This window comes from Epinephelus fuscoguttatus, linkage group LG6 (assembly GCF_011397635.1).
Source record: "Epinephelus fuscoguttatus linkage group LG6, E.fuscoguttatus.final_Chr_v1".
Taxonomy (NCBI): domain Eukaryota; kingdom Metazoa; phylum Chordata; class Actinopteri; order Perciformes; family Serranidae; genus Epinephelus; species Epinephelus fuscoguttatus.
Window position 1 is genome coordinate 12,997,845 of NC_064757.1, and position 121,896 is coordinate 13,119,740.

The window sequence follows — 121,896 nt, forward strand, 5'->3', positions numbered from 1 at the left end:
TGTCACTAACACGGCTTCTTCTCCGGAGCCTCGGTGCTCTACTGTCTCTCAGGTTAACTCGTATTGCAGCGGTGCCTGGATAGTGTGTGTGGTTGTGCTGCTGCCTTGGTCCTGCCAGATGCCTCCTGCTGCTGCTGTTATCATTAGTCATACTTCTACTGTTATTATACACATATGATTATTGTCACACATGTATAAACATGTACACATGTCACACATGTATCTCTCTCTATCTCTCTCTCTCTGTCTCATTGTGTCATACGGATTACTGTTAATTTATTATGTTGATCTGATCTGTACGACATCTACTGCACGTCTGTCTGACCTGGAAGAGGGATCTCTCCTTAGGTGCTCTTCCTGAGGTTTCTACCGTTTTTTTCCCCTGTTACTCTGTGCAGGTGGTGGGAGAAAGGAGGATGACAGCCAAGCTGTCATCTCTGAGGACTAATGACTCCCATCCTCTGCAGGAGGAGATAAAAGCTCTGGAGAGCTCCTTCAGCGATAGACTGATTCAGGGAACGCGTGAAGGAACGCTATTGCAGGTCCTTCCTGCCTGCTGCTGTCAGGCTTCATAACCAGCACTGCTCACAGTAAACTGCACCATGGACACTTTAGGGACACTATGGACACTTATGGACACCACTATAAGCAACCTGATCTCACAGAAATACGTGAAATGACCACGACCTCTTAACACCGCATTCCGTGGTGGCAGCACGTAATGGGTTGAAATTACGTGCTGCCACCACGAAAACAATGCCAATGTAAAGTCAATTAGGGTCCTCTCCCGTGGTGGACACACGGATTCCCTGATTCAATCAGGTCACGTCAACCTCGTTTTCCTCAATGATATCTTTAACATTCCTGTATACACACAAAAACGCGGAAGTGTTCTTGATAACTCAACAATATGACAGGTTAATGTCAAGGCCATAAAATAAAATAAATGTATTTTGCCAGCTTTTGACAGCGTAGAGCTTTAAGAGCATTGTGCTGTGTGCGGATGGGGCGCGTTCCACTACTGTTTTGTAGCTGCTCTCCGCCGTCTGTGGGCTTCATTCCATTTCAGATTGCCGTCCGTCTGCCGTAACTGAATCCAAACGCCACTAATAAATAAATAAAGAAGAAGATAAAAATAAGGCTGAGCACGGAAGAACCAGAGAGGAAACACCATCACATGGAGCCGTCTGCCCCTGGCAACCCGGCCACCCTCCACTCCACCAGGGGAGAGCGGACCCCAAGCCAGCGCCACAGAACCAGCGGCTGCCACGCTGGTTATACCTCCGACCGTGGCAGCTGTCACACAAACCGCTGCTGAAAATTATACATTTTGATACAGGTAGGCTATATACATATTGCAAAACTCTGTAAAAGTACACCAAAGCATATTTTCGTTTCCAAATATTTATTTGAAAACGAAACCATTCATACGGTCAATATAAAACATTTTGTTTGTGATAAAAAAACAAATGTAATCTCAATGTGACCACGCCAGCCGGCGGGACTGCGGCTGAACCACTTCTAATGTTCATTCATTCATTCATTCATTCATTCATTCATTCATTCAATCGCGTGTTCAACGTGTGTATAATAATAATATTATAATATTTATAAAATCTATAATATTATACACCAAATGTTAATCTAATTATTATTGTAGAATGTATTTAGCAAATCACCACTCTCAACTGGAGACAGCAGCAAAAAAAGGTATTATAAAAAGCCGACAAATAGTGTTAATTAATTGACGTGAGACATTGAAGAGGTTGTCTCCATAGTCTGTAATTTTTTTATTTTTTTTTAATCATAACTTCTCGGAAATTACTCAAAAGTAGAACATGCTAAAAGTAAATACAATAATAGGCTAAATAGTATCTAAGCAATAATAAAGTGTCTAAACAATAATAAATATTATCTAAGTTATCTATTAGGCTGCCATTCCACTCTGTAAATAGATTTTAAAATTTCAATATGATTTTAATATTATTTTTGCTTATTTCATTATTGTTATTATTGGTTTTACTTTTTAGTAGTATTGTATTGTCTGAGGATGACTCATGTTAGTAACTATCTACAGTAAAAAAGGAAAAAACAAGCAAAGAAACAAACAAAACTCATTTTATACACTGGGCCTTCGAAGTGCTCTCTGAAACTACACCTGGCATGGCTTGTGTCCAAAAAATGAAAAAATCTAAACTTTGTCGTAGAGCTAAACCAAATACATCATTGGAAAGGTCTCAACCTGGAGAGTAACATATGTCAGTATGAAGATTCTGCATGGCTCCTGCTTTCAATCATTGACCTTTGAACCTTGACCTCAGTGTATGTTTGAGGGCTTATAACTCAGCAACTAAAGGGGGTACAGACATGGGACCAACTGTTAAAGAGAGCTCTTGACCTCAGCTATCATGTGAGTGTAGTCAACAACTGAGGGTGCTGTCAGATATGGATAAAATATGGATAAAATTAATTTTCACCCATTTAGAAATTAGATATTTAAAATCTGGTTTCACAAATGTGTTTACCACCCCCTTAAAGTCCACAGTGTACTCTCAATTCAGTATTTACAACTTCCAAATCTGGGAAAAACACTTAGATTTTTAAAAAACTACAATTCCCTGGGACCGCGCCATGCAGTTTGATACATATCAGCAACATAGTTGTAGTTCTTCTGATTTGCAAAGTAGGGCTCTAAATAGGGTCGTAAAAAGATATATCTACTGAATATATCTAATATCAAGTAAAGCCGAACTAATAATGACACTACACCTAGATGAAATATTTTATATATATATTCAGATATTTTAGCAAGTTCTCTAGAAACGGCGTTTTTGTGATTGAATATTTGAATAGGCTATAACAAATATCTAGAACAGCCGAATTATCACGTTATTATCAATATTATTATTATTGGTGGGAAATTATAACAGAGGAATATATTTGCCGTTTTAATATCAAGAACACAAGAACACCCCATCCGCACACAGCACTATGCTCTTAAAGTTCTACGCTATCAAAAGCTGGCAAAATGCATTTATTTTATTTTATGGCCTTGACATTAACCTGTCATATTGTTGAGTTATCAAGAACACTTCCGCGTTTTTGTGTGTATACAGGAATGTTAAAGATATCATTGAGGAAAACGAGGTTGACGTGACCTGATTGAATCAGGGAATCCGTGTGTCCACCACGGGAGAGGACCCTAATTGACTTTACATTGGCATTGTTTTCGTGGTGGCAGCACGTAATTTCAACCCATTACGTGCTGCCACCACGGAATGCGGTGTTAAGAGGTCGTGGTCATTTCACGTATTTCTGTGAGATCAGGTTGCTTATAGTGGGGTCCATAAGTGTCCATAGTGTCCCTAAAGTGTCCATGGTGCAGTTTACTGTGAGCAGTGCTGGTTATGAAGCCTGACAGCAGCAGGCAGGAAGGACCTGCAATAGCGTTCCTTCACGCGTTCCTTGAATCAGTCTATCGCTGAAGGAGCTCTCCAGAGCTTTTATCTCCTCCTGCAGAGGATGGGAGTCATTAGTCCTCAGAGATGACAGCTTGGCTGTCATCCTCCTTTCTCCCACCACCTGCACAGAGTAACAGGGAAAAAAAACGGTAGAAACCTCAGGAAGAGCACCTAAGGAGGGATCCCTCTTCCAGGTCAGACAGACGTGCAGTAGATGTCGTACAGATCAGATCAACATAATAAATTAACAGTAATCCGTATGACACAATGAGACAGAGAGAGAGAGATAGAGAGAGATACATGTGTGACATGTGTACATGTTTATACATGTGTGACAATAATCATATGTGTATAATAACAGTAGAAGTATGACTAATGATAACAGCAGCAGCAGGAGGCATCTGGCAGGACCAAGGCAGCAGCACAACCACACACGTCACACTATCCAGGCACCGCTGCAATACGAGTTAACCTGAGAGACAGTAGAGCACCGAGGCTCCGGAGAAGAAGCCGAGTTAGTGACATCCAGAATGGCCGAGTTAGCAAGATGCAGTAATAGGACACGAGAGAGAGAGAGAGAGAGAGAGAGAGAGAGAGAGAGAGAGAGAGAGAGAAGGAGAGAAGGTTCCTGGTGTATTATAGAGGGGTCCTCCGGCAGACTAGGCCTAAGTCAGCCTAACTAGGGGCTGGTACAAGGCAAGCCTGAGCCAGCCCTAACTGTAAGCTTTATCAAAGAGGAAAGTCTTAAGCCTAGTCTTAAATGTGGAGATGGTGTCTACCTCCCGGACCGCAACAGGAAGATGATTCCACAGGAGAGGAGCCTGACAGCTGAAGGCTCTGGCTCCTGATCTACTTTTGGAGACTTTAGGGACCATGAGTAACCCTGCATTGCCCGAGTGCAGAGTTCTGGTGGGATAATATGGCACTATGAGCTCTCTAAGATATGACGGAGCTTGACCATTTAGAGCTTTATAAGTTAACAGTAGGATGTTATTTCTGTGAGATCAGGTTGCTATAAGCATTATTGTCCCCCATGTTATTTGCACATTCAGTTGCACTAAATATGTTCACTTTAATCCATTGCTCACTTTTTTTTATCCACTGCTCATTATTATTATTATTATTATTATCACTGTTGTTGTTGTTGTTGTTATTATTTATTGCTATTTCTTGTATCTTTTGTACTTTTTTCTGCATGCCTAGTTTTTTAAGTTTTTAAATATTGAAATCTTTAATTTGACTCTTTCCCCTTGACTGCTGTAACACTGGAATTTCTCAATTGTGGGATCAATAAAGGTGTATCTTATCTTATCTTATCTTATCTTATCATAAAGGGTTTTTTTTGGGAAGTTTTTCCTTATCCGCTGTGAGGGTCCAAAGGACAGAGGGATGTCGTATGCTGTAAAACCCTGTGAGGCAAATTGTGATTTGTGATATTGGGCTTTATAAATAAAATTGATTGAAATAAACTGATTGTTTTATGTTAATGTCATACAGTGAGTATTAGTGTGTGTTTATTTGTTCTGTGTATCTGGCACACACTTTTGTATACATTTAGTTTAAGTTTATTTACTTTATTAATCCCCCTGAGGGGAAATTCAATGTTTTCACTCTTGCTTGTCAATTACACACAGGTCCGAAAGACACACACATGCACAAACAGGACCTATACATGCACAAAGTGGAGAGATGTCAGAGTGAGGGGGCTGCCCTTGGTCAGGCGCCCCGAGTGGTTGGGGGGTTCGGTGCCTTGCTCAAGGGCACCTCAGCAGTGCCCATGAGGTGAACTGGCACCTCTCCAGCCACCAGTCCACACTCCATATTTTTTTTTTGGTCCGGACAGGGACTCCAACAGGCGACCCTCCGGTTCCCAACCCAAGTCCCTATGGACTGAGCTACTGCCGCCCCCATTTCTGTTTGAGTATGAAAGGCACGGTGGCTTGGCTGCTGATTTTCAGGTTATTATACACTATTAGAATTTATATATAGGCATATATATATATATATATATATATATATATATATATATATATACACTGGACCTTTAAGTCATTCTGGAAAACACTTTAAACACCCATTGTATGCTCCAGTTTACACCTTTTACAGTGGAAGAAATGGATGTACAATGGTTTAAAAAAAATCTGTTAGCCTACATCCTTGCGTTTTATGATTTATGAAAATAAAAGTGTGTATCAACTGTATTGTACAGGATTAGATGTCTAAATGTGATTTTAAAACAACCCGTCTGGGTGTTGAAAGAGTCAGTGTCATATGTGGAGCCTGACGTAGACAATAAAGGTGTGTGAGCATGAGTGAGCCGAGCTCGGTCTGCTGCTCGCGCGGAGTTAATCAGAGTGGACTGAGTGTGTGGGTGGCTGCGGACCGTCGCTCCGACTCTGTGATTTCAGGATCAACTTCTTACTATAATTTAACATTTTTGACTGTGTTTTAGTGTTACTGTTAAGCTAAAGTGGTTGAATATCTGGAAAGCCGCGGGCGCCGCGGAGCACCTTTTTCATTTTCTGTTTAATTTGCTCACTGGTAACAGTCGACTCTTCACAGCTGTCAAAGAGCATCTGAAACCACACAGGTAGGTTCTTTTTATGCTTTATCTACATTTACTGTCGCGGAAAAACGCGCAACACATCTGGTTACCGTCCTTTCTCACCCACACTTCACTGGGCCTATTACTATTCACATTTCTTTATTTAAGTATCCTTTTTTGTAATTGGAGATGGCTTTAAGGATCTAATAATAAGTAAAATAACAGAACATAAATATTCCTAAAATAAAACGTATCGGGTTTTAATTATCAGGGTATATTAAACACTTGTTGAATTTTCCGATTTTCCTTTAATGCAACACATTTTTCATTAAGCATCAATGTCTTTACAAAAAAGGGGAGAAAATATAGATGATGGGATGGACAACACACAGTGCCATGCATGTTACCATGCAGTCCATAACTGTGGGTGTTGTTGGCTTTGTTCCCCAGCATATTGGATTTGTAATGAAACAGTAACTATGAGGTGGAAGTGCTGACTTTAAGCTGAAATGTTGTAGTAGTGGAATGAAGCCTTGCATTTTGCATTTTTATAAACATGATAATCTGTCGCCTGTATCCAGGAGCTGTGTCACCGTTGCATGACTACAGTAGATTAGTGATGTGCTGTTGACTTATCTCACATAGAAACAAACACACAAACCACGACCTCACACAAACAAGCGGCTCTGTCTCACACAAACACAGTGCAAAGCTGTAGGAAACGCTTGTCTGTGGCTTTTCAGTGCAGGTGCTAAAGCTGTGATGTTTGTTTCTTTTTAAAGATATTTTCTGGGCCATTTTGTGTTAATGGACAGAGCTGGTGTGTGTGTGTGTGTGTGTGTGTGTGTGTGTGTGACATGCAGCAGAGGGCCACAGGCTGGATTTGAACCCAGGCTGCTGTGGCAACAGCCTTGTACATGGGGCGCCTGCTCTACCACTAAACCACTGATGCCCCACTCTTCTCATATTTCTTTGTGAAATGAAGCCACATTTCCTTCTCTCCGCCATGACTCCTCTTTGTTGTTGCACTACATCACAAAAACGTATATAAAAAAAAAAATTGACAATCTTAGCCAATGTATCGGACCATTTGGAACCAGTTCTCATCTGCAGCATTTTTTTTTTTTACTTTATTGCCATTAACAGCAATGAACAGGCAATTTACAGAACAAAACACCTGCAGAGTGGGTTGTGGATGAAGATTCATCATACAGCATTCAAAGACACGTCTACCCATATGTGCACCCTCCATGGCCATAATTATATTCATTCATCCATGCATATACACATGCATCCATACACATGCGTTTTTAAACATCTTATCACACACATAGAGGGAAGAAACTCTTCATTTCCCACCATGGACATATCACGTGATGGAGATATAGCTCCTTTCAGTTGCCTTTGGGCTGAATTACAGACTTTCAGTGTGCTTTTGATGCATATATTATTTATTTTATTTTATTTTTTTTTAGGATAAAAAAAACAGATGTGTAGATAGTGATATCCCAGATAAGGAGTTTTGTTCAATAGAGGCTGTCTAATTTTATCTTTGAACTTTGAGCCTTTGAAAGAGTGGTAGCTTACAACAACATTTATAGGTTTCCCCAAAACTATTCACCAGAAAATAGTTTTGTTAAAAATTGAAAGTAGGCCATGCAATCGCAGAATAATAATCATTGTACTTATTATACTTGTGGCATCTATTGTAAAATGTCCTATTTTAATAGATATCTTAATTGAAGAAGTCAGGGAAAGATCGCTTTCATGGTCCAAAGAAACTATGAATCTAGGTAGGAGACATCACACTACGTAGGCATTTAAGGAGAAGTCAATCAAATTCAAATGGACACTTGTCAAGAAAGCATAACATGGGTTGTTACAAGCATTTGAACAAACTTTCAAAAATATCACTTCCCTTCACCTTCACATTTGTTGACAAGTTTGCCAGCTACACCTTTATTGCAATAATTGCAATAATGAGTGCTTATTAAATGAAGTGAAATGAAAGTTAGGACATCTTAAAATAGTACTCCAGTAATTAAGCATACTCTACAACACTGTGGGACTCACAATGGTTTAAGTCTGAGATATTATTTGTTTATGTTTAATTAAATGCATTTGTCTTCCCTGTCAAAACTTGACACCACTCCCACTTTTTGCAGGTTCTTCCAATTTTTAACCCTTTCTCCCGCTGGCCTAATGTGTTTTTCTCACTATAATCTCCTTCAAAAATTATGCTTAATTTGGAGGCTCAGTTACAAGAAGGGTTTGAATTGCTGGAATAATAGTGTGACCTTGCAAATATGGAAAAATGAACGAGAATGAACATATTTCAAGGTCTTAGGTATTTAGTTATGACAGCTGTGTGTTCGTGTTAATGAGGTTATGAGAAGGTTTCTTTGTTTTGCTACAAACAGTAGTCTTAAGCGTGTGAAATCACAAGCGCAAACAGCGTCTAATGGTAATCATCCTTTGTAAATGGAGTAGATTTAGATGAGATTTCCTGATGATTATGAAGATCATCTGATGACGCAGCATGAACGTTTCCAGTCGTCTCTCAATCAGCTGATCTAAATTTGTGCTAAATTTTGGCTCTCATGTCTGTTTTGCAAGTCTTGCTAGTGTTTTTTGTGGTTGCTTTTGGATGGTGGTGGCATGTGGCTGGGAGTCACTCATTGGGACATAGAAATCAACTAACCAGTCCATAAACTCTCCATCTGCCGACTTCTAGCTAGCTAGCTGCTGGCTAGCCAGGTCAAAGTTTATTATGATTATTTAAACATCAGAAAACATCAAGGAAAAGAAGTCAGAGAATGAGACCAGCATGGCTTGCATCCTGCTAGCCTTTGTACAGCCATTTGGCAAGCCAAAGGCACTGTAATGGCAACAGGTGGAGAGCGTCCCCTGCTGTGCATAAGTGATTCATGTTTTTTTGTGCTTTCCCTACTGAAAGTGTTTGAGTGGGTGATTCCTTGGATTCTATGAATATTTGCCCTTTCTGGATGTGGTTTGTATTGGAGATCGGACCTTGCTAAGCACTTTATTTTCACAATGAGACTATCGGTGATACTGCTGCTGCTGCTGCTGCTGCTCAGGACAAAGGAGCTTCTAATGGAAAGTCATGGAGGTGAAATCCTGCAGTATAGCCAGGACGATCTGCTGCTATTGCGGCACATGGACTACTCCGTACCGGACCTGTACAACTGTGGATCACTGCTACTGAGACAACATGGACTAGGTTGTGTTCTGACAAGGAAGCGGGGAAGGAGGGGTGGAGTAAGGCAGAGGCTGAAAAGACTCACCGGTAAACAGATGAGCCCGCCGCTCCCCTTGATCGCTTGATCGCTTGATTCGCTCCCTGCGGAATAAACTAGATGAACTACAAGCAAACATAACATGCCAATGGGCCTACAGAGAAGCCAGTCTGATCTGCCTCACAGAGACCTGGCTTGATAACATGATCACGGACTCAGAGTTCTCTCTGGATGGATTCGGGTCTCCACTGAGGCTGGATCAGGACAATGTGAGTAGCCTGAAGAAACATGGGGGTGGGCTGTGTGTGTGTATTTTAACAACGACTGGAGCAGAACTGCCTCTGTCAAAGACTCCTGCTGTACACCTGACTTGGAACTGCTTGCAGTGTCATTCAGACCAAAATATCTCCCCTATGAGTTCAGTCAGCTGGCTCTACTACTTGTTTACATCCCGCCCTCCAGCAACGTCACACGCGCGTCAGAGGCTATTGCTGTGTGTGTCCATCAGATTGAATGTGCATCTCCGGAGTCCCCAGTTCTCATCCTGGCGTATTTTAATGGCTGCAGGCTGAATAAGACACTTCCAACCTACCAACAGTATGTAACATGCGCCACCAGAGGCGATAAAACAATCGACCTCTGCTACGGAAATGTAAAGAACACCTATGAGACATACAATAAACCTCCTCTTAGCACTGCAGACCATAATGTTGTTAATCTAATCCCTGCTTACCTCACCAAACTTCAGAGAGAAGGTGTGGTAAAAAGCTGGTGAAAAAGTGGGATGATGATATGGCTGAGGAACTACAGTGCTGTGTTAACTCAGGGGAACAGCCTTGAGGAAGCCACTGAAGTAGTGACTTGCTATATCACTTTCTGTGAGGATATGACTATTCCCACAAAATCTGTCCAAGTATTCTCTAACAATAAACCTTGGATCACAAAAGCCCTGAAAACAACTCTGAATGAAAAGAAAATAGCATTCAAATCAGGAAACACAATTGAGTCAAAACTCATTCAAAACAGACTAAACAAAGAAATAAAAGCAGCAAAGAGAAGCTACAAGGAGAGAGTCGAGAAACTCTTTCAGGAAGGCAAAGCCAGGTGTTTTCTGTCATCTGTTCAATTGCTCCCTGTGAGAACACTCCATCCCATCACTCTGGAAATCCTCAATCATCTGCCCAGTACCCAAAAAGAGCAATCCCACCTGCGACAATGACTATCGGCCTGTGGCATTAACATCTCTGGTCAAGGGGTTTGAAAGGCTCATTCTTTCCCAGCTCCAGGAGGAGGTGAGTATGCACGCTGACCCTCTTCAGTTTGTATACAAACAGCATAGAGGTGTGGATGATGCTGTTTTGACCCCCCAGCCAATTGAAAGGGTTAATTCATACAGATATCTCGGGACCATAATCGACCATAAACTCACCTTTCACACAAACAGTGAAGCCATCTTCTCCAAATGTCAGCAGCGCCTCTTTTTTCTCAGGAAACTTCACAGATTCCAGGTTCAGCAGCTTTTAGCAGCTTTCTACAACTGTTTCATTGAATCAGTTATTACCTTCAACATATCAGCCTGGTTTGGATCACTGGATCACTGTCCAACATCCACTGCAATCCACTTAACCAAATCATAACAATGAGCAGTAAAATAATCGGACTGGAAATAATCGGATGACCTCCATGCTGCACCAGTTTCCAACAGGATGTCAGGAACTGTAATATCCTTTTATTCACTGAAGCTTGACTAAATCCTGGACTATAAGCTGATCTGACAGAGCAGAGTACTCACGATGAATAAGAACTGGTGTGATGGTGCAAAAGTGAAGTACTGTGCCGTACCTGGTGTGGATCACTGCTAAACGCCATTCAGAGTCAGCTGCAGTGCAGTGCTGCTTGTGTTTGAGAGTAGCAACAATGCGGCCATCTTTTGGGGTCAGGATATGTGGAAAGTTAAATCTTTCCACAACCGGAACCAGAACCATCCGCAAACATGGACATGTTCATGTAAAGCAGCAGCCAGCAATGAAGGAAGAGGCAAACAAGATCTAAATGACAGTTGACAAGTTAAAGGAGCTGATGGGATCACATTTCACTGGAGTTGTACCTTGTATAATTCCATGTGACAAATAAATCGTTGATTGATTGGTTAATCTCACAGGATTCAACCCGTAGGACCATGAACAGCTGTGAAGCAAATTAAAATGCAGCTCTAAAGTTAAAAAAAAATCCACCATTAGATAGAATTCACATTGTGCTGTTTGAATAATTCTGGAGAATGTAATTATATCTACCAACAAGATGAGGTGAGGATGTGATCAGATGACTGTTGACATTTAATAAGACTAGGTTTGACTCCACCAAATTTTTTGTTTGTGATTTAATTTACATACAAAAGAGGGTAGGACTTGCATTATCATTGTGTCCCAGTTGCTCAATTTTTTTTCTATGAAAAACACAAAAACAGCTCCAGGGTTTACTGTATGTCCAAATGGCATCACCACTACAGTCTGTCTCTCTGCTGTTCAGAGTAAAGAAAGGCTCACTTTCACAACATAATCCTGGTCTGCATGGTATTAAGATATTATATGTGTGAATGAATATGTTATTCATTCATTCATTCATTCAAACCTTCCATTTTCAATTATACCAGTAAACTAGACATAAATCCGTACAAAACAACAGACAATATCAGTTAAAACAGTTACAGGCTGATAGTGAATGTTTATTAAGTAAAATCCTAAAGCATCCAAATGATATCAGAGTATTCAGTGGTAGGCTGTGTTGCAAGAGACTAAGAATACTGAAAGCAATCTTTTCAATATCAGTCCTGACATGAGGTTCCCTGGACAACCAGCCTGTCACTGGAATGAGTTAAACCAAAGTTAGACGACCAGGGTTCCAATGCAACGGTGGTCATATTTTTCAGAGGTTTAAGTAAATAGCTAAGACTTTTTCATGCATGTAGTAGATATATTTCTCAAATCTTGGTCACAAATTTGTTAGAATCCATGTTAGTGAGCACTGAACACTTTTTCCAAGATGATCCAGTGTGATGATTTAACAGCATCATTACAACACAGGTGTGCCTTGGTATCGTCACAATAAAAGGTTGCTTTAAAATGTGCAGTCTGATCACACGACACAATGCCACAGGTGTCACAGGTTTTGAGGGAGCATGTCATTGGCATGCTGACTGCAGGAATGTCCACTAGAGCTGATGTCCGTGAACTGAATGTTCATTTTACCTCCATAAGCTGTCTTCAGTGTCATTTCTGTGAATTTGGCAGTACATCCAACTATCCTCACACCTGCACAAGTTGGTTACTATGACAAATTGCTGTCGGGTCAAGACCCTGGTGAGGACGATGAGCATGCAGATGAGCTTCCCTGTTTCAGACGGTTTGTGCAGAATTTCTTTGGTTGTGCTAACCAATTGTCGCCTCAGCTGTTTGGGTAGCTGGTCTCAGACGATCTTGCAGGTGAAGACTTTGTATGTGGAAGTCCTGAACTGGTGTGGTTACATGAGGTCTGTGGTTGTGTGGCTGGTTAGATGTATTGCTATATTTATGGAGACAGCTTTTGGTAGTGAAATGATCTTTCAGTTCACAGACAACAGCTCTGGAGGACATCATGCAGTCAGCATGCCAGTGGCACGCTTCCTCAAAACATGTGACATCTGTGACGTTGTGTTGAGTGATCAAACTGCATGTTTTAGAGTGGCCATTTATTGTGAGCATTTCAAGGCACACCTGTGTAGTAGTAGTAGTCTTGTGTTATAATCAGCGATGGATATTAGCACCAGTCACCAGCCACGTTTGTTGGTTTGTCAAAGTTGGTTTAATCAGCATCTTGATCAGCTGGATGGATTATCTCAGAAATAGAAAAGAGCTTACCCATAGGCGTTTCTAGCCCATTTTTGGGGGTGCTAAATTGAATCCCAGCACCCCAAAAAATTTGAGAGATTTATTTATTTATTTATTTTATTGTAAATCCTTTTTTAACACGCTAGAAAAGTGTCAAAACCATACAGTACTTGGTTGCAACGTCAAAAATGGTTTGACCCACCCCATCCCTCCCACCTTTCCCTGACTCCGGCTCTGAGCGCTCTATCTGCACAGAGCAATGCGCTGCCTTCCAGAGTTGGTGATATGCATTAGTGGTGTAAGTGGCACATTTCTTAACTCCTACCACTCAATACCAACACAATATTATCATTACCAGTCCTCATTTTTGCTGCATTTAATCGTAGGTCACTGTTTATGTTGTTAGGTAGGAATTAGCTGACGTTTTTTCTGGCTAGGAAGCGTTACAGGTGGTCAGTTCCACTGTCCTCTGTTTGAATTGGAATGAGAGAAGCTAACTGTTGTGTCATGTGCATGTGTTAATATTAAAGCCAAGGTGCTACTGACTAGCTAACTGACTGGATGCCCATTAACATTCTAACTCCTATTATGTGACAAGAATGAAAAAGGCAGAGACAAACATTGAAAAAGTCAATTACTGTTAATGTGTTAATGTTACATGTTGTACATTGCATTTCAGATAAAAGTCCAAAAAATAAGTCCAAGGTCCATTTTTGGTATTTTTGGTACTCACTATAGGGGGCTGGTTTACTCCAGAAACATACATACTGTTTATGTGTATGTTGAGGAGCTGCTGTATCACAATGAGTTATCCTCCCCCAGAAATTAGGGTTACGATATGTTTCTTTTATGATTCCAATCCATTCCTCTTTTGCTGTGGCTCAGCATTTAAATAACCTTTATCAAATTTGATGGTTTAGTCACAGACTTTTCCAAAAAGTGTTGTGCTTTTCTTTCACAAATGTGGGAATGAAATTGTGTTAAAATGTACAAAACAGTGAAATTTATCTTGCCTGGCCGGGCAGCTCTCTGGGTGCTCAGCACCCCTAAACCTCTGATCCTAGAATCGCCCCTGGGCTTACCAACACAGATTTTAACAAATTTGCAACCGACTTCTGAGAGAAATATACCTACTGAGTGCATTAAGAAGCCTTAGATCTTAAAGCTGTGACAAAGAGAGGAGAAACTAAAGTACTGTGTTAGTGATAGCAATTTTCCAACCAGGGCTTAAAAGATAGACACCAGTAGTAATATACCTCAGAGCTAAATGGTCCTTTTACATGGAGGCAGCATGTCTGTAAATTACAATCCCATAATCCAAAAGTGCAAAGACAGTGTTCAACAATCCTTTTCATACAGATCAAAGGAAAGTTGGTTTATTTCTTTGATACTGTATTGTCACTGCTGTTCAACAGAGTGTGTGGCTGTTTTAGGACAGCATGGTAGCTCATTCTAATGCAAAAGAAAGATTAAGGGGCAAAAAACAAACAAACAAAAAAACAATCTTTTGTCATAATTTGCCATCAGGATTTCCAGTGTGGTATTTAAATGTTTATTTGTCATCGAGGCAGATGTCACAAGATACTTGTATTTTGTAATCCTTTCAATATTTGGTCTGTTGGCAGAGGAATACAGATTACAGCAGTCTGAGGTTTTGAGTCTTGAGAAAATCCCAATTTTCATTTCATTTGCATGAAATACCACTTTTAAGATTAATTAGAGCTTCCTGGAGAGCATTTGGAAAAAGTTGCAGGTGCTCAATGGCCAGTTATACAGAATCTGCAGCACAATGAACAACAGTGTAAAGATGGGCTCGATAACCATTCAAAGAAAAGACAATATCATTGATAAAAATGATGAAGAGGACCGGACCCGAAATTGATCGGGCAAAAACTTTGATTGTGCACTTCCCCACTTTACACACCTCTCTCTCAAACAAAAAACATTCAGAAACCAGTCACAAGCATTTGTACCTCACCAAAATTGTATTTTTTTCTGTAAAAAACAAAGGCTGATCTACTGAATCAAAAGTTTTTGATAGATCCACAAAAAGCTCAGCACAGTGGTTCCTATCATCTAATGCAAATACTATATCATTTGGAAAGTAATTTAACAGCTGAAATAGTGCTGTGATTTGCTCTAATTCTACATTACTTGTTGAAGTCAGATTCCAGGATATTTGCTAAGCAAAGTAGTTTAGGAGATGGGCTATAATAATTTAAATAATTTATTTTACTGTCTTAATGTAAAGGATTAATATGGACCGATTTCCAATTAATGGGGAATCTGCCAGTTGAGATAGAAATATGAATTTCAACTACTTTTACTGGCCGTGTTTCCCAGATCAAGTTAAGAAGATCTTAGGGCTAAGAGCTGCTTAAGAACGCTCTTAAGCCTCCTGTGAAAGAAAATCGCGTTTCCCAGATTCGCTCTTAGCTTAAGAAGATCTTTTACTAAGAAGGAGTTGTAAGATCGAGCTGACCCACTCTTAACAGTCTTCTTAGCAAACAAATGCTCGCAGATCCAGCCGCGACAGGCACATTAATATTACACTAAACAAGGAGACATTGAAACACTACACACTGTATATATTTTGATCTATTTTATACTTAAGATTTATATTGTTTAGCATTAATTGGTGACAGAAAAGAACAAATTTCCTTCTGCAGGGAAACACGTGTCTTTACTGTGCATATGGCAATAAACACTTTGAATCTTGAATCTGTATGTTTTATGAAGACCCTATGTGCGCTCAAAGCTGAGGCACAAGTTACGCACCGAAATCTGGCGGAAGAAAAATAATAATAAGAAGAAAAATAAGTATGAGGAATAATAAGTGTGTTCCTGTATGTGCTGTGCACATCAGGGATACAAATAAAATGAATCATCATGACTATCATTTATCATAATTTGTCCGCACATATCCCATATCTGCATGCACGTATGAGATACTTTACCGTACCCAAAGAATGTGTCACAGCACAACAGAAACACATCCACCCTCCAAACCTGTGACATTTCACAGACATCAGGAAACTGACAGGTGTAATTGAGCTCAGCTGGAACCTCATCAAGGGAAGCTTCACCCGCTACTCTATATAAAGGCATTGCCACATCACACATGTGAGTTACCATGGCTGCTGTACAGCATATTCTCACTGCTAACCAACAGCGTCGCCATGTGCAAAGCCAAACCGTATATGTAAATACATTTGTGCGTCAGCACTTCAGCCCACTCGACGTGCTGTTAGACCAGGCTGTCCAAATGTACTGGCTGCCCCGTCCTGAGATACAATGCCTCATCAACTAGTGTCTCCACACATCTGCACATACATGTCACATTAACTCTTTTACAACTGTCAGTCTGCTGCCTGTGTGTTTTCATAGTTTATACCTGGCGTTTTGTCTGATTCTCAGTCAGTTTTGTCCTTCTGTGAACTGGTCACGTTAAGATGATCATTCATAGACCGCGGAACCGGGGGGGCCAGGGGGGCCATGGCCCGGGTAACTTTTGTACTCTGACATAAAGGGCTGCATTGGGACCCAACGCAAATAGTAATAGTCATTTTGATCCACACTCCACCAGTTGGTGGCGGTAATGGGCCAATTCGCTGTTTGCCAACCGCCATTAAACAGTAGAAGAAGAAGAAAAATAATAATAAGAAGAAGAAGAAGATGTAGCCTAGCGACGGGATGTCAACCCAGGAACTTGGTGCACATGCAGCATGAGCGTTTCCACTCCATATTTATTCACAAATGGACGAATATGGCCTGAACCAGCTTTCATACCACCTGTCTGTCTGTCTGTCTGTCTGTCTGTCTGTCAGCTCCATCTGTCATGAGACAAACATGAAAGAAGACGTGCAGTTTATTGTGTTTCACCGGCGACGAGCTCTCATTACGAGCGACTATTACGCACGTCTGCGCGCTCTTTATAACTCACTGTGTGAACCTATGTTGCATAATAAAGATTTGCCCCCTCGTAATTTTTAACTGCTCCCTCAGTAACTTCATCCTGGCGCCGGGCTTGCCTTAACCCCAATCACTGCGTGATTATATAAAGGTAGAAAAATAGCCTAAATAAATACAGAGGAGGAGAACAGAATATGAAACAGCCTTTATTTCATTAAAAACTAAATGAAAACAACGAAATAGGAGCGCTATTCTTGACCAGTGCGTCAAAAGACATGCAGGCCAGGGAAACGAAACAAACAACCCCATGAATCTCTTTATTAATAGCCTATAATATGACGTGTTTTCTCCTGCGGGATGGGAGAAGACACAAAATCAATGCATCTCTATTATTGTGCGGCATAAATTCTGAGTTTTGCGGGAGCGGGCGGTAATGGTCAGAAATTCAGCGGAGCGGGCAGGAGCGTGATGAAGAAAACAGTCCCGCGCAGGGCTCTACTCTGACAAACTATTTTATATGAATAAAAGCCTAACTTGTAGCCTATCTGTGTTTTTACGAGCCAAGTCACCACACACCTTCACTCACTCTCACCAACTGCTGCCGATAAAAAAACTCCCACTGACTGCTGCATATTGATTTGATATTAGTGTGCCTATCAAGTGCATTGTTTATCAATACGTCATGAACGTCGCGAGCTAACGGCGGGCACCTGCGCTGGCTGCATCTGAGAAAATGAAGAGACAGAAGTCGATAGGCTATCTGATTTTCTTCAAGTAAATAGAAAAAACAAAATGATCAAATTACTCCAGCTTCCACTGTGGCCTCATCTGTGCCTTTATGTATAAATAGGCTTGACCTGTTGTGTGTGAATGTTAGAGTGGGATCAGAGGGGTTAATCTGAGCAAGCATGTGTTCGTGTTCATGCGTGTACTGTAGATGTGACTGTGTGGCGTCGGAATAAAAAAAAGTGCTCCGCAACGTCAGTAATATTGTCTGTTTCAATGCATATGCCCCCCCACCCCCTCCGCGTGACTTGAAATTATGCCCCCCACCCCCCCCCCCCTGTTCAGATGCGTTCCGCGGTCCATGTGATCATTAGCAGAGACATCACGTTGATGAATGCAAGTAGGATACAATGTGGTCAGGATACAGTGCAGGTCCTTAAGTTCATTTGTCCTTTTATCCGTCTTTCATATTTTTGTTTAAATATAATACATTTCCTCATGATTCTCTTACCAAGACTACTTCTTATTTAGGCTAGTTGTAGTCTTGTTTTCGTCATGAAAATAGGTCATTAACAAATATTTATTGTCTTAATTTTTCATTAGAATTATTAGAACACACATACACACGAGCAGAAGGGAATTAGTGTGTTAGGTAACAGCGCTGTGTGTGACCTATGCGCTGATTAAGTGGTGGGTGATCAGTTTGCCTGACATCGATTGATTTAGTTTCAGCACCGCGGTGGTGGACAGCTCCTGTTAAGAGCTTCTTGAAGAGCGATCTGAAGAGCGATCCTAAGAAGGGCATTAAGATCTCATCTGGGAAACACTCGTATCTTACCAACCCTTCTTAGCTAAGACCTTCTTAACTGTGCTCTTAAGTTTTAAGATCGATCCTAACTGGGAAACACGGCCATCGTCAGTTTTCAAAGCAGGATACCTTTTAACATGCAGACATGTTGAACTTCTATGACATTTGACCTTTCGCTAAGCCCCGCCCCTTTGTGATGGTCCAACAAGCTGTCAGAGTAAGCATGGAGCCCACAGTGTAACTAACTGCACTCCCTGAAGAAATATTATCATATTTTTGGAAAATGAAACAGTGATTCCAGAGAGAAGCAGACAGAGGGGTCTACAGTCTGTGTTTGAAGGATATATCCAGGATTTCAAACTGACTCAGCAGCAACAACAGGTTAAAACGACAAAGATAGTCAGAAGCTAAAGCCGAACTATTGGCTACAGATCACAGCATAAAAGTGAACCACCACATCACTGGTGATCGCCACAGAAGACAATGACTATAAAGGGAAACTCTGCGATAATGAACCAGCTGTGTGGCATCGCAGTGTGTGCAGATGCCACATGCAGGGACCACTAGGGGAAATCGAACAATGTTCATCTGACCACAATGCGATGACACACAGCCGGTCGAATATCAGCAAAGTTTCCCTGCTTCCCTTCACTGGTTCCTGTACAGCAGGGTCAGTCTTTTTTCACTGTTATAATCATTACAAAGCAAAAGCAGCATGTGTATACATTCAGTAGACTATACCTTCAGTAGCTAGCTAGCTTACCCTACACTTTTTAAGGTTTGATTTTGGTTTTGGAACAGGGAAGAAACGTATATCTTTTTCCAACCTCTCCAGGTAACGACTATCATTAATACACGATGTGCCTCAGGCACAACATTTAGCTCCAAATCCACAACACCAGCCTGAAAATGAAGGAAATCTGAAACGATAACATAATAGTCAATGGAGCACAGCTGTGTTGTTATGGGACCCTGGTCTGAGCTGGCCCGATGCTATGTTATGATTGGCCAGTTTGCGTCTGGGGGCGGGACTTAGCAAAGAGTTGATTGTGTGGAAAACAAACAAACAAATTTTCAGCTCCGTGAATGCCTGCAAACCACACTAAATCCCAGCAGTCAGTGGCTCTTTACTGCCTGTGTGTTACAGTCTGTGTGCCAGAATTTGTCAAGAACTAATCACTGGATTAAAGTCGGGGTAGAGGGTTACTCTTATTAGCACCTGAATAGCAATAGTACAAGTCCCAAACTGGACAACATAAGTTACAATAAGATGTAGAACATGCAAACCATAAGCACTCACTCAAATTGACCTGAAAGATACACATTCCAAATGTGTGTGTGTGTGTGTGTGTAGGGTAGAATCTTAAAGGGAAATTTCGGTTTATTTCAACCCGTCTCCTATCGTCCTAAATTTGTTTGAAGTGACTAGTGACATAAAAATAATAGTTAGCGTGTTAGCCGTTAGCCTAGATACAGCTGGGGCGCATAGTAGCGTCACACCTGTTAAAACATAAGTGAACGGGCAACCTTCAAGTGCAAAGTTAGTCCAGTAAACAAGCTTTTATTCCACAAAGACCGCCTCATATCGTTAGGATAAATGTCAGAGAACATATAGAAAACGACATGTAAAGGTGTTGTCTTACCTTACTGGTGTGGTGCCATGTCTGTTTTCCATTTAGCTCTGCTTTCCAAAGCGTGGCCAAAATATCGCGAGAACAAGCAGCAACAGCTGGAAGGCAGAACCGGACAGTAGCCTGAAAAGTTCATTCATTTATTTTATGAAAGATTTATAGAATAATGGCTGACTTTTTGCCAGACTTCGACTTTGTGGAGGAGAAATTTGATTTTGCAGAGTTTGATGGCCGCCCTTATTTATTTGAGCCAGAATACTCTGATGAAGAGCTTCTTGAAATTGAAGAACGCAGGAGAGAGAGAGAGAGGCGCAACAGGTAGAGGACGAGAGAGGAGGAATGGCTGCTGCAAGGCTGCGTAGCTCTGGAGATTGGTGGTGTACCTGTGAATGCTGTGCCCCAGTGCCCACAGAAGAGGAATGCTTCTGTTGCAAGGAATGGGATAGGTTGCAGCCTTATTTTCAAGGTCTAGATGTGACCGAGGACAAGACACCTCCACCTGGAGTAGTATCCAGCTGGGCTTTATCTAGAGCTCGCGAGATTTCAGGCATGGTATGAGATCGATGGTTGTTCTCGCGATATTTCGGCCATGCTTTGGAAAGCAGAGCTAAATGGAAAACAGACATGGCAGCACACTGGTAAGGTAAGACAACACGTTTACGTGTTGTTTTCTATATGTTCTCTGACATTTATCCTAACGATATGAGGTGGTCTTTGTGGAAAAAAGCTTGTTTAGTGGACTAACTTTGCACTTGAAGTATGCCCGTTCACTTACGTTTTAACAGGTCTGACACTACTATGCGCCCCGACTGTATCTAGGTTAACGGCTAACATGCTAACTATTATTTTTATGTCACTAGTCACTTGAAACAAATTTAGGACAACAGGAGACAGGTTGAAATAAACCAAAATTTCCCTTTAAATGTAACGCAATAAAATTGTAACAGGGATGTTTACCACTGCACTGACTGCATGTAAACATCCCTGAGAAGCATCAGCTGGATTTGTCCACTCTGCAGGGAGCAGCAGCTGGAAAACAAGTTAAGCACAAACTAAGTCAAAATTAAGATCCAGGGATGTTTTGCAAATGTAAAGTTGTATTTGTTGGTTATGGAGCTAAAGTTCACACTATTGTCGGCATGTATCTGTTCTTCAATTGGCACAGTTTTTGACATGTTATACATGCCTGTTCTGGTCTGAAGTGAACACCAAGGCATGGCTGCATCCAGCAGCTCATTTGTAATATGTTACATTCCTAACTGCCCAGATTTGCAAGCACAGCTTGATTACTTAACTTGTTTATAGTATAATATTATGTATGTTTATGTCTGCCTTTTGTCAATAAAACTTGCAGATATAAATGGACTCTGTTGGTTTAGCATAGTTTGTAAAGCTAAGTTACTTGGGGTGTTGCTACATTAACCCTCCAGGGGTCAGTGTGCAGTTACATATGGGCCTCCCCAAAATGCATGCACTCTGTTCATTCAGACATCATTCATTATTATTCTAAATCATGTAAGGGTTGTGTAGTATCTTTACAACTTCCATCAGTCAAATATGTGAACTATGTAGGTGCAATAAATGAACTTGTAAAATGTAAAAACATTTGCTGCTTGAGTGTGTTATGGTTTCAGTTCAGAAGAGGACCCAAATGCAGATTCAACAGGCAGGTTTAAGTTTTCAACAAAAGGCGAGCTTTAATGTAGCTGATGAAGGACTTCCAATAAAGGCAAGCAACAACAAAAATCCAAACTAAAACCAACCAGAAAAAGACATGAAGACCAGGGATACATGTATGATGATGGCAGGAATGATGAACACAGAAGATATACAGACAGACTGATGAAACAGGGACTGGCAGAAAAGACTAAGGGGCTGTCCACACCAACTTGGGTATTTATAAAACCGTGACTCTTCGCTCATGGTTTGGCCTTTCATCCACACGTAACTGCAGTTTTGGGCCCCTGTAACCGGAGTTATTTGTAACCAGAGTCCAGGGTGAACATTTTGGAAAAGTCCGGTGTCAGCAGTCGTGTGGACAGGATAACCGCAGTTATTTTGTTTCGTCTCCGTTGTATGACGTCACAGTGTGCGACGTAAACAGAAAACAGCTGTGTTATTACCTGATCCAGTATAACCGAATATGACCCCAGAACCCGGGATCAGGAGGACAGAGTGAAATATTGTTGATTTGCCATGAAAACTGTTATGCATTGTGATATTTTGCATGGCAATATTGTATTGATACATAGACACCATGTATCAGTTTTTAAGAATATGAATTATTAATATTGCGAATACAAAACAAACTTTTGATAGTCCAATAGACTAATGAAATCAACTGCTTTTCAGTCTACTGGATAAGTGTTGCTGCGATAAAAACAATTGAAGTGAGATGAACAGACCGAAAACTTGCTATAAAACTTATTAGATAAAAACAGACATTGACAAAGTTTCTCTTTAATTTGCAGTTGAAAATGTTAAATCGCAGTATCACAATATGTGTTCTAATAATACTCGGCAAATTGCAATACATAATAATATTGTATCGTGACCAAAATATTGTGATAATATTGTATTCTGCACCTTTCCTGATTCCTACCCCTAGCAGATATGTGGTGACAGGTTGCCATACACTGCTAAAATTGACCTTAGGTCCTCATAGAGCAAATCTTATTGTAAGGGGTGGAGCTTGGACACAAAGGCAACACCAGGGACAGGCGAAACAGTTAATACACCACCTCAGTAAATACAGGGAGCACAAACTGGTAAAGCAACAGAGAGAGAGAGAGAGAGAGAGAGAGAGAGAGAGAGAGAGCGAGAGAGCGAGCAACATAGTCACTTTTGGACTCTCACAACAGACAGGAGTACTCAATGAGAAAACAGTCTCTCTGATGTGAAGCTGGCCCTGGTCAGAGAAGAGCTTGACAGCAGCAATGAAACATGGAATCTGCGGTGCACACTCAAAGGCGAAGTGTGCTGCCACACAATGAAGAAATCCACAGCTCAGAAGAAAACAGAAGGCAGAGTGGTTTACCGGGGAGCAGACGAAGCAGGCGAGACAGGGACAGGCAGGATCGGTACCAAATAAGCAGTCCGGAAACAAATGCTGGAAAATCTTGCATGTCGGCAAAGAACAATCTGGTAAGGAATGTCTGTGAAGTGGCTGTCTTTATAGTGACGGGATAAGGATCCACAGGTGAGTGGTGTTAGCCTGATGAGGTGGGCATGGTGGACCGGCAGGAGTGGGAAATGTGTGGACAGGCAATAGGCTGGGAGGTAGGTGTGGTGACGAGGTGGGGTGAATGGAAAAGTGCCCACTGTGACACCTATCTTGTCTATCTTCAGTTTATTTTTTTTTAAAAACTGTTTTTTGATGCTGTTTTTTAGCTGTGTTAAAACCATAGCTCATACTTTTACAGTTTAGATGCACATGCGCTTCATTTGCAACACTAGACAACATAAATTTTCTGTTCTGTTGTGATTTGTTTTATTAATCGAAAAACTTTTAGTGGTTTGTGATAGCCGACATATGAAGGTTAAAAAAATTCCAGAGTAAAAGAGTGAAAAGTGAAAAATGTTGAAATTATGGCCTACCATGAGAAATGTATAATAAAATAATAAAGTAAAAGGATATGAAATATGAAATTAAATAATTAAAAGGAATTGCAGATTTGAATTTTATGTATTTTCTGTTGTTTTCTAGGAGGAAACAAATACACTAAACACTATGGGACAGAAATCAATTTCACCAACTTTGTAGAACACTCACAGGCAATTTAATTTATCAATCTAATTTATCCCTGCAGTTGTGGTCTTGACTGGTCTTTGAATAAAACCCAGGGTCATCTTTGTCTGAGACCATGACAAAACCAAGTTAAAATGCAGAGACTAAAACCATTTCAAGTACCACTGGACTGGAAAAGAGGCAGCATTTTTAAAGAATTTGCAACATATTTTCTCTCTGACAGCTGAGTACACATGTTCAACTAAATTACAAGATGACTCAAAAATGCAGACTTTTCCGTAGCTTTGACTCTTTTGAATTCCTTAGCTATACAAATAACTACATTTTTTTTGTTTATTTAATGTTTTTTTTGTCTAAAAAGACTACAGTCAGTTTGAGCAAAATAGTAACATCAGCATGATGCTAAGATGCTCTCACTGTCAATGCTAAGAGGTTGATGATAGCTTTGTGTTAATTTATGTTCTTCCGTACTTATTGCAAGTATGTATAAGTATGGCATTTTGACAAGTATGTCAAAATGCAGTGCACTATGAGTGCCTGGATGGTGTACTCATGAAGCTCAAAAAGTTGACTGAAGAATGCTGGACAATTCTCACCCTGATGGTTGCTACCTTGACTGTGCAGTGGAAGAAGTGGGACCTCCAAACTTTGGAAAATGACAGCCAAAGCTGCAGCAGTTGCAGTTGCGGGTGCAGTTGCAGGTGCGGGTGTGGTTGCAGTTGCTCTGGTGAACAAGCAGACAAGCCGGCAGGTATTTTGGCAGGGAATAGTTGTGGTCAACTGTTGGTGGTAATGCTCTGCCCAGTTGCAATTTCCCATTAAAAAGAAAAAGAAGAACTGGTCAAATAAGCACATAGCGTACACAGCATACTACATGAAAGTGTACCAACAAAAGTATCTAAATTGAGACACAGTAATCATTTACCATGTGTACAATGTTAGTTTTGAATGTAAGCAAGCATGCTAACATTTGTTAATCAGCACTAGCACAACTAAGGTATATCAGTAATACACCAGGTATTTGGTCATAAAACAAAGTATTGGGCAAATTAAAATTTGGACCTGATGATGGACCTAGATGAAAAGTCAGACGATCAACTTAGTGATTACAATTCATCTTGAGAGGGGACATGAATGTACAAAATTTCATTGTGATCTATCTGAATGTTTTTAAGATATTTTACAGGGAACCATGCCTCCAGCATAGCTAAAAAATACTGAGCTGCAAAGCTGAGCACAGTAGTTTGCATCTCTGTTTATGGCAGAGTTGGATTTACACTGAGGGAACTAGAGCTGAGAGAGAAAATAGCCTTACCACCATTTCATTCCATTTAAGACTCAGGAAATTAATTGAGGGAGACCCTCATTTTCAGTGATGCTGAGCATGAATAAAGAACCATCATGCATATCAGTTGAAACCATTCAAAATAACAAACAAAAATAGCAATATATCATTGCTAAAAGTAGAAATACAGCATGATAAACACGTTATGGTGTAGATGTATAGTTAAAAGCATTTACACTCAATTAAAACAGGATCTGAAATAAGGCATTTAAACAGCCATAAGGGGGGCAGAGTGTCCAAGTTTAAGGTCTTTTGCAGATTCCATGTGTAGAGGCAGGGATGTGTTTCTCACTTGTCACCTGGGGTAGTGGATGTGGCTGCGTGTGTGTGGGGGCGGAGTTATGCGTATGGGCGGAGTTATGTGTGTGAGGCTGATTGATTGCCAGATGAATATCACCTGCACCTGCCCATGAATCTGTTTGCTTGGTACAGAGAGAGGGTGAGGTAGGGTGCCGATATTTCTGTTGACCGCAAAGGCTATTTTTCCATCACAGTCTAGTCCATCTGCATAAAATGTATGCTTTATTTAAAGGGTTAAAATAAACACCCCCAAAACTGCAGTAATGGCTTCATGTTTCATCCTTGGACTCAGCATGTCAGACAGAGCCCTGCTTTCTCCTCTCAGTGACTAATTTGGTTCTGATAGTCACACAATATTGTCAACAGAAAAAGGCTACAGATTAGACACTTACCTTCTGATGCTTCGCTGGATTTGTGCACTTTGGACCACTCAACCACTTTGGATCGTGACTGTGAGTAAATTTGAATGAAATGAGGGAGCGCAGCACAATCCATGGTATGTGCTGGGGTCAACATATATTTACCTCACACGGCGGCACCAAAAATGTTGGGGTCAACACATTAGGCTTCACATGGAGGCACCAAAAATGTTGGGAACATAAATTCGGGCTTCACACAGAGGCACCAAATATGTTGGGATCTAATAGGCTATCGGAAATAATTAATAATTATTAATAATAATTAATAATTATGTTAAATAATGTGACGTAATTAACATTAAATCACCTTGTGGCTGACCATTCCCGTAAAGGGAAAAATGATAGCCAGTTAAAGATATCAGTCTCATAAAATAGGCTAAACTATTAATTTGGAGTTTTGATTAATAGTTAAATTAACAACCAAACAACCAAAATTAAGATTAACGCCTGAGTTAGTTCTTGACGCAGCAGAGGTTGACTATTCATTCACTCTTGTGCAACATTAAACAGACAGCAGGTATGATTCCAAAGAATTATATTTATTCACAAACTAGCAAAGCAAACCAAAACACACAAATTCTAACTAACTATATACAAGCTTTGTGTGTATATGTGTGTGTGTGAGAGAGAGAAAGAAGAGAAAGACAAAGGTGGGTGTGGTGATCAAAGAGCCGTTTGGCCTACAAAACAAAATGGCTGACAACAGAGGAGTACCAAAATGGCCAAATCAAGGCTTGCTTCCATTCAGGGGGAGGTGTTTGTCTGACCGTGTGGTCAGGACAAAGACAAAGGAAAAGAAGCGGAACTTTGAGATGCCTGTTTGGGTGTAGCTCTGTTGAAAGCCTATTTGTTAATGAGTCTATGTGAATGTGATATGTGTTGCAAACGGTCTGGATTAGTGCAGATTGTTTAGTTGTGTGCAAGACTCTGTTTGTGAACAGTATTAGCAAACTAAACACTTAGCTTTGGCGAAGCCAACTAATCAATGACCTAAGTGCAATCTATCACAACAATAACTCAGTGAACAACATCAAATCACGTACAACAAGTTAAACAGTCTTGCTTAGCCTGTAAAGCTGTGATAAGCTATGCCCAGTTGTTACATTACCTATCCTTGAGTGGATGAGTCACTTGGTGGTGTGCTGCTTCGTTAGCCGGCAGAAGACGGCTGGGAAGATGGTTCCAGGTGCAGTCTTTGTTGGGTCCTTTGTTCCAAAGGTGAAACTCTGAGGAAGCTGGTCGCTCAGGGTTTAGCAGAGTTAGACGCTTGGTGCTAACTCACTTAGTTCCTTGTTGCTCGAAAGCTAGTTGCAAACCTTGTGTTTGCAAGAGAGTCCATGATCAATTGCCCTCCCTTTAGTGATTTGGGGCAAGGAGCAAGGGTCTGGGCCTCTGCTGTTCCAGGCCCAGCTGGAAAGAGGTGTTAGCTGTTCAACAGCTGGAGAGCAAGAAAGAGATCTGTTGGAATGGAGCAGATCTTTGCAGGCCTGTGACATCACAGAGTCACATGTCACTGTAAAAGGTCTTGTCCAATCAAGTTTTGGGACTTGAGTCTCACTGAGGTGTGAGGTGAGATCTCCTGTGGAGATGGGTGTCACACAGCTGTCTTTGTTTGGAGAACAAAGAGCATGCAGAGGAAAAAGCCTTCAAATCTACAGTTTAGATTTTACCAAATGATAAATCATTTGTGGTCCTGTGAATCCCAACATATGTGAAACTCCGTTCATTCATATTGTGAAGTTTATACTTGCCTGGACACCGTTGATGCTGGTTACTGCTGCATATTGGATGCACATGGATGCTGTGGCTGTCATTTTGATGTCATTATTGCTCAAGATTGAATTAACCTGTGGAAAAGTGGGTCGCTTGTTTTGTGCACATTAAAGGAGTGAAGTTGGATGTGGATTTGGAAGCAACATTGGAATGTTCATGTATGGAGTCATATTTCTGCCAAAACTAAGCAGCAAGGTTGAATATGGATGTTTGATGCATTTATTGCTGATGGTCAAGCCTGAATTTAAGTGTGGATTTGGAAGCAACATTGGAGTGTTCATGTATGGAGTCATATTTGTACCAAAACAAAGCAGCAAAGTTGGATGTGGATTCATGATGCAAGTGTGGATTGTGACATATGCTCTCTGAATGTTTGTGGTGCACACATTGCTGGATGTCATGATGAGTGGATCAAAAGCTGGTTCCCAAGTGAGTGGATTATCAAATGCAAATGAAACTGATAACAATGAAACTGTCAGAAGAAAAATCATTCTCACTGAAAAAGCCTTGGGGTGCAAAATGGAGAAGCTTCAAAAAGACCACCAAGCAAGAGTGAATAAAATGAAAGGTGTCATCATTGCAAGTATTAATAAATACAACAAAGGATTTATTGAGGATGTGACACAGTGGCTCTCTGAAACTAAGATACCAGTCTCAGGACATGCAACATATGACAATGTGGAGGAGAATGCCACATTTGAAGTAGTGCATGATGACTTCAGCCAGAGGACAGCATCTCAAATGTTGGAAGCAAAAAACATGGATCAAAAACTGGGACTTCAAGAACTTCAAGCTCCTCTACTTCCTCCTCTTGTGTCAAAGCAGAAGCTGAAATGGCTGCTCTTCTCCCTCGTCAAAAATTACTCAAACAAAAGCAAGAGCTGGATCAGCAAGAGGAGGAAATAAGGAAAAGGAAAGAGAGATTTAAGCTTGAAGTGGAGATAGCAGCTGCTCAGGTTCGGATGGAGGTCCTAAGAGTCTCACGAAGCAGTGTGAAAGGCACCAGACATAAGAAATCAGATGGTATGGAATCTTATCTGGCCAAAGGGGCCCATGCTGCTCTTAATGCTGAGGCTGATTCATTTGTGCCTGGTGGCCATGGAGTGTATGACAGTCAAAGTACAGTACATCTAAGTCTCATTTAACAAAGCCGAATGAAAGGAAAGTTATTGTTGATGTTGAATCTCAAATAGTCCATCAGAGGCCGCCTGGACTCCCAATGGCTCCTAATGTGAATAATAATGTTTCAGCTTCTCAGTTTGCAGCCAGTCCACATGCTCAGATGCCAGTCATTGATGACGGTAACAATTTGCTATCCATAATGCCAAGGCAAAATGAAATTTCTGCTCTGCTGGCGTGACAACAGAACATCTCTCATTTGCCAAGGAGAGAGATCCAGGTGTTTGATGGAGATCCTCTTCACTATCGTGCCTTTATGAGAGCCTTTGAGCACAATGTTGAAGAAAGGACAGGTGATGCTGGAGACTGCTTGCATTTCCTGGCACAATACACAAGGGGACAACCACAAGAGCTTGTTCGAAGCTGTCAGCAAATGCCTCCAGACAGAGCATATCAAAAGGCTAAGGCTTTGTTGGAAGAGCATTTTGGGAATGAGCAAAAGATTGCTTCTGCTTATTTGGACAAAGCACTCTCATGGCCTGTGGTTAAAGCAGAGGATGCTAAATCTCTCCAAGCATATGGTCTATTCTTAAGAGGATGTTGTAATGTGATGGATGACATACAGTACATGTCTGAGCTTAACATGCCTGCGAACATGCTGATAGTGATCAAGAAGTTACCGTACAAGCTGAGAGACAAATGGAGGACAGTAGCTTGTGATATTCAAGAGACCCGTCATCGAAGAGCTACTTTCCCTGACATTGTCAGTTTCATTGAATGTCAGGTAAGAATTGCAGCAGACCCTGTATTTGGAAATATACAGGACACTCCAAAGACAATGCAAACCAAAAATGGCAGCAAAGATGGCTATCAACGTCACACATGAAACCAAGGAAGTTTTGCTACTACAGTAACATCAGTAAATGGAAAGGCCCATGTGAAAAAGGAAGGCGCACCACTGGACAAAAGGACCTGCTTATACTGCAAGGGTGAACATGCATTGGAGTTGTGCTCTCTACTGGGAAAGAGGGCACATAATGACAAGATCACCTTTTTGAAAGAACGTGGAGTCTGCGTTGGCTGGCTGTGCATAGGGCACATAACTAAGGACTGCAGGAAGCGACTGTCATGTAAAACATGTGGAGCTTAAAGGGAAATTTAAGTTTATTTCAACCCGTCTCCTATCGTCCTAAATTTGGTTCAAGTGACTAGTGACATACAGATAATAGTTAGCATTTTAGCCATTAGCCTAGATACAGCCGAAGTGTCAGACCTGTTAAAACGTAAGAGAACGGGCATCCCTTCAAGTGCAAAGGTAGTCCACTAAACAAGCTTTTTTCCACAAAGACCACCTCATATCGTTAGGATAAATGTCAGAGAACATATTGAAAACGACATGTAAACGTGTTGTCTTACCTTACCGGTGTGCTGCCATGTTTGTTTACAATGTAGCTCTGCTCTCCAAAGCGCGGTCGAAATATCGCGAGAACAAGCAGCAATCTCATAGCGTGCCTGAACAAGCAGCAACAGCTGGAAGGCAGAACTGGATGATCGCCTGAACAGAGGAGGAGGAGGAGGAGGAGGAGAGAGAGAGGTGCAACAGGTAACGTTAGAGGACGAGAGAGGAGGAATGGCTGCCACAAGGCTTTAGCTCTGGAGATTGGTGGTGTACCTGTGAATGCTGTGCCCCAGTGCCCACAGAAAAGGAATGCCTCTGTTGCAAGGAAGCGGTTGCAGCCTTATTTTCAAGGTCTGGATGTGACCGAGGACGAGACACCTCCACCTGGAGTAGTATCCAGCTGGGCTTTATCTAGAGCTGGCGAGATATATTTCGGCTGCGCTTTGGAAAGCAGAGCTAGAGGGATAAACAAACATGGCAGCACACCGGTAAGGTAAGACAACACGTTTACATGTCATTTTCAATATGTTCTCTGACATTTATCCTAATGATATGAGGTGGTCTTTGTGGAAAAAAGCTTGTTTAGTGGACTAACTTTGCACTTGAAGGGATGCCCGTTCTCTTACGTTTTAACAGGTCTGTATCTAGGCTAACGGCTAACATACTAGCTATTATCTGTATGTCACTAGTCACTTGAACCAAATTTAGGACGGTAGGAGACAGGTTGAAATAAACCGAAATTTCCCTTTAACACCCTAGCATGTTTCATATTCATCCAAAGAACAAGGAGCAAGAGAAAGATCTAGCAGTTGCAGCAGATACAAACACAGCAATGGGCAGCTCTGTGGTAGCGGAGCAAAGTAGTGGTCTCACTGGGGCCGGTGACCATGGCTGTAAGCTTTCCATCGTGCCAGTCATGGTCAAGTCCAAAAAGGGTCACAAAGTTGTGGAAACGTATGCCTTTCTGGACCAAGGCAGTTCTGGCTCCTTTTGTATGTCAAGTCTGATGAGCAAGCTGAATGTTTCAGGAAGAGGAACTAAAATTCTCTTACGCACTATGGGTCAGGAAAAGCTTGTGGGATGTTGCATTGTGTCAGATCTGGAGGTAGCTGGTCTGGAAAGTGATCTCTACTGTGACTTGCCAGATGTCTTTACACAGAAGAAAATACCTGTGTACAGGAGCAACATACCACAGGAGCAGGATTTGGTCAGATGGCCATATTTGCGTGGGGTACACTTACCTGAAATTGATGCAGACATTGAGCTGTTGATATGCTTAAATGCACCTAGAGCTCTGGAATCTATAAAGGTGATTCCAAGCGAAGATGGAGGGCCATATGCTGTTCAGACCATGTTGGGATGGACTGTCAATGGGCCAATGTTTGGTGAAGCAGACCTGGAACAACTCAGCATCACTGCTAACCGCATCTCTGTGGTGAAATTGGATGAACTGTGGAAGCAGCAGTTTCAACTCAACTTCCCTGAATGCAGCCATGAAGAGCAACTGGGGCCATCAAGAGAAGATGGCCAGTTTATGGAAATGGTGAAAAGCTCTGTTAAGATGGTGGATGGTCACTAACCATTGGTTTGCCTTTAAAAAGAGGAAATGTGTACATGCCTGATAACCACAAGCTAGCAGAGCAACGTGCCTTGAGTTTGAAAAGAAGGTTCCAAAAGGATGCCTTATTCCATGCAGACTACACCACCTTTATGCACAACATCATTTACTGTGGTTTTGCCGAAAAGGTACCTGTTAAAGATCTGGAATGTAACCATGGCAAAACCTGGTATATTCCACATCATGGTTTATACCATCCGCAAAAGAAGAAGATCAGAGTGGTCTTTGATTGTGCTGTATCATTCCAAGGTACATCATTGAACACACAGCTGCTGCAGGGACCCGATCTTACCAGTTCATTGATCGGAGTCATAACCAGATTCAGGAAAGAACCTATCGTTTGATGGCAGATATTGAGGCCATGTATCATCAGGTGCATGTGCCAGCTGAAGACTGTGACTTGCTGAGGTTTCTCTGGTGGCCAGGTGGGGATTTCTCTCAACCTATGGAGGAGTACAGGATGTGTGTCCATCTCTTTGGGGCAACTTCATCACCAAGCTGTTGCTGAATTTTGCTTTGCAAAAGTGTGCGGAGGAAAACAGCAACTCCTTCAGTCAGCAGGTGGTGGACACCATCATGCACAGCTTCTATGTAGATCAGTGGCGGTTCTAGACCTATTTTACTGGAAGGGCCAGCCTGGGGCCAAGGGTTTTTTCAAAGGGGCACATTCAATCCAAGGTAAAAGAGACAAAGACAGGCGTTTGAGCATTCAAAGTCTTTAGTTTAAATCATGAGGTAGAATATGAAGTTCCGGCATACAGTCACAATACTCCAGTTGAATATGTTAACAAAAATGTTCAATAAAATTGCAAAAGAATATGTAAAAAAATAAAATAAACACTTCACCAACAAAGCAATGTTCAAGCCTTCTTCTTAGTTTAGTATAAAGTGCGATAACAAAATTATAACAGAAATAGAACTGTTGTGTGTGTCAGCTTCAGACACACACAACAAACCATCAGATTTATTCTAGTGGTAAACATGAAATAACACTGTTTTTACAAATTTTAAAACGTAAAACTATTTGCCTTCACTCATCACATCAGGTCCAGTCTTTGTGATGACATTTGCTTGCCGTTTACACTGCAAAAACTCAAAATCTTACCAAGAATATTTGTCTTATTTCTAGTCAAAAAGTCTAATTTCTAGTCAAAACAAATTTGATTACACTTAAGATATAAGACTCATCACCTAAGAAGTAACTTGTTTTTAGACAATTTTCACTTGTTTCAAGCAAATTTTCTCTTGAAATAAGTGAAATTTTGCTTGTAACAAGTGACAATTGTCTACAAACAAGTTACTTTTTAGGTGATGATTCTTATTTTAAGTGTAATCAGATCTGTTTTGACTAGAAATAAGACAAATATTCTTGGTAGGATTTTGAGTTTTTGCAGTGTACATTCAGTGAATCAAAAAGCTAAGCTGCAGTTATTTGGACTCAATCCCTTTAAAAAAAACAGAGGAAAACAAATGTTCAGACCTTTAAGGACATTTCAGGTCTTCATATAGTCCAATTCAAAAACACACATCAATTGTGATTTACAAAAATGAAAAACAATAAGAAAATTACAGTAGTTCCATAAAAATGAAAACAAAAAACAATAAGAGCATCAGCTAAAGCCTTCAATGCTATTCTAAAGTGCCTCTATGCCCCAGTCTATTTTCCCTTGTAGGATTTAACTTTACAGCAACTGTATTCTGCAGTTTTGGTGATTTCTGGCAAACCGATCAACAAAAGACTCAGGATTCAAAGCCTTTGCCCTCCTAGACTCAGTACTCAGTACACCTAGATTGCTTAGTCTCTCATCATTCATGGTGGATCTGAGGTACGTTTTCACCAGCTTTAAGCTAGAAAAACTCTGCTCACAAGAAGCAGTACTCACTGGGATCGCAACTGCTATTTTGCAAAGCCTGTAGAGCTCAAAAAAGACATCTTTATATGGCTCAATGAACTGTACTAGCTCTACTGTACTGGAGGGTCTCTGCATCCCAGTCTGTATTTTCCTGTCTAACATCCTGCTGAACTGATGCAGTTCGTGCCCCAAATCATCAATATTTGAGTCATACAATCGAGCAAATGAAAACAGTGCTGTCTCTTTCAGGAATGTATCTTTTTTGGGGTTAAGAGCCTGGATGCTATTCATTATGTCACAGTTTGTCTTTGAAAATCGTCTGTTAATGTCACCATCAGATCAATTATAGGGTAGAAAAAGGTTGTACGAAAACTGTTTTTATCTCGATCTGATTCTCTCTGACCAACAGTAGTCAGTACACAATGCTCACTGAGTTTAGAGCTGAGTGTTTTTTGTCTTTTTGCAGCTGGCGGTGTTGCATCACATTGTCCAGAAATGTTTAACACCTCAGCCCACACATCATCAAAAAATAACTCCTGCCTGAAGTCATTCAATGTCTGAACTAAAGCATCAACTAAGTCAACAGCTTTTGAAATGTCAAGTGATGAAGACTGCAACATATCAGAGAGAAGTTGTGTTTCTCCAGTGTAACAAGATGCACAATGAATTCAAGATCTATCTGTGCCAGCAGACTTCACGCCTCAACAGATCTTTCACCTTTATGTTCTTGGGCTATCTCTTGCAGTAGTCGTTCAAGGGCAGGCAGTCTCTCCATGATGTTGCACAGGGCTATACGTCGACATGCCCAACGAGTGTCACTTAACCGCTGTTAACCGAGTTCTCTTAGTGGACCTTCGTACATCTCACTTTGTATTGTTAGTCATTTAGGATGGACAGCTGATCCAGACGTGAACACGTACAGTTTTTCTAGTAGGGAGAAGAACTCCTCTGCTTCCGGGACAGCTTTGACCGCATCTACTAGAACTAGGCTTAGATAGTGGGTGCTGCAATGGATGTAAAAGGCATACTTTGCTTCCTCTTTGATTCTTGTCTGGACCACGGAATGCTTACCACTCATGACAGAGGCCTTGTCATATGCTTGGCCAACCAGGTTCTTTTTGTATTCTAGACCATGACTTTCCAGAATGTGGATGATTTTCTCACTAAGCCCTGCTGCATCAAGCTTCTCTGCGGATTCAAAATGGAGAAAACTTTCCTGGATAACTCCATTGTAGTAGTACCTTAGTACGAGAGAGATCTGTTCCTTCTTCTTGACATCTTTTGTTTCGTCTGCCATGATGCTAAAGACTTCACTGTTTTTCACCTCTTCTGTAATTTCAGTTCGAACCATGTCTGCTAAACAATCTAGAACCTCAGTCTGGATTATTTTTGCTTGTGTACTTCACATTATGAAAGGAAGTCAACCTTTTTTTAACAGCTTTGTCATGATTAGCAATTGTCTCCAAAATTGCCATGAAGTTACCTTTATTCTCCAAGTCTGCAGACTCATTGTGACCTCTTTGAGCCATGTTTTGAGTGGACGTGAGTAGCAGCACTTCCCTTACTGTCTTTACATAGTCCCTGGTCTCTCTTATCTGTCTATTGTGTTCCTTATTCAAGACATTGACCAGTATTGCATTTGAAGCTGCAGCTTTTTGATAGTCCCTCCAGGTCACCATGGCCTGTTTGTGCCAATCTGACCTTGCATGCATGGCAAACTTAATACGTTGCTTTTTTCCAGTTCCTGAACCCATTTGGTGAGTCAGAGACTGTGTTGGTGCTTGTAGGCGGGCTAAAATGTCTACACGCTTTTTTTTTTTTTTTTTTTTTAAATTTTTTGAGTTTTTTAATACTCAAGCCACGGGTGGATGTGGTACCAGGCCACCTTAAAGTGATAGTTCAGGTTTTTGGACATGAAGTTGTGTGAAACGCTGACCATCTGTAGCTCTAATGTGACGGTGTCACTACTCTCAATGAGCCTCCTGCTCTGAGAAATCGCCCGTAGCTTACCGGAGAAAAAGTAGTTCTGAAGATGTACGGGGGACACGTAATCAAAAGGTTTTAAGCTACAAAAAAGTATGCATGTGTTTTGTTAGACTATTTCAATCATTTTAAAACATCCCGGCATTACGTCTGACCTTGCTATCAAATGGGACTATTTTCTGGCCAGTATCACTCCGCCGTGCAGGCCCGCAAGACAGCACGGCAACAGAAATCAATAAGACAGTTCATCACCACGCCGTGCAGGTGCGCAGGATAGCAACGGCTAACAAAAACTTCATCGGCTGTTTCCAACAGAGAACCAGTAGGCTATTATTAGTGAGGAAAAAGAAATACTAGCCCTATATATACCTACTACTACAGCGCAAACACTGGCTCAGGCTCACAACACACCCTCGTCAGCTGCTGTAGGTAAACAGAGGAATACCAAAATGGTGCGAACAGCTGTGGGAATAAAAACATTGCTGGCTCCCAATTCCATCAGTTTCCTCTTACAGATGTAATCCGTAGGCAACTTTGGCTAACCCACCACCAGAACAAAGCAGAGACTGGTCGTAATCACATATGAATTCACATTTCTATGTGATTGATTACTCATGTCACGGATTTAGCAGTTAGCCTAATATAATAAACTAAATGCCGACGGTAAAACGAGGCCGCGTATAATGTACTCTCCACAACACAACAGGCTATTAGTTCAATCAAACATTTTGTTTTACAGACAGTCAGTTACAGACATCGTTATATAGACTGGTATTAGGTAATATATCTCTCTCTGGGCACAGCAGTGCGGAAATTGCATTTTCTCTGTCTGTCAGGATCTATGGGCAGCTGAAGTGAGCCTGACATACGCGCAGTTGCTTCACCCTCGCCGGCTTGGTAGCGAGGTTCATCCCAATTGACACAAGCCAAAGTTGCCTACGGGTTACATCTGTAACAGGAAACCGATGGAACTGGGAGCCGGCGATGTTTTTATTCCCACAGCTTTTAGTTAGCCGTTGCTATCCTGCGCACCTGCACGGCGTGGTAATGAACTGTCTTATTGATTTCTGTTGCCGTGCTGTCTTACGGGCCTGCACGGCGGAGTGATACTGGCCAGAAAATAGTCCCAATTGATAGCAAGGTCTGACGTAATGCGGGGATGTTTTAAAATCATTGAAATAGTCAATACATCATAGAAAACTGCAATACACTGCTTAACATGCATACACACACACACACACACACACACACACACACACACCTGATGGTCCAGTGCTTGTTGATGCACATGGATCCTCTGTCTCTGTCTCACTCTGTGCTATGCCCCCCTCTTCACTCTCAGGATCTTCGTTTGTTTCTCTGTCCTCCTCTGTGCCCTCACTTTGCAAACCACTTTCTTCAGTGTTCACTGTGTCTGTCTCTCTTTCTGTGATGCCCTCAACCACCACCTGTTGCCTCTCTTCAGCTATCTCACCAGAATCATCTGGCTTTGTCTCAATATGAGCTGCCTCGTCGCTGACGATTTCCTTTGATGGGAAGAAATAGGACGTTATGTCCTTTGGCTTTTTTTCTCTTCATTTTGAACTATTAAACAAAGGAGAGGAATACACCACACTTCAGCAACTCAGAATACAAATAACGTTAAATATAACAGGCAACTGAACTGGTACTGGCTTTCTTGTGTCGTGATAACGTTAGTGGCTAATGGTTAGCTTTGTGCTTACATCTGGCTGCCGGCTGCTACTAGTAACATAAGTTAACAACATTTCTGTGGAAGGTATAAAACAGTTTTGCTTACCTTTAATCTCCTTGGTAACTGTCTCCTGTCTGTCTCTTCATGATGGTATATTTCATCATGCTCAAAAGTTGTCATCCACGTTGTAAGCCAGTCTGGCTATGGTGCAGCGCACTAAAGGATCCGACTGGACAAAGATGCCACACGCAATGGTTCTGCCTTTCGCGTCACCGGGACATGCAATTTTCATTATTATATCAATTTTTATTCCGAGTGGGTGGGGGGCACAGGGGGGTCCAGGTTCAATGTTACAGGGCACCCCTGTTGGCCCCTCCCCATAACCGCCACTGATGTAGATGACTGTCTCGTCTCTGTGCCCTCTGAGTCCGAGGCTGTTGCTCTCTATCACAGTCTTCGAGCCATTTGTGCCAGAGGTGGCTTTCAGCTAAAGAAGTGGATAAGTAACAGTCGAAATGTGTTGGCTGCAATTCCTGAAGAGCAGAGGGCAGTGGATGTAAAGGAGATGGATCTGGACCATGACACACTTCCTGTTGAGAGAGTTCTGGGAGTGCAATGATGTGTGCAATTGGATGCATTCAAGTTCAGGATTTCAATCCAAGATCGACCTTTGACCCGTAGAGGGATCTTATCTGTGGTCAGTTCCATTTACGATCCACTTGGAGTGCTTGTGCCACTGGTGCTAAAGGCCAAACTAATCTTGCAGGATCTGTGTAGGAGAGGTCTTGGGTGGGATGATCTTGTACCTGAACCCATTGCACAGGAGTGGACAACTTGGATACAGGAGCTCCACCTACTGGAGGATTTCAAGTTCAGCAGATGTTTCAAGCCTGCAGACTTTGGCACTGTAGCTTCTGCCCAATTACATTATTTTTCAGATGCAAGTGAGGTGGGTTATGGAACAGCTACCTACCTGCTGCTGTGCAACACCAATGGAAAGCCGTGCAGCACCCTTGTCATGGGAAAGTCTAGGGTGGTTCCCTTAAAACCAATTACCATTCCCAGACTGGAGCTAACAGCAGCAGTAGTTGCAGTGCACATGGACACATTGTGGAGAAGGGAGCTGCAGATGCCATTGCTTGACTCAATCTTTTGGACTGATAGCACCTCAGTGCTAAAGTACGTCAAGAATGAGACCTCCAGATTTAGAACACTTGTGGCCAACAGGGTCTCGGAGATCCTTAAAGCGTCTCATGCAGCTCAGTGGAGATATGTGAGCACCTTGTCCAATCCAGCAGATCTTGCTTCCAGGGGACTTGGAGTGAAGTCGTTCCTCAAGGATGAACAGTGAATGTATGGCCCACAATTTCTGCTACTATCAGAGGAGCAGTGGCCTACAAACCCAGACTGCTCAGAAGAACCATCAGAGCAAGGTGATCCTGAGGTCAAAATCAGCATTGTTGCTAATGCTGTTTCAGCCAAAGAAGTTGACTCAGTGTCTCAATTGATTGACCGTACCTCATCTTGGATCTGTCTGAAAAGAGTGATGGGTTGGGTCTTACGATTCAAAAACAGATTCTTGAGTCTCTGGAAGAAGAGGAAGGAGGTCAAGGCGCGTCTGTCACACTCAAAGACAGATGAGAGGGAGCAGAAGGATGTTCTGAGCAAAGAGCTACAGAGTGTCAAAGACTCTTTTCATGTTTCTCTCACTGTGGAGGAGTTGGAGATAATTGGATCTTGCCAACGGAGTTGTCCAGCCTCCTAAAGAATCAGACTGTGAAACAGACAAGTCACATATACAAACTACACCCAGTACTTGATAATGGCATCTTGAAAGTCGGTGGGAGGCTCAGTAGGGCAGCAATGCCTGAAGAATCAAAATATCCGGTCATATTGACCAAAGACCTACATATTTCTGACCTCATTCTAAAACACGTACAAACAGAAGTCGGCCACAGTGGAAGAACCCACATGTTGGCAAGGCTACGCCAGAAATACTGGATTACTGGGGCCAGTGTGGCCATACGAAAAATCTTGGCCAAGTGACGGGTTCTGGCAGTGCCAGCCAGCCAAGATGGCAGATTTACCACTTAACAGGATTTCTCCGGATGAACCACCATTCACCTCAGTGGGGGTTGATTGTTTTGGTCCATTTGAGGTGAAACGTGGAAGATCAAAGGTGAAACGATATGGAGTGATATTCACCTGTTTAGCTCTAAGGGCTGTGCATATTGAAGTAGCTGTGTCATTGGAGACTGATTCCTTCACCAACACCCTACGTCACTTCATAGCAAGACGAGGCCAAGTCAAGGAACTCTGCTCAGACAATGGAACCAACTTTGTTGGCACTGATAGAGAGTTGAAAAGATCGTTGGAACAGTGGAATCAGACTCAGATCCAAGATGAACTCCTACAGAAAGGAATAAAGTGGAAGTTTAATCCTCCAAGTGGTTCCCATCATGGGGGAGCCTGGGAGAGATTAATTCGTTCAATCAGGAAAGTCCTCAACTCTACCTTGAAAGTACAAAATCTGGATGAAGACGGCCTCCACACTGTGCTGTGCGAAATCGAAGCTATTCTCAATAGCAGACCAATATCAAAAGCATCCACAGATCCTAACGACCTAGAGGCTCTGACTCCCAACCATTTCCTCCTCCTCAAGGGTCAATGGCGTAGCCACGGGTGTGCCAGGGTGTGCCGGTGCCACCCACAGAGGCAGCTGGCACACCCAAAAAAATTGCCGTCAGACGATGCGTTGCGACACCTGCACCTGGCAACCTACTGACCTGACTGTGACCCCTCGCCCAGCAAGCATTGTGGGAGCGCTAACTGCTCCTAATAGCGATGAAACAGAGTTCCCTGATAAATTATTTCAAAAAACCTCGACTTGACTTCCAGCAGGACACAAGTTCGACAACTGAGGAGGATGTTTCTTCCTCTCCATCAACAAGCAGGCCCACGACCCCTCCGACACAGGCTAGTGAGGCTACACACACCATGGGGAATGATGCAGCTAACGTTACAGTGCTAGACGACCCAAATACAGCTACCTTGGGGATCACAGATCTTTCCACAGTGGACGAGTGACTGACTGCATCCACATGATTGACGGCCTCAAAGAAACTTTTGCTACTTTTAGGAGTAACTCAGACGGGGAATTTGAGAGAATAATCAGGCTAACTAATGACATCATGAAGAAAAATGATGTTCAGGCACACGGAACAGAAAGCTGCCTGCCAAGTTTGCTGACTCGCATGTGGCCTCTACAGTGGGCAGGTGTGCACCCATCAGGAGTGATTCTGATTTGCAGTCCTTGTGGATTATGATCCTTGACAGACAGCTGGTCGAACTGAACAACCGTTTTCAGAGTGACTCTTATGGAATAATGAAGGCTGCTGCCTCCCTGCTGCCTGCATCAGACGCATTTTGCCAGCTGGACGCATTGCGTGCGCCAAGCAGGCATTATGGACTTGGTTTGGAGGCCTCTGAATTGACTGTGTTTGGGCAACTCATCAAACGGAAAGTGGATGGGAGACATCAGTTCCCGTCCATTATTGAAGTGTTGGACTCATGTGACAAAGATGTTTTTCCCAACATGAACTGTTTACTGCGTATTCTGATAACACTGCCTGTTACAAGTTGCTCTGTGGAGCACCTGTTTTCAGTTGTAAACAGGATTAAATCCACTCGCAGAGCTACAATGCTCACAGAGAGACTGAATAGCATCTCGCTGCTCATGTTTGAAAAAGAGCTTGCGGAGAAACTGGACTCTGATGAAATAATAAATGCGTTCAAGGCCAAGCCACGCCATCTTGCTCTTTAAATTGAGAGCTGCGCAGGGCGCACGGGTAAGCAGCAATATCGTTGTGTCCTTTACTCTGCTGCTAAGCCCAATAGTTGTGTTCAGATGGTTAAATAGCTTTGTTGATCATGCGTAATGTGGATACGTTATGGCTCTGAGAGTGCATGAGTACGTGCATGAGTGTGTTATATTTCACTATGTTCATCTCATTGGGCACACAATGTCTGTGTGTGTTATGTTTTTGCGGTGTTTTTTTTTTGAGAACACAAAGTGTGCTTTTTCTATTACTTTGTTATTGATTTATTTAAGAGCATGTCACATGTGTGAATGTTTAGTCCTGCTGTGAACTACTGTTGACTATTACTGATAGAACGCACACAACGTGTGGATATGTTTTGTGTTAATAATGTTGTATTTGAGAGAGATACATTCTTTTGAATGTTTGTGGAGGTGTAAAATAAATTTGGCACACCCAGTATTTGCTGGTGCACACCCAATGTCTTTTTTCTGGCTACGCCATCGTCAAGGGTCAGCCATCTCTTCCACCTGGTGTTTTCCAAAAGGACAACTTGTATGTTGTGCGTAGATGGAAACAAATACAGTATATGTCCAACCTGTTCTGGAAAAGATGGACAAAGGAATACTTACTTTGTTCCTGGAGACATTGTGTTTGTTGTGGATGACTCTGCACCCCGCAACTCTTGGATTATGGGGAGAGTTGTCAAAGTTGTCCAAGATAAGAGGACTCATTCAACAAGCCAAGATAAAGACCAGGACAAGCTGTCTGGACAGGCCTGTCACCATGATGTGTCTGCTTTAGGAGGCCGAGGACACCTGATAGGATTACTTGTTGACATGACTTGTTTTCACATGACTTGACTTTGAATATGATTTTTGACACATACTACTCTCTGCCTAGGCTCCGAAAGTTCTGGAACCTCTGGCCTAGAGATACTTAAAGACACGTGAAGAACCTGCTCATCCAAGGACATTGAAAATGAACTATTCTTATATTTGCAAAAAAAAAGGAAAAAATCTAATGTTCAACGTATTTGATTTGATGTATTTTGCACTGAATTTTTCTGTGCTGCTACTATTGTTCATTAATTATTATGTTATAATAATTAGGGGCTGGAATGTAGAGGCAGGGATGTGTTTCTTACTTGTCACCTGGGGTAGTGGGTGTGGCTGTGCATGTATGTGGGCGGAGTTATATGTGTGGGCAGAGTTATGTGTGTGAGGCTGATTGACTGCCAAATGAATATCACCTGCACCTGCCTGTGAATCTGTTTGCTTGGTACAGAGAGCACAGTTACATGCGCACAATAATCAGATAACTGGGAATAATCAGGTAATGGTAATAATCTGATCTGACGCGTTTACGTGCACTTCAATAATCTGATAATCAGAAAAACCTGGTTTACATGATTCGGTCCTTCAGTTGGATTTCTCCTCAAATACATAACATAAAACTCAAACTTCCTGTTACAGTAGGTACTCATATCCTTGAAAAACCTCAAAAAGTACACAAGTCATATATTTGCAAAAAAAGCACTCATCATGCTGACAGCTTATATTCTTACAGTACTGTTTGTTTTTATCATTAACAAATACATGTGAGAGCATTCTAATGTGTAGTTTATCAGTGTGGAGCCAATTTTACATACTTTAGGTAGATTTGGAGTAAAAGTACTGCAAAGTGCAATATACAAGTGTATTGTATATAAACTTGTCACACAAAGTGCATAACTTATAAGTAAGATAAAATAAAAGTGACAATTTAAACACTGAGAATATAAAAATCTATTATTTAATGTAAAATCTTTATCTGAAAAGAAACAAAAGGTGTCAGATTAATGTAGTGGAGTAGAAAGTACAATATTTACCAATGAAATGTAGTGGAGTGGGAGTATAAAATAGGAAAACCCAAAAGAAACCAGATTAAAGGGTATACATGCACCAAATAATCTGACTATTGGGGAAAAAGCTAGGTGTGTTTCTCTGATTTCTCATCATCAGATAATGGCTTTAATCTGATAAAGCCTATTGGATTATGCTGTTTACATGACCATTTGAATAGTCAGGTAACTCCAGAAATCAGATAATGATCGGTTTATTAGTGTGCATGTAAATGCGCTCAGAAAGAGGGTGAGGTAGGGTGCCGATATTTCTGTTGACTGCAAAGGCTATTTTTCCATCACAGTCTAGTCCATTCATAGTCCATCTGCGTAAAATGTATGTTTTATTGAAAGGCTTAAATTAAACACCCCCAAAACTGTAGTAATGGCTTCATGTTTCATCCTTGGACTCTGCGTGTCAGACAGAGCCCTGCTTTCTCCTCTCAGTGACTAATTTGGTTCTGATAGTCACACAACACCATGTATAAGGTGCACTGTACGAGAATGTATTCTTCCTAGTTCAGTTCTGATTAAGGGAGTGTGAAGCAACAACCTATTCTGTGAACAAGTACCAAGATTATGTGAGGTCAGAGTTAAAAGGCATGAAATAAAGGGTGGAAGCATCTGCATCAAAGCTTTATAAATGAACAAATGCCAGTGCTGTTCCCGCCTCACAGCCAAATACAGCCAGCCATTTCAGTAAGGTGGCAGTGATGGGTGCTGTAAGGATCACCTGTTATGGACCTTAGGGCTGAGTGGTAGACAACATCCAGTGATTTCAGTGTAGAGGCAGCAGCTTTTCCATAGCCTATATAACATCCCCATAATCCAGAACAGACAAAAATACAGATTCTGTAATTCTTTCCTATGTGCAAAAGAAAAAAGTCCTTATTTCTGTACAGAGAGCCAAGTATTGTCCTCAATTTGGCAGTCAGAATTTCAACATGGTGCCATCACCTAATGGCACTGGTTATTTCCTGACTTTTCCTCTAGCACTACCACCAAGTTAAGGTTTTTGCTTATGCAGTAGGGGTGTAATGCCATTTGTATTCGTCCTTTGCCGTCACGGTACGGGCGTCATGGTTCGGTGCACGCAGTCATACGACGAATACGTCTGAGTGAGTATTAAAAAAAAAGTCGAGTCCTCACTTCAATCCAGGAATTTGTTATTTACGTGACAACGCCTGACAGCAACACAAATTCCGCTCCAATTGATTGTGTGTCCAGCGCTGTGCTGCGCTGCTGTGGAAGCAGGGTGATACACTGTCCATAGCAATAACTATGCCAGGTAACAAATTGCGTCGGACTCTTCTGTCAGGAAAATGCGGCCTGAGCCGAGCTCTACTGTGCTCACCTGTAAGTGCGCGCACGTGTCTGTGTGTTTGTGTGCGCATTGGGGCGGAACTCCGCCGTGCCAGATACAGAGAGCAGAGGAGGATTGTAAACGCGCACCGTGTAGAGACAGAAATGACATGCCATTGTGTAAATAACATAACATAAGGCTATTTAGTTTGTTTAATAAAAGGACAGGGTAGGCCTATAGACCTGTTCTATAGGAAAGTTAACTTGACCTTAAAGGGGGGGCGGGGCGCCCCCCTAATATAATGATAAGGGAAACACTGATACACATCAAACATGTTAAGGCATATAAGACAGCGTTACCCCAATATGTCTATCACTGGTGCAAGGAAAAAAAAACAACTTGTGTGCAGCAACTTATCCCCGCTGCTTTTAAGCAGCCCCTTGACATGAACACAGACAGGGGCCATGCTCCAGTGCACATCAGCCAGTCTGTGGTCTCTGCCATTTACAAGCTTGCAGGAGCAGGGGTGTTTTATTCTGTTTATTTTTTACTTTTATAACAGGAGATGGTTTTTAGTTTTACAGTCAATTGGTGTCTGTTCAAAATAAATGAATAAAAGCTAGTGTAATACATGTGTGACTTTTTGTTGCTTTTTTACCGAGCCTGTACCAAACCGTGACCCCCACACCGAGGTATATACCGAACCGTGACTTGTGTGTACTGTTACACCCCTATTATGCAGTGGAATATTGCAACATCTACTAGCTGGATTGGCACAAAATTAATGTTTATTCATGGTTCCCTGAGGATGTTAGTAATTAGCTCAAATAGGCTACAGCCTCACACAGACATGCTAGCATGGCCGTAGAGTCTTTGTCTTTTTTCTCTACAACCCTGACTGATGATGTAGATCCAAACACCAGGAGAGATCAGCATTATAAACTTGAACTGTTTGCACTGCACTGTCTGAGGGTTAAGATAAGTAATTAAGTTTAAGTTTTTGTATTAGCTTAGCATCTTAGCAGGAAGTTTTATAGTCGCCCATCTCAAGTTTCCCTTTTCAGGTTAATAGATTTGAGTAGGCTAAGATAGAAAATCAGGATGGAGGAGAAGGGTAATACTGATTTCACACAGGTTATTGCAGTAGCTACCAGTAATATGTAGCTTATGTTAGTTTGTATTTGTTATGCATAAAGTTGGTTGAAAAATAAAATGTAAGATACCTCAGTGCAATATTGCACTGTCTAAAATCCTTTTATTTTATGTGGTGTGTTTTTCATCAGGAGAATCATCTGATATGAACTGTGCAAACAGTGTTTGTAAATGTGTTTCTCTGAGATATCATTGGCATTGGCCAACTCATTGAAAGCCACCACACTAAGCTGATTTGAAGATTCGTCTGTTGTCTGAAGCAGTCCCCAGTGATGAAAGATTGCTCTTCCATTTTCATGTAATTTATTTCTCCTTTCATGTTCAGCAGTAAGCCCTACAGTAAGACCTGTCACACAGAGACACAAATGAGGTGACTTTTTCCCAAAACAAAGCAGGGCAAAGAACAAGGACAAAGACAGTAACTTAATTTTTAACTTCCTTTTTTCAATGTCTTTTTAGATTTATTAGACTTCAGAACTGAATGAGCTGTTGAAGCCAGTATTCCTACAATATGAGCAGCTAAAGGAAATTAAGTGCTTTAAAGTGAGGTGTTGTAGCTCACTCTATGATGTGAGAAACAACTATCAAACTGGACAACCAGTTTCCATGTAATGAACATGTGCATGACGTAGTTAGGCAGAAAAATATGAACATAATTAATAATAACTATATAACTATAACTATATTCTCAGTCGTATATTGCATACAAAGTGAGACAGGCCTAAATGAGCAACTCACTAAAGCTATGAAGTTATCACTGTATTGCTCAGTTTGATAGATGCTGTATTGATGTTTGTGGTAGTGGTAGTGTTTTGACCGAGTCAGGAGTACAAACTACGCTATAGTATGCTAATAGCTGTATTGTAAGCCATTACAATCAATCAACCACCCACTGCACTTCTGTTTTTGATCCCAGCATAATCATAATTAGGTATACCAGAATAAGTAATATTTTTGCTGAATGCACTTGTGTTTCCTTTGTGGATGAATGCATCACATTTATTTGTGGAGATACTCATTTTCATTCTGTCCCTGTCTAGGACATTGGCAAGTGGAGCCACCCAATTGTCCATTATTACTAGCTGGGACATAGTCATGGCAGTTTGTTGTAGAAACAAAATATACTGATTTTCATCCACTTAACTGTACTAGAAAAAACATTAGTTTGGCCTTTTAGTAGGCAGCAGTTAATTATTTGTCTCCTCAAAACATCATAGATCTAATCTCTCAAAAGCCTTGATGTCAAGGAAGAAAACATTGTTCAACAAGACTGGAGCCCAGTCGAGATTAGAACTGAGTCCATCAGACTTAATACATACTCACTGTACACTGTGTACATACTGTAGTGGCTATACCCATATAAAAAATTTGATTTGAATTCTCCAGACAGAATTATCTCATTAGCTCATACCTTGCACAGCGTGTGTTGTACATGTAATTTATGGAAAGCTCCTTGAGTCAGGAATGGCATTTACAAAATGAAATATATGAATAGTAAGCTAACACCATCTGTTTTACTTGAACATTTTGTACCTGGAATAACGTAAGCATTACAGCTAATGAAATCCTTTGCAAAATAAAGCAAAGATTTGAACTAAATTCTTTGTATTTATAGACAAAAGTGCACTCAATGTATCAGTTTTACACATTGGTTGATTTTCCTACAGCTGTTTACAGATTGTCAGGAAGACAGCCAGCCCACTGGGCACAGGGATCAGAAAACATGTTGGAAATCCAAAAATCAAAGCAGCTAGATTGAACTACTGTGTTTTGCCCCGGGCTCAGGAAACATTGTTGCCAGGAGGGATTGGATTTGATAAGACTTTATGGATACAAATGCCATTATCGATTCTGTTCATTGGTCTTATTCTTTATTGATTCCTGATCAATTTTCTGGACCTACACAGGTTTTCAGCATCAGTGCAACTGTTTGAGTCTTAACACAGTGTAGAAATGAGATGAAAGCATATTTGTACAGCATTCCTTTTATTCTGGTTTTCTTTGTCAAAGAAGAAAATAGTCTGCCTGCATGGCTTTGATGTTAATATAACCTTGATTAAAGAGGGAGAGAGATGTCTGATGTGATGTACAGTATGAAATGGCTCTATTGTCACTGCACTGCATTTATAAACACATCTATCAGCCCCATCACCAGTGCATGATAGACAGCTACCGAGTAGAATAGCGCTGATGCTTCTAGTTCATCTTCATCTCACATACAACAAACACACATACCATGACATCAAACAAACAAACAACTCTGTCCCACACACACTCAGAGCAGAGCTATTTAAAATGTGCTCATTTCTGGCTGTATAGCATGTGTGTATAAATGGTCAGGGTCATATTTTTAAGCCATCGGCATGGGACACACTTAGATGTTACGGTTGTCTCGCTCTCTCACAGAAACACACACACATAAAAAAAAAACTTGAAAACATGATGGGCCCTATTTAGATGGTCTAAAGCAGATGGCGGAGGGCACATAATCCATGTCGCAAGTGTCATTGCTATTTAGATGCAGGTGCAGTTGTCATTTTCACGTCCTGTGCCCTCATTGTCTAACACAACATATCTAGCCGGCGACGTCCACTTTTGTTGGCTCAAATGACAGCTGTCACTGCTGCAGCTTTTTCAGTATAAATTCCACTTATACATTTATTCTCCTTCAGAGGATCTAGGGTGAAAAAGAGTCCTCATTCGTCCGATCATTCTGCCATCTGCCACTTACGTACTGTTGCTTTCATTCATTCGTCCTTTAATCATATGTATCTATCGTCTTTATGTTGCAGATTATCCAGGGAACAGAACATGAGGAAAAAACACATGTAAATACAGCACATAAGCCAGAACTAGCACCTCAAGGACAAGTTCAGTATTAAAGTGATATATTTGATGCCTTTGACAGCTCCACTGACAAGTGTATTTGCCTGGTAAGCCACTCTTCACCTGATATCTTCATGCAAACCAACCATTTCTCTGAGAATGTTACACTCTCAACATAGAAGTGATTTTTTTCTCCATTGTGATTATTGAATGTCATCTGTCATGGGAAGGAGGTTTCCTCTTGAGATAGTTCTGCGTTATTGCTCATATTGCAGCTGCCGGCAGTATGGACAATTGGGCAATATGTATTTATTTTCTTATCTCTCATTTCTCCAGACAATACCTCAAGTACAGCTGACACTGGGTCTCTAGGGAGCCTTCAGCAATGTACTTTAAATAACAGGACATGTCTAGAATATATATATATATATAGATATAGATATAGATATAGATATAGATATAGATATGGTTTGAAATTCTCCACAATTTCTCCAGTGTTCCTCTGTTTGCCCTTGGTTTATTCTGGGTATGATGTGCAGCTGTAGCTTTTCAGATGAGGACTTAGTTTGGTTAATCTACCACCTCGTGGAGCATAAACTACCGCAAATCCAATAATGAAAAGGACACAGTTGCTAACATTTGCATATACTCTGATGTAGTGGAATCCAGGATTGACTTCCACTCAGTGGTGATATACTACAAAGTGGATATTCTATTGTAAACTGGGCTTCTCTTTGTTTTTTTACATAACCTTTAACTGCTTAAAAAATTACTGTTTTGCCTCAGAGGTATCACTAGGTTACTAATACAGGTAGTTCGCTGGTTCAAAGATCAAACAAATGAGTTCTTACGTTCTTAAAATTGTAGATTGTGTTTGCAGTCACACGGAAGTAACATGAACTCCAAATAAAAGAGGCAAGAGGATGCACCCCTGGGATGATCCAGTGGGGAAAAGAGGAACATCTGATGAAACACTGTTAACATTCACACATTATGACCTTTTTGTTAAGAAAAAACTAACATCCAACAGCCAGCAAATCAGGCCAGGATCAATGTTGTGGATACTCTTTAACCTTCCTTCTAGTATGTGAGGCTGGATATAATTCAAAGGAGAAATCAACAAAAACTAGGCCCACAGAGGTCTTTACAGACTCTTTATGTGCCAGACACACAGCGCATTGTCAAAACCTCTGTCTGACCTGTAAACAAACTGGAGCTGGCCCAAACATACAGCCCTTTTCAACCAGGAACTAAACTATGACACTTATCTGTGCTCTCTTCAAAGCCAGACTACACTGATTTAAAAAAAAAAGTAATTTTACCTCAATAAACAAGGAAGCTGCTGGTCTACCGCTGCCTTAACTGGTAGTTTGTTTGCATATTTGTGTGACTTTGGTGACTCCAAACTAACACTTCAAAACACCAAAGATAAGTGAGTTTTGCTTTCTGTTTAGTTCTTCATTGGAAAGGGCTGTCTGTTTGGGGAGTATTCCCTGAAGTGACTTTGGAGCTTAATTTTTTGGCACAAGTACAATTATAAAGTCCTTCACTGGACAGGCTAATGTGTGTGGCAAACCCAAAGTTTAATTCAGTAGTTGCACTTATGCTCTTGTGTATTTGGTTCCAGAAAGGCCAAAAATTAAGACAGAACAAAACTTCCAAACTCTTTAAACACAGAGAATTGCTCTGACTAGAGCCCTGTGCATACAACTCTGGCATGTGGAAGTATCTAAAGTTACAATTAAAGCTATGATTGGACAGTCGGGGGAGAGGCTGAACAACACAACACAACACAGACCTCAAGATGCGACATTCTTGCTGAGTCAAGTATTACTTCCTGAATAAAATTTGTTACATTACGTGTTTTGTTTGAAATGTCAAGCAATGAGGTTATATTTTTGATGTTATTCTAAACAGAATTCTAAATGATCTCTTTATGATTCCCCCTGCAGTGTTGCTTCATCCAAAGGATGGAGATACTGGACAACATGGGTGAGGAAGGGATGGAGCTGGAGGGATCAGCCGCCACAGCAGCCATTGTAAACACCAGTCTAGATGGTGTCACAAATATCACCAACATTACCTTCTCCCCCTACTATCGGCACTCTCTTTATGTGGCTGCCACCTACATCCTGGCCTACTTCTTCATTTTCCTGCTGTGTATGGTGGGGAACATCCTGGTGTGTCTGATCGTACTGGAAAACCGTCATATGCGCACAGTAACCAACCTCTTCATCCTCAACCTGGCTATCAGTGACCTGCTGGTGGGAATCTTCTGCATCCCAACAACACTGGTGGACAACCTCATCACAGGTAATAAATACCTTGTCATATGTCCTTACTGTACCTCTGGAATAACTCCATACTGTCACAAATGTGTTGCAGGAAAATGTTCAGAGCAATTAGGAAGACAAACACTTTATCAGAGTGAGTGTCAACATTTGACCAGCTGTTATACTCATGGGCACAGGCGCTTGATATGACATTTATATACAGTACTACATGCAGCAGTTTGTCACTGGTGCCTTCTTTCAGGCAGAACAAGTAATCCCACAGTATATAATAACGTGTATGAGGTAGTCTTTGGGAACTATAGCAAGAGCATATACAGGGCAAACTGTTAAAAGGAAAGGATTTGCAATGTGAGAAATATATAAAAGCACTATATGGGCAATTTATTTTTGACAATTCAGTCAATAAGACTAAACTGAAGGACTCAGGCCACTCCAGTAGAAACATGTTAAAAGCTCAGATCTTAAACTGGTTGATGGGTTGAGACTGAGCGGCGAGACACTGCTTTTTATATTCACATCAAATATGACAAACCAAACTGTTAAGCTCCTGCTACTGAAAATGACACATAAGATAGGTGTACAGGTCAATGAATAGCTTGATACTGGTGGCTTTCGTTGGCAAATCAAAATGCTTTGACCTGATGGGAACGATTCTTGGAATAACTCCAGCCACCTCTGCACCTCGGCCTGCTTCTCACTTGGCTAGCCTCGGGATCATTACCCTCCGGTCTGCCTGCCCTCAGCCAGCTAGCCTGCCGCCTGTCTGCCCTGATTCTCTATCTCCTGAACCCTATAGGCCCTCAGTGGACCCATTAAGGAGACACCCTGTTGTCCCTCAGCCATCCATAGTTGGGTCTCACCTTGCCATTTTCAAGGAAAAAAGCCCCACCATCTTGGAGTTCCCAGAAGACGGTGTTCCCCGTAGTTTTGTCTCTCTGCTGGACAGTGCCACAGAGCCTCGGCTGCCCAGAGGCACAGATCACCAGCCAGAAAAGTCTGGCATCCAGTCAGCTGTCTGCTAACATCCTGCCAAATCGAAAGTCAGCCTTCTCTGCTCTCCTGTCACTGGCCCCTGACCTGCCGCTCTCACCAGCCTCCAGCCCTGACCTGCACCCAGATCTTCTGTTCCCAGCCACCACCTATGACCTCCAGCCTCCTGCCCACACTTCTATGCATCTGTGCTGACAAATCAGGCCTCACGGTCCCTGTCGTGAGCCTCCTGGCTGTCCTCTAGAGCTGTCCCACCTATGCTGCCAGCCTCCCTGACTGGATTGATCTTGTCATTAGATTATCTTATGACACTTAGAGTCATTTTAAAATATTTTATTATTTGAAATGTAACTTTATTCAACTAAACTTAGCTTCTGTTCTGTGTCATACCAATCCATCACATGACAGCAATATTGTTTGCTTACCTGCAAATTCATTTTCATCATACACAACTGTGATTGGCTCAACTAAGCTAAGGAAAGCTGCTAGATTCTGACCGTTCTCAAAGAAGGCCTCTGTGTTTCCAGCTGACCTCTAGCCTGTCACCCATGTACACTGTTATAAGAGATATAGCCAGGGTTGTTGTCAGGGCTGATACACACCATGTCAGAGTCTTTAGAAAACTAGACTGACACAATGCTCTATACCAAGCTGACCCTGTGTTGCTCATTGCAGTTCCTGGCACACAGTTCCGTCGTCTTTCATATACTGTATGTTACCTAGAAAATAATGAAGAAGTACATCATGATGACATGCATAGATGTAAGGACATAAGTAATGTACTGGTCTTTCAGCCTATTTAGTGAAACTTTGCCTAGTGAATTATACTGCTCATGGTCATGGATATATAATGTGCTCCAGGGGCGAAAATCCCATTTCATAGTTGGGGGGGACAATAAACAGTAAAATTTTAGAGAATAATTCCAGGGGGGGACAAGGAAAAAAAGTTGTAGCCTGTCTGTTATACAGCTTTTACTGCAGTTTGACGCTTTAATCTTTTCTCTATCTCTCCAACAGACAGGCATAAGACCTTTCTCAGCACTGGCTGAGTCCACCTGCACATGTCCAGATTTAAAACAAAATGATTGAAATCAAATTAACATGTACACATCAACAACAGTCAGGTGTGCCGTGCTGTCCAAGGTGCTGAGTGTGTCTGGAGCACTGTCTGGAACACTGTCTCCCCGTGTGCAGTAATGTGAATATTTATGCTATTAAGTAAGCGGAGAAAACATGTCTCTCATTGTTTAATAGCAGCAAAACAATAAGGCTTCATTCATCAAAGACCGAAACTCGATCTCTCTGCTTCTCTCCCTCTTTTTCATCTGGCTCAGGTGTGTGGAATGGATCCTTCGTCACTGGCTGGCTGCAGGAGCAAACCGTTTTGTTTGGGTTTTTTTTTTTTTTTTTTTTTTTTACTGGCAGTTAGATAAACATTTTCTGCAATTAAACTGGTAAACTGGTTTATAAACAGTGTGCTGTGAGATCTGTCTCTGCGCACCTCAAAACTGTGCGTAATAGTCGCACGTAATGACTGCTCCTCGTCAGTTAAACTGCACGTCTTTCATATTTGTCTCACTGACAGGTGGAGAGCCTACAGACAGGTACCCATTAGCTACAAGCCGCCCCGTCACAACTGTGTGTAATAGTCTCTCATAATGGCCGTGCGTAATGGCCGCTCCTCGTCAGTTAAACTGCACGTCTTTCATGTTTGTCTCACTGACAGGTGGAGAGCCTACAGACAGGTACCCATTAGCTACAAGCCGCCCCGTCACAACTGTGTGTAATAGTCGCTCGTAATGGCCGTGCGTAATGGCCGCTCCTCATCAGTTAAACTGCACGTCTTTCATGTTCGTCTCACTGACAGGTGGAGAGCCTACAGATATTAACTACGAGCTGCTCCGCCACTGACTGCTCTTGTCCTGTCCTCTCCATCTTCTTTCTCTCCTGTCCTCTCTGACTATCACTAAACTCTGGCTTTTGAACAATGCAGGAGAAATGTTGCAGACAGTTTATATTATCAGCCTGGGCCTGGGGCTTGTTGTAACAGTAAATGGGATGTGTTGTAACTTGTGTAAGTTAAACTGTATCTGTGTGAGTGAACATCTTACCCGGCAATGCGTAATGTGGGCAGCCAGGTCCAGCCACACGCTGCTACTGCTGATAAAGTACTAACAGCTGCTAGCACCGCCCGTTGGAAAGAGTGTGGGATATACCACTACTAGGAATGGGAGGGGGGGACTAAATCTTTTAAGATTTAAATAGCACATTATTGTGCCATTATAATGAGCACCACTTACATTGTGCTTTTAATAAATACTACTGCATTGTTCAAAAATTATTAATTGTGTCTCAAATTATTCTAGGGGGTACAGCTTTACTGAAGGGGGAGTCATGTCCCCCCTGTCCCCCCCAGTATTTCCGCCCCTGATGTGCTCTCATGGACAGGGGGGAGTCATTCTGATATGTCTTACATGCATGTATGTCTGTCTGAGCCTCAGTGAACATACAATATACCAAAGAAAGAAATACAGGGGGATATGAGGTTGTAGCAAAGTATTCAACAAAATTATTTAAAATCAAATGTACAGTTACTGATCACTTCACTACAACATGATTATATTAATATGATAAAGTAACACTTTTGAATACTTAAACCTACATTCATTATTTTTTGATTAATAAATTTGACTTTTAGCTCCACTCTTATCTTAATTCTTCCTGTCTCCTGTTTAGCTGCTATATTTTCTCTGTGTGCTCCAGCTTGTTGGTAACTTTGTTCCACTGTTATCTGGTGCTGGACAGGCAGTACACAGAGGGTTTACCATTCCCCTGAAAGCAGCTGCCTGCGTCTGCTGGAAACAATGTTTGGCAGGGGGAGATGTGTTTTTTGGTTGTCTGTCTGCACGTAGCACCACATTGTACGTCCATACATCCCATTCTTGTGACGGCAATATCTAAAAAGCACCTTTAGAGAATAGAAACATCTACTTGTACTCAGTGATGAACTGACTAGAATTTGGTGATCGACAGTCAAGGTCACTTTGAACTCACAAAGACATGTTTTTGGCCATAACTCAGGAATTCATACAATAATTTTACAAAAATCCACTTAAACATCTGATAGAACAAAATTAGGATTTGATGACATTTTATATCCAAAAGATCAAGTGACAGTTTCACTGTGATATCATAATGTTTTGCAAAAACTGGCCATTCAGTGTCATAACTCAGGAACAGACGGAGAGACATCTGGTTAGAAACTGAATCAGTGACTCTAATCTCAGGTGTCCACCTTGAAACTTTACTGATTGTATAGATCTTGTCTGCTGCCAAGATAAAGATGTATGTGAAGAAAGACAGTATTGCTTACTGTCATGGTTACAACATTATGGCTGTTTTGCTGATATTGAGCTTCAGGTGACTGTTTTTGCACCATGTGGTTAAGCTCACTTTCCATCTTCTGTTTTCCTCTGTAAGAAAAAAAAAAGCCTTGAAGTGAATACAGCATTTTTCTCACTGTAAATCATTCACTGAAAGGACAGTGATAACTTTGCAGTTTTCAAAAATTCACTAAATACCTTTTATTAGATTCCTTCAAAGTCTTCACTACATATATTTCATGACTCTGGACTGACAAGAACAAAAATTGCAACTACAGTATTTAACAGAGACATAAACCCACAAGGCGGTTATTCTAGTTTGATAACTTTTTTTTTTTTTTTTTTTTTTTACAAATATTGATCAGAACAACTTCAACATGATTTAAATATGTGAAGGTGTATTTTCCTTAAAAACATTTTAAATAGTTTCAGATTGTCATGTGAGAACTAGTTTCAAGAGTGCTATGGCAGGGAGTCTTTTTAATTAAAAGGTGTTCAGGCTAAAATGTCAACATAAATGTCAAACTCTGCCATTCAAGATTATACTAGTCAGACCTTTCACCAGAAAATGTAAAGAGAATCAGTGATTGGCAGCTTTAAAGCAAAGGTGTTTGCATTCTGCTTATTGGCATGTGTGACACAAGGTTATCAGTGTTGCTTTGAAGCAGTAGTGCAAGTAGTAGTGAACCTACAGAGGGTGTTCACTTGACTCTGCAGTTCCCCACCACTCTACTGAACATTCAAGTGTCTTTCAGCTCTTTGTTTTGGTTTTACAGCTGCAACTTTACTGTTTTGGTTCACTCAGTGCCCTATTGGCGCATTCACACCAAGATAGTCCAGGGGGACCCAGTTCGATTGGGCGGGGGATTGGTTTGGTTCACTTTCACACTGCACTTTTTAAAGCGGACCAAACTGCTCAGACAACATCACGCAGTTACAACAGCTGCTCATTTGGGGGCGATATTGCCCGAAACGACCACTGACCAGGAAGAAAAACAGCATAAGGAAGAAGAAAACCCGGTTAATCGATTGGCCAGGACCGAAAACGAAAATCCATCCCCTTGATCGCGACAAAAACACCAAAATGCAATGCGCTCCACGTCACTTCCTCTCTTTGGTTCGCTGGATAGTCTGTTTTTATTTCCCACTGGAAGCGAACCGCACCAGGGTTCACTTGCAAGTGAACTGAGACCCCCAGTTTTCAAGCGGACAAGGATTCACTGGTTTGGTCCGCACCAGAGTTAGAATAAGCGTTCACACCACTCCAAAGGAACCAAACTATTTGTGGAAGCAGACCAGGGTTGGTTTAAAGTGGACCAAATGGCGCCAGTGTGAATGCATCCATAATGCCAGCACCATACAGCAGGCAGACAAAGTTAGCAAAGAACCTCAGTGCTCAGGTTTATTACATTTTTATTTGTTCAATTTTAAAACATATAGTTTGACATTTATATTGCCATCCATGTCTTCCAATCAGCTAACTTTCATTCTATGTGGAAATAAATGGTAAATGGTACAATACATGTAACAATGTAGAGCACAGAATTTGCAGAATGCTCAGCTGTGATGTTAAGTACTAATTTCTCAACAGTCAAAGTTAAGCAGATCTTATTAGCTCTTTAATATTTAGCATTTGTGTTTGAGCTTTTCAAATATCATTTATTATATTATCTAAACCACCTACAGCAGCATTTCAACTTTTAACCGCCGGATTTCAGGTTTTGCCTAGGATGTTTTCTTACATGTACAATGCCTTTTTTAAGTTTTGGTTAAATTTTTGTAGTTCTGTCCAGTTTATTCTAGACTTGTAAATTACACTCTCCGGCCGCTTTATTAGGTACACCTTGCTATTGTACCCACTTTTGCCCCAAGAACTGCCTTAATTCTTTTTGGCATAGATTCAACAAGGTGCTGGAAACATTCCTCAGAGATTTTGGTCTACACTGACATGATAGCATCACACAGATGCAGATTTGTCGGCTGCACATCCATGATGTGAATCTCCCGTTCCACCACATCCCAAAGGTGCTCCGTCAGCAACAATATTCAGGTAGGCTGTGGCGTTTTAACGATGCTCAATTGGTACTAAGGTGCCGAAAATGTGCCAAGAAAATATTCCGCGCACACCATTACACCACCACCATCATCAGCCTGAACCGTTGATACAAGGCAGGATGGATCAGTGTTTTCGTGTTGTTTATGCCAAATTCTGACCCTACCATCTGAATGTTGCAGCAGAAATCCAGATGCATCAGGCCAGGCAATGTTTTTCCAATCTTCTATTGTCCAGTTTTGTTCAGAGATGGTCTTCTGCAGACCTTGGTTGTAATGAGTGGTTATTTGAGTTACTGTTGCCTTTCTATCATCTTGAACCAGTCTGGCCATTCTCCTCTGATCTCTGGCATCAACAAGGCATTTTCACCCAGAGAACTGCTGCTCACTGGATATTTTCTCTTTCGCGCACCATCCTCTGTAAACCCTAGAGATGGTTGTGTGTGAAAATCCCAGTAGATCCGCAGTTTCTGAAATACTCAGACCAGCCCGTGTGGCACCAACAACCATGCCATGTTCAAAGTCACGTAAATCACCTCTCCATTCTGATGCTCAGTTTGAACTTCAGCAGGTTGTCTTGACCATGTCTACATACCTAAATGCATTGAGTCACTGTCATGTAATTGGCTGATTAGCTATTTCAACAAGCAGTTGAAAAGGTGTACCGTATCATATGGCCAGTGAGTGTACTTGTAATTCTCAGTGTCTCACATGGATTTACAGTCACAGCTCATTGATTTTTTTGCAGGAAACTTGCAGCTTTACTGCAGCTTGGGGAATGTGTGCTGCTGTTGTGATTGTTCCTGGAGAAATGGAATTCTGTAATATATCATTATTGACTGTGTGGTTTTTGATTCTTGTCATTGGTGATCCTGCCAAGGTTTAGTGAGAGATTTTTTGTCTGATATTGCTGCAATTGTACATCACCTTAAGGTCAATAATAATTTATATTGTTTTTCTGACTGTGCTGCCCCTCTGATACAGTCCCATCATGAAGCAATTTGCTGTTCCTGTAGAAAGAGAATTGGAGGTTACAATCACTCTGTCAGGTGTGTTTGAAGTCTCCTTTTTTGCTGTTGCAGGGATGATGGCACAATGAGGTAGGAATACCACATGATGCTTTTTTGTCCCCAAAGGGAAATTGGAACACTTGAGTCAGGACTCAAATGCTGAGCACATGACGCTTGACATATTACATATCATATAACTGCTTCTGTAGCAGTAACAATAAACAACAAACAACAAAGCAACATGTACTTATGTGCATTAAAATGACAAAAGCAAGCATATACAAAGCACATGTTACATAACCAGTAAAAAGTGCAAACAAGATATTACACAACCCCTCTCATCATATCATGAGTCTATTACACAACATCTGCAAATGAGACAAATGATTTTTTTTTTTGTTACTTTTACATTTGGATACTCTGTATCTTCTGCTGGAGGTTTAGGAGCTCATACTCTGTGTAGAGAATAGGAGATGATTCAGTCTGTACCATACAGCAAGCTTAAACTGTAGAAAGAGATCGACATAGGCTACCCTGCTGACATCCCATACCTATGGCAAGCCGTTTTAACATTTAATCGCTAAGTTTCACTATCCAGAATTACCATTATAGATATCTCTAACGTCATTTTGACTAGTCAAAACTGAATTACAGTTATCTATAACGTTATTCTGACTAGTCAAAACTACAGTTACAGATATCTGTAATTCAGTTTTGACTAGTAAGATTCAAACTATTTTTGCCATTCATGTGTATGGGGTTTGTCATTATAGATATCTACAATTATGTTATGACTATCTATAATTCCAGTTTGAGATATCTACATCATTTTGACTAGTCATAATTCAGTTGTAGATATCTACAATGTCATTTTGACTAGTGAAAATGACGTTGTAGATATCTACAACGTCATTTTGACAAGTCATAATTCAGTTGCAGATATCTATAACATCATTTTCACTAGTCATAATTCAATTGCGGATATCTATAACGTCATTTTGACTAGTCATAATTCAGTTACAGATATCTACAACGTCATTTTGACTAGTCATAATTCAGTTGTAGATATCTACAATGTCATTTTGACTAGTGAAAATGACGTTGTAAATATCTACAACGTCATTTTGACAAGTCATAATTCAGTTGCAGATATCTACAACGTCAGGATATCTACAATGTCAGGATACACTGTAATATCCTTTTTGACAACCACATGATCCACACGGAATTGTGTGTAGTCTGTTATTGTTTCAGTGGCCTCACCCGTTTCCATATTATCCCAGTTTGTGGGCACAAGTGTCTCTGTGCTGTCTCCCCACGATACAGTCACTAGCCATGAGCACTGTCTTGTAATTTGGAAGTAGGTGGACTGTGCTGTGGTCAAAAGTCGACAAAGAGGGGCTTTGGTGTAGCTGTGGAGGCATGTTTGATGTGTCCATAACACTTTATCTAAAACCTTGTTATTTTACGTGTCACACTTAATCTCCCGTAGACAGTTCTAATTTACAGTGATTAAAATCCTGTAAAAAGAAAATAGGGCCTCTGGGTGTATGTGGCAGTTGTTGGTGGACACAATCTGCTATTCAATCTGCAGCTCCTGCCACATTTGCACTTTGGGGAGCATATACCACATAAATTATTGTGTTCCCTGTGAAAATAAAAAAGGTTTCAGACACAGGCACAACAGCTAAACATTAGTGTTGCATACAGTCTCTCTCACAGTGTGGTGTCTGCACCAGCTGCCACTGACAGGCAGACCCTTGACTTTTCCCTGATGATTCAGCTCTGTCCTCCCAGACGAGAGAGAAACCCTCCAGCTCGATCAGAGAGTTTGGACTATCTGGATGCAGCCAAGTCTCTGTAAACACTATCATGCTCACGGGACTCAAAACATAGTTTGGCATTGGTTCGGAGTTCCTCCACAAGCTGCTGACTTTGTGTCTTCCCTGCATTTCCATTTAAAACCCAGCTGGCTGCCTAAAACTTCTTCCTGCCACACTACAGTCACTGTGTAACAAGTTATGCATGACTCAAATATGAAATAGTGCTTCTAGATTCCTGAAAATCTTTGAAGAGTGATCATTGTGTCAATGTACAATATTACAGCTTAAGTATTACTCTAATGAGCATTTGTTATTTTTTTCAACAGGTTGGCCCTTTTCCAACACTGTGTGCAAAATGAGCGGCTTCGTGCAGGGCATGTCTGTCTCTGCATCAGTCTTCACCCTGGTGGCCATAGCTGTTGAAAGGTTAGTGTGTGCCGTGGTGAGATACCTTTTTTTCACCTTTATTAATGCCAAAGTAAAAGTAAAAACGGGTGACAAATTAGAGTAAGTAAGTAACATGAGACATGACAAACAGAGGTTATGAATTGAATATGGCACAGATTTGTAGTTGTCTTTGGTAGTGGGAGCACTGTATGTGTGTGTACATGTAGGAAAGACTGTTGTGTGAGTGTGTCGTGTATTCATATATGCCTAACTGTGATCAGAGAAATGTGCAGGTATGTGGGAGGAGGAGGAACAGGAGCGATAAATAAATAAATACATTAATAAATAAATGTCAATAGATAGATACCTAAAAAAAAAAGGAAAATGGTATATGTATGTGTGTTGTCATGCATATGTATGTATGTATGTATGTATGTAGATAATAATAATAATAATAATAATAATAATATAGTAATGTCACCTTGGGATTTGCAGGGAGATGCAGGGCTAGCAGGTTGTTTCTTTTTTTCTTTGTATTCACTGACATATTTTCAGAATCTTATGGGTGTCATTACCTTGGGCTGCCCCCACACCTTTAGAAGTGAGCTTGTTTACTACAGGCTGTTCCCAGCTTCTTACACTGGGCTGCCAACAGCAAGTCTATTGTGAGTGAGTTATTATGTTGTTGATATTCTGTTTTTTCTTTCCAGTTTTTCTGTTGTCTGAGGGGATCCAGCCCTCACCCTGAGCCCCCAAAGTATATCATAAAATAGAAGTTAGTTATAAAAGTAAATGGAGAGACACAAAGAAGGGGAAAGCTGGGACAATGAATAAAAAATAAATCTGGTTGTTTCCAGTTGGATCCTTGGTGTTGGAGTCTAAAGAAATCAACCAGGTGAGGGTGGGTTGAGCTAGAATCAGTAGATCATGTATATTAGAGTGTATTGTCATTTTAATAGAAGCTAGTCTTCCCATACAGATATTGGTAAGTTCACCCACAGTTGGAGAGCATTATTTATTGTTTTGAGAAGTGGGGTTTTGATTGAACAGCCCGGATGAAATGTGAATCCCTAGATATGTCATGTGACTAGTGTATGTGGTTTCATATCTAGTATCAATTATATATGGTGCTAAAACAATGCACTGGTTTGAGATGAACTGCACCATCCCTGGAAAGTGGATGAGATCAGGCAGGTGCAGCCAAGAGCTAGTGACAAAAAGCCATGGACAAGTTGGGCAGTTTTCAGCCTGTTTCAAGTTCTCGTAGTACTTCCATAGTTTCCAGTAGGTTTCCAGAAGCATTTGGTCTGTACAGGAAGTCACAGAAATACTCACATCCAGTTAGATCTGATGTTGATTTATTAAATGTCCCAAATGACCCATATCAGTTTGTTTGCTGTCTCCAATTGATGTAATTATGACAGAGTAGCCTATTAAAATGCTTCACAGACTATCTGTAATTTCTGTTCATGGTTCAACCTCCATTTTAGATGAATTCTCATGTACATCAGCATCATAGCAGTTTGCTGCTGTGGGCCTTTATGAATGCATAAACAAATTGAAAATATGAGTCTAATAGTGAAACACAGAGGAAAGAAATACAAGACACAGCTTTCATTAAAGATCGGTCCAATACATCATAGTCAGAATTTCATTCTGTCAGATGTTTTCCCTCACATTCCACTTGCTAAATATTTCAATGATTTAAACAGTCCGATGTTAGTATACAGTAGACTAGCCTATGTATAGTTTATCATCTGTGATATGAATGTATAGTCTCTCTGACTACTAAACGTCACCATCAGCCACACAACATGTAGCCTATTCTGTTAAAAGAATAAACCTTCAACTCAGACAATTCTAAATGGCATGCATTGCCTGGCGATCAATATTGATCGATTGTGCACAGGTCTAGGTCATCTCGAAAAAACCTTTTGGCACTACTAAAAAGTGATTATTCTGAGAAAATTCATCGACGTCAAGTTTTATTGATTTGTCATTAAGGTAATTTATGAAGTAACAAGACTGATAGTTTATGGCCAGGCTAACGGCTCTATGAAGCTTTATTTAGACAAAGCAGTGCTTTGAGCTAAATGCTAACATCGGCATGCTAATGTAGCATATATATATATCACCGATACACACTATTTACACTACTGGACCAGTTCTAGGTTCTAATGGAGTGGGGTAACAAATACAATTGAGCCAGAGACCAGATGATTTAAATGGAAAAGCCAGCACTTTACTGCAAGTAAATAAAAATAAAAACATTCACAGATAACATTCGAATCAGTCGATAACCTGCAGGTACCAAAAATAAGTTTCTTTCACATTCACCTCTTTTTCCTCACCTCAGTTTTTTCCTAGGTTAGAGATAATTTAGTTCAGGCAACCCACCCTAGTTAGATGGTTTATTTAGTTTAGTTTAGATAGTTTAGTTATGTTAGACCGGTCTGTAACTATCTTATTTAAGGTTAATTTATTTTGGTTCAGTTATCTTCCTGAGTTAACTCTTTTTTTTCTCTTCTCACAGGTAAGAGAATAATTACACCTTTCCAAATCAAAATGAAGTGTAACACTTATACCTCTAATCACAACAATGACAGTTATGAAGAACAAAATACAAAATGCAACACTTCAATTCAGAGTTCAAAGTTCAGTTTCTGTGTAGCCTACTTCAGTTCAGAGTTCAGTTTCTATGTACTCCAGATCAGTTCAGTTTGAAAAGAAGAAGAAATGTAATCCAATACTCCTACCATTCTGGCAAAGAGTTTACCGAAAGTCCGTCCTCGCGCAGCGGATCCTCTCACTACCACGATTGAGATGAACTCTTGTCTTTAGAAACAAAGTCCGCATGTCTGGCTCACCATCTTGTGTCCTGGGCGTGTGTGTAGTCTCCGCGCACACACACACTCAACAGAAGAAACTCCTCTTCAAGTTCAAACTTCAAACAGGAACAATAACACACAAAAAAACCTGACCTGTACGACAGGTCATAAGAAAAATAAATCAGTTTTATCAATATAATTAAAATCAATAAAGTTTTACAATTACTGTGCATCCTAACATTACTGCTAGTTGTTTAACAAGACCGAAAATGGCGACGACAGGAGCAGCATCTTTCATCTAGCATCTCGTATTTTAAACATAATAAAACTTAACTTCTCCTCCTAACATAATATAACCCTCTTTTCAGTTAACAACACAAGATGCAATTTAAATTGGTTCCCTTAATAAACAGAAAATATTAGCAGCTAAACAGCTTGTGTTAATAGCTTTCTCCACACAGTTGCAACATGAAATGGTATTACAATAAAATAAGTTGAAACTCAACAAAACCGTTGTGGTTTGATTAGATATGTCTCTTGTGAATCACCAACCACGTGGTTATTATTTTTAGGGTCTTAAACCACTCTCTGGAAAAATATTCATTCGTTCGTTTTTCTGCTATTCTCATCTGCTCTCAGGTCCGTTCTGCATGTGTATGCTGTGTCATACAAGGGTCATAGGGCAAAGGACCATGAATCTCTTAAAGGGACAGTACCGTTAAAGCCTTTATAGGCCTATTTTTATGCATTCCCATGAAATTATTATCACACCGTTTTTTAATCACTCTTATTCAATCAAATGTGACATTTTAACTGTTTTAACTTATTTATGCATTTTAATGAATTGTTTGTATTTATTCATATTTTACTGTGGGTTACACTAACATGTTAAATATACTGATGTATACCTGGTCTAATATTTACCCATGGGATGTATTATAAAAACTCTGCACCAGATGGCTTCCAATCACAGAAGCACAGAAGCCAAAAATGTCTCCCAGCTTCTAGGTTTGCTCAGGCACTGTACAGCCTACTGCACTCGTGCATTAGTGTTTCTTCTGATGGTAATTTTGCAAATATAAAACCTCCATTGATTAAAATTTCATAATAGAGTACTAATCTACCTTGTTTTTAGTTGGAGGTGTCAACAGCTTTACAGACATCTCTTATAATCGTGGTCTAAGGGGAAAATGCTTTTGGTCCTAGGGGATTTTTAGTAGCTCTATGGTTGCTCTTTTGGCTGGTTAGTTGGTTGATCAGTCCACAAAGTTTTTACCTTAGCGGGTTGTGATTTGGCATGGAAGTCATGGAAGACATTATCACATTTTAGGCATTTTGTAGCCTTTTTATGGTTATGACCTTAAACCGCTACACTGAAAAGATAAGCCCTTCTAGTTCCCATCATCACAGATTTGAAGTGGCCAGTCAGGATATCTTGGAGGCGGAGACTACAAAGTCAGGGGTGCATGTTGGGTGGTTTCTGTTGAACTGAGTGAACCACTGTGATGCAGTTGTTCTTTCAGATGACAATAACACTGGGCATTAAACAGATGCCTTTTTCTAGAGTGTTGGAATTAAGTGCAGTAGGGTAAGTACATTTCTAAGATCTTTAACTGTACAAGCAACCAAGCCTGTGGTGATCCTAGATTTGGGGGGCCCAAGGCAAAGAAGCCCATTGATGCTCAGTTCTAACCAGAGATGGGGGGACTTGAGTCACATGACTTGACTCGAGTCAGACTCGAGTCGCAAATATGATGACTTGAGACTTGCTTGACTAACGTTGATAAAAGACTCATCTTGACTTTGACTTTGCAATCACGCCGTTGGGTGTCACTTTTTTTTTTTTTTTAAAGATTTTTTTTGGGCTTTTGCCTTTAATGAACAGGATAGAGTGAAATGGCGTGAGAGAGAGCGGGGGGTGACACGCAACAAATGGTTGCAAGCTGGAGTCAAGCCTGCAACCGCTGCAGCGAGGCATCACCTCTGTACATGGGGCACCAGCACTATCCATTATGCTACCGACGCCCCGGGTGTCACTCCTGTTTACGTTTAACAATGTTATCAAACACATCAGAGTTAGCTTGTATTTGTGGCTAAAAATAGTTTTGTGCGAGCTCATTCATGAGTACAGATTTCAACCAGCAGCATAAACCAAAAGTGAATCCTGCCGGTTGTGGATTGAATGGGTGTCACAAACAGAAATACGGCCGAGCACTATGGCCACCACTGCAATAACGGTTTACCGGCGTCCAAGAAGCCCGGCTCCAGGTCCAATAATTTCCTCTTCGTTGGTGTCATGACTGCCCAGAAATACCCGAACAGCCGAGCTGGGGCGGCACACAGGTATGTGACGTGTCAGAGGAGAAACGAGCCGTTCACATTTCTCTCTCTGTGGCAGGTAACCAAACCTCACCACACTGAAGGGACTGTTCTTAACTTATCAGGGGAGGAGGGTGCCTGGTTGATTTTTATTTTATTTATTTATTTTATTTTGATCCCCCTGTAGCCACAAATATTTTTCAATGAGCTTTTCGCAGTGATTGGTGGAAAATGCATGACCCTTCAAATGAATTAGATTTTTAAAATTTAACTGAGTTCATCTGAAAAGTCAGTGGACTAAAGACATCCTTTGTGTCTAATAGTAGAGCAGTAGGCCCAGTGTAGCCCAGTGTGTGTGTGTGCTGGGCCCTTACCACACACATGATGGAGGAGAGGGTGGCTCCAGAGGAGCCTTTTAATTTTGTTGTTTTCCTATTAAATGTGTTATTTAAAATTTTCACTGCGCTCCTAAATTTCTGTCTGTGCTCTGTGCACATGTGCTTCTGGTCAAAAAGGTTAGTGTAGAGCCCTGTTTGATCTCTGTTTTTAGCCTCATTGTAGCCTGTAGTTCTAACTGCCTCTCTGGGCACCGCGTTCACGTGTGCATGCTTGTGCAAGACCGTGAGACATGGGCACCACATTCATGTGTGTGTGCTTGCTTCAAGCGGCAACCTCCAGGGATGATGAGTGAAGCCAACGCAGAAGTGCCAAAAACTGCAGTTTGTTGAATGGCCACTTGAGGCAGGCTCCAAAAGCGAGTCAGTCTCCATAGACCGCCATGTTAAAATGCTCAACTTTACAGGAGAAATAAACATGTTTACAGCCTGGTACAAAAAATGGTTTTGGTCTCTATAGCTAATTTCCCCCTTCATGACAACTGTACGGGGGGTGAATTTTTTTTATAACTCATCCGTTTTAAATTTTATTAAGGCTTAAAGTTGCGCATAATTGGGGGCCTGGTCACTTTGAGTGACAGGTGGCGCCATCACGGGTGGCTAACTAGCCGCTGGCTGTCTGCTAGGCGTCATCTCAGCTAATTCGCAAGTCATTGACCCTGACCTCTCAGCCGTGTTTGTGCCTTTTGGATATTTTGTTTCGTGAGGGAGCTGGCATGAGCAGGAGCAGCCAACACCACAGGGCTAGCCAAAGTAGCATAGCTTGTTAGCCTAGCTTGTTAGCCTAACTTAGCAGCTTTGCGTGAGGTGGGCATGTTTAAGCAAACAGGCTTCATTTGGCCTGCCTTTTTGCCCATTTTTGATTAGCCGGGAGTTGGGCGGAGTCAGGCACTGCCAAGATGGCAACGGCCAGAGCCGCCTGCTTTGAGTTTCAAACCTGCTCCTTAGAAACCAATGGGTGACGTCACAGTGATTATGTCCATGTTTTTATACAGTCTATGGCTTGCTTTCACTGGTTTCGCGCTGACTGGTTGGTGCAGCGTGGACCCAAATGATTTTGTTGCCATTTGCGGAGCCTGGGCTGCCTAGAGACTGGACTTTCTCACAGCATATTCAGAGGACATGTAGCTGTGTGTGTGTGTGTATATATATATATATGTGTGTGTGTGTATATATATTTTTTTTCCTCTTTTTTCATTATACACCCCCCATTTCTCTTTGTAATTTCCTTTCTCCTTAATCTCTCTCTCTCTCTCTATCTTTCTCTTACTATATTATTGACTATATTACTATATATATATGACTGTATCATTGTTCTTATTATTATCATCATTATTGTAATTATTGTTACTGTTGTTGCTATTTTTATTATTATTAGTATCATTGGTAGTGGTATCAGATTATTATTCCGCATTACCCTGACCCAACTGTTTCTTCATTTTTTTTAATTTTTATTTTCTGTTTATTTATTTATTTACTTATCTATTTTTCACAGCACTTTTTTTTGTCTTTATGCTTTTGTCTTATATGTTTCTCGGGCCTTTGTGATGGGCACACGTTTGTTATTGTTGATTGTTTTTGTCTTGTTCCTGTATATTGTTTATTTTTGCACATAAATAAAAGTTAAAAAAAAAAAAGAGGACATGTAGCTAGCGGATCATGAGGAGATGTTTGCTGTATATGACATATGACTTGACTTGTGACTTGCATGACCTGAGCAATGACTCAACTTGACTTGCTTTACTTATAGCAGAGACTTGACTTGCTTGATTGTCACCACAACTAACTTGGGACTTGCTTGAGACTTGAAGGTAAAGACTTGAGACTTGCTTGTGACTTGCACATGTGTGACTTTCCTCCATGTCTGGTTCTAACTCTGGGTATCAAGCTGTCTGTTTATTTGAGATTGGAATTCATCGTGACTTTAAAGACTACTGATTAAGGTAAAAAAAAAAATAATTGGAAGACTATTAAGTAATGAGTATTGAGTATCCTTAGTTGAAGCTCTAGCTATATTTTAAATATTCCTCATTTGATTATGTCTAACCATGTAGCTAACTCATGGCAGTGCTCTTCCTTAATTATCTATTGCAGGTTTCGCTGTATAGTGTACCCTCTACAACCCAAGACGACTGTACTTGTTGCCAATGCAGCCATCGTGTTGATCTGGGTGCTGGCTGTGGTGATGATGTGTCCTGCTGCTGTGGCCCTGACTGTGGAGGAAGTCCCTTACCACTACATATTGTACAATGATGACTTCAACCACACACTCCCCCTGTACACCTGCTACGAAAACTTTGCCAACCCTCAGATGAGAAAGGTCTACACGACAGTTCTGTTTGCTCATATCTACGTGGTACCGCTTGTCGTCATCACACTGGTGTACGGAAGCATTGGAGGCAAACTGTGTTTTTCTGTGGTTGCAAACAGAGAGCCACAGCTGGCCAACGCCACAGTTCAAGCTGGGGGTAGAAGGGGCGGTCAACCAACAATTTCCCAGAAAAAGATCAGAGTGATAAAGATGCTCATCGTGGTGGCTTTGCTTTTCATGCTGTCCTGGTTGCCACTCTGGACGCTCATGATGATGACTGACTATGCAGGCTTGGACAGGGACCAGTTGGACCTTCTGGCCAACTACATCTTCCCCTTTGCCCACTGGCTGGCTTTCTCCAACTCCAGTGTCAACCCCATCATCTACGGCTACTACAATGAGAAATTTAAGAGGGGCTTCCAGGCAGTGTGCAAGTCCAGGCCCTTTTGTTGCCTCATCCAGTGCCAGCTGTGGAAGAGGATGGTCAGGTGGGGCAGGAAAGACAGGACTGTTCAAGCACTATGTGGAGGTGCTGACTTCAGAGATGCCACTAACAATCACAACCATCTTGTCTTGGGGCTGAGAAATCGAGTCCATAACGACAACAAGGTGACTGAAACAGCAGAGGTGAATAGGAGTGTGAAGGTGGGGTGTGTGGTGGTTCACTCAGAGGGAAGACTTTCAGATCGAGGGTTAGAAATGACAGCTGTGCATAAACAAGGCGGTAATGGTGAGGAGTCACAGAGGCTTAGTTCACTGGCAGCCTCAGTGTATCAGGCATGGGATAACTGAGTGTTCACAATGTTACCCATAAATGACCCAAACAATGTGACATCATAATTCTAAAGAGGAGACAATCAGCTATCTGATCTAGTTCTAAGCAGTGCTTCACATTTAACACTTCAAATTGCTGATGGGCATGATCAGCCAATCAGGGACAGCACATATAATACCACAGCAGGTGGCACCATGTACCTTGGGGTAATTGTACATTTGGAAAATGTTCCCTGACCGTCAGCTAAGCAAATCCAAAAGTAACCCAATAGTTAAAGTTGAAAAAAATATGTTGATCTAAACTCACGGCATCAGTGATAGAAATTGGTCTAAATCAATTTCATAAACCTTCAACATACACAAACAAAGTATGCAGTACTTACCTTGATTGTGTATGTTGCCCTCCTGCCCTTCTCTCCCCGTAAGCAAAACAGCTGGCTGAGCATGTGTATCCATGTGCTGAGTATATGGGAGCCACAGAGAAAAGAGGCCAAGCCAAAGGAGTCCCTTTTAAAGAATTACTTAAGCCACCAAACGATGAGTTGTTTATCAGTTACTCACTCCATGTTAAGCTGAATTTGCCAGAAAACAAAGTGAATAAAGGATCCAAACATGGAGACATACAGACACATAGCTATAGGTACTATATCAAAAGATCTGTTTATCAACTCTCACATAACTCATGTGTTCAGTACCTCCCAAACACATGCATTCTCACTAAACTGAAAGTGAAACGCATCTATGCTCTTTTGAAGCCAGACTCCATTGAACCAATTTGAAAATTTTACCTCACTGAACACCGGAGCTGTTGGTCTACTGCTGCCTCGATTGGTGGTTTGTTTGTGTTACTGCGTGACTTCAGTGTTTTAAAGGGTTAGTTTGGTTTTACTAAAGTCACACAATAATACAAACAAAGTGGGAAGGAGCAAAATTACTGATTTTGTCAATGGAATCTGGCTTTGAGAGGGCATGAAGTATTACTTTAAAGGCAAAGCCTGTGGGAAATTAAAAGAAGTACCACAGTAATCTAAGCCTTCACGTATGTCCGATCATAGTTATCAGAGCTATAAAGACAGAATTTATCGAGAGGTGACGTAGTTTTAGTTTTCAAGCTCCCTACATCTCATTGTTTTGTATGTCATGCTTTATCAGAACTACTGACAGAAGTGAAGTAGTTAGGGCAGGATGCACTCAGTCACACAATTTCGTGTCACTTGTTGACAAAGCATTGCATCACGTACTAAACGTTTAGTCCTGTTTGAATGGACTCTGGATGGCCTTCATTTCTAGGCACTGGGAGTTATGTGCACTCTCTCAGCATGCTACTTATGTTGTTGTGCATTCATGTTGTTATACTGAGTTGCCTCAGCAAGGAGTGGCAACATGCCACATTACAGAGTAGAACTAAGTGCAGACAGGACAGTCGTCACATTGTTCTTCTATCCATTCTATCAAATTATTCTGCTTTCTTCTCCATAGCAAAGAGTGCATTGTTGCACTGTGCATTCAAGATCCACCTCTCAATAGTCTGTATAAACAGGAAATACATCACAGTAACAATACCATTTCATAGGAAACCAAATTTATCGTTTTAGCTGCCGTGCATCAGTGGACCTATAAAGCACAAACAGTTCTACCAATTTATGCCTCTATAGCAGTTATAGAATGGGTGTTATAATGTAGGACACTAAACACTGTGCCTTCAAACAATAATAAAACATCTACCTCCACAACATGGCAAATGTACAATTCAGTGTAACCTCTCTTTGTAAAATACACAAAACCTATTGGTCAGCTACCTCAATTTCCTTCATTGTACACAATAAATAACTCTACCTTCAATAATATGTTAACACGTCACAGTTAAAAACATTCAAGTGGTAAGAAATGCAAACTAACTATAAAGCACAAACTTGTTTCAACAGCCCCAAACGAATGTATTACAATCCCAACAAATTCTTTCACTTCATACAAAAACAATTACACATAATGCTGCGATAGGTGATATGTTGCTTGGTGGGGGTTGTTAGTATTGATGACCAGTAACTTCTAAATGCTAAAAGAGAACCAGTTCTCACAACATGTTATCTGACCACAGCAGAAGGCAAAAGTTTATGGTTGTTCCAAATGGGCACACTAGATGGCAGAGTGAAAAGCCAGTTGTCATAGAGACATGATATTGTTCAAAACATAGACTGTACATAAAGATGGGCGACATGACAGCTCCCCGAAAGTGAAGCCAAATATCTCAATCACCACCATATGGCTGGCTGCAGTATTGGTCATAAGCCCCGCCCCCACCATGTTAGGGGATGGGACATGGAACAAACAAGTACACGTTAAGTAAATTTTTCCTAAAGATGATTTCTGTCATTTTAGGTAGTTCTTATAACACTGCTGAATGATTAAGTGTTTGTTTTCTGAGAGGTTTGGTTTAACTACTTAACTGATAATATAGAAAGGGTGGGGTGAATGTCATGACTGAAAGCTGTGTGTGCCAGTTGGTACAACTGGAAACTCAAGACTCTGGCTACAAATGATGTGACCAGCGCAAGATGCCGGCAGCTGTACCCAGCATAGTTTAGCTTCATTTTTGTACAGTGGTAGGAAGTGGAGACATATTGTGCATCTTTATATAGCCTATATTCACTGGTTCAAATAAGGAGGTAGAGGTGCATATTCCCAGACAGTCTCTCTTGAGACTGATCTGTTTGTTTGTACCCTTGACAAGAAGCAGATGTGGTAGGCATGGAAACTTTCTCTCCTCATCGCAGCCAATCTCATCACTCAGCACTACATGGCTGAAACTGCTTATCAACTGGCTCTGGAAATGGAGAATTATCTAGAACAGAATAAGAAGCACTAGGAATAGTAAATACAATATTCTAATGTTAAAGTAAGACAGGCAACATATGTAGAGAAAGAAATGGATAATTGTTTTTACCCGATGAACATACATTAAGATGGACAACGCATTTCCACTTACTCCCACTGTACAAAAATGAAGCCGAAACATCCCAGATACAGCCGCTGTCATCTTGACAATCATGAGCTGTGCCATTTATCATGAGCATGCCATCAATCATGAAGTCAAACCCCCTTTTTATAGCAGCCGATAACTAATTAAAACGAAACTTAGTTAAAAAATGAACACACATTAAGTGTGATAATAACTACCTAAAATGTCAGAAACCATCTTTGAGAAAAAAAATATTTGATGTGTACTTGGTGTACGTTTTTAGTTTGCTCCATGTCCCATCCTCTAACATGGAGGTGGCGGGTTCATGAACTATACTGCAGCCAGCCACAAGGGGGCAATCGAGATGTTTTGGCTTCACTTTCGGGGAGCTGTCATGTCCTCCATCTTTAAATACAGTTCATATACAGTTCATATATATATATATATATATATATATATATATATATATATATATATATATATATATATATATATATCTATGTATATATATATATATATATATATATATATCTATATATATATATATATGTGTGTGTGTGTGTGTATATATATATATATATATATATATATATGTATGTGTGTGTGTGTGTGTGTGTGTATATATACATATGTATGTATGTATAATGTAATGATGTAATAAAAGGCTTCAGTATCTAAACTGAACCAATCAATTTGAGAGGGTCATCGCAATCTATGTGCCACAGTAAATCATCAGACATGATCCTTTCTGGGGCAGCCCAGGTTCGACTCCAGCCTGTGGCCCCTTGCTGCATGTCACTCCCTCCCTCTCTCTCTCCCCCCTTCACACTTCACTATCCTATCAATTAAAGGCAAAAAATGCCCTAAAAAATATCTTAAAAAAACAAAAACAAAACATGTGATTGATACAACAGTAATAACAGACAGGACCTCTAGTTTCCCGGCACTGCGCAGGGTGGCGAGCTCAGTTTGGTAGTTCGGCAGACCAAGGTGCGCAGAGATGGGTGTGGCGGCGCAGCAGGGGGAGGTGTCGACAGATCCAGCTTGGCGCAGTGACAGTTTCGTGCCAAAAGGCTTCGCCGAAGGTGCGCTAAAAGCTCGCCAGCTGAAACCAGGTCTACTGTCAGTGCAGGCGGAGCGCAGCTGGTGTAAGCCAAAGTTTGGCTGACCGGCAGACAGTGCGCACACGTCACCAAAACCTCACAGGCAGGTTTCCAGAATGTCAGGCACATTAACAATGCAATAAATACCCCAAAACCACTATTCAATGCAACTATCTGCAATCAGCACATAAATGTATCTCTGTATCGACTGTCCCGTCACATCTAATGTCAGATCAAAGGGGATTGGCATCATCTTAGAAAAGTCAAAAGAAAAGAAACAGAGTGACACTGCGAGAGAGAAAGAGAGAGCGCGAAACGCAACATTGATTTACAATTGTGGTGACCTCCTCCCAGGCTACCTTTGCATTATCAGCCCGTGGAGGTCTGCTCGCAGTTCCGTATATTCGGACACTGCGAGCTTGGACCTCCTGGCCCACAACATCAGTTTCCTCCTGGGAGAAGTTTGGCCGTCTGACGCTGCTGCTCTCTTCTGCCATGGCAAACCGAGCAAACTCTCATTACGCCTTCGCGCGGCGCATTTAAGGGCGAGGAGAGGGGCTCGTTTGAGTGGTGTGATGTGAATCGGCTGTGAATGTGAGGCATGCTAACCTAGTGTTTAGATACACTTGGGTTTTCCTGTGATGTTAAAAAGATTACTCTCCAGGAAAATAATATCATACTTTTCCCAATAAAACCAGCCCAGTCGCCAAAATAAAATGGCATTTTACATTTCTGCAAAGCACGGATGTGTTACATTTGCATGTCTCATAGGTATGAGTAGTTCAGATTACATGTATATGAGCTGAGTTTCTCATCAGGAGGAGGGTGGATGGTGTGACACCTCAGCAAGAGATGACGGCCAAGCAGCAGATCATTATTTGAGACCAACTATAGCAGGTTTTTTTTCAACAGGCTGGGACATGTCGAGTCATGATTATAGAGACAGATGCATATATATATATATATATATATATATATATATATTTTTTTAATTGATAGGAAAGTCAAGTGTGAAAGGGGGAGAGAGAGAGAGATGGAATGACATGCAGCAAAGCGCCACACACTGGAGTCGAACCCAGGCCGCTGCAGCAACAGCCTTGTACATGGGGCGCCTGCTCTACCGCTAAGCCACCGACGCCCCCAGATGCAGATATTTTTTAAAAGCAGGTTGACAAATGTCCAACGGTGTTTGTAGTGTCAAAAATCTGTATTTTTAATAACAATTCAGGACATGTCTGGCCTTGTTTTTATAAACAGATGATTTTAAAACAAAACATGATGTTTTTCTAACCCTAAAAATGTGGTCGTTAACTTTTAACCACAAGTTAACCACAGTGTTGTGACAACATAAAACTGATAATTGGGACATAAATAAACATAAAGTTTTGACATGTCCACTACATATGGAACATACAAATAATCAAGGTTTGGAGAAATATACAATACCAACATTTACTCTGTCGATTGGTTGAGAAAATCCAGAATTTTTTCCATTAAAGGGGTACTACACCCATTTTCAAAATTCATACAATTTTTCCTATGGTCTAAGACAGTCAAAAACATCAACAACTCTCTCCCAAATCCAGAAACCACAGTGCTAAAACACAAACTTGTGATATCATAGGGTATAAGGTCTGGAGCTGCTCCACAGACAATTAATGGTTAAAGATGTTCTAGATGACATCAAGAGCACCGAGGGAATGCTCTGAGTATATGGGTACATTTTCTCCAGACTTTATACTTTATGACATCACAAGTTTAAGACTTACTCCTCTGATTTCTGGCTTTGAGAAAGAGTTGCTCAAATTCGCCAATACTGACTGAACTGTCCTTTGCCACAGAAAGTACATATTGGAATTATTAATTTAGGTTGGGGTTCCCCTTAAAGGTATTTTTATTTGTCACAGAAAACACCCCCAGAAATTTGGGGATCTTGATTCCCAGTAGCTATAATGTGCAGCCTCAGGTTTTGTGCCAGGTGGCAGGTGGTAAACCTAACATTTGTCAGTGATGTACATACTTCACTTTGAAAAAATATTACGGAGATACACACACGTTTGCTGTTGTTCACACAGCAGACAAAGTTCTCCAAAGAGCCATAGCTTACATATAGGACCTTTTACAAACTTACACAAAACACAAATGTTCTAGATGTTTTCTTGCTTTCTGTATAGATGCTTAATTGCAGAGATCTAATGGTATCCAAAAGGAAATGCCTTGTCATATCTTTATAATCTAAATCATTTGTTGTCTTAAGATCTTGTGTTGCTTAATTGATCATGTGTTTTGTTTATGGCTGTGATATATAAAAAAAACCCACCCAATGTTAAATTCTGCACTAAGTTACTTACAGCTGATAATAATGGTATTGCACAAAGGTATTTTGTAAATAATTTATGCATTCAAGGGTTGTGGTCCACTACAGCAACAGAGACCACCACTACTACATAGAATACAAATACAAACGATCATACAGGATCAAAAAGTATAAGTATTTTATCTCCAAGAATCACAGGCAAAGAATTAGATATAAAAGAAGGGTTTAATATGTTGAAGTGTTAATCTTGGGATCTTTGTGTTTTGGTGCCATCTTTATTGCTAAGCTGTCACTGGTGTTGTGTAACTTAAATATATTGCCAGGTTGTGGCCTTGTCAATGTGTGCAGCACTGTTATTGTAATTTTAGCAAAGCCTTGAGGAGGTCTGTCACAATAACACCAATCCCTGGTTTCTGCAAGGGAGAACAACACATTTTATGTGCTCCTGACAAGTATTTCAATTGGCATTAGAAATGTGAAGTATGACAGCTCAGATGTCATGAACAATGAGTGCTTGTGGCACAGGGGGTTGTAATGGTGTAATTGCTGTTGAATTCATTTGAATGTATTACTGACATTAGTGGTCGACATGTATTATTTTAGTGAAGTGAGTCTAATGCTTGCCAACACCTCAGAGGAACCAAAACAGGCGTTGCAGGTTACTATATGTTTGTGGCTTGTAATACAAACTTTGACTTTGTTCATATTGTTGTTCTTAATACTTTTTGCCTGATGTAATCCTGTGGTTCTGTGTCTATGTGTGTACTGTGGTTCGACTGACCATGACAGTGCATGAGAAATGCATCGGAGGAAAGAAGCTACAACTTCAAACAAATGAGCAGCACTGTGTTTTCCTGTCTATAGCTTTAAGTAATGGAAGATAATGAGTCGGCTTGTCTTTGCACAAAGGTCCAGTCCCATGCCAGATATCCTCAGCTGTAAACTCAAGCCAATAGTCCTGATGGTGGCGCTACAGCAAGTGTCTAAAGTTCAAAACTTTGAAAGTTCATAACAAATCAACCATATGTGCTACAACTTAACAACTTTCATCAAACTGTAGCCGCAATACTGAAGAAACTTTTGTACATTTAAACCTATTACAAATTATGAAGTTCATCACTCTTCTCTACACTTTTTTTTTCAAAAACTGTAAAACTTCTTAAACCTATCTCCTCCCACAATGTTTGCTCAAGTGACACCAAACTTGCTACAGAGCATCTTCAGACTGTCCTACAAAAACTATGTTTCTCAGATTTTTGATTTATCAAAAATTGAGCCTACAGTGCATCAAAATGTTTGACTGTAAACGTTACTGTAAACATATACATGCAAATTCTTGCTAAATAAATCTTCAATGTTCATGAAAAAAATGACAAAATTCTATAGTCATGGTAGATGATGTGTGGCAAAGTTCAGAATTTTATCTCAGAAACTGAATTTTTGACAGCATTTTGAATTTTGCTCTAATGTGAACAATTGGAGTTATTGTAAAAATGGCAATTTTAAACATCAGTTTTTCACTTATGGAGCAAATCAATCATTGTTACAAACAAATTACCAACATCTCCATGCTGTCTAGATGCAATATGTGTATTTCCAGATTTTTGTTTCGATAACTGAATTTTTTACAGTGGTTTCAAATCTGCTTTTCCATGCATGGACAGCTGCTAAACCTGCACATCTTGCTTAGTCAATTGTTGAAGCTACACATGACTTGTCACTGACTAATTAGCTCAGTGAGACAGAAATTGATTCTTAGTCTTAGAGCTTGTGGGTTCAAGCCTCAGCTGTTGCAAAAGGCAGATTGTGTTGCTAAATTCCTAAATATCTTCCAATTCTTCTCCTTGTTGCTCAGAATTGCCTAAAAATGCCTGGACCTTACCCATCGCTGCGCAGCAGCTATAATTATTATATTATTACTTAACTGAATTTTCACAATACACACATAATTTAAGAGGTGCCATTTTCATTGTAGAATAGATATTTTCTCTCTGAACTCCTGAAGCTCGAGACAAGATGCTAATAGCTCTCTGAGGCACAGCGGTGCTTTGAGCTAAATGCTAACATCAGTACGCTAACATGCTCACAATGGCAATGCTAATATGCTGATGTCTGGAGCACATCTATGTTCCCCAGTGTCCTATGTTACCAGGTTCAATATTCTGTTTACACACATTAACCCTCCATTGTGTCAGATCTAATTTGACCCATTTCATGTTGAAATTTTTCATAAATAAACAAACATGACCTTTGACCTCTTTCTCATTCTTAGCCTGTTTGTAGATGGCAATTGTCAGCTAAAATGTTTGATAATAATTTTCCATCTTTTATCCATCCTTTGTTTTTCTTTTCATTGACTAATTTATTATTTTAAATTTAGGGCTGAAATATGTTTGGGAGTTGTTCTCCATACAAAAAGAGTAACTACTGTGGCACCCACGTAGCTCACCAGGTAGCGCAGGTACCATTAAGGCTGATTCCAGTGCAATTTTATGATTCTCAGAACTATGATTATAGTCCCTTTACCTAACCCTGGCTCATGTGGATACAGGGCTGAGTAATATCTTTTTCAGGTGGCCATTATGTGCTTTATTGAGCTCGGGAACATAGGACCATTTGTCCACTTACCATTATGCCATTAGATATAAATCTTGGAAACTTAGGACCCCAGGAAAACTGAAATGACCCCACTGAGGTCCAGCAGCTATAATGTTTACTGTGTTCACCATCATATTTTATTGCATGCTAACATCTGCTGATTAGCACAAAGTGCAGCTGAGTCTAAAGAATGTTACCAGTTTTACCATTATTTTGCCTTAAACCAAAGTATTGGACAAATTTAAATTTTGACCTGGTGATGGTGCCAGAGGTTGTTTTACCTAATTCAGAGGATTGCCATTAATATTTGTATCAAATTTAATAGCAATCCATACAATAGTTGTTGAGATATTTTGCTCAAAAAACAAATGTCAACCTGGTGGTGGCACTAGTGGAAAAGTCACCAGGATTCATTGTCTCTGGGCACCACAGATATCAGCACCGTGGCTATCTGTGGCAAAAAAAAAAAAAAAAAAAAGTTTAAAATTGTATTCTGATTGTTTACATTACAATATAACCCATGGCATCTTAGCTGCTCTAAAGTGCGGATCATTCATTACAGGATGGTCTTCATCCTACACTCTACCTCGCAGTAGGCATGCTTGCATATCAATTGTAAAAGACAGGTGTGGGGGACAATGCTGCATTTGGTTGTGGGTGTAGCTACAAACTAAATGATGTGTCTAACCATTAGCTGCAACACTGGCACAGTCTTAAACTGTCTGTGATCTCAACAATGTTTTGGGGTTTTTGTGTCAATGTAAAATTGTTTTTAATGTGTCAGATTGTATGCAGCAAACTGCGGTGTATTTATGTTCAATGTGCCCATTATCTGTTGTTCTGTAGGCCTGTTGATTTTCTTGTGCATTTGTTACTAAATAAATGATTCAGTCAGAGGCCTTTTTGTTTGTGTGTTGCTGGTATATCAAGCTTTAGATCATTTATAGGTGTGTCTACAGCCATAGGGTCCTTTGTAACACTGCTCACAGAACTTCATCAAAGCTCACTCTGAAATGTAGCCCACTCACTTTCACTCACGCTATCAGCTGGACATATTTGTAGTGAACACACAGTAGGAAACTGAGGGATGTAAGCCTTCTGATAAGCTTTGTACTCATTGTGAGCTGTAGTGACGACACTCCACTCCACAGCAGGGTGACATGCTTACATTCATGCTTTAAGATTGTGATGATGACCGTGTGGTAACCTGTCAAAGCTGAGTGCTGCCTCTTGCTCAGTGTATGCTGAAATGGGTTACAGGTCCCTACGACCCTGAACTTCACAAATGGCTTAGAAAATGAACAGATGAATAGAATGACAGGAAGACTTCATTATATTAAAACCACTGAAAGCCCAATAGAGCCTAAAGTGTAGATTTTCTCATTACTGTGAAAAATGACCTTTCATAGGAATATTAAATATTTGCTCTCAAAGAATATGAAGCTATCTTCCACTTGCAAGGTTTTCAAATGGATCAATTTATGGAGATAAATAATACTGATTTTGTCGCTCAAGTCACTGCAGGGAAGAGCACCCACATGGATTCAGTGGTAAATGTTGATCACAGTGTGTCATAGAGTGCTGCTGAGATTGAGACACATTCTCTGCACTCACAGAACAAAATTAATTAAAATCACAGCAGGACGTGGAGGGAGGGGTGTAAAGTCTACACCGAATGACCAGTACAATGGAAAAGTCCTGCAACAACTACTGCCTTTGCAAAACTGTTAATTGTTGTATGGGACCACACAACATTGTACTTTGGATTGTTTGTAATGTTCACAAGGAGAATTAAACAGTTAGACTACACTTAGCTAAAGGAGTGAGTAGCCTACAGGTTGGAGAACGTAGATGACAGTGGCGTACGCCACCATAAATTGTTCCATTTTGTACGAAATAAATGATACATTATCAGCATGACCATTACAATAACCACAATGGAATTACAGTGTCTACGCTCCCCTTGGCTCTGCCTACCTTTTATGTCTGACAGTCATCATGGCCTGTCAACTTGTAATCTGCCACTGGCTCTTTTAAACCCCACCCCTAATGTTTTATGAAGCCATTACGTGGGCAGCAATCATACGATAATTGGCACTAAACGTTATGTAGTGAAGTACAGAAATCCATTTATAACTTTAATCGTAAGATTAGAAATATATTAACCCTTTGCTTTCTCACTTTTGGTATCAAATCATTGGGTACAGCATGTCTGTCAACCTGGGTTATTCTTAAATATGCTTTATAAATACATTTGTCTCTACTTGAAATAAAACTGAAACAAGTTTCATGGAAATGCTCTCTATAAAAGAAATGTTCATGTTTGACTCTAATGTATACACTGGAAAAATCTAATTAACAAAGAACAAGCATGTTTTTATGACTGTGTATATGCATATGCAGGTGTGACATGAAATTCAATGTGAAGGCAGCGTTACAAAAAGTAAGTCAGATCTTACTGTGGCATATTTTTCATCCATCAGGTAATTAACACCTTAGAAAAGGTTTCCAAAAGGCAGCAAAATAAATAAATAAATAAATGAATAAATAAATAACCACAGACAGTGTGATGCCACGATATTACAATTATTTTTAAGTTTTATTTAATGTTTTCAATTAATATGATTATGCATATGAATTCTAAAATGAGACCTTTTTGTATAGCCTACAGTGCTGTGAAAAAGTATTTGCTCCCTTCCTGATTTCTTATATTTTTACATATTCATCACACTTAAATGTTTCAGATCATCAAATAAATTTTAATATTAGACAAAGATAGCCCAAGTAAATACAAAATGCAGTTTTTAAATGTTGATTTCATTTATTAAGGGCAAAAAGCCACCCAGACCTACCTGGCCCTGTGTGAAAAAGTAATAGTAGTGGTAGTGATGGTCTGGGGCTGCTTTGCTGCTTCAGGACCTGGATGACTTGCTGATGGTACCATGAATTCTGCTCTCTACCAGAAAATCCTGAAGGATTATGCAGCAGGACAATGATCTGAAACACAGCAGCAAGTCCACCTCTGAATGGCTTAAAAAAAACAAAATGAAGGTTTGGAGTGGCCTAGTCAAAGCCTTAAATGAAAGAATGAATCCGATTGATGCTCTGGCATGACCTTAATCAGGCCGTTCATACTTAAAAACCCTCCAATATGGCTGAATTAAAACAATTCTGTAAAGAAGAATGGGCCAAAATTCCTCCACAGCGATGTAAAAGACTCATTGCCAGTTGTCACAAATGCTTGATTGCAGTTGTTGCCCCCACGGGTGGCACAACCAGTTATTAGGTTTAGGGGGCAATTACTTTTTCACATAGGGCCAGGTAGGTTTGGATAGCTTTTTACCCTTAATAATAATAGGCGTATAGTCTATGTGTCAGTCTTCAAATATTCATCACGGTGTGCTACTGGAATGGTGGATGGATTACTGAACAAGCCTAATAAGCACAGGCCCCGAGGCACCCTGATATCTTGAGCCCCACACAGACACAAAACAACCACACAGTGACATAAAACAGCCACAGACGGACACAAAAAACTACAAAGATATGCGTAACAACCACAGAGTCAAAAAATTACCGCAGACACACATAAAACAAACACAGAGTCAAAAAACAGCCACAGAGAGACATAAAACAACCACGGAGTCAAAAAATGACCACGGAGAGACATAAATATGACAATGACAAATATGTAAAAATATACATATTTGTACCTAGAGGCCAACTAGGTGTCTAATGTCTAATTATCCATCCATGCTGCAATGGCCTTTGAGTACTATACTATATGTATTGTACTCATACATTTATGTACTAGGAGGACACCAGGACTGGGGAAAACTTTGGCCAGTCAAGGTGAGAGCACCTCTCGTGCTAAGGCTACTTTGTCTCACACAAGTGTTGGCTGTGTTATTAAGGTTCACCTGTAATTATATCAAAGTTTAAGTTGGGTTGCACAGACTAATAACACTCTAATGAACACACTAATTTCAACCATTTTAAACACCACCTAAATTAAGAATTGGGTCGTCCACTAATTGGAAGATGGTGGTCGGCTCCTCCTGTATGCATGTCAAAGTATCCTTGGGCAAGATACTGAACTCCAAACTGCTCTTGAAGGCTGTACCATTGGTGTGTGAGTAGCAGGTGGCACCTTGAATTGGAGCCTGGGCCATCAGGGCGTTAATGTACGTATGAATGGCTCAATGTGATTCTGCAGTGTCAAAGTGCTTTAATAAGTTCAAAGACTAGAAATGTGCTATAAAAGTGCAAGTCCATTTCAAATGTACTCTCTCTCAAAGCCAGAAATCAGAGACGTAAGTCTCAAACTTGTGATGTCATCAAGTATAAAGTCTGGAGCTTCTACATAGATAATGAATGGGCAAACGTATGAAATTTAAAAATGGGAGTAGTTTGCCTTTACAGCCTTTGCTGAAATTCTCCTCAGAAACTTGAATTATACACTGAAAGAACTGCAGTGTAAGGACAACCTGGAATTATATTTATGAAACTGGACTGCTCTCTGAATCATCAATGTGCACTTCCGTCATTGGAAATACCCTTTTAATTGCAATGCTTTTGCATTGTTGGCAAAAGCCAAGTACAGTAACACTAATTAGACTGCATATTATGCTAATTAAATTCAAAAGGACAAATCTAAATGCACAGTGGGCTATCTGTTAGCGGCAGGGATATACTGAGCTCTAAGCTCAACCTTCAAAGATCTTGTTGATAACCTTCTATAGATATTTTTTTGTCATGGAGAAGTCTGCAAAGCTTAGTTTTAGTGGTTTTTCATGAGAATACAGCATATGATTTTCTGATGCTTAGGAATGCTTTTTTTTAAGTGCTCCATCAAGCAGATCAATCAGTATTTTGTAATCAGTTGGGACATTTTGCCATAGGACACAATCACGGTTTGGATTTGTATACTTTTTGTTGGAGTCATTACACGACTCACATACCCTCATATTGAGGGTCAAACTTTTAAGTTGGAAATAATTATGGCTTAAAGTAATCCCTCCTTTTACCCTCTGTATTCTCTAAAACCACCAACCCTGAGGAGTGCCACTAACCCTTACGCTTCACGTTTCAACTGGCAGTAAAGTAAACACAATTCCAGTTGTTCAGTATGAAATTGTTTCGCCCGTTTTGTTCTGCAGTGTATCTGGGGTCGGCAGCACGGTATGGCAACACAGCGGAGCATGGAGGTGGTATGGCAAGAACAATGAAAGCACTGACTAGAGAACGCTCAACAATAAAAAATAAAATGAAAAGGTGTAACTACTGACTCTGTCTATGGTTGAAAGCAGTTCCCCATTAAGGCCATCTGAGCAGATGAAAAACTTCCACTGAACAGAGAACAACAGCTGTTCAAGGCCAACTTTATTGTTACAGTCTTTAAAAACAACAGCACTGTATTGTAACAGTGGTCAGACTTGTAAAACAGCCGTCATGAGCTTGTATTGCAGTGACAAAGCAGACAATCTGTTCTTGGCTGAACAAGTTTTTCTGTAATTATAGGATATGTTGTCTAAGAACAAAAAGCAAACACTTCAGTTTAAGTTTCAGAGCACAGGAAGATCCATATCAACCTAATCAAACAGTTTGGTGTATTCAGTGGGGTAAAAACATTATGCCATTGGATACAATAATGCAATATTTACTCCATAAACATTAAAAAAAAAAAAAACATTTTAGAGATTTAAACAACTGGATGTTGGTGTTTCTGGTTTTAACAAAACATCTGAACCATCTGAATTTAATGCAAATGAGATGAATAAATAAGAGAAACCAGTCTACAAAGCTTAGCACCAATCGCTCCTTTTACCCTTTGTATTCCCTCAACCTCCCAGTCCCAAGGGTGCTTCTAGCCCTTACCCTTTACTTTCTGTAGTTTAATTGACATCCCCCTTCACATAGGCAATTAATGCTCCCTGTGTCTTCAAATCTACCCCCAGTGTATTTAATATTTACCTTTTGGTACACTTTACATCTTCATGGCATTAGAATAGGTTTGTTGCATTCATTAGACCATACAGTATAATAGGAGACATCTAGGCTACGGACAGTTAGACTTACATACTGTATGATTAAACTTTGGTGGCAGTTGTCTTGCTACTGAGTCTTAAGACAGCCCATACAGCTATACAGCCCAATCACCAGAATAAATGTTGGCTTTGTACGTTTCTGCAAACCATGGATATGTAACATTTATACAAAATTATGTAGTGGACATGTGAATCTTTACATTTCTTTACATTTTATCAATGGTTATATTTAGAGAAACAAAAAATTCTAGTTATGGTTAAGAAAAGTATGAAATGTTATGGCTTAAAATTCCTGCTTTTGGTATTGCAATTGCTGCTGAAAATCCTGCCAATGTCTCGCCCAAAACGTATCCAAAAAAAAACCAACTGGTTTCTTTGTTTGTTGGTGTTAATCATTGGTCTGCAGCATAGACTGTAAAAAATAATGGGCGTAGCTACCATGACATCACCCACTGGTTTGCAGACTCATCTTTTAACGCCGCAAGTTCAGCATTTCAGCTGTTACCATCTTGGTTTTTTTGAGCCAGTTTATTGCACTTCTGTGTTGGCTTCATTTTCTAGCCCCAGAAGTTGCCTAGGTCTAATGCCATTGCCCATCCTCACTATCCACCATCTCCTCCACCTCTGGATGACGAAGTTGGGTCATACGTGTAATCAGAACTACGTCACTTTAGAAATGCTGATACGATACATATGAAATGTACAAACGTGACGTATCCATGGTTTGCAGAAAAGTACAATGCCAACATTTTCTTCTGGCAACTGGGCTGTGAGTACAACACATTAATTTTCTATAAGATTTAAATATTTTATGCTAAAATGAAGAACAAATTGAATTTGATCTCTGTTAAAGTTTACATTTGTATAAATAGTGTTTAAATTCAGATCTTGTGTTTGTTCATTCTTAAAACTGATATGAATCCATAAATTCACAGTGATAAAACTCATTTTATTCTGGTTTGATAAGAAAAGCACTGAAGAACAAAGTACTGTAAATGCAAAAATCATGCAGATGTGTTTTATGTTGCTGCTCAGGTGATTTCCAGTAAAAGTTATGATTAAGCACAGGGAAAGGTTTCTGGGTTTTGTGCTACCCTACTTATTTACAATTCCCTTCTCTTACTTTATGTCTTGATTTTGATTTCTATCTTGATCTTCTATCTTCTATCTCTTATTCTGAAAATGTTTAGAAAGTCAATAAAGATCACAGATATCAGCTGGGAGGAGACCTGTGAGTTTGAATTTGCAATTAAAAAGGTGGGAGTATAAATGAGCCCATCAGCTCGTAACAGTCATATTTCACAGAAGGCACAACTTTTGTAACACACAAGATGAACTGAAATTTCTAAATTTCATTTTCCACCATCCTATGCAATGTCAGCTCACATCATAAATATGTACGTCTTCTCCAAACGCAAACCAAAAACTGTGTACGTGAACCCATACACAAAGTAAAGCAGTCAGATTGAACATTTCAGTGCTAAATATCTAAACTCAGGTCAAGCGGCACATAACTTTATTTTGGTGACCTGGTACAAAAAAGCAGTCGTAGTACCTCTGCTTCTGTCTAACTAAGTCATAACGATTCAGCACTGCCCTTCGCTCTTGATCCTGCAGGCCACAGCTGTGATCAGTGCTGCTCCCTTGCCACTTCCATCCTCTGACTTGTGGAAAGTCACGTCACACTGCGGTGCCAAATCCTGCAACGTCTCTTGCATGATGCTGGAGAAACTTTTGGAAGAGTGAGGGAGGAAAGAGAATTAAAAAAAAGTTCAGTGTTGAACATGAGTTTCATGGGAATTACCTCTCTAATATTCGCTCCACACTTAGTATCAGCAGTAACGTATGAATGAAAATGAAGCAGCTGTGGCAAAATTTAAGAAGAGTTGAAATATTGCGCTTCTGATATGGTTTTTGACCTTTCTTAAATCCCTGCAAGTGATCCATTATGATGATGGCCTACTGTAAGTGCCTACATTAAAGATGTTTCATGTCAGCTGCCAGAGCAAAAGACGACAGTTAAAGCCTCTAAGTTCCCACAGGACAGGTGTAAGATGCTTTAACTGTGACACATCAATTGATGACAGGTGAGTAAATACAGTAAGTTGGGACTTTAAAATCCATACTTTGTTGTCCTGAAAACCCAAGACCTGGGTCAACTAGAGTTGCAATGATTAATTGATTAGCTGTTAACTACTGATATAATTTGCACAGGCTAAAAAAGCACGGCTTGGAACTAACGGCCACATACTTAAATTAATGAGCAGGTACAAGAAAAATACAGTAAGTGTTTGGAAAATGGGCTCTTTGATCTTTATTGTGTGATGAGATGGATAGTAGCAGCGGGCATCCCATTGTCCAGGGCACAATAATAAATGTGTTTGGGACAAAAAGAGATCTTCCGCTTTGGGATAAAAGGATACAGTAAATTCGATATCGCCCTAAAGTCGGAGAACTTCAGAACTGCATGTTAGGATATGATTGCTCCTTACTGAGGGTGCGTCTTGTAAAGGGTGCCATCCACTCCCACGGTGATGGAGAGCTGATTCAGGTTGCGGTTCTGCCGTATCTTGTCGACCACAGCGGCCAAACCAGCGCCACAGAGCTGAGCTGCACGCCGTGCCACCACGCTACACACCTCCTTCACCAGTACGCTGTCATCACACGTGGAGGTGGTGAGGCCCAGGTGCTGCAGAATTGAGCGCACCTGTCGCATGGCCAGACGGTCACTTTGGGGCCAGAGAGAATTAGGGTTATACACGTGAAAGAAATACAGTGACATACATGTGTGATGGACTGGACTTTCTATGTAGCAGTGATTTATTTGACTTGCTTAAAAAAGGGTACAGGGTTGCTGTAGGTTGACAAAAACACAAATAAACTGCACTGCAGCCACACAAAATGATTTTATGCAATATTCAGCACTTTCATGTTGATAATGTAGAAGCTGCTTAAAGTTGTGTGGCCAGTAGATCACTCATTTAATCACTTGATGAGTTAGCTTGACCTTTTGCACATTAACAGCCCTGACATTGTTTCTTGCCTAAGCGGATTTCTCACAGAGATTGGTTCAATGAACCTTTTTGAATTTGTCCTTCAGCAGCTTGGAGGAAAATGAAATTATTTTGTAAATGTAGAATATTTTTAGTCTCAGTCAGATCATGGTTAGAAATAAATGCTGTGCCCCCTGTTGTCACCTTCAGTTAGAACACATACACAGACAATAAGATCAGTAAACTACACACACAGCCATTCAGTTAGGCAGACACAGATAAGTGCCTTATTGCTTTTAGTACTTCAGTATTACACTGCATGGCTTCTCCTGCCTCTGATTCCCTTCTGGTTGTGTGCTTACATCTCTTATCTCGAAACAATGCTCTTCTCCTGAACATGTTGGGATTTCTAAGATTAGTTTGTGATAACAAACCCTTTAATATGAGTACACTTACACTGTAGCAGGGGTAGATAAGCCAAAGTAGGTAGGCCGGTTGAGCCCCCACGGCTTTATTTTCAATTATGTTAAATTATCTAAACACAAAAGTAGTGATTGGGCCTTTAAGCTACAGCTCTTAATGCTTTGCAGTAAAGGTTAGAGGTTTTTTCCTCTATTAGTTTTCCAAGACATCTACAGCTATCAAATAATGTACCCTACACAGTCAATGAGAAACTTTTGTAGATAAGGAAAATTCTAATATAAATCCCCTCCACTGCCTGATTCGCCATGTATGTGTTCCTACCTGCGTGCTGCAGCCATCGTCTACGGACCTCCGATGTCCCTGTCTCATCTCTGTCCTCTATTCACACCTCCCCCTCTGACCAAACCACCACATACAATGTACTTTTCTACACGAGCAGGCTTGTGTGCCTCTCTGACATCTGTGTGTTCTAAGTACTAAGACAGTGTGACAGGGTTTTTTTGAGACCAAGGTGGCAAAGGCCTGTGGCGGGGGGCATCTTGACAGCTGTACTTTTAGATACGGTCCCCCCCTCTATTAAATACGAAAGGAGGCCCCCACATGCTTGAGCTTTACACTGCTGACTTGTATAATCAGAACAGACATGTCATGTAATTTTCAGCCTTCTATGATTATATTTACCCTTTACAGCAGGCACATCCTGACAGCTGAGAATATTACTGTCAGGAATTGTCCCCCCTCTATTAAATATGAAAGGAGGCTGAAAATCACAGGACATGTCTGTTCTGATGATACAAGTCAACGGTCCTGAAACGTGTGTTTCTTTTCTATAATATACATTCTACATGTCGGAGGTGACGTCCTTCCACATTCGGGGGTCCTTCGCCTTTCAAACGGGGCAGAGCTCCATGGGAAACAGTAGGAGAGACACAGCCCGAGGGGGAACTGGGACCTGACACAACACTGGAGGGAGAAGCAGGTCCGTGGAGCTGTGCACCGGATGAAAAAACAAGTGCGTCGAACCAAATGCGCGCCGCTACAGCGTTGCTTTGGATTGTGAGTGCGTATGACGTTTTATTTCCATAGTCTGCTTTGAGAGACTTAAACATGCTTGGGTAATCCATCATAATGAAGAACTGACAGCCTTTATGTTTGAGGTCAGAGTTACAAGGTGGTGGCTTTTGTATTGCCTTCTCTCTCTCTCTCTCTCTCTCTCTCTCTGCTCTGAAATACTCAGCCATTGTGTGATGATGAAGTGCCTCGCATAACATGTAGTTCAGGAACATTTGGTCTGGTCTGATCCGTGATTCATTGCACTGACAGTGATTGGGTAATAACGGACACCTGTTGACGAGCAACAGGTCCTATTTTGGGCTTTGTTTCCTTAGTGAAGAACTGCAAACTGTGTGTAGCAACGGCGTGTGTTGAACACATCACTGATGTGAGTAAATTGAGTTTGGCTGTATTCCTGTTTATGCAATGTTCTGGTGTGACAATGGGAGTTAACTTCTATCATCTGACTGCGACTGCGGATGTTCTTGCTCTTTTGTGAGGGAGTATCTATGGTGTAGGATCATGGGCAGAATTTATAGACACTTTGGGGATACATCCCTACCACTTTTCTGATTACCCCTGCCACTATTTTGATATTAACTGCGCATGTTTAAATCAGATTTAATTTCCATCGGCTCTACAGCTCTCTCACGTTTCAACTGAATGACTTTCTAGTGTTTGTTCACCTTGGTCCTAAGGCATTTTCTGACAGTCCATGTGATACAGTTGCCTACAGTGATTTAGACTTGTAAAAACTTTGGACTGCAGTGTGGCGTCTTCCTTCTGACCAGTAACGTTAGCTCTGCGCCACTGTTTTCCACTGAGAAGCTTGGGGAAGCAGCTGTGAGCTGCGCTGTTTTGGAAATGGTGAAGTTGACATTTGTGTGGACAACAGGCCACACAATGGTGAGAATTATGCCTGTTCATAAGTGTTTTCAATTAGATTTGGTTTTCCACCTCTGATAAAGAACGACACACAGCCACTTCACTAAAGGTTACTTCCTTGGACAAAAGACACAAAAGAGGACTTATGAGTAAATCATACTTATATGTGTGTTGAATCAGCATAACATTATATATGTATTTATGCTTCCCTTAGGTAACATTATTAGAAATCACACATAACAATTCTCATTGTAATGTAAATGATATGTAATTTTGTCCATCGCTCATGCCAGAGCAAATGGATCAGTTATTGAACTTCAAGTATGTTTTCAGGACATAAAAACCTGGATGAGCTGCAGCTTCCACATGCTTAATACAAGCAAAACTGAAGTTATTGTTCTTGGCCCCAGACAGATAGTTTCTCTAGATGGCATTGCTCTGGCCTCTAGCACAACCGCAATGAACCTCTGAGTTATATTTAATCAAGATTTGTCTTTTAACTCCCATATTAAACAAACAACAATGATTGCATTCTGTCACCTGCATAATTTGAAGTGAACTCCACTGCACTTCAGCAGTTACAATTACTTACATTATTTATGTGCTGTTTTTATTTTTTATGGCCAAAAGTAAAACGAAAGGGGTGGCAGTGTCTTTTGTAACTGTGTTAAATGGGCATATAATATCGTCTCATATCGATTGCAGACCCCTAAATCGTATCAAATCGAAATTGTATTGTGGCAGACTTTGTAATATTGGCAAATATTGTATCGTTGTCCAAAGAAACAATATAATATTGTACCATAATGAAACTGGTGATTTTCACCCCTAAGCTGATATAGGCCTAGTCCGCTGAGAGACCTCCTATGATAAACTAAGCCCCCTCTCTCATTCTCTCTCTTCATTTGCAAACATTCATGTCCTATTACTGCATATCACTAACTTGGCTTCTTCCCTGGAGCCTTTGTGCACAAATGGCACTATCTAGAGTTAGTGTTTGGTTTGTCCGTTCTGGGCTACTGTAGAAACGTGGCAGTGCAACATGGCGATCTCCTTAGAAGAGGACCCACTCCCTACATTGATATCAACAGGAAGTCCTGCACACTGGACCTTTAAATAAATAAAGACATTTCTACCATACACTGATAAAAAAATTCATCAGACTGCAGGAAATAAAGCGATGCTCAAATTTTTTTCAGCCTGCTGTCTGTGGCTAGTGGGTGCCAAACATGAAACAGCCAATTACTGTGTAGATTCGACTAATATGATCTCATGTGGCAGCTTTGGCACATTACTAATACCCACTCTTGTTATGTGGCTTTGGGATTAACTGCAAAGTCTTATGTGTGTTTTTTCTATTCTCACCACAGTTACCATGGTGAACATGAGGGAGCTGACGAGAGTCACTGAGACTAGTCTGTAATACTCACGTTTCGATCTGTGACAGGAACTTTGTCTCGAAGATGCACCGGGTCTTGAGTCGCTCGGACATTTTGCCTCTGAACAGCAAGCCCTTGGAAGTAAAATCTATTAGCACGTTCCTCACTATCTCCCCTAGGTACATGCCGCTGATCATCTTCTCATACCTGAGAGAAAAAGACACACAAACTGAAAACTCTCCACAGCCACACATTGGTAACATTCACAATATTTACATTAGTAATACTACTCTTTTTCTATCACACTATAAACCTTTGTTTTATTCTACTGTCACAAACTCTATCATCAAACTGAACAAAACAGATTGGCTCTAACTGAATTTTAATGAATGAAAGCTTAGACAGCAAACAAAGATGTCCTGGCAGCACACTTGTTACAGAGGTGGGTTTAATTTGAATAAATTATCAGGCGATGTGACAAGGGTTGCAATCAATTATACCCATTGATAACAGCTCCTCTTACCAATGTACTCTCTGACATGTCATGCAGACTAGTCATAACAGACAGTCCAGACGTGCGTCTTTTAAAAGGAAAGACATTTAATGTAATAAAACTAACTGCTCTAAGTCATGATGATGTGGCCCCTTGTCCCATTAATCAAGGCGCAAGGAGCAAACAAAACTAGCTATATGCACAGCTGCTTGAAGGCCATTTTAGTTGGAATAAATCCTTAAAGCTGTGTTTTATGCAATGTTTTCTCTGGCATGGCTTAATGACATTTCACAAGTCCAGACTGAAAATAATGTTGCTGTCTGGAAGGGTACAAAGTCCCGGGACATATGTAGCATCCTAGATGTTCTGCTGGGTGCAGACGATGTCCCTTGTGCAGTGTGCAGTGATGCACCCAAAATGTTCTATTTGGAATAACAAATTTTATGTGCAGTTATATATTCAGTATGTTTTTGATAGAATAAATGAGATTTTTTTTCTGATAAAAAGCGCAACATGCCTTGGTATTATGTGCTGTCATCTCCCTTTAGGAGACAGACAAACCAAAAGTGACAAACTATTTGAAGCCACCAAAGAGGGAATTCTTTACAAGGATGTAACAGGATCAGAGCTGGTGAGGGGCAGGTGAGCAGGGTGAGAAGTAGAAAGTTTGAGTGAATCAATTGATCACCAGGGTGTGGTAACCAACCTGTGATCTGCTGTGCATTGAATGTATGAAAACATAAACTGTAGATTTCTGCAACGATCTATATCATGGGTGAACTTTAACTGCAATTACAGCTGGTTTAAGAAGTAAACTGCCTTTGGATTGACAGCACGATTAATCTGCCCACAAGTGGAGTTGGAGATGTTGGCAGGGCCTGGCGCCCTTGTTACCATAGGGACACTGACGATAAATCTGCTAATGGCCTGGCTGACTCCACTGCAGTTTAAGCTGGTAGTTTCTTTCTGTCCCCCAGGTATTCTTTCTTCTCTACATTGCACAACACTCCCCTCTCATCCACTACACACAGTATCAATGTTGGTGCATTGTGCACTGCTCAGATAATGTCTTTTTTTTCTTATTCTCAGTCCTTTTAATGCAACTACTCTGAATACATAGTGTGATAGACTAACTGCCCAAAGTATTCCAATTGAAATACCTCAAGTTGATACCTTTGTCACTTATACGGGCGTGTTTTTGCTTAAAAAAATGTTTCTAGCCCTGCCCCTATCACATTAAATTAAAAGACATTAACATTTTACAGCTTTCGGGGGAATTTTGCATCAAATTTAAAATCAATCTTGTTACACCAAAGTTAATAATGATGATATCAAGAAAGTGTGCACAACTCAAAAGCAATTCAAAAACATCAGGTGCATGGTCTTCGGAGGTTTGATACTGAAAATTAGAGATCTGTACACATGCACTGCCTGTGAAAATTTGCCTTAAAGGACAAGCCCTTAATAGGAATCCACATTATTAGAGATGGATCTGAACAAGAGGCCTGAGTACTTATGCAGTGCTTTGAATATACACTGCTGCATCCCTTATGAGAGCCTGCACAGTGTCCCTGTCCTGCTGCTTCCAAATAGCTCCAGGTTTCTAGGAGTGACTGAGCATGTATATCTTACATGAAGTTCAAGGGGAACTATGCTCATTTTCAAAATTCATACATGTAATTACTATAGTCTGAGATATTCCAAACGTATAAGTAAACATGAACAGCTATCTCCCAAATCCAAAAACTAGAGTGGTAAAACTCAAACTTGTGATGTCATGCAGGGAAGTATGGAGCTGCTCCACAGACGATGAACTGGGAAAGATGTTACAGATGACAGTGAGAGCACCCAGGGGAATGTTCTGAGTATAAAGGTACATTTTTTCAGGACTGACAACACTACAACAGAATGAAGCTCACTTGGGTATAAAAAGAAAACAAACATTTTGTGGGTCCACAAAATCAGGCTCCTGTTCATTACCTCTGCCAAGGAGGTTATGTTTGTCTATGGAGCAGCTCCTGACTTTCTATCCTATGACCTCACAAGTTTCAGACTTGCTGCTCTGTATTCTGGCTTTGAGAGAGAGCAGCTATTGTTTAGAAACATTGAACTTTCTTAGGCCATGTAAATAACACATAGGAATTCTTAATTTAGGTGGTGATCACCTTTAAAAATGTACCCACTATTCTTGCTCAGCAAAGACTTTGTATTGCTGCCATTATTACTTTAACTGCATTAAATACTTTTTTTTTTTTTTTTTTTTTCCATTTAGATACTTTTACATTTAAGATACGTATGCAAATGTGCCTGATATGTAGGGCCAAAAAAGTTACTCAAGGTGCTCAATAAGTGAATTTATGATTCTGATTCTTTGCAATTAAAGTTTGTATAATTATGGAGCTTTATGATATGGTGCCACTGTGGACAATGAAATGCATGAACAACAATCACTATCTCACCAAGAACTGATACTGTGTTTTGACCGAGCAAGGTAATATTTGAGGCCAGCATTTAAATTTAAAAATGCTCACTTGGCAGCAATGTTTCAAAGTGTGAGCAATGGCTAGCATTGTAAGCTTTACTACTAAAGAGGTATTTGTCTCCGTGATGTCTCTAACTCTAATGCACTTTGTGTGAGACACCAACTTTCAGGCTCTGTCTAGTACTGTCAAGCTATTCAAACACAAGGCAAAGTGCTGAATTGACAGCTCTTAGGAAGTGCACTTTACACAAATCTATTAATTTGCTGCATGTTCTTCTTTTACAGAAATGTTGGTCTCTGTTGTAGTCTTTTTCTCTGTGGCGGTCTGTCCTCGGCATCTTCTCACTAATTAATTTATTCTGTATTTGTGACATTATGTGATGTTGTCTGATGTGAAGGTTGGCTTTTTTTTCAAAGACAAAAATGTCATAAATTATCCATCCAATACCTCTGTTTCCCAGGATTGTTAGAGCACTCATCAACGAGGCGATCAAACTGGGTGCAGACGTCATCAAGTTCACCACTGTCACCAAATGCTCCCCACTCCACGTTGACACACATACGGCCGTTGTTACCCTCCACCAGTTCAATGTTTTGCATTTCCTCCATGTAGCAGGCATTTGTCCCTGTGCCTGAGTTAAAGACAGGTGGAAAGATATTACTGTAAATATTATCCTGGAAGTTAAACATCGGCCAGTTTTTGAAGAGCTTCATTCCAAAGCGAAAATATATCCACTAAAAGAATAAACAACACTCAATGTTTGCTCACAGTAAATTGATTATAATGTTTAAAATTAGCCCAAAGAGACAGAGCCTGGCTTCCAGAGAGGGAGGAGGGGGTAGACAGACTTACCTACAATTAGTCCCACCTCACATCTGGGGTCCTCATAGCTGCAAGTCATCATGGTTCCCACTGTGTCGTTAACCACCGCCACATAGTTCAAGTCAAATTGCTGCAAGCAGTGATAAATAGATGGGAATCTATTATAATGGAAACACACAGCAGTAGCCTAATTGACTGCACTAATAACCACCCTGGCTTACATATTAAATGTGATGAGATTATTTATGTTGGTTAAGTGCAGCTTCTTGCCATCATGTCAACAGAGAACAGGAGGTTACTTGGTAAATAAAAGGTTTGGTGGCCTCAGGCTATTCCTCACATACTTAAGACCAATCTCAATCTGAGCCAAGGTCTAATCATCAAAGGTAAGTGAAAGATAAAACATGAGTGGGTGTAGCTTTGATAAAGGATAAGTGAGAAAACCATAGAGAAAAAATGTTCAATTATATGCCCTTGTTATAGCAATAATGTACTTAAAATAATTTAGGTTTCTTGTGTTGGACAATATAAGGAACCTAAAAAGGTTATAATTTGCTGTCAGCAACAGTTTACAACAGGGAGGGAGAAAGAATGAGGAGTACTACAGCTGTAGCAAAATAACTTGAGGGATATGCACTTAAAACCTAAATACTGGAAAACTGAATTCAAATACAAATCTATAGGAAGAGAACAAGATCACTGTGGTGATTTTTGCTCAGTTTTTACATTACAAGCTGATGGCAGGCCGCTGGTGCTTGTAAGCCAACTGGGTGTACTTTCAATTATACAACAAACACAAACATTCACAGGCCACTTTGTCAATAATCATTCTGACAGCGTATTTGCGATGGGTGTACTGGCCTGTTTGCGGTGGACAGCATCTTGAAGTAACGTGATGACATCTTGCCCCTCACAGCCACTGGCTTTGAAACCCTTTGTCCACTTCAGGAGAATGCCCTGGATAAATGACAGCAGTAATTTGTGTGTGTTTGTTTTTTAATCATTAATAGTACATTGTGAATATATAAATTACAGAATCTAAAGTCTAAATAAAAAGTTGTTGTTTGCAGTATTGCAGTAATTATAATGTTGCCACAGTCTGATAGAGAAAGCGCTGTGCTTGTCTGATGTCTTGAAGTACTGTAATCAACTAATTTTGTACAGGTTGATCAGAAGTAGTTTGCACGTTTTGAAACATTTTTTAAAAGCAGCTGAATATTTGTTTCACTTCATAATTTTGCTTTGCACAAAAAAAGAGGAATTATCTTCATAACCCATGGTTCAGACACGTGGTGCATGCACACAACAGTAAAGCTCACTGATGCTTCAACGGATTTTTGTCACTTACAGTGAGGGCACACAAGTAAAAGGTGGCAATAGGGTTTGACCGTGTGGTCCTCCAAAGCTCAGCTTTAGTTAGTTTGCTTTAGTTAGCTTGCTTTAGTTAGAGTAATTGTCACTCTGTGTAGACCAAGATTCCTTTACATATCATTTAGTTTTTCAATAGTATTTGCAGATGAACCCCCTCCAGATTAGTGTTGTCACGGTACCAAAATTGAGACCCACTGTGCGATACCAATGAAAATATCATGGTTCAGAGTAGTATCACTATACCACAGCAAAAATGAGGCAGATGTGCCTTTTGTCATTTATAAAAAGATAAATCACTTTTCTATAATACATCACTGATATTTCAATGGAATAAATTACTTACTGACTTATTCATACTTCAAAAACAGCATCAATAAGTGATGAACATAGGGGGGGATCAAAATAAAATAAATAAATAAAATAAAAATCAACCAGCCACCCTCCTCCCCTGACAAGTCCCTTCATAAGTAAAGAACAGTCCCTAAAGTGCGGTGAGGTTTGTGGACCGTGAATGGCTCGTTTCTCCTCTGACACGTCACATACCTGTGTTTGGCCGGCTCGGCTGTTCAGGTACTTCTGGGCAGTCATGACGCCAAGAAGAGGATATTATTGGAACCGACTTCTCTGTCGCCGGTAACGTTAAGCCGATGGCCGCCGTATTTGACAGGAATACATTACTGTCTGTGTCTGTGACCCCCACTCAACCCACAATCGGTCAGATTCGCCTTTTGTTTCTGCTGCTGGTTGAAATCTGCAGGCTGCTCGCACAGCGTGCTGAATGATTTAAGCCTATTTTGCTCGCTCAAAACTATTTTTAGTCGCAAATGCGAGTGCGGTCACAGACAAATCACCACACTGCCGACATTTTATTCCACCCGTCACGGCACGCCGTTTGATTGCGTTATCAAAACACGCCACTATTATTTGGCCTTGCTTTTAACTTATTCCACCGAATACCAAATGTGTGTTTTTTTGCAATATTCGGTTACGGAATATTCGGTGCATCCCTAATATTCACTACATAATCACATTCTCAATCCACCAAAGAGTTTAAAAGTATCTAGTAAGTTCACTGTAGTTTCTAACTAATCAGGTTCAGTACAGTCATTTTCCATTGTTGTTTTAAATCTTTTTATCAATATTATTAATGCACACAAAACAATCCCAGAGAGAGAGACTTTTTTCTGCATTATATTATATACTCTGTATGAAATGTCTGTATCCTCACTGCGCTGCATTTTTATAAACACATCTGTTGCCTGCATACAGGTGCCACCATTACAACTGCCAAGAAAAATAGCGATGCACAGTCGACTGGCCTCCAGCACCAGCAAGCACACAAACCATGACCTCGAACAAACAAGCAGCTCATTCTCATACACATGGGTTTGCCTACAGATGCAGAGAGATGCTAATACTGGTACTTAAGGAAGAAACAGGTTGTGTAACACAACATCCAACATCCACCAGAGAAAAGCAGAGTGAATGAATGCAAACAAATAGATGTTGTTGATGCAGAAGCCAGTCAAACCCCATAAACACTCCTGTTAAAATCCCCAAGCAGCAGCAGAAATACACATAATACAGCCTGGTCTCTATTTTGGTCTAGTTTTGGTCTGTATAATGAATTTCCCCCTTCAGAAGAACTCTGCAGGTGGTGAATTTTCATATAAGTTACCCATTTACATTTTATCAAGGCTTAAAGTTACACATAATTAAGGGCATGATTTGAGTGACAGGCTGTCTGCAGATAGTGTCCTCTGCTTCTTAGTCAGATCCACCCCATCTCCTCCACAGCTTCACTCTCTCACCCAAATATGGTCTCTTCTTGCTCCAAAAAACCAAAGTGGTGACAGCCAAAATGCTGAACTTGGGGCTTCAGAACAGAAGTCCACAAACCAATGTGGGATATGTATGACAGCTAATCTTACACTTCATGAATAATCGAATCAAACATTACCTGATCCAGTTTGCTTTGATGACAGGGGAAGGAGAATGTAAATCCCAGAGGTAATGACGTTCCTCCCATGCCCATGTATTCCAGAAAGTCGGCCATGCAGTGCACAATGTGGTCAAAAAGCTGGCACACAAGAAGAAAACAAACAAAGGAAAAAACAACAACAAACATTAGCAGGTTACAAACAATGTACCATCTCTCTATCAAGTGGGTTACCCTCAGTTATACAAAAATGTCTTACATAGTACAAGGAGAGAGAAAAGCACGTTTCTCTATTGTCCCTCTCCTGTGTGTCTCCTTGTGTGTTGATTTAATATTTGTGATAACCATGCAACACACTCTCAGACATGATAAGTACTGCACATGTCTCTGTTATCAACAACAACATTGATAAGACTATTTTTCTGGTATACTAAAGTTAAATACCTTTATAAGGAAACTAAACCACGTATAAATCAATACAAGTGTTTGATACAATAAACAATTTACAGCACTCCTTCTGTTTGAGGACCGATCTTTAAACATTGACAGAAATAATTCAACCCCACAAACATGGCAGAGGTCCCTCAGTTCCATCCTCTAAGTTGTTGTAAACACTGATTAAGTGAAATACTAAACGACTTCTTTACTTTACCTCTTCCCCTGTGCCCTGCATAGTCTCTTGTGGGATAGTGTAGATCTTTTGGTGCATGTCCACATCGTGTTTCTTTACACTTCGCACTCGCACCAGCAGCACCCGAAAGCTGGAGCCCCCAAGGTCCAAAGCCAAGAAGTCGCCATGCTCTGATGACAATAATAAAAACAACAATTCCAGACATGTACATTAAAGCATCACAAAAAAGAGAAAACTGAACTCAACAACAAGTCAAGTGGAATGTGTGTTTGTCTCTCACCTGTTCCATCTGGTGTGTCACGCACATAAGTGGGAAGCATCTTTACACTCGCCTCCTCATGGGTTTGCTTTGACAGGCCTCGCACCATCTCCTCACTCATTCGTCTCTTCACCTCCAGCAGCTGTTCGCGGCTCAAACGCAAGGTGTCGAGAATGCGCTGACGCTCAGCATTCTGAGCGGCAAGACGGTAGGCTACTGCCGTTACCATGGCTGCACCCTTCCCACTGCCGCACTGTGACTGCAAAAAACGCACGTCACAGTCCGGCACAAGTCGCCGTGCCATTTTGTGGAGCCTCCTGGAAAACCTAAGAAAAGGACATACATTTAGTTAAATCTTTGTGGTTTTGTATTTTATCTCTATTATCCCGTGTCTTTTGCACAGCTTGTGACAGTTTGAAGGTTAAAAAGTGCTGATTTATGCCAGGTCATTTATGATACACTCATTCAAATTCAATGAAAAAGCTCATTACCAGTAACCCAAATTACTCATGGTGTGTGTGAGTGGATATTATTAGCCCACATTATGATGAGTGAAAACATGAATGAATGTATGCACTCAGTGTTCACTTTCAAGGGACAGTTTGGATTTTTTGATGTGGGGTTGAATGAGGTCCTTATCCTATGTCAGTGTGTTACCTCCAGTAGATGGTGGTCAACACACCCTTAGTTTGGAGAAGCAGGCAGAGGTACTGGCTAGAAGCTAAGCAATGTACTGCTGTGGACAGGGGCAGCAGCAGCAGCAGCATAATTATCATGGCTACATGCCAGACCTAGATTTGGAGACTCTTGCAAGCCGCTTGAAAATATTCTTGTCTTGCTGTTTTATGGTGTGAGAACGCTGAGGTTCAAGTCTAAAGGTGCTCACAGACTCGGGCGTACTATAAGCGGAGCAGACTCCGCGAGGAATGTCCGCAGTCATTCGGGCTTTCATAGTCGAGCGCACTTCCTCGTTGTAACTTCCTGTAAAAATGTCCGTGAAAAATCCCTGCGATGTGAAAAATACATGCCGAGCAGTCACTGGTGCGCGAAGCGGAGTCCGTGCGGTTGTGAAATCTGAGCTTTGCGCACACAGGGCTTGCGGACGTCCGCTTTGAGTCTGCGTGGACCTCCGTGGAGTCCGTTCCGCATACGGTCCACCCGAGTATGTTCGGGCCTTATTTAGGTTAAGGCACAAAAAGCACTTGGCTAGTGCAGAGTATTCACAAATCTGGAGTTACTATCATGACACGACTCAGCAAAAGGTATTTAAGCCCCTAAAAAAAACTGTATACAGTGTATGCTATATAAAGAACATTTACACCGGTGACAAAAACAGTAATTTCCCCTCACACAACACAAGTGCTGCTGGTCTACCGCTGCCTCAATCGGTTAGTTTGTTTCTGTTATAGTGTGACTTTGGTGAATTTGAACTAACTCTTTGAAACATCAAAGTTACACAGTCACAAAAACTAACTGCCTGAGTAATTGGTAAAGAGCAGCTCCTGTGTCTCTAAGGCGTGATTACCGTTTTTGGCCCAAGAGTCTGGTGGCTTTGAAGACAGCATAAATAACCACTTTAGTTCTCCGTCTGAAAAGGCTGTCTCACAGGAGGGTAAGGCGGTGAAATTATTCTAAATATAGTGTATACTTAAAGTAATGGATTTTTTTTTTTTTTTTGGCCTTTTTTAAGGTGGCTTAATTTAATTTTGCTGCTGCCTCTGTCCACAGCAGTGCACTGCTTTAGCTCCTGTGCCAGTACTGGTGCCTGCCTCTCCAAACTGAGGGCGTGCTGAACGCCATTGACTGTAAGTAACACACTGACTATGGATACTCATCCAAACTATCCCTTCAACTACAGTAAAATCTAAGGGTTCTTTGTTTAGCAGAAAAAAAAAACAGGTGAAATAAAGATTTTGTTTGTGGATGTGCGTGCTCTTTCATTGCTTCTTTGTTTAGCAGTCCTCTCTGTCACCAACATTCACTTTCAATAAGAATATAAAATGCTATGTCTTAAAAACATAAGCATCCATACTAAGGTATTTTTGTGACAGATCAGACATAATAACTGTTTAATAAAAAAAAAAAAGTCAGATACATAATGTAGACTCAACACTAAACAACAACTGCAATTCACTGACTAAACTAAGCTCTACAGCTCAGATGTTTTTGTGTGTTAGTGAGATACACAAGACCCGATGGCATTTAGCAACACTTACTCTGGATGATTTTTGTAAACAGAGCCATCAACTCCAATAGTGGTGCGCAGTTTCTCGGCTGCTTTGTTATCCCGAATCTGGCGCAGCACTGCCACCAGAGTGGCAGCACACAAATGTGCCGCACGTGTAGATACTATCTGACACACCCTCTGAGTGGCTATGCAGTCCTCAACCAATGGGTTTAGACCAAGGCCCCGGAGCACCTTCTCCGCACTCGCCAGACCTTCGTCATCTCTGCAGGCAAAGCAGGACAAAAATCACAATCACTATAACTTTGACTGCTGGATGGATGGACATGTGACAGTGTCTCAGGAGTTTAAGTTGATTGTCCATTAATCACAGGGCTCCTCCTGGCCATGTGTCCAAGTGTCCTTGAGCAAGACTGTTGACACCAAATTGCCTCAGATGGCAAGGCCAGCATCATGCATTGCTACAATTGTTCGATCCCATCAGTGTGTGATTAATGGGTGAATGAAAAGTGAATTGTAAAGCGCTCTGGGTAAAAGTGCCGTATAGATACAGCCATTGACCATGAGACATCTGCCAGTACAACATCATCAAGGATTCAGAAGGGTTTCTTTTAACGGGTGCAGCAGATTTTTAGTCTCATCGTCCTGCTCATCTGAGTATCATGGAGATAGATGAATGTATATGCCAAACTTAGCAAGGCAAAATTCTACAATTACGATCACCAACAAAATGACAAATTCTGCAATATATTCAATGCAGTGATTTCTAGAGGGGTGTAAAGATTGCTCCAATTCTCTTAAATAATGCCATTTGAAAAATCAAAAAAATGATACTGTGATAAGTTGTCAGGTCAAAGTATAACAAACTGTTGCACTTCTTTAAGTCCTTTCAGACATGTGCTGTTCTTCAGTTCTACAAGGATATGATTTGTCTGCTTCTTACAATCCCACTTTACCCTCATTGCATCCAACCTTCTCAGACACACACACAGTGTCACACACACACACACACACACACACACAAACTGACCTGTCATTCTCAATGGCATAGATGTAGCTAGTGTTGAAGCTTCCAGTAGTGCAGAGCTCCGCTGAAGTCTTGCCCTGGAACAGGAGCTGCTCTTTGGTCATTTTCATCAGGATGAGACGCACTATTTCCCCCATGTACAGGCCGCTGATCATCTTCTCAAACCTGCATGCCAACACAAAAAAGTGGATCAAGATATTGTCACATGCATATTTACGAAGAGTTTTATCCACACATTAAACCTTGACCTATCAGACACTGTACACATGCACATACAAACACTAATGCAGCTAACTGAAAGCCTGGCAGATGCTGGACTCTCACAAAATCAGTAGAATCAAGTCAAGTCAAATCAATTTTAAATTTGTCCTATACATTACCATCAACAGAACAAGACTCTCATTAAATTCTGGACATTGGCATCATCACGCAATATCATCACTAAAAATACATTTATTCAAAGAGCAACTAAACCCCAGAGTTTTGGCTGAAGTGCCTCTAGCCTTGAAAAAAATAGGTAGGTAAATAAGTAGGTACTTTATTAATCCCGAAGGAAATTGCATGCCTCTAGAACATAAAAAAAAAAGTATCAGCATGGGCAGGGCCAGGAAGTTGATACTTAAATTATGGGGGATACACGATTTGTTTATATATACTGGTATTCTCCTTTTTTATTTACCAGTATTTTCTTCATTACATTAATACGTAGCCTTGGTATGATATTGGTGTATAATGTTTTTTTTCTATTATTTCTTTATGAATGTTTGCAACAAGTGTGGTATGTCATATCATTTGTACAGGCATCGTGGGTTTTTAAGATGATTTAAGAATTTTGTGTTGTTTATCAGAAGTCTGAGGAAGAGCCTCTGGCTCAAAATATTACACAGCATTAACATTTGTCTAACAGGAGCTACTTGTTGTGTGGATCTATTAATTTCTACTGGCTCAGTCTAACACATGAATCAATAATAATGCCTACGACTTTCTGTTTCATCTCACATATTTCTTCAGTTTTTCCCTGTTTATCGTGACATGACTGAACAGAAAATGAAAATGCACAATAAGGGAACCAAAGTTAGCAAAAATGTGTAGTGCAAAGTCATGCGAAGGTGTAAAGATCTTTACTTTTTATTTGGAAGCTACTAGTCATGGGCTAGAGATGCTTTGCTCATCTCATCTGGTTTTGCTCATGCTGTGTGTGGCTCCACTGATGTGAGCACACATCTGCTTTTCCCAGCACCGGGGCATTTTATGTAGTACCCAGTCAGACAGGCTCAAAGACACTCACAGCTGCTTGCCAGGGTTCAGAGATCCTGCGTCTATTTCCCGGTCAATGTCAGTGCGCAGGTCCTCCAGCGCACCATCATCTCCAAAAGCACCCCACTCTGTATTAACACACATCCGCCCCTCGTCACCGTCCAGCAGCTCAAGGTTCCTCATCTGCTCCATGTAGCAGGCATTGGTCCCCGTTCCTTGAGAGAGGGGATGTTATCATAACAATAAGACACAGAGACCCAAAATGACAAAACATTTTCCTGCAGCGTCTCTCAGTCATGTTTGAATCAAATTAATCAAAATGTCACCCTCTTCCATGAAGGCCACTAAAACTAACAATTACTCTCTATTTAGAATATCATACAGTATTTACTCTTTTATCTAAATGGAAAAAAAAGCCTGTGGCACCTATGAAGTTAGTGCCATTCTCATGAACATCTGTAGGTGCTCACTGGTGAGCCTGGAATGGTACTTGGTATTAATAACATTCATAGCTGAGAAGGCTGACTCACAGTGAAGCTATTACCATATGAACTGGACTCACTGTGCTCACTGTCTATAGCTGCGACTGTCAGAAAAAACAATGCTCCGTGAAGATTCTTATTAATCATCACTCGGTCTGGGCCCGGACCATGGTCCAACATGAGGTGATGTCCGCTCTAGGAGGTACAATTCTGCTTTTTTGTGAGAATGCTTTAGTATGCATATCACTGTTTAAATAGCTCTAAATCTGGCATATAAAATTAAATTTTACCTTGATACTAAAGCTAAGAGGAAAATCTATCAATAACATTACCAGATTGACAGGATAAAGGAGGAGCATCTACCCTTCCTGCACTCCTTTGGCTTATTTTTCATATTTCAATCTGCACATTTTACACCCTATTATAGTGACAGAGACAATGAATTGTAGGTTCAGCACATACACAGACGGGATCAATTAAAGGAAAGCATAAAGAACTGAGTGGAGAAACTGGAAAAATGCAAATGCTTCCATTCAGAGCATGAAGGCTCACTAGATGGATTAAAGAGCAAGAAAAGTCTGTAAAACACATGCTGTGGCCCTCACAGTCACCACATCCCGAAACAACTTCACACCAATGGGAGATTATTTTACTGTCCATCAGCATGGTCATGTTTGCCCCATCAACATTAGTACACAGTGGGCAGTGACAGACATGGCAAATGTTGGGCAGGCCACAAGGACAATTCATTTCTTCCCTGCACTGCTGCTCAGTGAGTATTGTTTCGCTTGCCTCCAGCATCACTATCCAAATGCTCTTTTAACTGGCATGTGAGCACAACACTTGCTGACCTTCACCAACTTGACTTACATTCACAGCTATATTGGACTCACCCACAATGAGGCCAATTTCACAGAGATGATCATCGTAGCCACAGGTCATCATGGTTCCCACTGTGTCATTAATTACAGCCAAGATGTCAACGTCAAAGTCCTGCAATGAGATTAAATTCAATTGTTTACATTAAAACCAACACAGACTTTGTTAAGTTTTATAGCTGTGTCAACAGGCATAAAGCTTTTGATTTACAGATTTGCTGGACTGGACAAATATTAAGTTAATATACAATATCTTGCAAATATTTAAAAGTATTTCAAATGACTGGTACTTACATTCAAGCTTGTTAAATTTTCATAAATTTGGACCATACAACACTACAAAAGTAGTTTTTCAGTGTTTTCTTGACATTGTACAATTAAACTGTGCCTTATACAAGTGAAATGTCTTAAAGTGGACAGGGGTGATAATTTTGTTTTGTGTGGATGTGTTCTGATAATATTTTTGAAACAGTTGCAAATATTCATGGCTGTCTCTGACAACCCTTCATAGCTCAACGCATCAGCTCCTCTAGTCGTTACCTGGGTCACTTGCACAAGCTGCATGAGGAGGTGGCTTGCACATATAGGCTTTGACTTGAAGTATTACTTTAAGATACTGCTGCATTTCCATTACCACAGTGGCCAGCAAGGTTCTGGATCACTGGAAGAAACACCTACTGTATGTTCTGATGCAGAACACTGTTAGAGAAGGCAGGCACGTCCCTGTTGGGAGACGCATCTCTAAAGGATGTTGCCACTAGGTAAAAAGGTGGTAAGTGTGCACTCGTCAAAAATGACAGCAAGACAGAAAGCCACAGAGAATTAATAACTGTGAGCTGTGAAGAAGTGTCATTCCCTCAGGACTCTCCACATCATGTCAAGTGGCTACATGACCACTCCATCCATCCTGTATGCTGAATGTGTTTGTTGCAAGACAGAATCTTTACTTCTTACAGTTATGATACTCATTATATGTGCATGTTTCATCTTGACTTGATTTAAAAACAGGGCTGAGCTCAGCTGCTCCCCACTGAAAAGCTTCTGACGAGAAGTGAGTCAGAAGTGATGGGTGGTGTGCCCTGCTGCTTGTTACTGAGAGCCGCCACTGCTGTTTTGAGCTCAAATTACCCACAAGCTACAATCAGAGAGGATAAGAGCAGCAGTCTCCTCAAACTTAGCCTGTCCTTTGTACTCAAGGATATATATTATATTCTTTTGTACATTTTTGCTCTGCGGCTCTGCATCCAGAGACTGTTATTGTTGTATATTACTATTTGGTGTCATTTTCTAGTTGCTTATCAGTTTATCTGTCTTGTGTTTTCACTCCAGTGTTTAGTGTCTTTGTGTTTTTCCCACCTTTGTGATTGTCTGCCTCGCCCAGATTAGCTTCACCAGTCCCTCATTATCATTGTGTCCCTAGTGTGTCTAATTATTAGTCTGTGTGCACCTTTTTTTCTGTGCCAATTAGTTTTCATACCCCAATATAAATGTTTCAGCCTGTGTCCTTGTGTCAGTGTTTTAATAATGGTTGGTATTTCTGGTTTTTGGATTATGCTTGTCTCCTGATCTTGTTTTTGCCATCTCCAGATGGATTTGTTTGCTTTGCCTCTGCTTGACCTCCTGTATCGCCAACCCTTTCCAGCAAATAAAGACTGTGACTTTCATTTAGTTTTTTGGTGTCTGTTTCAAGCATTTGGGGCCAGTTCTTGTGTTGCTGTTATACCAACCAAGACAGTAATATCACAGTTTTAGGTTGCAAGTATTGTTCTTAAATTTCTCTGCTTTAATGTCATAGGCTAAACAACTGTTGCGTCTTCTACGTCGCCTCTGCACCTGCGTGAGAGGAAACAACGCAAAAAGGGAAACTGGAGGTCAGAGGAATGCATGAGATACACAAAGTAGCGGAGTGAGAGAGTGCTACATCCTGTCAGCCGAGGGGTTTCCTATCTGTGCAGCCGAGCACCGCAGCATCTCCATGGACTATTACGTCCAGACGGTCCCAGTGTTTCCTCCGCAGGCTTCACTTCATTCAGCTGCCCGTCAAACTCGCTGCTTCTTCCCACTTTAACCTGAATAACAAACTGGGGCTAGCTGGGAGGCTAGCGGAGGCTAACTGGCTGTGCTTTCCCCTGGTCATGCTGCGGCTATTCAGGTTCAGAAGTGGAGCCTGAGGAGGAAGCACCGGTTAGCCCCGGTTTCACTACAGGCAGATTCACTCGCTACAGGGACGAGGGAATAAAAACTGAACAGCCAATCAGAGTGATCTCTCTCAACGACAAGCTCCGCTGCCGATTCAACATGCTCAATCAGCCGAAATGCTGCTGATGCGCCGATGGTGGGGGACACACCGCAAAAACTAGGGCGACAGACGCTCACCGACGGCCTGACTGTGACCGACGGCCAACCGTGGGCTTGGTGTGTCAGGGCCTTTAAGCTGGTTTGAGTGCTGGTTTGGGACGGGCTGGTAATCAGGGCCATGAAACTAGACATTTTACACTTACCCCTCGCTTTTTGATGGATTTCTTCAGAAGGCTGACCACATCCTTTCCCTCTACTCCGCTTGCCTTGAAGCCTTTGGTCCACGACACCAAAACACTCTGCAAACAGGAAAATAAAGTCAGAGCAGAACTACTATTATCTGCCAATCTAATTTCAGCCCTGTCATATGTTCTCATTAAAGTCATTCAACAAACTGATTACACAGACCTCACCAAGCATAAATGGACAAAAGTTAAAAGTTGACTCTTTGCTACAAAAAAACACAAACAAACTAATGTGAATGGCTAATTACTATGTAAATCCAAAAACCATATTTACTAAGAGGCTAGACATACCTGATGTTGTTGTATCACATGAAAATCTAATGTGATATACAGCTGTATCACTTATGTGTTTGTTTTATTGACAATACTGTATAATGCTGAGTACTTCATACTGTAAGGCAAGGGTTAGCAACCTCTGACACAGTGCCAGTGTGAGCAGGCAAAGCCATTTTCACTGGCACTTGACACAGCAAATACTGAACTACATTGTTGCCATGTCACTTTGTTAATTATAACATTAGTGTGGTCCCATAGTTATAAGATGCTAAATTTAGGTGTGCAGTAAATTGGATTAAACAAGCACGGTGAATTATTGTTGACATGATAAAATGTTGAATCTGCATTTACAAAAGACAGCGCACAATTCATTACGAATGATCCTTGAGCTGTGCAGATGTACCGTAACCTGTAACCACACGGAAAAGAAGAGACCACGCCACACCAATATGCACGTTTCATGCAAGCAAATCTCACAGGCCTTTCCAGGACAACGGAGATCGGGTTCATTGCCAGAGGAGACTGAGCCTTATGTGAATTTTGCTGTGAAAATGCATGTAAGACCTCAAGGGTAAAGCATGAAAATCTCAATATCAGATCCATCTCTACCTGCGTAAAATGCTTTCTCCCACCTCATCCCTTCAGTCATAACTGTATGTGACTGTGACCTACTGTTATGTAGCTATAGGTGTGCTCCTATTGTCTGCTGCTGCACTGGTTATCATTGCACCATTTTGCATTACACATTTAAAAATATTTAGGAGGACTATTCATATAATCTCATATTCTACACCTGATTTGTGTCTGTATCTGAAGAGAACGTGCCTCTGCTTGTACTTTATTTCCTCTTATTTTGCTTTGTTTGGGGGACGTTTCTGGGTGTCTACATTTGGGTAGTGGTATGCAGCCCCCAGCCAACAGCAGCATGAGGTCAAGTCTATGAAAACATAGCGAACAGGTTACACCGCCATCTACATTTCTCTCCCCTGCGCGCATGTGTAATGCTTTTTTAATAAAATAAATGAGTCTCTGTTTGAGTTGTTGGATCAAACAGCCCGTTACGGACAAGTTGGCCCCTATTGTTTAGGCTACAGTAAAGCTGCACTAATGTTCACTGTATGGTGTACTGACAAAACTTCACTTCAGTGTTTCTGTACAAGATGATGACGACCAGGTTTCAGATATGGTTAAAATATTACTTTTAAGTAGATAAGAGAACTTGTAAATCACTCACCTCATCCAACTTGGTTTGCTGACAGGGGAAAGAGAAGGTGAAACCCAGAGGCAGCTTTTTGTCCTTTATGCCCAACTTCTCCATGAAGTTAGCCAGACAATCAGCTACGTGATCAAATAACTACAGGAGAGAGAAAAGATAGTTTTCTTAACAACCAAGAGCAAAATTCGAGGGTTTCATTTTCAGTATAGTGAGTGTGTGTTTTCATTAGTAGAAGTAACATTTGTATAAGTAAGATTCCTAATAATAGTAGTGGTGTGGTTGCTGTATTGCTGGCTGTCCTTTCTCTTTATCATCTGCAATCAAAGGCCATGTATGCGCTTTCAAGCAACTCTTTCTGTTCAGTTTACAGATTTGAAACTGTACAATAAGAAATCAAAAGAGGAGACAACATTTTGGGACAGGCAAAAATGAGTGGTAACCAATGACGTTATGAAACACGAGTTCAAGATGGACAGTTCTTGAAATAACTGAAACCGTATGACTGATTTTACTGCTGAGTAGCACGCACTGGGGCAATTTGGGACCTCCAAGTCTGAGGCTATGGCTGGAAAACACTACTTGAGAGAGGGACATCAGGAATTCTTTACTTAGCCTGCTGCACCTGCAACCTGGTCCGACTAAGTGGATGAAAATGGATGGATAGTATATGATATTTAGCACCGCAAAACAAAATGCGATTTTTAAAAGGGGGTTTGTTTTCTGTCTGTGCAATCACATTTTATAGACGTGTTACTGTTGACCAATTTTCAAGGTTGGTCAACAGGATTTAGGCTCCCTGTAGTTTGGAGAGGGGTTGAAGCTTTCTAATGGATGGGTATGACCGTATAAAAAGGTATTAAAAAATGGATACCCCCAAGCCAAATGACTCCCACAGACACTCAGACATTTCACCAGCAGTGCGGTATTAATAGGAAGCTCTCTGTGATGCTGCGATGGTAAAGGGCACACTGTAACCACTGTGCTGCTTTGGTGTGTGTGTGTGTGTGTGTGTGTGTGTGAATCAACATAGTCTCTGTGTTGGGACTCGAGCACCAAACGTTTGCCCACAGCCCACAGAGGAATAATGTATCATTATTAAAACCTAGCACTGGATGTGTGCCAATCGATAGTCATATTAACAATCACCAAATAAAGAGATACTTCCTAATGCTTCTGCCTATTTAAAGACAATTCTCCGAGTGGCTGTGTGGCAAAATATGTAATACTAGTCTATACTGTACATCCTAACCAGTCTGCTAATCCATGAGTCATTACCTTAATATGTGCTTTAGTTAGAACTAAACAATCATGGAAAACAGCCTAAGCTCTTCTTCATGTCTGTACCTTCACACGCCTGAAAGCTGTGTCTGGTCTCTGATCTCAGATACTGGTCCAAATAACATTTAACATTTAAGGAAGTAGACAGCCACCTGACTCAAAAATGGATGAGTGCATGGTGAGTCAACATGTGCCACTCCACCTCTTTAAGTAAATTAAACAATGGTGTTGCGTGCACTGAATGCAATCGGACATTTTCACACACCATTCTTACTCCTGGCAAAAGCTTTGCTCTGTCAACTGTGAAGGGAGTAATCTTAAAGATAGTGAAAGGTTCTGATAGCAGGGTCCATTTCCGTTTTCCGGTCGGCAAAATATCCAATTTGGTTAAGGTCTGCCATAATCAATGTCTTCTCAAACCTTTTATCAGTCCCTGTTTCTTATATCAAAGACCAATGTTGAAAACATGCAGATAATGTTGGCAGACTTTTCATTTACAGCCATGACTGACAGTTGTAACTAATTAAAGTTAAGTTCTGTCACAGCTACACAATAACTTGCGTCTGTAGGATAATGTGCTCTCCAAGCAACTGACAGTACTCTGCCAAAGGCTGTGAATCAAGAGACACATCACTCAGCCACCGACAACTAAACTGTGTCTTAGTACTTCTACAGAATGCCAACTCTTCTCTAGAGAAATTATCCAGCTGATGGCATGTTAAATACAGAAGAGTCTCAGTTTAACATATCAGATATATCAAATCAATATTTTAACATGATCTCTGACAAGAGGTAGTGCACTGACACCACAGGTGACAGGTTGTGTTTTGCTGACAACAGTGTATAGTCAGTGTTATTGTGTGTAATGTGTAATGTCTCTTACTTCATTCCCGCAGCCTCTCATGATGTGTTCAGGAATGGCATAAATCTGATCTTCCATCACCACCTCTTGCTTGCCATCAGCCTTAACTTTGACTAGGAGCACCCGGAAGTGGGATCCGCCGAGATCAAGTGCCAAGAATTCCCCTTGCTCTTTGTACGAAAACAAAAATATATAATTACATCATATATTACAAATCTTTCTTTTGCTGGTGCACTGCTATGTTTTTTAATCACCTCCGACTGTCAGTGGAACTGCTTGTAACTTTGGCAGGTATATGTACTGTATTAGAAGTAGGGCTGCAACTACTGATCATTTTCATGATTGATAAATCTGCATACAATTTTCTTTACTAATCCATTCATCTATTTTGTTCGTAAAACATCATGAAATTGTAAAAAATAAAAATACAAAAATCACAATTTCCAAGAGCCCAAGGTAATCTTACTATAAAATGACAAAAACTCTGTCTGTGGGTGTGTCTGTTGTTCCACGTTTTTGTGAAATTTGGCACAGTGGTAGAGGGTCATGGGAGGATGCGAATGAAGCAATATTACATCAATTGGCCAAAGGGGGGCGCTATAGCAACCGCTTGAAATTGCAAACTTTCAACGGGCATATCTCATGCCCTGTATGTCGTAGAGACATGAAACTTTGCACAGACATGCCTCTTCTCATTAAGGCTGTCAAAACTGCTCAAAAATGACATTCGAATATTCCTTCTAAAAATAACTCATAGGTTCGAACCATTCGAAATTTTTTTTTCGCATTATGTCCACAAGAGGGCAAACTAATACAAAGAAACATACTTGTATATGTATTAATACAAGGAAACATAACTACCTGTAGGTATTTTTATTTCAACATAAACGTCTTTGAAAACATTTACATACCTACACATTAAAACACATAAAACAATTATCTATAACATAATGTTAGAAACAACCACGGACCTCTCGCTCGCCCCCCCTCTCTGACCCGTCAGGCCACACCGCTCACGGAAGCGCTGCGAAGAGTCTCGAAGCGCCATGCAGCTCCATGGCCGGCTCTGGTCTATTTTCTGCGCGAGCCGCGAGCGGATGTGTCAAGCCGGGTGACGGAGACAACAGCTGGGAGCAGAACCGCTTGTCCAGCGCGTTCAGTGCAGCGGCCCAGGCCAACGCCCAGTCGCAAAGCAAAGAGGACAGCTGCAGTGGTGTTTTTTTTTCTCTCCACAATCGAATATCAATTTTCACATTCGAAGTATTTAAGTCAATACAACATATAAACACTTTAACTATCTGCCTTTCAACATGCTTCCTCAACTATTAATGTACAGTTTTACTCCACTAACTATCCCACTATTGGCTTATTGGCTGTACTTTCAATAAAGCAATCGTACTATCAAATTCACAAAAATTCTGTCTGAATACATTGCTCTTCTTAATGGGTTCAGTTGACTCATTAAATTAAGTTGACTGTATCCCAAACACACACCATGTGAAACTGTACGTGGGCAACTGTGCACTCAATGGGTATGGACTAGTGTCTTCAAGTTGCTCCTTTTCTCTGCCCAACAAACAATAACATAAACATATTACATTTATAATCTTTTTTAATCCTTCAATTTGAAAAGCTGGAACAAGCAACTATTTCGCATTTTTGCCTGAAAAAGAACTCTGTTGATCGATTAATCAGTCAACAGAATAATTGTTCCAGCTCTGATCAGAAGTGTGCTCGTGCATATGTGTACTCTTATGCGCATGATAGTATGATAGTAAAGCTAGTGTACCTTGAAATTATATAATAATAATAATAATAATAATAATATTAATATAGTCACAGCACAAAGACATTACAGACAAAACAAACCAAGAAGCTGTTGATGGAGGAAAGAATAAAATTAATTAAAATCGACAATCAGCACTATACAGTTTTTTGTGTGTCTGTAGACATGGTCTTCAGCATGTATAGATTAAAAAAAAAAAAATCAATGCATTAATTCCACATAATACGTACATATATATATTCACACCAGGACTTGTATCTACCTCTGAATGAGATTCTCATAAAATGGCTGTCTCAATGTTCTCTGGAAAACATTCAACCACATTGTACCTCTGGCTTTACCTCAGTCACTGTGGTCAAGGTAAGTGCTCGTCAAAAGCTGTGTGATTAGAAAGTCACTATTGAATTGATGTTCTCTGTAAAAACTGAATCACCAGAAATCATTATTCTGCAGCACAGACCTGCTGTGCCACTGCTCTGTATGAGGTTCAAATTGTCGAGCATGTACTAACACATCAGGATCCCACTTTCCCTTTTTTAATAGTAGATATTTAGACTGGATTTGTCACATTTCCAGACCTGAACAAAAAAAACAAAAACAAACCATTTGACTGTCTACATGGCTACTGGATACCACTGGAGGTAAGGTAAGATCAGAGTCAGAATATACAAGGAATTTGACTCAATTTTTAAGTCACTCTCAATGTAGTTACAACAATTTACAGGAAGTCACAGCTAAAGACAAGGACAACAAAGCTGAACAAACATAAAAACAAACACACAACCATTAAATACAAGTAGGTGAAAAATACTGCGAAGGAATAAATATCGAATGGGTGAAGTGCTAGATTACTTTATATACATGAAGTGGATGGTTATGTACAGTATTGCATTTATATATGTGTATAAAAAACACTGAAATTACACATATGCAAACATGTCAACACAGTTTGTATTTTAAACTCGTATCTATAATTTGTAATTAAGTGGGTGCTTCAGTGTGTTTCTAGTTGTTATGGCGTACAGTGTTTTGTCAAGTCCATAAAGAGGTGAGAAGTTGGAACAGGTTGCGGCCTGTATCCTGATTTTGGACGTGTATATGTCATGGATAAAGGCACCAATGATTTTTTTCAGTCCTGACAATCTGTTATTAAGGGCCGGGCAGCCTAAGCTGCCAGCACCCTATTGTTTTGCTGCATGTTCTTCTTCTTCTTCTTCTTCATACTTCATACATCATACTTCCCATGCGCGAACAATCACCAAACTTTGCACAAAGGTCCAGTCCCATGCCAGATTGCCTCAGCTGCCAGGCCAATAGTCCTGATGGTGGCGCTACAGCAAGCCTCTAAAGTTCAAAATTTTGAAAATTCACAACAAATCAACCATATGTGCTACAGATATGCAACCTTCACCAAAATGTAGCCCCAATACTGAATAAGTTAATTTAAACCTATTGCAAATTATGAAGTCCATCACTCTGTTTTTTTTCAAAAACTGTAAAACTTATTAAACCTATCTCCTCCCACAATTTTTGCTCAATTGACACCAAACTTGCTACAGAGCATCTTCAGACTGTCCTACACAAACAATCCACACACATTTCTGATTTATCGAAAATTGAGTCAAAATGTTTGACTGTAAACGGTATTGTAAACATATACTTGCAAATTCTTGCTAAATACATTTTCAATGTTCGTTAAAAAAGGACTAAATTTTGGAGTCATGGTAGATGATGTTTGGAAAATATCATAATTTTATTTCAAAAACTGAATTTTTCATAGCATTTTGAATTTCGCTCTTAAGTCAATGCAAAAATGGCATTTTTAAACATCGGTTTTTCACTTATGGAGCCAATAAATCATTGCTAAAAACAAATTACCAACATATCCATGCTGTCTAGATGCAATTTGTGTATTTTTGGATTTTTGTCTTAATAACTGAATTTTTGACAGCCGTTTGAAATCTGCCTTTACACACTAACAGCTGCTGTCTTGCACACTTAGTCAATTTGGCTTAGTCAATTTGTGAAGCTACATGTGACATTTCTGTTTGCCAATTACCTCAGTGAGATAGAGGATGGTTCTTGGTGTTGAAGACTGTGAGTTCAAGTCTCAGCTCGTGTAACATTTCCATATGAGAAATCTACCCAAACTTTTCATAAAGGTCCAGTCCCATGCCAGATGTCCTCAACTGGAAACACAAGCCAATAGTCCTGATGGTGGCGCTACAGCAAGCCTCTAAATTTCAAAACTTGAAAATTCATAACAAATCAACCATATGTGCTACAGCTTTGGAACTTTCACTTTGAAATTTGCTTTTCCATGGCATGGATGGCTACTGTCTGGCACCCCGATGCTTGGCTTAGTCAATTTGTGAAGCCACACATGAACTGTCACTTGCCAATTAGCTCAATGAGATAGAAGATGGACCTCAGTCTCGGAAGCTGTGAGTTCAAGCCTCAGCTAAGGCAGAACGGACATTCTAATGTGAAAGTCCTATGTTCAGGCATCATGCTATGTGGATTAGAGACTACCAAGGTCAAAATAACTATGATCCAGGCAGTTTCGCGGAGAGACAAATACTCTTTATCAACACTTTTCCCTGTTATCCCTTGTCTCTTTTCCCTGTTTATTTGGCTTAGCTATCAGTCAATATGCAGAGTCTATCCAATAGCTACTTTTACATTTTAAAAAATGTTTTCATCTTCGTCACCATGGATAATGTTTAGCTTTAGCTAGATCAGGCCAGTTTGTTCATAATTGCTAGCAGTTATTGTTATTCTTACTTTCTTGTTCTTGAGTTTTTTCTTTCCTTTGTATATTATGAGTCTGATTACTTCAGCCACTCATCCACAATTTGAAGGGCATGCCATAATTATATGATGTAACTTCTATGTTGTGATATGCTTTGTTTTAGTGTGTGTTGCTCAGAATTGCCTAATTTTGCCTAAAATTGCCCAGCCCCGACCATTGCTGCGCAGCAGCTATAATTGGCTGTTTGTGTCCTGTTTGATGGCCGATCCAAACCACACAGTGATGGATGTACAGAGAACAGACTGAATGATTGTGGAGAAAAATGGTATCAGGAGCTTCTGAGGCAGGTTGAACATCCTGAGCTGGCACAGAAAGTACTTCCTCTACTGGGCCTTTTTCCTGATGGACTCAATGTTAGCCCATTTTAGGTCATGTGAGGTGATGGATCCCCAAAACCTTAAGGCTTCCACAGCAGACACACTGTGGAGTTGGGTGAATAGGGTAAGTGTTGGAGGGCTCATACTGACGTACAATGTCATCTCCACAATGCTGAGTGCATGCAGCTTCAGTTTGTTCTGACTGCAACAGAAATTGACACACCATCTGGGCCTGGTGCTTTCCTGATCTTCTGTCTTTGATAAAGATGACACAGTCACAGCATGTCTGAGTCAGAGCAGGTGAGGGATGTGAATGCAGGCTTATCCCACCTGCAGTAAAACATGCTGAGGTTGTTGGCCAGTTGAGGTCTTCACAGTGGGGGGGGGGGGGATCTCCTGTTGCTGATGTCCTGTAGGCCTCTCCACAGTGATGCAGGGTCACTGGCTAAAAACTGCTTTTCAACTTTTCAGTGTACAGTAGCTTTTCTTTGCTGTTCTGATCTCCTTCGTCGGTGTGTTCCTGGCCTGGTTGTACAGGATTCTGCTCCCATTTCTTCAGGCCTCCTCCTTGCCTGACAAAGCTGCTTGAGTTCAGCCACAAACCAGGGTTTGTTGTATGTGTGGTTAGTCAGTAAACACATGTGCTTACAAAAGATAAAATGTCACTGCCACTTTTTTTTGGGCAGGTTTTTGCCACCAGCCGCTGCTTATTTTCCCAGCATTCCCTGTGGCTCCACTGCTGCTGCATCAACGCTTTACTCACATTCAAGTGAATGAGAGGACTGACGTCTTCACCATAATGACCTGGTGTGAACGCTGCATAATTCAGGAGAGGATGAAGCACACAGTGAACAGAGTACCCCAGAGCTGCACAGGAAAGTGATCAGCATCCTTTAATATGGTGTAGCAATGATCCAATGTGCTGTCACCCATAATGGAACACTTAGTGTGCTGTCTGTATTTTGGCAGTTCATGGGGGTTGAAGTCACCTTTAACACTGAGCAGGGAGTATGGAAGTTTGTGTTACGTGGATGTTATTTGGTCGGTCAGATGTGTGTAATGCCTCTCTCAATAACACCTAAGGTGGAATAAACACACTGATCAAAATAAAGGAGGCAAACTCCTGTGGTAAAAAATGGTTTACAGTTAATGAAAGCAGTCTCTGAGTGAGGAGTGCATGTTTTCCTGACACTGACTATAATGTGCTCACCAAGCCAGGTTTTGGTGATGCACAGAGCACCAGATCTGGAAAAGTCTGTGTTTGCTCTCTTTCTTAACAGTTAAGTTTATATGCCAGTGTAGGAGTCAGGGTTAGGTGCGAGTTTGGAATTGTTGTTTTTATTTATTTTAAACAGACAGTAGTGCAAGTGTGAAAGACAGACACAATACTCCTGCTGGGGACTGAGTGCATTTTGCCCACCAGCAACTTTGGTAAACTACTTTAAGTATAATCATAAGGAACATTTCACACTTCTGTATTCACTGTATGAACAGTGACCAAACACATTCCCAAAAGGCAACATGTCACAACAGGCTATACAACTAAAAGCATATCTTATGCTATGAAATTAAAATACAAAATAAATAGAATAAAAAAATAGAACTTGTGCATTAGGAGGAATGTTACCATAAGTTCCACCTTAGCTATATGCCGATGTAAATACCAGCTGTGTCAGTAATTAGTTTATCCTGTTCGGCCTCTGCGCATAAAGGTTGCTTGAAGCAGCGAGGATAAAGAGTTGGGCTCCGACTTGTTTTCTCCTCATCCTGATGATCAGCTCACGTGGATGGATGATGCTGTCAAATGTGTGTTAACGTGTTGGATGTGTTCGCAATCACAGATGTTACAATGGAGGAGCAACACCGAGACAACTCTCACTCTGTTGCTGTTGTAGCTGACCGGGAACCTGCGGCAGGTCTTTCAGCTCCGCAGTCTCGTTTGTGCTCGCCATAGTGTGACTGACTCTCACGCCACTTTGTTTCTTGTGTGAACCTCAGCACGGATTGCTAACAGGGTACAGCTAAATGTGTCCGGCCAGAACTCATGCTTGTGAGCTCTGGCTATGAATTAGGTGCATCAGTGTTATAAATATCAGGTGCACTGGTGTGACTAATAAAAATGTTTAGCTGTACTTAACAGATTTATCACATGTACGACTGGAGTGCTAGAGCAGTTTATCTTTTTAGTGGCCAGAAAGCAGACCTTCACCAGATGTGCTGACGGGAGCGCAGTTTGAAACTCCCACTGTCGCAGTTCAACCAGCACTCTTCCCCCACTAGTGTCTTCTTTGTATCCCATGAGCTGCTGCTCCTTCGACTAAAAGCTCTGTAAATCTTCCCAGTTGAGTGAAAATTGGTGAAAAAGTAAATGCTCAGAAGTTCGGAAGCTGAAAAACTGCACACATAAACAAAGAAACAGAAAAAGTACCACAAAAATACCAGTGAGTGCAACAACAAGGTTGCTATCCGCAGCCCAAGATCCCATAGTGCCCAAGATTGATCTTTTAACTTAATTTGACCTATATAATATCATGGTTTTGCAGTCGTGTCTCTGAAACTACTGCAGCACACCTGAGTCTCTGTAAATGAAACGACCAGAGATTAACCCTGAACAGCAGTCTCATATGAATGGCTCTAACATGGGTTTACCATGTGCTCAGTGGATCCATTTTATATACAGTAGGTATCTCTTTATTGAAAAGGGGTATTACCTGTTCCATCAGGAGTGGAGAGCACAAACGTGGGCAGCATCTTGACAGCAGCTGTGGGGTTGGTGTCTCTGCACAGGCCTTTGTCCATCTCTCGTCGAAATCTTAGTGACAATTCCATCAAAGTCCTATCTGACAGCTGAAACTGGTGCAGGTATTTGTCCACCTAAGCCAGGGTAGAGAGGAGAAACTGTTAGATGCATGCAAAGAAGTCAATCACATCTTTCATTAGAAAAGAAATAGTCATTTATTTTTCTACTAAGTTCTGTATACTGTCTGTGAAGTGGATTATGTCAGTAGCAAAAGCAGCACATTAAATGCAAGGTGCACCTGAAATAGATGCAAAACAACTTTTTTTGTTTGCTCAAAAGCAGCTCTGCTCTTGCTACCTGACCCATAAGTGTGGATATTGTTAATTTAAATTGCTGGGAGCTGTATTCAGTGCTGCTCTGGACATTTTAGAAAATTCACAATTATTTTAAGGAATAATTTATGTACTTTAACAAGATGCAAACTGTATCGGCTTTTCTCCTAGGTCACCTTGGCCCCATTGTCTGACCATGTATCTTGGCAAAATATTGAAGACATACCATGTGTACAAAAAAACTGAAGGTTTTGACTCACATCACAGGCACAAACTGATCTGTGCTACACTACAATCTGAAACTGAAAAGGCAGGGAATTGCAGTATTCAGCCAGAAACAGCTTGGCAAAATCAGGTGAGAATGCCTTTTCTAGACCATGAAAACCACATTTCCCCATCCAATGTTATGACATTCAACAAAAAAGGCCCAGCCTACTACTAGCATGTTTTGTCTTACACAGCAGTTAATCTAGGGGTAAGGAGTGAGTGAAAGAATACAATAATATGACCCTGGCATTAACCAAAGAAACAGAGACATATGCCACGTTTTGTTTCAGGTGGTCCTTTTTTACTTTTGTGCAAATAAAAGTCAGCATTCTATCTATGTCTGTAATAACTTATTACAGTTATTAGAAGCGCTAGAGGCAGTGCACACAGACAACAGCAGTTTTTCAAGGTTGTGTGGGTAAACAGTGAAGTCCTGAATCAAGAAGAGCCATAATTCCTCCAATCCACCATTGAAAGGGAATGACGGCGAGGCAACAGAAAGCAACAAAAATAGTAGACCACAGGACACAAGGGTAAATAAGCTCCATTCAACTATTATTTACAAAGAATCAATATCACAGGCCAGTGTACTACAATGCCGTTACAGTGATATAATTTCTGTAAGTGACTGCACAAGACTGCGCTCAGAGATTAACTGTATTTACACCTTTGTTTTTCCAACTGTGTCATGTCAAAAAGGCATTCTGAAAGTTTTCATAGATAGGAATAGTAACTTTTTTTATTGTTATTCAACTTTTTTGTATTGATGCTTATAATTCTTGATAGACACTGCTGCTAGCTAGGACTTTTTTTTATCATATTATTGTGATTGCTGGTACATAATTGTATCTCTTCAGCCCACTGAATGTGAAATCAGGGCATTGCTGTAAAAGAGAAAGCTATTAATGCAGTAGATACACATATACACTGAATGTATTCACCACCATATGCAATGAAATACTACACATACTGTACGTATGTGTGTTACAGTATTGCCTCACAACTTCGTCAGTTCACAGCGCTGTTCAAGTACATGGTGTTTCAGGCACTGCAAAATACATCTTGTCCTCAGTCACAGGTGATGTTAATTACAGTGTGGTTGGTGTATGAGCGAGTTGGGACGGGCAGACATCACTGCTTTCATGTCACAACGTCACATGCTAGAAGTATAGCTACCTGCTGAACCCAGTGTCCTGCAGTGTTCACTGTCACACAGCAGGGCGACATCTTCAAATGTCCCGTCGGCACGGACCAAACGTCCCCAAAATAAACAAACCCAGTTGAGTGTTTTACACCAGTACTCACTTTATGCGTTTGGTCATCATGGAGTTCGGAACAGTAGTTAGCCAACAAACTCGGGGATAACATCTTTACTTAGTGATGTGTGACGACTTATGTCCTGCTCGTCCTCCTGCTTTACACTTGCGCAAAGTTGATCTACAAAAACAGCTTCTTAAAATAATAAATACAAAACAGAAATATTTTCACCCGCCGCTCGTTTTTGCTATCGTAAACTCGCGAAACAACACTCTAATGTTTGCTAAAAACGGAGTCGTACAAGGAAACTTCCAGCTTCCTGAAGTTGGTAGTTTGTTGACGTCATCCAGGACACATGGCGCTGATTGGTTGTAGGGAAGGAGCAACGTGACCTGTTTATTCCTTTATAATAATATTCCCCATGAGCGCACAGGGCGGTGGACAAAGAGTAGGATCAGAGCCTTGCAGCAAATGCCATCTCTGTGAAGCCGTTAATGTTCGTGTTTTGTCCTTAAGTTGGCATTAAAGGGTTAATTTAACTTGCAGTCATCCTGCTATGTAATTAAGCATAATGTAGACGCCCCTGAGTTGTAGGCCTTCTTGAGTTTATCCAGTTTTATAGCTACTCTTACTCTATTTTACAGCACTCATCATTCAGTTCAATATAAGGCCTTTTATTACAGCTGTAGTTTTAAATTACATAGTGCATTATGACTTTCCATACAGAATATTAATGATTATCTTATTAACCATGATGCATTTTACTGTAGGTTAAACCACCCAGCTAAGCTCCACCTCAACCAGCTAGCCACAACATAAAATGCTGCTCACATGTAATTTCATGGGTAATAATTTGTCAATGATAAAAGTAATAATAATAATTTCATGGTATAAAAGTGCCTGCTTTGCACAGCATTTTACATTTCATGCTTAGGCATATTGATTCTGCTTTTGCACTTAGTTTTTTTTATGCAGGACTTGTGCTTGTATCGAAGTATTTTTACACTATATATTTGTTTCTGCTACAGCAGTGGCGCAAGGTGCACACAACTATGACAGGCCCTTGTGCATGATATTGTGCTTCTTGCCACATGATCAGAGACTTGAAACTGGATAACATCAACATACATATTACCCAACAATCATTATTGCATATCTGTATGTACCAAAATATACCAAAGAAAATAAGAAATTATTAATATAATATAACAATTTTAATAGTAGTAAAAGTAATAATATTATAGTTTATTTGGAATATGCAAATAATTTTGTTATAGATGCTACTGACTATTTTACACTTATAAGGAGCCCATTCTCCAACCAACATATTGTTAGAGGGCCAACTCTCCTTATGGGCCCGCCCACCCCGGTGCAACTGCATTGTCTATATTTACACCCCTGTGTTACAGCATTTCACACGTGGATACTGTATGTTTGGACAACTTGATGACACTTCATGCCAGAGAATGAGGACATATAACAGGAGGAGGGGATGATATACAGCCGACACCTCAAGTCTTCGAGATACTGAGCATGAAGAGGAAGACCTGTGTGTTTGATCTTGTTTTTGCAGTGTTGCTTTTAATGGTTTAGTTATAAAGATGATCCCCAGTTTGACTTAAG

The 121,896-nt window shown here is 40.7% G+C and overlaps 2 protein-coding genes across 2 annotated transcripts; one reads left to right on the plus strand and one right to left on the minus strand.

Moving 5' to 3' along the window:
- The first annotated feature begins 48,434 nt into the window (after positions 1 to 48,434).
- On the plus strand, positions 48,435 to 69,920 carry npffr1l2 (neuropeptide FF receptor 1 like 2). The gene is made up of 4 exons (XM_049578889.1): positions 48,435 to 48,544; positions 50,390 to 50,750; positions 60,316 to 60,415; positions 68,013 to 69,920. Exons 2-4 carry the CDS (start codon positions 50,408 to 50,410, stop codon positions 69,019 to 69,021), a joined length of 1,452 nt encoding a protein of 483 aa, XP_049434846.1. The 5' UTR covers positions 48,435 to 48,544; positions 50,390 to 50,407; the 3' UTR covers positions 69,022 to 69,920.
- A 13,425-nt stretch (positions 69,921 to 83,345) lies between these two features.
- hk2 (hexokinase 2) lies at positions 83,346 to 120,618 on the minus strand. Its single transcript, XM_049577960.1, has 18 exons — positions 120,322 to 120,618; positions 118,389 to 118,551; positions 110,784 to 110,932; positions 108,641 to 108,760; positions 107,089 to 107,184; positions 104,603 to 104,702; positions 103,259 to 103,442; positions 101,974 to 102,135; positions 100,975 to 101,208; positions 98,780 to 99,084; positions 98,521 to 98,669; positions 97,890 to 98,009; positions 95,420 to 95,515; positions 94,589 to 94,688; positions 94,184 to 94,367; positions 90,812 to 90,967; positions 86,520 to 86,756; positions 83,346 to 85,758 (listed from the first exon to the last, which is right to left on the minus strand). Exons 1-18 carry the CDS (start codon positions 120,382 to 120,384, stop codon positions 85,614 to 85,616), a joined length of 2,763 nt encoding a protein of 920 aa, XP_049433917.1. The 5' UTR covers positions 120,385 to 120,618; the 3' UTR covers positions 83,346 to 85,613.
- Positions 120,619 to 121,896: the final 1,278 nt, after the last annotated feature.

Excerpts from the sequence above, each read along its gene's own strand:
- npffr1l2 (XM_049578889.1), top strand. The coding sequence starts at position 50,408 with ATGGAGATACTGGACAACATGGGTGAGGAAGGGATGGAGCTGGAGGGA. Across the intron at positions 50,751-60,315 it reads GGTGGACAACCTCATCACAG|GTTGGCCCTTTTCCAACACT; the intron begins GTAATAAATACC and ends TTTTTTCAACAG. Across the intron at positions 60,416-68,012 it reads GTGGCCATAGCTGTTGAAAG|GTTTCGCTGTATAGTGTACC; the intron begins GTTAGTGTGTGC and ends TATCTATTGCAG.
- hk2 (XM_049577960.1), bottom strand. The coding sequence starts at position 120,384 with ATGTTATCCCCGAGTTTGTTGGCTAACTACTGTTCCGAACTCCATGAT. Across the intron at positions 104,703-107,088 it reads AATCCATCAAAAAGCGAGGG|GACTTTGACGTTGACATCTT; the intron begins GTAAGTGTAAAA and ends ATCTCATTGCAG. Across the intron at positions 94,689-95,419 it reads ATGCTGTCCACCGCAAACAG|CAATTTGACTTGAACTATGT; the intron begins GCCAGTACACCC and ends CACTGCTTGCAG.